At 40.1% G+C, this 144,179-nt stretch overlaps 3 protein-coding genes and 3 long non-coding RNA genes across 18 annotated transcripts; 3 read left to right on the top strand and 3 right to left on the bottom strand.

Moving 5' to 3' along the window:
- Positions 1–23,912: 23,912 nt before the first annotated feature.
- Positions 23,913–35,109, bottom strand: LOC149746964 (uncharacterized). The gene is made up of 3 exons (XR_016388249.1): positions 34,287–35,109; positions 32,438–32,521; positions 23,913–24,181 (listed from the first exon to the last, which is right to left on the bottom strand). It is a non-coding gene; the product is annotated as an uncharacterized LOC149746964 (long non-coding RNA).
- A 23,156-nt stretch (positions 35,110–58,265) lies between these two features.
- LOC149746963 (DPEP2 neighbor protein-like) lies at positions 58,266–62,013 on the top strand. Its single transcript, XM_089898556.1, has 2 exons — positions 58,266–58,422; positions 61,592–62,013. Exons 1-2 carry the CDS (start codon positions 58,350–58,352, stop codon positions 61,996–61,998), a joined length of 480 nt encoding a protein of 159 aa, XP_089754682.1. The 5' UTR covers positions 58,266–58,349; the 3' UTR covers positions 61,999–62,013.
- A 21,623-nt stretch (positions 62,014–83,636) lies between these two features.
- Positions 83,637–113,761, top strand: LOC149746962 (receptor-interacting serine/threonine-protein kinase 2-like). 5 transcript variants are annotated; one of them, XM_089898547.1, is made up of 7 exons: positions 83,637–84,046; positions 85,810–85,890; positions 88,736–88,889; positions 91,520–91,675; positions 99,765–99,922; positions 101,001–101,050; positions 101,891–113,761. In XM_089898547.1, exons 2-7 carry the CDS (start codon positions 85,847–85,849, stop codon positions 102,055–102,057), a joined length of 729 nt encoding a protein of 242 aa, XP_089754673.1. In that variant the 5' UTR covers positions 83,637–84,046; positions 85,810–85,846; the 3' UTR covers positions 102,058–113,761. The 5 variants fall into 5 exon arrangements, with proteins under 5 accessions (XP_089754673.1, XP_089754671.1, XP_089754674.1 ...); XM_089898545.1 differs by having other exon boundaries at positions 83,637–84,145; positions 85,809–85,890; XM_089898548.1 differs by lacking the exon at positions 91,520–91,675 and having other exon boundaries at positions 83,637–84,145; positions 85,809–85,890.
- A 2,502-nt stretch (positions 113,762–116,263) lies between these two features.
- LOC149746961 (uncharacterized) lies at positions 116,264–123,000 on the bottom strand. 5 transcript variants are annotated; one of them, XR_016388239.1, is made up of 6 exons: positions 121,269–122,995; positions 120,316–120,486; positions 119,136–120,039; positions 118,776–118,874; positions 117,670–117,765; positions 116,264–116,508 (listed from the first exon to the last, which is right to left on the bottom strand). It is a non-coding gene; the product is annotated as an uncharacterized LOC149746961 (long non-coding RNA). The 5 variants fall into 5 exon arrangements; XR_016388238.1 differs by having other exon boundaries at positions 118,776–118,871; XR_016388240.1 differs by having other exon boundaries at positions 118,776–118,871; positions 119,229–120,039; positions 121,269–122,993.
- A 9,077-nt stretch (positions 123,001–132,077) lies between these two features.
- LOC149746959 (DPEP2 neighbor protein-like) lies at positions 132,078–140,794 on the bottom strand. Of its 5 annotated transcripts, none has more exons than XR_016388235.1 (6): positions 137,087–138,020; positions 136,134–136,304; positions 134,954–135,857; positions 134,608–134,706; positions 133,484–133,579; positions 132,078–132,322 (listed from the first exon to the last, which is right to left on the bottom strand). XR_016388235.1 is itself a non-coding variant. In XM_089898554.1 (6 exons), the coding sequence occupies exons 1-3, from the start codon at positions 140,614–140,616 to the stop codon at positions 136,171–136,173; spliced, it is 495 nt and encodes a 164-aa protein (XP_089754680.1). In that variant the 5' UTR covers positions 140,617–140,794; the 3' UTR covers positions 132,078–132,322; positions 133,484–133,579; positions 134,608–135,857; positions 136,134–136,170. The 5 variants fall into 5 exon arrangements, 1 of the variants encoding a protein (XP_089754680.1); XR_016388233.1 differs by having other exon boundaries at positions 134,608–134,703; positions 137,087–138,019; XR_016388236.1 differs by having other exon boundaries at positions 134,608–134,703; positions 135,047–135,857; positions 137,087–138,019.
- LOC149746960 (uncharacterized) lies at positions 133,922–137,779 on the top strand. The gene is made up of 2 exons (XR_016388250.1): positions 133,922–134,785; positions 136,124–137,779. It is a non-coding gene; the product is annotated as an uncharacterized LOC149746960 (long non-coding RNA).
- Positions 140,795–144,179: the final 3,385 nt, after the last annotated feature.

Here is a 144,179-nt window from a genome sequence, read left to right as displayed (position 1 = left end):
TTTTGTACTATTTAGGGTATGGGACTCATCCTTCACCGGGGGCATGAATAGGATGTACTGAGAACAATCACCATCTAGTTTGGTTTTCTCTTTCATAACTATCACATTCCCCTCCCGAAATCTACTTTCAATACTGCAATCAGTGTGTTGAAAACATGAGTAATATGTTTCTTTTTTGTTTTTTTTTTTGCAGTACACGGGCCTCTCACTGTTGTGGCCTCTCCCGTTGCGGAGCACAGGCTCCGGACTCGCAGACTCAGCGGCCGTGGCTCACGGGCCCAGCCGCTCCGCGGCATGTGGGATCTTCCCGGACCGGGGCACAAACCCGTGTCCCCTGCATCGGCAGGTGGACTCTCAACCACCGCTCCACCAGGGAAGCCCCTAATAATTAATTTAAAAGCATATATATTTAATTGTCTCCTTCTCTAACCAGGTATAAAGTTATTCACTATTTCTGTCCCCTTCCTGAATAGAACATGGATCTTAACACATTTTAGCCACATATTAATCAATACCACCTCATCTGGTTATTGTTGCAAGTGTGTTATTTGTTCCTTTTTTTAACACACAAATGACATATTATTGTCATATTCATGTGTCATTTTGTAATTTTTCTGCTTATTGCTGTTTCTTAATTCTATACTTTCATTCCTCTTCAGTTTTATTCTTACTAAAATTTACTCTTTATTGTTTTCATGAGATCCTGTGGCTATTAAACTCTTAGCATTTTTCTGAAAGTTCTTATTTTGCCCTTACTCTTTTTTTTTTGTTTAATGTAAATTAATTTATTTACTTATTTTATTTTTGGCCGTGTTGGGTCCTCGTTGCTGTGCACGGGCTTTCTTTTAGTTGCGGTGAGCGGGGGCTACTCTTCGCTGCCGTGCGCGGGCTTCTCTTGGCAGTGGCTTCTCTTTATTGCGGAGCACAGGCTCTAGAGCACAGGCTCAGTAGTTGTGGTGCACGGGCTTAGTTGCTCCGCGGCATGTGGGATCTTCCCGGACCGGGGCACGAACCCGTGTCCCCCGCATCGGCAGGCGGACTCTCAACCACTGCACCACCAGGGAAGCCCCACAAATATTATTCTTGTTTTGATCCTCCCTCTGCTCTCACCACTTAAAAAGGCAAAAGCCATTCTTAATTTGCAAAACTAAGCTGCACAAAAACAGATGGTGGGCTGGATTTGTCTTGCAGGTTGTAGTTTGGATTCTGGAGTTTTATTCTGACATCTGCACTCTTACTCAAGTTGTTTCCACTGCATGTCTTGTCTTCCTGGCTTTCTGTCACTCTCTGACCCTCTTCAACAGCTCTTCTCTTCTTATCCCTTCCATTGAGTTCTGCCCACACCTTTTGGTGGATCTCCTTCACATACTGACTTCTAGTGGCTCTGCTCTTTGTTAGCTGGAGGACCTTGGGTAAATTATTTAATATCTCTTAGTCTTAGGTTTCTCACCTGTAAGATGGAGATAATACTAGTACCTACCTCAAGGTATTCTGTGTGTGTGTGTGCGCGTGAGCGCGTGCGCGCACACACACACATTCAAAGAGATAGTGCATATAAAGCACTCAGCACAGTGTCAGATATACTAAGTGCTCACTAGTGTTATTTAAGTTATTTAATGTTACTTAAGTTAAGCACTTATGTTGTTTAAGTGTTTTGTATGTAACAGTTTTGTTCCTTCACTTGAAGCTTCCCAGATGCTAATGTTTTTCTTGTGTTCTCACAATAGCCTAGGGCTCTATTTAAAGCAGGTGCTATAAATATTGAAAGTACAAAATGAGTTAAATGTAAGAAAGGTAAACATTTCTAGAAACAGTTATATGGAAGGCAGGAATCATAGCAGCAGCCCAGGCCATACCTACTGCTGGAAACTATAGGGCAGGCTTGTATGGCATTCTCAGGCTCTCAGTATGGTGCCTCTTCAAATTCCTGTTCAGCTGGGGAAAGGTTAAGTGCTCCTTGTGGGAGAGGCAGACCCACCCCCCTCAGCTCTTAGCCCTTGACAAGAACACTTCCCGTCTAGCCCCAAACTTGTTCACCTCCCCCAACAAGTCAAACTCAGAGACTAACCAGACGCCCCACCACCACCCCTTCTTACCAGGCATTTAACTACCACCTTTACACACCCTTGTGGGATCTTACCATCTCCAAGTGACTTTTTAACATATTCCTCTCAACCACATGTCACATTCTTCATGGAAGGAGTTTCGATGAATACAGCGTTTTCTGTCTGGTTCCATTTCCTATGATAACTCAGCGCTTGCCTGCCTCTTAACCCAGCTCAGTGTGCACTGATCAGGTTGCTATTGGGTTTTGGATAAAAACCTTTGCTCCTTGGGAAGGGGAATTGCAGTGTCTGTCTTAGATTTAGTCCTCTGGTCCGGCATAGGGAGAGAGGGATCTGAGGCAGAGATGAAAGTGTTTCAGAAGATGCTCTGAGAGATACTATGGTAAACTGCTGTTTGGATATAAAAGAGGGACACTGGATTGGGTGAGAGAGGCATCCTCTGCACTTCTGGATGGTTCTTCTGTGCCTGAGAGCTTGCAGGGTGGGCACAAATGTGCCACTCTGTCTGATGGGAGGGGACTGACAATGGGCTTCAGAGGCATGACAAGGTGCCCTCATGCACATTTGCACAGAAAAGGCCTTGTCCACTGGGTATGAAACCTGGTGGTGGAGAAACCACTGGTGTGGAGAGTGTGTGGACAGTAGGAACATGGACTTTGGTGTCAGATGCTCTACCACTTAACTAATAATTGTGGACTATTTCTCTGGAAATAGAGATAGTACTTACTATATAGGGTTGTTGAAAAGATTAATACATGTAAGGCATGTGGTAAGTGATGTTAAATTATAAGAGACATGAATCAGTAACATATGAGATATTACTGGCAATGTGACCCCATTTGAACCTATGAAGAGTGGTCTGGCATTTAGACACATGAGTCACATATGTTTCCATGTGCCTTGGGTGGCCATGAAATTAAGTGGTCTTTTTTCTCTTTTAAAAACCACATCCCTTTAATAGAAAACTGCAGCAAACACCATGCAATATGTGAAAAGGAGCACTTATTTATTGTCACTACATGTCAAAAACCAGCTGGACCATTTTCTTGTAGCAGATGTTTGCCAAATTAACTTTGGAAACAGAATTCATGTAGGGTATTTCTGTTAGCACAGTGAATGCAACTAGGACACATACAGATAAATGTTTGAAAACATTTTCCAGGAAATGTCAATACCCTCTTAATTTAAATGTCAATACCCTCTCAGGAAATGTCAATTTCCTTTCAGGAAATGTCAATACCCTCTTAATGTAAAAGAAATTCATTTACAAATGATCTGCAATTCAGAACAGCTTTAAAAATTTGACCATGAAGACTTAAGAACATTTAATTTATGTTGTTTGTGGTAATGGTAATTATGAAGTGTGATAATGTGCTTTATAATAAGAAATAGATATTTGGTCATTGTCCCATTCCTGGCACAGAGCTCCTAAAATCCTTGGAATTTTCTCCGAAGAGAGCAATAAAGGTGTCTTTTGTTATGTTAATGAGGTTGCTTTTGAAAAACTCCTAAGGATGGGGGCTGGCTGCCAGTGGAGGCAGCTGTGTGAACAGAGGATGGAAACTTTCAGCCCTGCCCCTCAAGCTCCTGGGAGGAGAAAGGGTCTGGAGACAGCGCTGCCAGTCTCCCAGGCAGAGAGCACTCCCATAAGGCCCCAGATGTGTGTCAAATCAGAGGCCTGAACTCGGGCCGAAGCTGCAGGATAAGCAGACGAGCCTCCCGACCACAGTCTGGGCGTCCAGCGGCTGCTCCGCACGTGGCCCTGGAGCAGGTGAGTCCCAGCGCCAGGCCCGGAAAAGCTGTTTCTCATGTCGCTACAGCCTTGTGGGTCTCGGGCATAAGAGCCCCTTGGTTTTCAAAGCTACATGTTTTGGGGGCTCACCTCTCAGGTGCAGGTCTTGGAAGTTGGGGTGCCTGGTGTGGGGTTCAGATCCTTTGCTCCTCGGAGACACTCTGGCTGTTGAGTTCCCTCCTGACTGGGGCGGGGGGGAAGAGTAGGGGTGGCGTTTATGCCGAAACTGAGTCCCAGCCCTTCCCACGTGCTGCCTGTGGGCCTTCTCCTTGGCCCCATTTATAGAAGTTGGTCAGTTTTTAGATTTTTTCAGAGGAAGTTGTTCTTTTTGTATCTGTAGATTCAGTGTGTGTGTTGCCATCTTGAACCTGAGTTTTAAACGGAAGTACTTAATCATATATTTTTTAACAAAGTCTATAGTAAATTAATATTTCTGTCTTCCTCCTGAAGAAGATTAGTATTTTTAGAATGCTTTAACTTCGTTTAAATATTCCTCCCATGGTCTGCTGTGAGAGGCTTTTCCATCTTCTGTGCCATTTTTATCTAGTATTTTAATTCCGTTTTGTTTTTCAGTACAAAAAAGTTATCATTTATGTATTTTTTTTAAAAGTACACTATTTTTTAGAGCCGTTTTAGATTCATGGCACATTGAGTGGAAAGTATTGAGAGTTCTCATATACCCCTTGCCCCCATCCTCATTATTTTTATAGTCAGTTCTTACTTAAATTTACCAACGGGTGTTCTGATTTTTTGCGTCCCATTGCTCCATGCATCCCATACCTCCCTTCTGAATTTATTTCCATTAATGTGATGTGAACCTTTATTATAATTTCTAGGAATGCAAAATAAATCTATCTGTAGTTTTTCAGGGGTGAAGAACTTCTAGTTGTTGTTTCTGTGGGCTGAGTCATTAGAATTCCTGTTTTTTTTTTTCATAGTTTGGTGAGTGAGGTCATCTACATGGATATTCTTTTGAGAGTACCATGCATGCCTGGGATGGGAGACCTCCCATGAGATGTTTTTTTCTGTTTGCCTCTGTCCACGCTCAGTAGTGTTCATGAGTCCCCCATCAGTTTTTGTTTTTAAATAATTTTAAACTTAACAGAAGAGTTGCAAAGATAGTACAGGAAGTTCCCACATACTGTTCACCCAGCTTTTCCTATTACTGCAGCCCTTAGCAAGCCTACGATTGGCCTTCAGCAATTTGTTAACCATTTCTAGCTCAATTCTTCCTAATGGCTTATATGGTGTCCAGAGGTGTTTGTCCCAGCCAGGCAAAGGCCTGGGTCCTGTTTCTTCCTGTGGATGCCTGTTTTTCCTCAGATTCTGGGTTGGTTATTGGCTCCGTGACCTCCGCTTTCTGATGAGTTCATGAAAAATTGTTAATTTGCCGTTTGTCTAGCTTGTTCCTTGTTGTAAGTGTGGGTGTGATGCTTTCCAATGCTATGTCTCCAAGTGGAACCAATTTTGGCGTTCCTTTCTTCTTCTAATTTCTGTACTGCTCAGGTGGTGCAAATTTGGGACCGGCACTGGTGGCCAGCACAGCTTCAGTGCTGCTGGCACAGTTGGCTATCCGTTTGTTGCAATCCTGGGTTAGTAAGCCGAGATCCTTTGGTCTCTGCTTATGGACAGGTAGGTGGGTTTTATTTTGCTTTTTGTTTTTCTTTATTTTTGGTTCTACCTTTGTAGAAAATTGTGGTTACCAATGACTCCATGGGGATTTCCCTGAAGATAGAAATGACCTAAAAGAATACCTTTTCTTTATTTAGTGTTTTCTGTTTTATAAGATACATGGGGGCTTCCCTGGTGGTGCAGTGGTTGAGAGTCCGCCTGCCGATGCAGGGGACACGGGTTTGTGCCCCGGTCCGGGAAGATCCCACATGCTGTGGGGCGGCTGGGCCCATGAGCCATGGCTGCTGAGCCTGCGTGTCCAGAGCCTGTGCTCCGCAACGGGAGAGGCCACAATAGTGAGAGGCCCGCGCACCGTAAAAAAAAAAAAAGATACATGGACTGCCTATGCACCTCTATGGCACTTTCCATATAATCTGATCTACATGTGATTTTCTTCTATTTTTTTCTGCTTCCATTTGTTTTGCGTATATTAGATTGGAATCACTTTGAATAAAGAGGACATAATTTCTACTTTTGTACATCATGTTAGTGCTGAGCGTGTATATTCATTCAGCAAATATTTTCTGATCCCCTGCTGGGTGCCACAAACTATTCTAGGACCTGGGTGTATAATGGGGAACAAGAAGAAAATTTCCTCGCTTTTTAGTATTGTGAGGAGTCAGACACAGAATAAATACATAATTACCAACTATGATAAAGAAAAGTACATGGTGCTCTGAGACCTAGTTTATGGTGGGGGCTCAGAAAGACTTGTCTGAGGGAGTGACTTTTAAATTGAGACTTCCAGGCAAATAAGACTTATGGGAAGAGTGGAAGGGAACAGCATCACAGACAGCGAACAGCATATGCTAAAGTATTTTGGTGGCAAAGAGTGTGGGGCATTCAGAGAACTGAGCAGTCAGTGAAGCTGGAGTGAGTGAGGAAATGAACCTGAAGGAGTGGTCAGAGGCTGGAAGATACAGGGTCTTGAAGGAGTTGATATTTCATTGTAGTCTTGGCAGCCATGGAAGGGTTTTGCTCTAGTTTACATTTAAAAGCCTTACTCTGGATGCTGGGTAGAAGACTGATAATAAGGGAAAGAGAATGGGAATAAGCTGTTAATCTGGGTGGTCCGGGCAAGAGAGTACAGTGGCCTGAACAAGGGTAGGAGCAACAGGGATTGAGGGAAGAAGGACTCGAGGTACAGTCTGGATGTGGAAGGGGCAGGACTTGATGATGCTGTGTTTGGGGGAGGGGTAGTTGGGAGGCAGAGGAAAGTATCAACCAATGCTTTCAAGCTGATTTATTCACTTCCTCCGCCCACTTAAACAAGGGAAGAAAATTGTCATGTGAGTCTCTTTTTTCATGATTTTCACTGAGCAGAAACCTGCTCTATAGCTACCTAAGTCTGGTTTGTCTCACTCGCTGTGTTCCATTCTACATTCTGTCTTGTCTAGTGGGATTTTCCTTCTCAACTGGATTACTAGCTGTTTGGGGGTGAGGCGGGGCAGGGGGAAGGACTATGTTGCTTTCATCTCCAGTCCTGTGTAGCACTTAGCACAGTCCTTTGCTCAGATGCTGAAAATCATTTTTGAAATATACATTTCTTTTGAGCACTTTATGTTTCTTCAGTTGGACAAGAAAGATTTCACTTTCCTTTGGACTTAACCCTTCTTTCAGTTTCTAGTCCATTGGTAAACTATGGTGCACATGGCATATGGATTATAAATTCAAGTTAAATTTTCCTCTGCTGTTTGCTTTTAGTCTACAGTAGAATCGAGTTGCTGGACCAGCAAAAAGCCAAGTGCTTTATCCAAGCCTGGTATTTGTATTTGTGAGGTGAGCTACTGAGAAGCACATTGAAGCATTTTGCACATATGTTTTTCTCTTTTGCCTCTGTGGTAACACATTTTCCTAGCTGTGCTTTGGATTTTTCCCATTTCAGTTTTGAAATTTCCACATGGGGTTTAGCCACTTGGTGAAGTGCTCTCAGCTTCCCTGCTCACCATCAGGTTGGCTTCAGCAGTGAGACCTTTGATATCTTTCTGTTTTTCTGAGCTTGGGTTTACTGCCGCACTTGCTGGCCTTTGGCTTTATTTCTTTCCCAGTATTTTATAGTTGTAACGTATGGGCTTTTCCTTTCAACAGTTCTCTGTCCTCAGGGAAGCACTCCGTCTTGTCTGTTCCCTGGTTTTTGATTTTGACTCTGTTGCTACCCAGCTGTGACTGTTGCAGCTTGAATCACAGCACCCCAGAGCATGGACCACTTTTCTTCAGTTTGCCTGTTTCTCATCTTCTCTGCCCTGACATTGTTTCAGACATAGTTTTTAATTCGGTGGAATTTTTCTCATTATTTTATTTCTTAGTTGCCGATTCCAGTGTGTCTCTTTAAAATAAAGCCGATTCTGTTAATTTCTTTCTTTCTTTTTTTTTTTTTTTTCTATTTGGCAATGTGGAGATTGCCACTGCTCTTGACAGCTGCTTTCCAATATGTCATTACTCAGCCTTGGAAGTAATTGTAGAATGTTGTGTGCCCCTGACTGGAACACTGCATTACCAATGTCCCGAGTGTGGCACATCTGAAGGTGGGGGTGACCTGAAGAAGAATCTGGGACATTTGTACAGTGCTGTGCAGTTTACAAGGGACCTTAAATCTGTGATCTTGTTTAGGACTCACAATAAGCCTAGGAGGGTGGCAGGGCATTATAAACTTTTTATTTTCTCAAAGTGGCTTTAAGAGGTAGGTGCTCATTGTTATGTCATTTTATAGATGAGCAAACTGAGGTCATAGGAGGTTATGTATGGTGCCTAAGACCACATAGATATAAGTGATGCCAAAATCTGAACATGAATATTCTAATTCCAGAGCCCACTCTTAATCCCAAAATAAAATCCCACTTTTATTCGAAATTAAATAATTCGGGGAGAGAGGCCTTTCTGGCACGACATTATGCTGGATTAGGTGCTCCTCGTGGCACTGACGTAAATCCACATTTAATAAGAAAACTGTATTTCAGGAGCTAAAAGTTTGAAAATTTAATGAAGACATTAGCAAAATTAAATAGCAGTGTTTGAGGCGCTGGTATCCAGTTTGTGGTAGCCCTCTTGGGGTAGGAAACTTTCAAGTTATGCTTTGGCTGTGACTGTTCCTTATCTGCATTATAACCTTGAGTCAAAATATCTGTTTACTGCAGACTCTGCTTTTTGTGGAGGCCCCATAAAGAAGTGACCCATTCTGGTAACTGGTGTAGGGAGGGGAGGAAGGGAATGCACCAGCAAGTTCAAAAGAAGTCCCAGGACATATATGCAGTTGGGAAAAAAACCCCAGCCACGTTATTTAGACAGCTGGGCTTGGGAGAGAATGGTCATTGTTTGGGAAAATTGCTTAATCAGCCCTCTAGTGCAGAAGGCAAGGGCTGGAAGGAATGATCTGGATGACAGGATCTGAGAGAGGAGTTCAAGCCCTTTGGACGGACTCTCAAAGGATGTGTTGACCCTAGTTGACAGGTAGGCTGCACATACATACAGTCTCTTAATCCCCCATCCCCTCCCTGGGAATAAGGCCAGAGTGCGCTGGCGTACTCTGCTGACATCTTACACACGCTAGGCTGCGTGTTTGGGCCTTTTCCACGTAAGGCTGCTCTAGCGATGTTAATTTTAACCTGATTGTCCTTGGATGTGAATACTGGCAAGCTGAGGAGTGGGTGGCTGACACTGACTTGCTATAGGCCTGGAAGCATTTTTGATATGTGATTCAAGAGAAAAAAATAAAACCACAGAGAACATAATTGGAGCCTCTATCTTGGAAAGCATGGTCTCCAACCAACCGTGGGCTGCTGCTAGCGCCAGCTCTGCTGTGCGACCTTGGGAAAGGCATTTAGGCAGTCTCTCTGAGTCTCTCTTGCTTTCCCGTTTGTATAATAAGGGCAGCTGGACTGAATGACCTCTCAGGCCAACCCTTCAAGCTGTAAATTCTATGAGTGTTCACTATTTCTTTCTCAGTATTGAAGAGTTTATTTATTTTTAAATTCGATTTTTAGAAGATACAACAATTCATCCAAGGAGGAGAGTAGTGACATGATCCTGGGAAAAAAAAAATCATTGTATTTTCAGAACTTTTCTTTCATGTAAATGTGTGTTTCTTGCTCCCTCTTCTGTCCAAACTCTAGTTTACTCTGGGTATTTTCTTTTTTTAAAAAAATTTATTTTAATTTATTTATTTTTGGCTTTGCTGGGTCTTCGTTGCAGTGCACAGGCTTCTCATTGTGGTGGATTCTCTTGTTGCGGAGCACAGGCTCTAGGCACACAGGCTTCAGTAGTTGTGGCACGTGGGCTCAGTAGTTGTGGCTCGCGGGATCTAGAGCGCAGGCTCAGTAGCTGTGGCACACAGGCTTAGTTGCTTTGCGGCATGTGGGATCTTCCGGACCGGGGATCAAACCGGTGTCTCCTGCATTGGCAGACAGATTCTTAACCACTGCACCACCAGGGAAACCCTACTCTGGGTATTTTTACGTTTTGAAGGCCATTGTATAAACTTGCTCTTTTCTGTTTGAAATCTACGCTATTTTTATAATTGTTGATATTTCCTCTCTCTTTTTAAACTGCGGTGAAATTCAAATAACATAAAATCAATCGTTTTCAAGTGTACAATTATGTGTCATTAAGGACATTCACAGTGTTGTACAAACAACACTTTTATCTAGTTCCAAAACAGTTTCCTTGCCTCCAAATGAAATATCCCATATCCATGAAGTAGTTACTCCCCATTCCTTTCTCCCCTTAGTCCCTGGCAACTATGGTTCTGCTCTCCATCCCTATGGATTTACCTTTTCTGGATATTTCTTATAAATGGAATCATACAGATGACCTTTTGTGACTGACTTCTTTCACTTGGCATAATATTTTTGAAGTCCATCAACATTGTAGCATGTATCAATACTTCATTCCTTTTTATGGCTGAATACCGTTGCATTCCATTGTATGTATATGTCACAATTTGTCTATCCATTTATTGGTTGATAGATATTTGGTTTGTTTCTGTTGTTTAGCTATTGTGAATGGTGCTGCTGTGAACATATGTGTACAAGTATTTGTTTGAGTACCTGTTTTCAACTTTTGGGGGCATATACCTAGGAGTAGAACTGCTATGGTAATTCTACGTTTAACTTTTTGAGAAACTGCCTTTTTTTCCTCAGCCACTGCACCATTTTATATGCCCGCCAGCAATGTATGAGGGTTCCATTTTCTCCACATCCTCATCATGCTTGTTACTTTCTGTTTTTTTTGGATTACAGCCATCCTAGTGGATATGAAGTGGTATCTCATTGTGGTTTTGGTTCCTTCTCTTTTCTTTTTTTTTTTTTGGTCTTGCCATGCGGCATGTGGGATCTTCGTTCTCTGACAAGGGATTGAACCCTCGTGGAGTCTTAACCACTGGACCACCAGGGAAGTCCCTCATTGTGGTTTTGATTCTTACTTTTAGGAAGTAACAAGGTACCTTTCATATTACCACCACTCCAAGCCAGTATAAGAGCTAATAGATGCCAGGCAAATCCTTTGGCAAAATTCATTTGAACCACCAATCTCTTCTGTATACCTGGCCACTTACTTTCACGCCTGTCTCAATCTTGTTCCTAGGGTACAACTCTGTGTCTTTGTGTGAAATGTCTTTTACTGACCCTTTGTTTGTCCTAACAGAAAATACTTAAAAAAAAATCATATGCAAAAAAGGGTATGAAAGCCAAGATTCGAGGAGGGAAGTGTTTTGTTTTGGTCAATATTCACCGAAAGATACTGGGTTCTTTTCTCTGGGAGAGGTTCTAGGTGAGATAGTTAATTACTCCTGGTCCTATGTGGAGTTGGGTGCACCAAGAGCATCTTCTTGGACAGACGTCTGGAGATCCACACCAACTGATTTAAACACTTGGTCTCTTTGAGGGATGCTTGAAGTTGCTTTTTGTACCACACTCAAAGGGTAGTCTGTACCTCACCCACCTGAGAAGTGCTGCTTCTGCAGAGGATGCCCTTGGATTTCTAACTGCAGTGGTTCCATCCTGAGGGAACTATACTCAGGTGGTTGATCAGCACAGAGGAAGGTGAACAACTTCCCCTTCTGAATTCCAGACTTAAGAGTGTCATAGTCAGTAAGGTCTGGTAGGCTGGCAGGTGGCTAAGATTAGCCGGGGTTAGTTGTTTCCCATTGCCATCTGAGTGACCTTTCAAATCAGGAATTTCTTCTCTTTCCTCATACACCATTCCTCTTGCCAGTCAGTCAAGGCCAAGGTCAACATTTTCTATGGACAGTCCAGTTTTTAAAAATTTGAGGAGGGGAGGTTCTCTAGCTTCTGTGGTTAATGAGATTTGCCCACCCTCTATTATAAAATAAAGCACCAAGGAGTTAAGAAAACTTATTTAAAACTTGGAAGTAAGACAGAACGATAGGTACTATATGTCCTTTTAACATCATCTAGGGGCATAGTTTAGCAGCTCCACCCGAGGGGTATTTAGGCAGGAGAATATGCTTTGTTCATCCCAACCATTATTTTTCATTAAAATTTCCAGACTCAGTGAAGTCACATGTTAACATGTAGATTTGGCAAATAATTTCTGTTCAGTATAATAGATAACCCCAAAGGTTATGGCTTATTGCTCTCTAGGTCATTAGCCAGTTTTGTATTTAACATCGTGATCTTGTTCTAATGTTGTTCCACATGCTTATGAAAATCTAGATCCTGAAAATGCTCTTTGAAGGAGCTTTACCATCTTAACGTTTCCCTCATTAATTAACAAGTTGGATAACATCTTTGACACATGTTCATTTGATATTTGGATGAGAGTCATGTTTTTCACTTTTTGAAAATTACAGTTTCAGAAGATTTTACTGGAAACCCAAGGGAGGATGGAATTGGGTCAAAGCTAGTATCAGTAAAGGGATTATGTCCCACAGGGAGTGCTATCATATGCTTTTCTAGACAAGATGATCATGGGTCTGTTTGCTGGGTCTAGCTGAGCAATGCAGATTTTGAGTTGTGGGGTGTATTTGGCTCTTCTAACTTTAAGACTATGACTCACGGTGTTTCACAGCCTTGCCTTCCATTGCCAATGATAATTCTGCCCAACATTGGGACTTCTGCTCCTGGCTTCTCTCTGCTCTTCCAGCTCTTCAGTGTCTTTCTATTCCCAACCCAAACAGACAACTGGTGAGTCCTTTCACTCCCAATTTCTTTTAATCTCCCTCTCTTGAGAGTGAGACTTCTGTACTTAGAGGTTCTAAAAGCTGGATTTTCAAGCCACTCATCAGTACTTGCTGACACTCGTTTCACCTCCTGGCTGTCTGTGGGGCACATATCTGATCTGGCTGGAGAAGACACGCTGGGGCAGTATTTTTTACAAGAGCAACTTGTGAGTTCTAAAGTAAAATCTTGCCTTCAGACTGAGTTGAGTCTTTTCTAGTCTTTGGGGATGAGTGATCCTGTGTGCTCAATTATATCACTGCTGTAATTGGAAATCTACTTGTCATCAGTTCGTCAGGCTGTTTAATCTCTTGGTCACTCATTGGGAGCTTGGGCTGTTCTGTTTTTCCCTCCGATGTGTTATTTCTTCCCACAGTTCAAACCAGGATTTTCTGGAATGTGGGCTCCTTTTGTTACTCCTTCCTCTTCTCCCACCCCTCAGAGAGCATTACTCCTCTTTCTTTTAGCTCAGAGTTAGTTTGTGTTTCATCTTCTCTCTGCTTCTTGGATGGAATGAGCTCTTGAGAGGCAGATCATCCTGTCTTGATTTAGGCTGAGGAAAGATGAATTTTATTGGTAGGGCTTCTTTCTTGCCTTTCTATTCTCCTCTCTTCTCATAATGGCTTCTCTGAGGTGTCTCATTTCTCTCAACTTCTGGGATTCCAGGGGAGGTCAGGGCCGAAGAGCTGAGGGACTGGCTCTACATGCAGAGGTCCTGTCTGTCCTGAGGTAAGCTCAGCTTTCCCCTCCAGCCGTATATCCATGTTGACGTCCATCTTTGGGTCAAAGGTGTCATAATGCCTGCTCTGGCACAGGCTTGTTAGAGTCTGGAGGAAGCTACGACCTCACCTCTGTTTCCCAGGTCATCAGAATCTTTGTAAGGGGCTTCTCAGGGGCAGCAGGGAAGGAAGTGTCTTTATGCCTCCCAGAAGCACTTTTTACATTTTGCCATGGGATGTGATGATGTACGCTTTATAGGTCCCCCACAATGCCTAGAATAGTTGCAAAAAGATGTTGCTCAGTCTGTGTTTGATGAATAAATGAATGAATCAAATTAGTGGGATTTATTTTGACACTTGAGTTCCACTTTGGTTCGAGCCTGGATTGGTTCATATAGCATTTCCATAGATCTAGCTTTATAGTCTTCATTATTTAAACTGTTATTGTAATAATAATTTAAGAAATTTCATATAAAATACAGATGCTGGTATAAGTATAGTTGCCTATATAATTAAAAGCTGGGGTCTTTCTGTTTTTAAAATTCTGCAAAACACAATTTCTAGCTATATTGAGAAAATTCCAGGCATGGCAGGTCTATGAGGTGCACGTGAGACCAGGACTGCATTAACAGCTCAGCCGCCGCCTGTGGTTGCACCAGGGGAAGGAGGTCAGTTGTGGAGTTTAGTCCTGACTAAAGACTAATAAATGTTATTAAACTGTTTGATTACTTAATACAGAAGAAGAATAGAATCTTCCCTGTATAGACTGACTGCACACTGATCGCCAGAGTTTCCTTTCTGTACACAGACTGAAGAAAGATTATTTTAATTTTTAAAACTTCTTTTTGTTTAAAACATCTTTATTGGGGTGTAATTGCTTTACAGTGGTGTGTTAGTTTCCGCTTTATAACAAAGTGAATCAGTTATACATATACATATGTTCCCATATCTCTTCCCTCTTGCATCTCCCTCCCTACCACCCTCCCTATCCCACCCCTCCAGGCGGTAACAAAGCACCTAGCTGATCTCCCTGTGCTACGCGGCTGCTTGCCACTAGCTATCTACTTTACATTTGGTAGTGTATATATGTCCATGCCTCTCTCTCGCTTTGTCACAGCTTACCCTTCCTGATCCCCATATCCTCAAGTCCATTCTCTAGTAGGTCTGTGTCTTTATTCCTGTCTTACCCCTAGGCTCTTCATGACATTTTTTCCCCTTAATTTCCATATATATGTGTGTGTGTGTGTGTGTGTGTGTGTTAGCATACGGTATTTGTCTTTCTCTTTCTGACTTACACTCTGTATGACAGAATCTAGGTCTATCCACCTCATTACAAATAGCTCAATTTCGTTTCTTTTTATGGCTGAGTAACATTCCATTGTATATATGTGCCACATCTTCTTTATCCATTCATCCAATGATAGACACGTAGGTTGTTTCCATCTCCAGGCTATTGTATATAGAGCTGCAATGAACATTTTGGTCCATGACTCTTTTTGAATTATGGTGTTCTCAGGGTATATGCCCAGTAGTGGGATTGCTGGGTCATATGGTAGTTCTATTTGTAGTTTTTTAAGGAACCTCCATACTGTTCTCCATAGTGGCTGTACCAATTCACATTCCCACCAGCAGTGCAAGAGTGTTCCCTTTTCTTCACACCCTCTCCAGCATTTATTGTTTCTAGAATTTTTGATGATGGCCATTCAGACTGGTGTGAGATGATATCTCATTGTAGTTTTGATCTGGATTTCTCTAATGATTATTGATGTTGAGTATTCTTTCATGTGTTTGTTGGCAGTCTGTATATCTGCTTTGGAGAAATGTCTATTTAGGTCTTCTGCCCATTTTTGGATTGGGTTGTTTGTTTTTTTTGTTATTGAGCTGCTTGTAAATTTTGGAGATTAATCCTTTGTCAGTTGCTTCATTTGCAAATATTTCCTCCCATTCTGAGGGTTGTCTTTTGGTCTTGTTTATGGTTTTCTTTGCTGTGCCAAAGCTTTGAAGTTTCATTAGGTCCCATTTGTTTATTTTTGTTTTTATTTCCATTTCTCTAGGAGGTGGGTCAGAAAGGATCTTGCTGTGATTTATGTCAGAGTGTTCTGCTTATGTTTTCCTCTAAGAAGTTTGATAGTTTCTGGCCTTAGGTTTACGACTTTAATCCATTTTGAGCTTATTTTTGTGTATGCTGTTAGGGAGTGATCTAGTCTCATACTTTGACATGTACCTGTCCAGTTTTCCCAGCACCACTTATTGAAGAGGCTGTCCTTTCTCCACTGTACATTCCTGCCTCCTTTATCAAAGATAAGGTGACCATGTGTGCGTGGGTTTATCTCTGGGCTTTCTATCTTGTTCCATTGATCTATCTGTTTTTGTGCCAGTACCATACTGTCTTGATTACTGTAGCTTTGTAGTAGAGTCTGAAGTCAGGGAGCCTGATTCCTCCAGCTTCGTTTTTCGTTCTCAAGATTGCTTCGGCTCTTCAGCATCTTTTGTGTTTCCATACAAATTGTGAAATTTTTTGTACTAGTTCTGTGAAAAATGCCAGTGGTAGTTTGATAGGGACTGCATTGAATCAGTAGATTGCTTTGGGTAGTAGAGTCATTTTCACAATGTTGATTCTTCCAATCCAAGAACATGGTATATCTCTCCATCTATTTGTTATCATCTTTAATTTCTTTCATCAGTGTCTTATAATTTTCTGCATACAGGTCTTTTGGCTCCTTAGGTAGGTTTATTCCTAGATATTTTATCCTTTTTGTTGCAATGGTAAGTGGGAGTGTTTTCTTGATTTCACTTTCAGATTATTCATCTTTAGTGTATAGGAATGCCAGAGATTTCTGTGCATTAATTTTGTATACTGCTACTTTACCAAATTCATTGATTAGCTCTCCTCTCACTGTTGTGGCCTCTCCTGTTGCGGAGCACAGGCTCCGGACGCGCAGGCTCAGCGGCCATGGCTCATGGGCCCAGCCGCTCCACCGCATGTGGGATCTTCCCGGACCGAGGCACGAACCCGTGTCCCCTGCATCGGCAGGTGGACTCTTAACCACTGCGCCATCAGGGAAGCCCTGTTTGTAGATTTTTTGATGATGACCAGTATGAGGTAATACCTCATTGTAGTTTTGATTTGATTTCTAATGATTACTGATGTTGAGCATATTTTCATGTGTTTGTTGACAATCTGTATATCTTCTTTGGAGAAATATCCGTTTAGGTCTTCTGCCCATTTTGGGAGTGGTTGGTTTTTTTTTTTTTGATATTCAGCTGCATGAGATACTTGTATGTTTTGGATATTAATACTTTGTCAGTTGCTTCGTTTGCAAATATTTTCTCCCATTCTGTGGGTTGTCTTGTCATCTTGTTTAGGGTTTCATTTGCTGTGGAAAAGCTTTTTAGTTTCATTATGTGCTATTTATTTTTGTTTTTATTTCCATTTCTCTAGGAGGTGGGTCAAAAAGGATTTTGCTGTGATTTATGTCATAGAATGTTCTGCCTTTGTTTTCCTCTAAGAGTTTTATAGTGTCTGGCCTTACATTTAGGTCTTTAATCCATTTTGAGTTTCTCTTTGTCTATGCCGTTAGGGCGATTTCTAATTTCATTCTTTTACACGTAGCTGTCCAGTTTTCCCAGCACCACTTATTGAAGAGACTGTTTTTCCTCCATTGTTTATTCTTGCCTCCTTTAACAAAAATAAGGTGACCATATGCGCATGGGTTTATTTTTGGGCTTTCTATCCTGTTCCATTGATTTATATGTCTGTTTTTGTGACAGTACCATACTCTCTTGATTACTGTAGCTTTGTAGTACAGTCTAGTGTCTGTGAGCCTGATTCGTCCTGCTCTGTTTTGTTTTCCTCGAGATTGTTTTGGCTATTTGGGGTCTTTTGTGTTTCCATACAAATTTTGCAATTATTTGTTCTAGTTCTCTGAAAAATGCCATTGGTAGTGTGATAGGGATTGCACTGAAGCTGTAGATTAATTTGGGTAGTATACTACTACCCATAGTGTTGATTTTCACAATGTTGATTCTTCCAATCCAAGAACATGGTATATCTCGCCATCTGTTTGTATCGCCTGTGATTTCTTTCATCATTGTCTTATAGTTTTCTGCATACAGGTCTTTTGTCTCCTTATGTAAGTTTATTCCTAGGTATTTTATTCTTTTTGTTGCAATGGTAATTGGGAGTGTTTCCTTAATTTCTCTTTCAGATTTGTCATCATTACTTGATAGAAATGGAAGAGCTTTCTGGGCATTAATTTTGTATCTTGCTACGTTACCAAATACAATGATTAGCTCTACTAGTTTTCTGGTAGCATCTTTAGGATTCTTTATGTATAGTATCATGTCATCTACAAACACTGACAGTTTTACTTGTTCTTTTCCAATTTGGATTCCTTTTATTTCTTTTTCTTCTCTGATGGCTGTGGCCTTTCAAATTGTTCTGAAAAAAAGAGGATACTAGTTCCACTGAAAGGTACACAGGTTTTCATTGTACATTTCTTTCAATTTTCTATTTGAATTTGTTTTATTATAGAATGTTGGAAGAAGTGAAAAGTAAGAACTGTCTAAATGTAACTTTCTTGATTTGGACATATTTTAACCAGGCCACAGAATGGCATAAACCTGGTGTCTTAAGTAAATTACTTTTTTAAATGAAATATTTTGCAAGTATTATTTGTGTTTTGTGAAAGGAAGATGGTAGATATATGTTTTAAGAACTTATCACAGAAAGGTGCTCAGAAATTGTATGTAATCATACCAAGATAGAATGGTAAAATAAGCCAAGCATTTCTAGATATATCCAGGTAAATCCATATAATTTGAATAGTATATTTTCCCTTGCTCCTTCAAATGATTTGGGAAGTATAAATTTTCCTATATATCAGTGCCATATTTTATTTGATAGTTTATTTTTAATTTGCAGGAATCATGCATCTCATGCTAAGCCATATTTGCATAGATATCAGTTGAAAATAATTTTCTGAATTATTTTTATAAATTGACTTTTATTGAATTCTCTTATATTAAATATAGTAACTAAATAAAACTTTTGGGGCAATATGATCTAAATAAATAATGTCCACTAGAGATCGCCAACTTAGAATACTGTTTTGTTATTCACAATATTGATCCGAATCAAACTGTCATCACTAGGTGATTGCTGTCATCACTGGGGATTTAATGTTACATGACTAGAACAACACTTGTGAAATTGGCAGTGTGATACTGTGCTGTTTTAAAATTGAAGTATAGTTGATTTACAATGTTGTGTTAGTTACAGGTGTACAGCAAAGTGATATATTGTGTGTATATATATATATATGTATGTATGTATGTATATGTATATATATTCTTTTTCAGATTCTTTTCCATTATAGGTTATTCTGATATATAGTTCCTAGAGATTATCATACTAAGTGAAGTAAGCCAGATGTAGAAAGACAAATATCATATATCATTTATATATGTGGAATCTAAAAAAATGATACAAATTAAAGTATTTACAAAACACAAATAGACTCACAGACATAGAAGACAAACTTATGGTTACCAACTGTGATATTGTGCTTTTGCTTTACACTGTCTGTTGGAGACAACTCTCCATGGGTGGCTCACATTTCTGCATGTTTTGCAAACAAATACTGTCAACCCTTGAATAACACAAGGGTTGGGGCCCTAACCCCCTAGCAGTTGAAACTCTGCATATAAGTTATAGCCAGCCAACTTACAGTCTGCCCTCTGTATCTGTAATTCTACAACTGTGGATTCTCCCAAGTGTGGATCATGTAGTATTATGTTATTTATTATTGAAAAAACTCAGTGTATAAGTGGACCCTAGCAGTCCAAACCTGTGTTGTAATTAACTGTCCTTTGTTAACAAACTGTAATTTCAAGGATTTTGGTATACCTTGATAGAGAGAAATAGTGTCTCCTGCTGGAGCAAAACCAGGCATGCTTAGGTTATTCTGCAATAGGTTAAAGAGAACGTCTTCCTCCAGAGCAAAGGGCAGCATTCTTTCTGCCCATTCAAATATAGTCAGGTTCGGTCAGCTCAGAGTTCCTCTCCTGCACTAAAGCTACTGCATGGGCAGGCATTCATCTGACCTCATTCACACCACCCCTGTGGAACTTGGGGGCAAGGGGAAATTACACAAACATGCCATAAAATTAAAAATGCTTAACTTACTTTTAACATTACATAAAGGAAATTTAATAGTGTTTCATCTGGGCTGATATAAATGTGCTAGCAATATAGATCCATCTTAATATTGAAATAGATATACATTATGTATTATTTTTTTAAAGATTAGGCTAGAAAACTTATTCTAAAATGATTCCAGACTAGATAATGAAGATCAACCTGCATTTTGTCATCCATACACTTATCGTGCACAGTCAAAGTTGTATTATAAGTAGATGGAACCATGATTGACAGGTGTTTTCACAGGTATCTAATACAAATTAAATAAATTCCTTTCTTTACATTTATAGTAAAACTCTCCACATTCATTTATATCTATAACCATACCCTCATCTCATTTATATAGCCTCTTATTCACATCAGATGAGTTTCTGAAATCCAGCTCCATTCCTTGCCACTGCCTTGATTTAGGCCTTCCTCTTCCTTTGGCTGGCTTTCCACCATCAACCTCTATGCAATTTGAACAATCTTCTATACGATTTTCATAATTATCATCTAAAAATTGTAGTATTAATAGCACTTTTCTTTTTTACATATGAGTCGTTTCTAATATTTAAGTTTGACTGAGGTCCAGTCTTTCTTTCCAGTTTCTCTATGGCTACCAGACACTTTCTTAATATCTTATCTTACATGTGATACATTCTGTGAAAAATTTACCACTCCTGTGCACAGAAGCAGTTGCCCCATCAGCAATGTTCCCCTTGTACTTTAGTCTTAGTCCATTCCATCCTTAATGCTGTAAAATTCCATGGGCATTTCCGAGTTGGTCTCCAGACTAAGGGTGGTACCTGGATACCAGCATTTTGGTAATGGTGGTTTCATCTGGAAATGGAATGAGGTCATCTGTGGGTCAAAGGACACTCTGTTTCTTTTTTTAAAAAGTGAATGTAGTAGCATATTTTGCCAGTACCAGTGAAAATAATAATTTTTAATATCCAAAGCATCTCATGTAAATCTTCTAAAGTAGGGGGTTTAACTCAATCCACAGGTTTCCTGGTAACCAAGAAGGAGAAAAACATTGAACCCAGAGGACACCAATAAGAGATGTACCAAGAGCAGACCTGATGAGACTATTCTAAGACCACATCCTTGAATGTGCCTGCTGCTCATCTATCCCCTAAAACATTCTGAAATTATTTTTTAGGAAATATCTAACCTAGACAAAACTACAACTTAGAAAAGAATCAACACTTATGCAGTTTGTACTATGTTCCAAATACTATTGTAAGTCTTGACTTATATTGACTCATTTAATTGTCACAATATACCTATGAAACAGTTACTACTAACAGATGAAGAAGCCACAGTGTAACCTGTCCAAGGTCACAAAAGAAGGGGCAGAGAAGAGATTTGAACTCAGATAATCTGCTTCCAAAGTAAACAACTTAGTCTCGAAACTAACCTGTTACAAGTTAGAATAAACATTGCTGAAAACAATGTTAGGGTAAGGGGGAAGAATCTTTAGAAAACGGAGCAAAATGAAATAGAAAATAAAGCAAAGGTAACAGCATCATTTCCTTGGCAAATTTAGACATTAGCATTTAGATGTATCTTATTCTTCACAAAATATTCCATCGCATGTGTGACTCATGACTAATATAATCAGTCATCTATTGATGGACACATAGTTTGGGTACTTTCATAAATACTCTATCAAATAAATTGCTGGGTGAATGGGTATAAACATTTAAAACCATAGACACATTAAAAATCTTACCTTTAAAAATGACAGAATTTATACATTATAAACAGTAAGCAAAGTCTCTTTTCCCACTCTTTATCAAGAATGGGCATCATTAACCTTCATTCTTTGTCAATAGGATGTGTGAATAATTATTTCTAATGTCTTATATCTTAAGAATTAAATCGATGCAGAGAAAGCTTTCGACAAAATTCAACACCCATTTATGACAAAAGCCCTGCAGGAAGTAGGCATAGAGGGAACATTCCTCAACATAATGAAGGCCATTTATGACAAACCCACAGCCAACAGTGTGCTCAATGGTGAAAAACTGAAACCATTTCCACTAAGATCAGGAACAAGACAAAGGTGCCCACTTTCACCACTCTTATTCAACATAGTTTTGGAAGTTTTAGCCACAGCAATCAGAGAAGAAAAAGAAATAAAAGGAATCCAAATTGGAAAAGAAGAAGTAAAGCTGTCACTGTTTGCAGATAACTATACATAGAGAATGCTAAGGATGCTACCAGAAAACTACTAGAGCTATGGTACAGTAGCAGGATACAAAATTAATGCACAGAAATCTCTGGCATTCCTATACACTAATGATGAAAAATCTGAAAGTGAAATCAAGAAAACACTCCCATTTATCATTGCAACAAAAAGAATAAACTATGTAGGTATAAACCTACCTAAGGAGACAAAAGACCTGTATGCAGAAAAGTATAAGACACTGATGAAAGAAATTAAAGATGATACAAAGAGGTCTCCATCTGATATACCATGTTCTTGGATTGGAAAAATCAACATTGTGAAAATGACGGTACTACCCAAAGCAATCTACAGATTCAATGCAATCCCTATCAAACTACCACTGGCATTTTTCACAGAACTAGAACAAAGCATTTCACAATTTGTATGGAAACACAAAAGACCCCGAATAGCCAAAGCAATCATGAGAATGAAAAACGGAGCTGGAGGAATCAGGCTACCTGAGTTCAGACTCTACTACAAAGCTACAGTAATCAAGACAGTATGGTACTGGCACAAAAACAGAAAGATAGATCAATGGAACAAGATAGAAAGCCCAGAGATAAACCCACGCACACATGGTCACCTTATCTTTGATAAAGGAGGCAGGAATGTACAGTGGAGAAAGGACAGCCTCTTCAATAAGTGGTGCTGGGAAAACTGGACAGGTACATGTCAAAGTATGAGATTAGATCACTCCCTAACACCATACACAGAAATAAGCTCAAAATAGATTAAAGACCTAAATGTAAGGCCAGACACTATCAAACTCTTAGGGGAAAACATAGGCACAACACTCTGTGACATAAATCACAGCAAGATCCCTTTTGAGCCACCTCCTAGAGAAATGGAAATAAAAACAAAAATAAACAAATGGGACCTAATGAAACTTCAAAGCTTTTGCACAGCAAAGGAAACCATAAACAGGACCAAAAGACAACCCTCAGAATGGGAGGAAATATTTGCAAATGGAACAACTGACAAAGGATTAATTTCCAAAATTTACAAGCAGCTCATGCAGCTCAATAACAAAAAAACAAACAACCCAATCCAAAAATGGGCAGAAAACCTAAATAGACATTTCTCCAAAGAAGATATACAGACCGCCAACAACCACATGAAAGAATGCTCAACATCATTAATCATTAGAGAAATGCAAGTCAAAACTACAATGAGATATCATCTCACACTGGTCAGAATCTACAAACAATGCTGGAGTCGGTGTGGAGAAAAGGGAACCCACTTGCACTGTTGGTGGGAATGTAAATTGATACAGCCACTATGGAGAACAGTATGGAGGTTCCTTAAAAAACTACAAATAGAACTACCATATGACACAGCAATCCCACTACTGGGCATATACCTTGAGAAAACCATAATTCAAAGAGTCACGTACCAAAATGTTCATTGCAGCTCTATTTACAATAGCCAGGACATGGAAGCAACGTAACTGTCCATCAACAGATGAATGCATAAAGAAGATGTGGCACATATATACAATGGAATATTACTCAGCCATAAAAAGAAACGAAACTGTTATTTGTAGTGAGATGGATGGACCTAAAGTCTGTCATACAGAGTGAAGTAAGTCAGAAAGAGAAAAACAAATACCATACGCTAGCACATATATATGGAGCCTAAGAAAAAAATAAAAAGGTCATGAAGAACCTAGGGGCCAGACGGGAATAAAGACACAGACCTACTAGAGAATGGACTTGAGGATATGGGGAGGGGAAGGGTAAGCTGTGACAAAGTGAGAGAGTGGCATGGACATATATACACTACCAAACGTAAAATAGATAGGTGGTGGGAAGCAGCCGCATAGCACAGGGAGATCAGCTCGGTGCTCTGTGACCACCTAGAGGCGGGGTATAGGGAGGGTGGGAGGGAGGGCGATGCCAGAAGGAAGAGATATGGGAACATATGTATATGTATAACTGATTCACTTTGTTAAAAAACAGAAACTAACACACCATTGTAAAGCAGTTATACTCCAATAAAGACGTTAAAAAAAAAGAATTAAGAGGTTTATTAATTATGTATTCCTGTGTAACAAATAGTCCAAAAACTTTAGCAGCTTAGAACAACAGACATTTATTATCTCACAGTTTCTATGGAAACAGATATAGGAAAACAGGTGCAAGTTAGCTGGGAGTGTCAAAGCCTCAGGCTCCGGCTCTCAGGCAGGGTGCCATCAAAACATTGGCAGGGCCTACAGTCATCTCAAAGCTCAACTGGGGGAGAGTCCCCTTCCAAGATTGCTCATGTTGTTGCTGTCAGGTCTTGTTTCTTTGTCACATAGGGCTCTCCACTGGCTCCCTGAATGTCCTCATGACATGGCAGCAGTCTAAGGTGTTGAAGCCAGAGAAAGGAAGATACAGTCCTTTATTATTTAATCATGAACGTAACATCCATCATTTTTGCTTTTTCTATTTGTTGGAAACTGTCACCAGATCCAGACCACAGTTAAGAGAAGGATAATACACGAGGATAAGGATCATTAGGAGCCACCTCAGGAACTGTGTATCTATGAGGGATATAGAACAACTTTTTCTATGTATTTGACTTGGAGTGTGTGTCCCCTAAAAACTCTTGAAAATGTTTATATTTTCAAATTTATCTTTTATGTTGTCTGAAGTTATTACTGTACTCAGGTCTTCCCCATTCTTAGAGTACTTTCAAAAAATTAAACCCTAGGAAGATTTCTTATGCTATTTTTATGGATTATTTTTGTATTTAAGTATTTTAGCCATTTGAGCAATTTGGAAGTTACAAAGAATGAGGTATGGATTTTGCTTTATTTTATCCAAATAGTGAGCTATTTGTCTCAAAAATATGTATTTTTACATATAATAATTCAGCTTCCCTTTCCCGGATTTGAAATGCACAATGGCAGAATTTTACCCCATTCTACTCAAAATAAATAGATTGCTCCTCAAATCCTTGTGATTTCTTATAAAATTTTCTTTTATAATCTTGTGATTATAAAATAGGTATAACCTGTGAGAACAAAGCTTGTTCTGAAAAAAATCATCTAACTCTTCATATCACAGAATCATTGTTCTAAATCTTTATATATATGTGTGTGTGTGTGTGTGTGTGTGTATATATATATATATAGTTTATGCCATCATGTATCATATGACTTATACTCTTAAGGACTTAGTTATATGATCCATGTAGGTGTAAACTGTATCTACTATATGAAGCAGTATTTTGAAACCATCAGCAATCACTTGATTTTGGGACTGTGAGTATATACTCCATAGTCAAAATTAGAAATTAATATTTTCTTATGACAATTAAAATTATGTGTGTAGATTCTTACTGCTACTCACTCAAGACCTAGGACTGCGGAGGAGCTGATCTATCAGGTTTTCTTGCTAGCTATCTGTTGCCAGTTACATACTTAATAATTGAGAACATAATTCACTTCTTTCAGTTTCTCAAAATCCTCCTCTATACAACCTCCCTTTGAGCTGAAAACTTTCCATTCAGTAAAGTGGGTTACTTTTGTCTGTAGGAACATGGTGGGTTAATGATGGCATAACAGCTCTCATAGTTTCTTGGAAAGTCTTGCATCTACTGCCACCCTGTGAAGTGGCAGGGTACGCAATACCTATTGTATTGTTCTCAGCTTCTTATGAAAATCTAAAACTTAAAGAGTTCTGTTTCTTATTCAGTTAAACTAGTTGTCTGTATGATTCTTATTGTTGTTATAGTTACCTTGTTATATTTACCTTGCTTTCTGGCTATCAATACTTATGTCATTTCATCTGACTATTACTTCCTTGAGATCATACTATATTTCATAAGTTTTGTATGCTCTGCAGGGCTTAGCACAGTGCCTTGCACAAGATAGATAACGAAAATATGTTTTGAATGAAGTAAATCATAATGCACTGGTTGGTGTATTTTGTGTGTGACTGAAAAAAAATTTTTTTATAGTAAGCATACATGATGTTTGGCTGATGCCATACATTTTCACTTAATTCATTGTCTATTTTAACTGAAAATATTTTGTTAGAATATAAGGGAGTTTAAACTTTTATTTGGAAAGAGACATAATTTCTTTGTAGCTGAAAACTTCAAAGGTTTGCTAGTGGTAGATTATCCTTGCCCGATATAATTATCCTATGTAGTTAGAGACTATACTATAAGACATTACCATACAAAAGTTCCTTGACTGTAAGGCTGTTTTCTTTGTTCACACATTTTCTCTCCCATGAAGTAAGGTTGTGATACACATAAAGTTAATATTTGAGAAATGACTACATTGTAGAGCTTCATTGGTGGTGACATTGGTCAATCACATGAAATTTATTAGAATTCTAGATGAACTCAATGTCATCAAATTCCAGTTCAATCTAACACTGACTTCCAAAACTGTGCCCTTCTCTCAAATTTCATGACCACATCCATAGTGCTGCATTATAATATTTCAGCATGTGGACAAGTGCAGAAATCATGCATACAGTGCTCACTTGTTATAAAAATTCAGAAAATAAATCTAAATACCAATGAAAGGAGAAAATAAAATCAACTATAACTTGATCATTTAGAGATAACATTTTAGTGTTTCCATCGAGATGTGTTTATTTGCATATAATATGAACCTGTCATATAGATATTCAATTTTTCACTTAATGTGTCATGAACATTATTTTATGTCAACCATGTACCGTGAACATTGTGTACTAAATATGCTTTTTAGAAATCAAATTCAGTGGCTTCATTAGAGTGGAGAGTAGCATATTTATTTTACCAATCCCTGATTTTTGACAATTTAAGCTCTTTCCAAATATTTACTATTATAAAAATTCTCACAATAAAAATTCATGTGCCTAGGTTCTTACACACATACACTATTATGATATTCCTGATGTACAATATTGCTGTATTTCTTGCAATTACTGTATTTGTTTATATTAAACCCCACTTTTCCTGACTCTACCATTTCAGTCTCCACATATCATCAGAGTAATCATTTCACAATGACATTTATATGCCATGCCTCAGTTTAATCGTCTTCAGTGGGTCCCCATTGCCAGCCTGCATATCTAAAAGATCAAAGCATCCTCCTAGCCTTTGAATTCTGCCTCTTCCCAATTAGGATCTCTTGATTTTTAGCTGTAGGCTTAGTTCTCCAAATTCCCGGAGCAAATCCTGGTGATTTTATACTTAAAGGCATACAGTCCTCAAAAAATTCTATTAAAATTCAGAACCTTCTCCCAATGACAAAACAAAAAATGTAGATAACTCCACGATGAAGCAGAATTTGGGTCTCACTTAGTGATAAATTCAAACTGTCATTTCAAATAGACATGATTTGGCTGATGTGAGCATTTCACAAAATAAGTGGTAAGAAACAGTTTTGTAAAGACAGTAGTACACAGAGGAAGCGTTTAATGTTATCTTTTACATGTGAAAGCAGAAACTAAGGTTCAGAAGAATAAACTTACTTTTCATCCTGCTTAGCTACGCAGTCTCTTTCTATGGAAAGCAGTAAATATTTATTATAGGTTAAAGGCAATGAAAATAATGGACCTGTAGCTGGCAGCCATGCCAGGTAGTTCTTGGCACTGACAACATTTACCATATAAGCAATGACTGTCAAATTTAAAGAGCAAACACATTTTCCAGGAAAAATCATTTAATATTCATTTGCCAAGCACAGGGTATATTCAATTTGAGGGTTAACACTTAAAAAATACAGACACGAGGCAGAAAATATTGATTTTAAAAGAAGAAAAGGGGGAGGACATTTAAAAATCCATTTAAAATTAAAACTTTTCACAGAATCTCTAAAGTGGATCTAATAAATCCTGTGTCTCATATAAGAAACAGGCTTATTTCTGCTGTCTCAGATCATTTTGCAGACCCTTCGTTTAAGTCATGGCAGCTTAGCCAGTCTGGCAAAGACTGAAGGAGAAGGAAAACGTTATTTATAGGCTTCTTATAGGATATGAATTGCTCTTATTTCTTCATAAAAATTCTATTTAAAAAAATTTTTATTACTGTATTTATGTAGCCCACCATACAAGGGGCTCAAAAATACCACCACTCCACACACACATACACACCCACCAAAGTGAATTGGTATGAAACGGGGCCCATAATTTGTGAAAGAAAGGATCTGGCCTCAGCTTGGATCCAATTAGGATTAAATCCCACTCACTACCACCTGGAAATAAGAAAGCAATGAGAAGAGATGAAATGAAAGTAATGAAAGTAATTAGAGAGAGACAGAGACAGAGAGAGAGGGACAGAGACAGAGAGAGGGAAAGAAGAAGGTGAGGGGAGAAAGAGAGAGAGAGAGACTCTCAAGCTACAAAAATAGAAGCCATTGCCAGTCTAGTAATACCTGGATAAAGACAGTTAATAGACATTATCATAGGAATTCATCAAACTAGACACATAATGAAGAATCTTTAAAAATGTACTAGAAACAAATACAGACTAGGTGGAAGTCAATTTTATAATTACACAAAATTCTATCCCTATAATGGATAGAACACTATGGTATAAACAGAATTTAAATCAAAACTAATATTTCTGAATACTAGCTTGAAGAAAACATTACATATATTATACTTTTTAATTCTCAGAGATTAAATTTTATTTTCACTCACTCCTCACATTCAATTAAGCACAAAATCCTGTTCATTTTACCCGCATAACATCACTAGAGTATTCCCTTTCACTCCATTCCTTCTACCATATTTCCACTTCAGGGTTCTATCATCTCTCATTCAGAATATTAAAATATCTTCTGAGTGGAACTCCTTATCTCCTGTCTTGAGCACTCCTAACACATTCTCTACATTGAAGCTAGAGAAATCTTCCTAAAACTTTGTATGTTTTCATGTAATATTCCTCCTTAAAATTTGTCGGTAGCATCTTTTTACCTTCAGGATGAAAAACATCATCTATCCTATGGCATCCATGTCCTTTCACAACCCAGGCTTTGATTACCCTGTCAGCCTCATTCCTCACGCCCATCTCAGATTCACTGCCCATGTGCCATCTCTGCCAAGTCATCTGCAGTTCCCTCAAAACCGTCAGCTCTTTCTCCTCTGAACACTTGCTTATTCCATGCTTTCTGACAGCAGTTATTTACCTCAACATTTTGCCTGGGTAGCTCCTGATTATCACTTTGGCTAACCTTAGGTTTCTTCTCCACTAGGAAGCCTTGCATAATGATTTCTAGTTCAGATTTGTTATTTCCTTTAGAGAGTTCCATAATATTATCATGTCCAATCTCTCATAATACTTAGTAAAAGTGTTACAGTGATTTCACTTGAGGTCATGGACATACTGAATGATCAGGAATGAAGAAAGTACCAAACACTGAAAGATGTTTGAAAAGTACTCACAAAGGGAACATGCCAGATAAAGGCAGTATCTGTCTATATATTATAACCTGCCCTAAGCATTGCCGTGGTGACTAACATAACGGTGTAGGTGGGAGATTTTGAGGCTTTAGGACAAGTTAGTGGAATAAGAGTCAAGACAGAAAGAAATAGTAAACAATGTAAAACAAGGAGAATAAAGAAGTCATACAACTGTGAATTAAAGAATGAAGTAGGAACTAGAAGAAAACTCCAACAGATCCGCTTTGGTGAAAAACAGGCTTGTTGTTTTCTTTGCAAGATTATGTAATCTACACAGTGGCCTTTCATGCACCACTCTTGGGAAAATAAGCTACTTTTTCACATTTTAATGAATGGAGTCATTTGTTTTTCATACCTCTCCTATTCTGATCTTCCAAAGGTCATAGAGTCTTCATCAAATATTTTAAACTATAAATATCTAACAAATTAAAATAGAAATGTTATAGGAAATAAAAAATCTTTAATAGGAATCTTGCTTATACTAGCTAATGAAAGCAGCATACAGACTGAAGTATTACCAAACAATGAATCCCATCAAACTGCTAATGGAAAGCCTTATAGCAAAATAATAAAAATGGTTTTTGAATGTGGTGTATGGCTACCAGTGGCATCATGCTAATCAAAGCTCATATATGCCCACAGCTCTCCACAATTTCGTACAAACTCTTACCCTAATTTTGTTTCTCAGTCTTCCCTTACATATTTGTTTTCACTTACATCTATTTACTCTCTCATGAGCAGAATCTGAGTTGTCCAGTATTGATGCCTTTGTTTACACAGTTGTTTCCGCATAGAGTGCTATCTTTATCTCTCTACACATCTCCAAATGGTACTTGTATTCAAGGTCTAATTTAAATCTTACTTCTTTCATAGATAATTTCTTGGCCAATGTCTATTGAAATGCTATCTCTTAGCTCTGAATTATATTAGGATTTATCTTTTCATTTAGTGTCCTGCATTAACGATAACCAAACAAAAATGAGATTAAGTCTTTCACATTACTTGTAAACTGAGTCTAAAGGCACACTAAATGGCTAATTTAAGAATATTTTAGCAATCATAGTATTATTATATTGCTTACCTAGATAATTCTGAAAAGAAAATCATTCATGGATGCACATATTCTGTTATATAGTTTTATAATGAACAAATTATTTTTAAAATATTCCCTTAAAGCAGTGAGCTGATTGCTCTGTGTGGAGCAGATGCCCTGTCATTCCTTAGTCAATCTCTATTGAAATGAGTTTTTCCTACTCCAAACTATGGTGGACTTATCATCTCTTATTTACTTGTCTATATTAGCTATAACTGTGCAAACATGAGATTGTAAATTGAGTCTAAAGACATCTCCAAACAAATGGTTCAAAAATATTTTTTAGTAACAGTAGTATTATCAGAATAAGTATTACTTCTTGAAAAGATTCTATGAAAGGAATACCTTACAGCTTTATGCATTCTGTGAACATTCATGTCATTACTTGACTATTTTAAAGGAATTTTCCCAAAGCACTGTTATGTATACTTTACGAAATTAAGTCTTATGGACCCCTGCTTGCTCCCTAGCCCTGCTGAGGCCCTCTGCCTCAGTGGGGAAGGTTCTTTCTCCATTTGAGTTCATGCAGCCAAAATAAAACCGAAGCTGAGATTGAAGCAGCTTTATTCAATGGTCAGAGAATGGAGAAGTAGAAACTTAGTTCACGAATCAACTTCTCACCTTAATGGTGAGAGGGATTTGCTTTTAAGGAATAAGGACGATGAAGGTAGGAGTGAGACTAATGACGGTGAGGCACGTGCATTGGTTTTCTGGGAAAGAAGCAGGGCTTCCCTGGAAATGGGGTACCACCCCTTTTCTGTCCTTTTTTGCTTTGTGACATCCGGTCATAGTCACCTGTAGGTGTGTCATATAGTATACTATATAGTAAAATCAGCATAAAATGAGACTCAGGGTCTGCTGGAGGTCAGATTCGTAGCCATTTTGGTTTCAGCTGATTCTAACCAGTTTTTTTTTTTCTCTTCCTATAACTTCCTTTGTGTCCAGACCCTGTGACTTAAAGATATACGTTAGTTCCTGTTCAAAGGAGGGATTGGTGAGTTTTGAGCAAGGGTCTGGTGGCAACTCCGGTAATACATAGAGCAGAGGCTCTTTCTCTAAATATTAGCCAATTGACTGGTAAATTTAATAAGGGTAAGCACTAAATTGAAAGGTAAAAGGCCACTTATGCCTCATCACGATAGAAGGGATTTGGGTGTAAAAAGCATTAAAACAAAGTTGTCCTTAGTACCCCTAGCAATTCACTGAATCCCAGACCTGAAAATGGTGGTTATTCTCCATTATGTGTGAAGTGTTCCAGTTGGTTTTACTGGAAGAAAGCTGAAAATTTAGAGTTTGCTCTGAACAATAAGCAAACAATAAGCAAAATAAACCAAAAAAATCTTAGTCATCTATGTTTTGAATAGGTAATATACTTATATGTTTCAAAATTCAAGAATTACAAGAATGCATAAAGAGTTTCTCTTCTTCTCCCTGCTCTTCAGCCACTTAATATCCCAACTGTGAGGCACCCAATTATACCAGTTTGTGAGACCTGTTTTAATTAAATTTATATTTCCTAAGCTGAAACAGGTCTGTATTTGCCTCATGAAATGTAGGTCAACAAGACAGTTATTGAGTAGCACCTTTGCCGGGAAGGTTCCTGGATACTCTGAGAAAGAATTATAGAGAGGGCATGCTAGGGGATATCTTAGTGATACTTAATATACTAATTCCTCCTCCCATTAAGAGTATGATGCATTCTTCCTTCTCTTGTGATCCTATTATGTGTTGGCCACTTTACTACAGTTGGTTTCATTATCCCTACTTTATATATGAGAACACTAAGGCTCACATAAATTAATAGTTTCTATTGGTCATACCAACAATAAGTAGCAGATTTGGAGTCAGATTTGAATTGCAATTGTGGGACTCTAAAGCCTTGTTTTTTCCACTCACTGCTTAATCAGAGAAGGAAAATTCTTGAAGTCAGATTTCAGGAAGAATGAATGGGAAAACAGAGAAAGCCAAAACAGTTTAAAAATAGGTTTTTATATTAAAAAAATTAAAATGTAAAACAGCTTTTATAGACATATTACCTAAATTACCCATAGCAAATTTCAGTTACAAAACAGTTACACTGTTTACACAAGGTATTTGAACAACCTATCAGACTCACCTACTCATAAGGCGTTGGGAGATTGTTGAGGAAGGTCCTCTCTCATGGGCAGAAGTCAGGTTACAGAGAATAATTCACCAATCACTAAAATAAGAACATGTTACAGCACATAAACTTATTTTTCTTTTGTGATCTCAAAGAACAATGCAAACATTATCCACACCAGAGCCCAAGAAGTACATGTATCTGTTATTCCCACTTCATAAGTGAGGACATAAGACACCCTGTGAGTCAACTGCATAGCCCAGTCCTATGCTCAGACTACATAAATACTGCTAATGTTAACATTCTAGGAAACAAGTGGAAGAAAAAATGTGATGCAGTAATGCCAGAGTGTTGCACTGTTCCTTATGGCTTCTTTGACGGCAGAATTAATTTCCTACCCGATTTAGGGAAGAATTTTAGATTATGAAATTGTTTATGAGCACGAAAGGGAGCTCCCTTCATTTCTTGGTCCCAAATGGCACAAAACTTAGATAAATTAAAATCTTGAGAAGCAGCATCCAAAATGGGAGGATCAGTCTCCTTTAAAATACCTAAGGAGTCCATCTGTGCTAGATTTCCATATATTTTAATAGTTGATTCTAAAATACATCTACCCTCTCTAATCAACCGCCACCCTTCAAAGTTGACTACATACACATAATTTCCCAGTAATTGCTCCACAGAATTCAAGACCCAGGGTAAATATACCCTGTATATCACTAAATCAGGATTATGGTACACAAAAAGCGGGAACAATTTCTAGAGGTGTCTCAAACTTACTGTGAGATCTAGCCCATCCAAGCCTGATCGCAAGAGAGCAAGTAAAAGCCACAGGCAGATGAAAGTCAATACCATTAGCAGGGCTGAAGCTGAGGAATTTATCTGCTGTTGGATACTGACGGCCTCTGGCTAATCAGGCATCTAGCATGATGTATTTTCACTTTAGATAGAGGGGGAGGAGAGGAGAATGTTGCAATCATGGATGTTAACTCACTAAGAATTGAATGCAGGGCCTAGTTAAATTCCTATTGGAAGGAAAATACACAAGACTAGTGACTAGACTCACTGATTAATATATATGGTTGAAAGGTTTTTCTGGAAACAGGAACTAATCTAGCCTTCCCTTGAAATCTGGACATTGCACTAAACTTGTTCCAGGATGGGAGAGACATTCAAAAGTTTTGGTCATTTAACAGCTTTCTGATTTCCGTTTATTGTTAGCAAAAATAATACAAGTTTCCTCTAGAGACAGGCTTCCTTCCCTGTGACGGTAAGAGGAGAAACTAAATTGAGTTTGATATCTAAACTTTCATGCCTACATGTGTAAACCAAAAACAACAAAAAGCCCAAACCAAAACGTCCCAGACTCTACAGCAGTGCTGTTCAGTAAAAATATAATGTGAACCACATATACAATTTGAAATTTTCTAATAGCCACTTAAAAAAAAAAAGTAATAGCCACCTGTGGCTAAGAGCCTACCTATTGGGCAGTGCAGCCCTAGAATTCGAGTTCAAAAAAAAAAAGGGAAAAACAAAGCAAACAGAACCCAATTTCAATAAAGAGGACGTTTAGAGTTGGGCTGTGATCGCTGATTTTTGGTGTCTGGAGAAAGGAGGCCCAGGAGTAAGATAAAAAGGAGAGGGCAGTGAAACGAAGCGTGATTGCTGCATCTCCAGAGAAGCCTGCTCTCCCCACCATGTTAGCCCAAGCGTTGAACGGCTGCCTAGAGGTGACGAGGTGTGCGGCCGATCCTAAAGGGTCACCGTCGTTTGGGCTTGAAAGCCCGCTTGCTCGGGATTAGAGCCAGTGGCGTGGGGAACGCAGATTTCGGGGCTCCGCGGTGGAGCCGCCAGGGCGCCCTACCTGTCGAGCAGCGGGGTGTGAATGTGCAGGTGTTTCACGGCCACCTGAACGCGCCAGTCTGCGTGGCGGGCAGAAGACACGGTGCCGGACGCGCCGCGGCTCAGGTAGCGCAAGTCGGCGAGCTTGTGGTACGGGAGGGTGAGCAGGGCGCTGCAGATGGCCTCCTCGTTCATGGTAGCGGGTGTCGCGAGCACTCAGGCAGCCGGTCGATTCCGGAAGTGCCCGCCGCTCCCCCGGCTCCACCCCCTGCGCGAGCCGGGTCGGCAGGCCCTACAGCCTGCCGGACATGAGGTCACGAGGCCGTCCATTCTCCGCGCAGCCCACGCCAAGCCGCTGCTTATCCGGAGCCGGAGCGGACTCTTCTCTTCTAGAGACTGGTCAACTCTGCGGCGGCGGGGCGCACAGGGGAGAAGCTTCCTCTCTCCGACCTGGCCCTCCCAGGTGCTGCCTGCCACCGGAGCCCGCCTGTCAGAGCTCCACCATCCCCAGACTTCTCAGGCGACGTCAGCGGCGGATGCCGAGGCGGGGATGAGGGCCACTGGCCCGCGATCCTCCCAGCAAGGCTCCGGCCTCGGCCTGAGGCCCGAGATCTCTGCCTTGTGGCGCCCAGATGACGTGTGCCACACCGGCGGGGCTCGGGCGGGGGCTTGGGAGTGGGGAAGTGAGGCAGGGGCGCTCAATTTGTCTTCTCTCCACCCAACCCACTAGGTTGGAAAGGTTTTCTTTTGGGGAAATTTCCTCTTCGCAGCTCCACAGCCAGTCAGCGAACCCTCCCACCCAGGAGGAATCGCCTCTGGTCCCATCGGCGCGTCTTCCGGGAGTCACCAAACACCAGACAGAGGTAGTGGGGTGGGTGTGGCAGCTGCCATTTCCTGACTCCAAGCCTGCGCGGAAAGCCCTTTGAGGACGTGCAGTGGTGACTTACTAGGGCTCCGCACTCCTCAGCCCGGTGAGTCAGGTAGGGGTGTAGATTCACTTGCTTGTCTGGACTCCAATCTAACCTCACTTCCAACTACTTTAGTCGTGTGGGGGTGGCTGATAAGCCCTGTCAGAGTTTAATCCTGTCTAAACGTTCAGATGTTTAGTTCCTGTTGGGTGCTTCTCTACTAGGGACCTATTTTTCTGACTTTTTTTTTCTCTCCTGACGTCCATAATTACAGACACAGATTGAAAAGTAACCTTGAGAGAGTGCTTCCCTTGATTCCAGGTAAGCCTGCAAACATTACTTTCTTATAGATCTGGGAAGAATGCGGTGTTTAATGCCAATCAAAAAAGACTGCAAAGATCTTTTTACCTTAAACAAACACTTTTCTACACCAGAAATGATTATTTTGCAAAGTGTGGTGCAAATATTATACACAATACCAAGTCCATGCTAGGCATTTAATGAATTCTAAAGCAAAAGTAATAGGGAATGCCTGACTTCAATCAGGGATTTCTGCCTACAGAAAATCAGTGCTTCCTGTATTTTTGTATTGCCTGAAATGAGAGTAGCAGTGTTACATTTTACAATAAATGGAAGCTGTAATGAAAGAATGTTTTAAAATTTGATAATTTAAAATAAAATACTTAGCTTTAAAGATATGGTCTGATAATCTGTGGTTCATTCCTTAATAAGCTTTTTGCTACAAAAAGTGCTCAGAAAACTTTTCCCATTCATTCATTCATGCAGTCAGTTTACAAACTAAGAATTCTAGAGAAAGAGAACAAAAATTAAGAAGGGAGGAAATGATCAAAATAATAATTCAAGAATTTCTTCCAGGACCAAAAGACAAAGATGTTCATAGTTAAAGGACCCACCAGCTACCCACAGTGAATGAAGAAGGACCTATGTTAAAGCACACCATTAAAAAGATCAGAACACGAAGAATAAAGAGAGGATTTTAAAAGTTTTTAGAGGGAAGAAGCAGGAATAAACGGATGGGAATTAGAATGGCATTGGGTTTCTCAACAATAACTTTTATGCTAAAACACTACAGTGAAATTTCAAGTTTTGTAAGACAATAACTTCCAACCTAGAATCCTGTAGTCAAACTATCCATCAAGTGTAAGAGTAGAATAAAAACATTTTCACATATACAAGGATGAAAACATTTATTTTCCATGCATCCATCCACCTTTTTTTTTTTTTTTTTTTTAAGGGAAAGTTACTAGAGGATGTGCTCCAACAAAACATGAGAGCAAGACAAGAAAGAGAAAGACATGGGATCCAGAAAAAAGGACCAGGAGAATGTGAAGGGAAATGCCAGGGTGAAAGATATGTGGCAGAATTAGAGAGCAATCGTTTTCACCGGAGAAGGAAGATGGCAGACTCCAAGAAGAAAGACTGGTTAGTGTAATTGAATTTATTTAGATTACTAGTTTTGAGTATTTGGGTAGTTACATTGATAGATGTTTGATAGATCTAATGAAATACGTGATAAAATTCGAGAGAGAACTTAAAAAATATAAGCAAGTAAAAAACAGAAGCAATTATTAATTCCATGAAAACTAAAAATTAGACAAGAATGGAAACAGCGTTTCTCCAACTGTTGTGTGGTGAAAATTCTAAGACTTTTTAGAGCTTCTGAAATACTCGTGTATTATAAACCTCGAAGGAGAGAACATGCAGCATAGAGCACTCTGAAATTTATGTATATTTTTAATCACATTACTTTAAAATTTTTAAAAATTAGTATTCACATGGTTCAAAATTTAAAAGTGTAACAGACAGATAATTCAATAGAAAATTAGGCAAAACACCTAGATACTTCACACAAGGGTATATCTAAATAGCAAATAGTACATGAATGTGAAAAGGTGCTCGACATCATCAGTCATTAGAGAACTACAAGTTAAAACCACAGTGCAATATCACTACACAAATACAAGAATAACTAAAATTAAAAGGACAGAATATAGCAAGTGTGGGTGAGGTTTTGTAACAATTGGAGCTCTTGTACATTGCTGGTGGGAGTGTCAATTGGTACAATCAATTTTGCAAACTGTATGGCAGTACTATTAAAATTGCCGTTATGAGGATCCTCAGCAATTCCTTGCCTAGGTATATGGACATGCATATGCATATACTAGAAAGTTCATAGTAGTGCTATTTATAATAGCTTCAAACTGGAAATTACCCAAATATCCATACATAGTAGAATGGGTAAATGATTTGTGGCCCATTTACACAGTGGAATACTAAACAGCAATAATAATCAGCAGTGTACAATATGATGAATTGCACAAATACAATACTGGATGGAAAAGCCAGACACAGAAGAGTATACATTTTATGAGTCAATTCCTGTTAAGTACAAAAGTAAGCAAAACTAGCCTATGCTTTTAGAAATCAGGATAATGTCTGCTCTTGTAGAGTGGTCATAGTGACTAGAAGGGACAGGATGAGGCCTCTGGGGTGATAGAAATGTTCTGTTTCTTGATCTAGGACCTAGACTCTTGGTGCCAGTTACATGGGTATGTTCAGTTATGAAAATTCTTTGAGGTTACACAATGTGCACTTTTCTGTGTATATATATGTTATACTTCAATAAAAGGTTAATAGGTTTAAATACAAAATAAATAATATATGTGGGTGTATATTATGTCTCTTACTTTTATTTAATTAGTATTACAGTATATACCTGTTCACCTTGCTTGTCTTTCACTTAGTAATCTATTTCGGATATCTTTCCATACAAATGCATATAAAGCTTTCTCATCTTTTTTTTTTTTAATGATGGATATGCCATAATTTACCCCTCATTGGTGGACACTTAGCTTGTTTCCACATATTTACTATTACAAATTATGCTGCAATAAGTAATCATATATGTCATTTCATACATGTGCAAGTGTATCCATATATATGCCCTAGAAGCTGAACTGCTGGACAAAAGAGTTATGTTCGTTTGTAATTTTGGTTTGTATTGTTGAATTGACCTTCACTGAGGTTGTTCCAGTTTTCTTTTTCTGCAGACAAATGAGAGTGCTGTTTCTCCACACACCTTCTTGCATTTCTTTTCGAGATAGATAGTATAATGTTGATCTGCTGATTCCTGTATTTCAGTGCTTTTAAAGTCATTTAAATGCTAAGATTCTTTTTATTGCAGACCTTCTAAATATCTGGCTTCAATTTGCTTATCACAACATCAAACCTTTAGCTTTCATGATAGTTTCACCATTATAGAGCTAAAGCTATGTATTCTTAGTGATATGTACATTGTTTAATTAATGCCCATAATGAATGGCTAATGACAGAAAACCTAAATAATACTAATGCTAAACTACATCAACTAAATGAGAAACAAAAAACATGAGAATAATTATGCAAATTAGGCTAAAAAACAAGCCTCACACCTATATGTTGAATTCATCTATTCAAAATTCTGTAGAATCATATTAAGTCATATTTTCCATTTACTGAGAATAAAGGTTATTTATATCTGCATGTGCTATTTTAGGGACACGGTAGCTTGAAATGGCATGCTTGAAATCTCTCATAGTCTGTTTTTTTGTTTTGCTTGTTTTTTTAACTTCAGTGCCTTTTATTCCTGTAAGTTCTTTATATTTATTTATTTTTCTAATTTTTTTAAAAATTAATTTTTATTGGAGTATAGTTGCTTTACAATGTTGTGTTAATTTCTGCTGTACAGCAAAGTGAATCAGCTATATGTATACATATAATGTCCATGGACAGAGGAATGGATAAAGAAGATGTGGTATATATATGCAATGGAATATTATTCAGCCATAAAAAGGAATGAAACTGGGTCATTTGTAGAGACGTGGATGGAGCCAGAGACTATCATAAAGAGTGAAGTAAGTCGGAAAGAGAAAAACAAATATCATATACTAACGTTTATATGTGGAATCTAGAAAAATGGTATAGATGATCTTATTTGCAAAGCAGAAATAGAGACACAGACGTAGAGAACAAACGTATGAACACCAAGGCAGGAAGTGGGGAGGTGGGTGAGATGAATTGCGAGATTGGGATTGACAGATATACACTATTGCTACTATGTATAAACTACGTAACTAATGAGAACCTACTGTATATAGCTCAAGGAACTCTACTCAATGCTCTGTAGTGACCTAAATGGGAAGGAAATCCAAAAAAAGAGGGGATATATCTCATAGTCTTTAAAATTAGAAACAAGACAGAAAAGTTGAAAAATAAACCCCTTAAAAAAGTACAAATGCAAGAATTAAAAACATCTCATATTCTAATTTTTTCTATTTTTTGGTCTAAAAGCATCTGGTAACCATTGGGGGAAAATGGGTGAAGGATATGTGGGACCACTCTGTATTATTTTTACAACTTCCTGTGAGTCTATTATTATCTCCAAATAAAAAGTTTTAAAAAGTTGTACCTGGGTGTATTACAACAAAGAGCCACAAGAATTATAAAAAGGTATGTAAAGGAGAAGTAAGGCTTCCTGATTCTTCAGATCTCCAGTTCACCTCCCCTAAGACAGCAAATAAACTTAACAAATATTATGTGCCATAATGCTAGGTGCTGGAAATACAGGGATAACAAAAGACACATGGTCTCTGTCCTTAAAATGCTTTTAGTGTTCTAAGGGAGATAGAACCTAAGCATACAATTACAGTAGAGTGTGATAAATGTTCTGGTAGGGAAGTCCAGGGCACACTCAGAAATTAGGAGAAAGAAGCCTGCATGGTAATTTAATGAAGAGAGGTAAGGCAAACTGCCCAAAGTCATAGAGTTTTTAAACTACAGAGACATGATTCCTGCACAAATCTATTTGAATTAAAGCTCATATTCTTTCTGGGAACTGCTTGCTGTGTCACTAGGGTATTACATTTTCAGTTTCACTTTATATGATGTCTCAGGAGAGGAATTTAGTAGCAAGAGGGAATTTCCCAGCTACAAAAAGACAGTGATGGACAAAAATTTATTATTAATGGACATTTCATGGGAAATTCCATTTTCTTTTGACATTTTAATTGGCAGGTTTCCAAGAGTGTGGAAAGGTATGTTACCAGTAGCTCAGTCTGCATTTAAAAATTTTAGCTCCTGAATTAAGCAGGATATTTTGCTTTTTCAAATGTCTTCAGAACTCAAAATCATTTTCTCCAGCTGTCACTCCTAGCTTGTAAGCAAAATATACTAAGATATATTTTTTAGGCAATACACACACACACACACACACACACACATACACACACAGACAAAGCCACACTTTTTTTTTTTTTTTTTTCTGCTTTAGGCAGTGGCTATATGAAAGAGATTATAAGTTCAGCACCCTTTTTAGTATCCTTTTTTGGGCAAGTATAGACCAAGTTGTAGAAGAAGGCAGAGCTTTTCTTATTGTAGTAGCCAATATAGTGTAGGTAAGGAGTCCCCAACCCCCGGGCCGCAGACTGGTACCGGTGTGCAGCCTGTTAGGAACTAGGCCGCACATCAGGCGGTGAGCGGCTGGCAAGCGAGAGGAACTTCATCTTCAGCTCCCCATCGCTCCCCATCGCTCGCCATCCGCCCCACCCAGTCCGGGGAAAAATTGTGTTTCACAAAACCGGTCCCTGGTGCCAAAAAGGTTGGGGACCACTGGTCTAGGTCATAACAGCGCCGGCTGGTGCAATTTGGAATCGGAAACATGACTGAAGCAGGGGTCCAATGTCAGCAGCTGAACAGGTTGCCAGAGAGAACTCTAAGGTTTATTGGGAACTAAGGAACACTCAGGAAGCTTCTTTGACTTAATTTTTATAATTGTAAAAAGGAATAGAAATGTCTGCCCTGCCAGGGAAACCTTGTTGCACAACTCCTGCCAAGGACACTGTTCACACTGGGGAGGTGCCATTCACGTGGAATACGTTATGAATGGGCCCCCTAGAGTTGTGCGATGTGGAGGCCCTATAGCCTACCTGTCTCCCAGGATTGTTCTGAGAGACTCAAGTTTTACAATGAATATAAAAGAACTTTATAAGTTATAAACCTGTCAATCTATGTAAATAATAATAATAATAGTTATTTTCCTGGCCAGCTCTGCCCTTCAAGCAAAACATTCTTATCTAGTTTAAGAAAGAGAAAAGCAGCCCTTATTAGCTGGGAGCTGGCCTGGCACTCCCAATGAATCTGTGGCATTCTCCTGTTCAATATAAACACTTTCATAGAACATCAACGTCAGACAGGACTATTTTGTCACTGTAGTGGAGCAAGAAAAAATAAGACCACTTCATTATCATGTTTGAACAGACAGAGGTAAAAACATTGTTCAAACCACAAAAATGAGCAAACATTGCCCTTTCCTGGCTAATAATAAGTGCCTGCTTCTTCTTTACCAATTATAGCTTTATCTCAATTTCATTATTCTCACTGTCTAGATATAAATTATTGAGATACCTGATCAGAGAATCACTCCTGCTTCCAGACAGCATCCAATGCAGGGAAGATACCCGTTTCCTTGAATGCTCCTCAGAATCACCTACAAGAAGTCCAAATCCTATGATAAATTATTTCTAACATCCTCTTACTGAGATGTCCTGATTCTTCATGGTACACATAACTCCTGCTTGCAATGAGTCAGTAAACCCAGATTTATAGAACTGCAGATGTGTTCCTGGTGGTCTTTGGATAGAGGACATTGGCAGATTCATAGAGCAGTTATTATGAATGCTCTATGGAGCCCTCACTGTCTGCATTTCAGTTAAAGAACTGGCTCCTCTAACTTCTCTAGGGACTTAGCTATGGTGTAGGTTCTTTTTCATAGCCCAGAACTCCTGAGGAAGAGATTCTGGTTGGCCATAATATCCCCCTTCAAGTCCTTTGTGGATTATGGGGATATGGACATGAGGTACTGAATTTCTAAAACAGCAACAACAACAACAATATCGACAACAGCAATAATAACTAAGACTTATAGGTTAAGAATCCGCCTGCGAATGCAGGGGGCACGGGTTCAAGCCCTGGTGCGGGAAGATCCCATATGCTGTGGAGCAACTAAGCTCGTGCACTACAACTACTGAGCCAGCTCTCTAGAGCCTGCAAGCCACAACTACTGAGCCCACGGGCCACAACTACTGCAGCCCACGTGCCTAGAGCCTGTGCTCCACAGCAAAGAGAAACCACCGCAATGAGAAGCCCACACACCACAACAAAGAGTAGTGCCTGCTCGCCGCAACTAGAGAAAGACCGCGCACAGCAACGAAGACACAATGCAGCCAATAAATAAATAAATTTATTAATTTTTTAAAAAAACAACCTAACACTTATATAATGCTTGCTACGTGTCAGGGACTCTTCTAAGCAATTTCCATAGAGTCACTCACTTAGGACACCAACACTGTGCAATAGATGCTCTTATGACTCTAACTTCGCAGATGTAGAAACTGAGGCACAGAGATGTTAATTACTTGTGTAAGGTCCCACAGCTATTCAGAGGCATAGCCAGCAATTGAACAAAGGAAATTATGTTGCTGTATTCTGAATCAGTTCAGCTGTTCTCATGAAGTAATAGAGTACTGAGAGATGGAGTGTGAATGATTTGGCACCACTCAACACACTTTTATATGAAGAGTTATTTTATACGTGAGCAAGGATATCTTTTAAAGGAGTTCAGTCTAGCAATCTTAAAGTGTTGATGTGTCTCTTTAATAATAGTGTCTGTTAGGAATCATTTAAACTTTATGGAAGTAACGCCATTGGCTATAATTTGCTTTTTCTTTTACATATGAACATTTTAATTCGGCATTTATTGACTGTCTATGATGAGAATGGCTCTTTGGTATGTAGTATGGGACAAAAGCTCTACATTGCTATCTACAGAATAAATAAGCTCTACACTGCTGTCTACAAAAGTGATGACTAAAGTCTTTATATACATCATGATGATTTAAGTCTTTATATACATCATTTTTATCGTTTAGAAATCTTCCTTATTATAATAACAACTTGGAATTGGAATATAATTGGCATTAACTGATCTGATGCTAGCAGAAAAATATGGGGCTTCGGCACCCAATAGAGTTAAAAGTCTCCTTCTTCATTAATCTATGTGCATGACCTCTTTGGTATTTTGTAATCTCAGTGAGTCTCATTTCCTTCAACTATTAAATAGTGAAAATAATACTTTTCTTAAGGGTGTTAGGAGAATTAAATAGGATAATGTGCATAAGATTATACCCAATAAGTATTAGTTTTCTTTCTCAAAGTAAAATATTTGGGCCTTGCCAATTTTAGTCTAAGTGAGAATTATCAACTTTATGATTGTCAAGGCTGGGTTATGAATAGTGAAAAATGACTTAAAAACTGTGTAGCCATGCTGTTGTTTCAAATGTGATCTCTATGCAGACATGGACCGTATCTGTTTTGTTCAACAGTGCCTAGGACAATGAAAGTGATAATAATACACCTACTATCACCTTAGACTGTGGAAGGATGTTATGGTCAGTAGAAGACTGCAATTCTTGGGTGAAAAGCATGCAGAATTCTCTAGTGTGCTCATTTCAAGTTTTTGTGTTTTCACAGTTACACGTTCATGTTTAAAAATCATTATAGTTCACAAAGGTAAATAGTAATAATAATATTATGACATCTATTATGACAAAAGTACAGGATTTTAAAAAATCTTTGCAGCCAATATTCTGATAACTCTCTGAGTCTAAACTGTATCTCTAAACTCTTAGACTGTAGTCTAAGTAGAAGTAATATATTCTTTCACCTATTTAGAAAATTAAAGTATTATTAAAGAAACCACGTACAACTGAATATGTTGGATGGAAGATATTTGATTTCAAGCATAATTAGGTATTAACTTAAGTTTATTCCTTTTAGTAGATTTAGTGAAAACTTAGTCATCTGATTGAATGAATATATCAATCTTCTTTAAAAACTTATTATGAAATAGATGAAAGAAGTATTAAAATTGAAATACTAATTTCTCACACATAAAAATGTTTTACATTCTACCAAATACAATATCATTAAGACAAGCTTGTGTTGTAATTATTATCTCTATTGAGATATGATGGGGCTAATAAATGATAAAGACAGGAAGATTCCAAAAAGAAAGGGAAGAAAAAAGATAAGCTACTATGTTACCAAACCTACAAGTCAGGTAAGATACTTCTCTTCCCCTAGGAAGGAGTACTGGCCTGATGAAGGAAGGGGAGTGGATGGTACAGCGAGAGCCTGGGTACGTTATTCCAGTGAAAGAACTCCTCCTGGAAGAAAATACGTGGAATGAGGGGATGGTGGTAAGTGTTCTCCCCAACAATTCCCATTTTAAAGATGGGGAAACTAAGTCTAAGAGTAGATTGACTAGCTTCAAGTATTACAAGTAAAAGGTGATAGAACTGGGAGTAAACCAGATGGTTTATTTCAGGTTTATCAGAGGGCCCTTATTAATGAGGTACACGATATAGTATCCTAGAATCACAGTAAAACCAGGACCTATACATGTTAAAAGTTAGAGCCGAATATCATAAATTTGCAGCTTTCTTTATATTTGCTTTGTGATGAGGTAATGAACTTATTAGAATAAAAGCATTGTATATATTTTTATTTAGTGAGTACTCAAATGGTGCATACATCTGAATTAAATGCCTGAAATATCTCAGTTATTAAGAAGCTATCATTGGAAACGTAGCAGAGTGTACATATGTTTATGCACGCAAATATTTAACAGAAACACAGTAAAGAGGTTCAATTATATTCATGCTGAAGTATGGAAGTTACCAGAGAGTTAGTGAACGAGGAATTTAATCACTATTATTTTGTAGAGTGTAAATGATTGAGAAAAACTTACAGAAAGAGGTGATCTGAAGGTCAGTTCAAAGGAGAGAATCATTTTTCGTTGTTTCCAGAGAGTTTTTTGTACATTTTAGAGAGGGCTACAAAATCCAAGAATGAGAACCATGTCCCACCAGGACAACTGGTGGGTCTGCATGTTGCAAAGAAGCAATAGCATGGTGAATGAAGTCTGTACCTCACTACACTCTGGGCAATAAAATGTTTTAAGAGTCAGGTTCCATAATATGAGTTTGTAACATCTTACCTATAATTTGTGGGTAGATGGGCAAAGGCTTGGCCTTAATCACACATATAAAAACACGTTAACAAGATCATGTTTGGTTTTAACCCCAGTCTCTATTTTCGTACCTGCATTGCTTATCCTTACTGAAACTTGCTTTCCTCATCCGTAAGGGAAGTACTTTATGAACTGTGACATACTAATTAATTTTAGTTTTGAATCATGGCTCTTCTTTAAGGTTTTCTTTGTTCTAGTTTAGTGTCATTTGAGGGTGAGCACTGCACAAGGCACATATAGAAAAACACAGGGTATTTCCTGCCTTCCAGGAGTTTCAAGAAAAGAGAGAACAGTTTTTAGAGGCTTAGCACTTATTCCACTCTTGCATGTTTCCCTACTAACACGGTTTCTAAAATTACTCATCTGTGTGGAGCTCAATAAATATTTCTCCAGTAACTAACATAAGACAGGCAGATCAAATAATTAGATGTAACACTTTCATTCATACAATATAGCGTGTTATCTTACAGATGAAAATTGGCAACATGTTCAAAGAGTAACCAAGCTGGCTTTTAGGATCTAGCTGTGTCAGTCAGTTTTGGTTTATTATCTCTCTCCTCTGCCTGCTGTATCTTGTATTTATTTATGTCATCTTCATGTATAACTTCTAAACTATAAGAGCTAGCCACTATGGCTTTGAATGTAATGAAGTCACAGTATGATGAAGGAATTGTTTTCTAATGCAACTCTCCCTAAACCTCAAAACATTAGAATAATTCTGTAGTCCTCCATTTGTCTCAGTTACTGCTCAGAGCGCTAATGCAGCAGGTTGTGTGCCTGGGCAGTATGGGGTACTTGCTTTCACTGCTGAGCTTTCTAACACTACAAATAAAACATAGATTATTCAGAAAGTACAAAGGTTCAACATCTTCCCACAAAATCGTTGATGAAGTTATTTCATTAATTAGCTCTTAAAAACAAAACAACTGATAACAACAGGATACCTATTGATTTATGAGGTAAACAATTTCCTTTGAAAAGATAAATATTGATGCCAATACACTGGTGATGAAGTGGAGCCTAGGGGATGAGGGGCTCCTCATGTGGGGATGAGGCCAGCTAGCAGGCATTGTCTGAGTCAGGACCTTGAGCTGGGTCAGGAGGTATAGACCTTATAACTCTCTTATTGATCATTGATCCTGGGGGTGAATGGCAACATCCTGTGAGATTTCTGAGTCAGTTCTGAAGTAGGTTCTCGTTCGAGTTGGGCAAACATGTAAGAGCAGTATATAATTGCTTGGGCACCAGCCCAACCTGGAGTTGATGCTTAGGATGAGGTAGGTAGACAGAGACTAAAGGATCAATTTTTTAAACCAATGAGAAAATTGCTGAAGTTGCTCTACTCAGGGCAGGCGTTGCGGGGTGCAGAGTACAACTGAGGAGTGGTTTATCCTTAATTCTTAAGTGTGCTAAAAGTAGAGGTGTAGTTTTATTATATGGTATTTTGGGTCAGTAATGATAGTCGTACATACATGTCTGCTTCTATATGTTACTTATACATTATATATATTACATATGTGTATCTATATATGACATTAGTTCATACATGTACATTGTATAAAATTTAGAAGAATCAAAAGGGGTATAGTGAAAAGTTAGTCTCTACCCCTTTCTATGCCTCCCAGCCACCAATTTCCCTCCTGGAAGGTGAATTACAATTGCCAGTCTCTCACTTCCTCCTTTCAATGCTCTTTGTTCTAGCCGATTAATCTCCCCAAGCCCAAGGGCTCCTGCTCAGAAATTTTCCAGCTTCTGCATTTTCCTGTCTGGTTAAATTTAACCTTATTTACCTATCTTTCAAAGCCTCAATGTTTTATTTATTCTTCTTTAATTTCTTTTGTCCAGTTCTCCTAACAAGCTCCCTATGTCTCATTCCTACATGTACTTGTTCTCACTTCTCATTCATGATCTTCTCTCTTCTCTAGTCTATGTGAAATTTGTGCTTCTTTGAGACTGAAGTCAGACCCTATTTCTTCTGACTGCTCCACCCATCCCCATTGATTTCCTTCTTCTCTGAACTCCTAGGCATCTACAAAGTGGGTTATGCTTCAGTATCCCAAAATGATGCCAAAATATGTTAAATAAAATATTAAGTTGCATTATTTGGCTGGAACTATATAAATCCAAAGAGGCAAAGAGGTTAGCTCAAAGCTATCAGCTGTTACAATTATCTTTGATTAATGAAAAAAGTTAACATACAGAATTTTTCAAAATATGGTTCTTGCGGGGAAAGAGAAAAAGGAGTACTTGCTGGGGAGAAGTTGCAAACCACTAACTGTACACACATCTAGTACCTAATTATGTAGTCAAGTGGTTGAGAGCATGAACTTTGAAGTCAGGCACACCTAGGTTTGACACTCTCTGATCTTTTGGAGCCTTGGTTTCTCAACAAGGAAATGAGTTAGGTAAAGCACTCAGCACAATGCCTATTGTATGGTAAATGTTCAATAAATGTTATGTGTTATTGTTGTTGTTAAATCTTATTTGCTATTTTGTAAGGTTTGTCTCCTGTGTTGGGCAGAATAGTTGACCCTCTTCCCCCTCCAAATGTCCACATCCTAATCACCAGAGCCTCTGAATGTTACCTTACATGGCAAAAGGGACTCTGCCGATGTGACTAAATCAAAGATATTAAAATAGGGAACTTATTCTGGATTATCAGGTAGACCCAGTATAATCACAAGGATCCTTTATAGATGGAAGACAAAGGCAGAAGATTCAGGGAAGAAGAATCCGTGTCAGAGTTAGAGTGATTTGATGTGAGAAGGAGTCAACCTGCTGTTGCAGGCTTTGAAGATGGAAGAAGAGCCAAGGAATACTGGCATCTAAAAAGAAGCTGGAAAACATAAAGGGATTGTCTCCCAGAGCCAGCAGAAAGGCTTTTAGCCCAGTAAGATCTGGTTCAGATTTGTGAGCCCTAGAATTGTAAGATAATAAGTGTGTGTTGTTTTAAGCCACTAAGGTAGTGGTAATTACTAAAGCATCAATAGGAAATGAGTGCACCTCCCCAGCTGAAGACCAATTTCGTAAAGCTCATAGTGTCCAGAGTAGTGCGGGATGGGAACATAAATGCAAAAATTGGGTCTACTGAGGGTTCCAGCAGAGAGGCATAGCAACTTGTAAATTGCCCTTTATAGTGAAGAAGAGGAAATCAGAGTTAGCTACAAGCCAGGTCTCTTTCTAAATGTGGATTTCCATTACAATATAAATTGAAAATACTGGGGAAATTCCCTATCTCACTGCCCGGGAAAGATGCCAACAGGCCATAAATTCACCTATACTCCAGTCAGGTTTTCCCCCTAAGTGTCCTTGCCTCCCTTACTTACTGCTAATTTACAAGATCAGTAATAATCACTATCACGCACTGGGTGCACAGTCTGTGTCAGGCATTGTGCTAAAGGTTTGTACACATTATCATATTTAATCCTCACAAAATTCCCATGGTGGTAAAAAGAAATGTAGTACCTTGTTTTTCAAAGTTCAGGTCATGGGTCTCAGTGGAAGTTGAAATCAGTTTGGTGAGGATTGACAAGGAATTTTAAACAATAAAATACAGTAGAAAAATACCAGTGTACTGCATAAAATGAATAAGTATATTTTCATAAAATTTGGTTTCAATTATACATATAACAAAGACTCTCAAGTTACAGGTGAGTCTTAATTGATAAAATATATATGTATTGGGTTGTGTTGTAGAACATATTTCTTTTTTTTGTTTTTTTTTTTTTCCTTGCGGTACACGGGCCTCTCACAGTTGTGGCCTCTCCCGTTGCAGAGCACAGGCTCCGGACGCGCAGGCTCAGCGGCCATGGCTCACGGGCCTAGCCGGCTCCGCGGCATGTCGGATCTTCCCAGACCAGGGCACGAACCCGTGTGCCCTGCATCGGCAGGCAGACTCTCAACCACTGCGCCACCAGGGAAGCCCTGTAGAACATATTTCTTATAGTGGGTTACATTAAAAAAATTTTAAACCCACCAGTAAAGTGGTTAAGAGTACAGGCTCTGGCAAAAAGGTTACCTTGGTTTAATCCTAGTTCTTTGTCTTACCAGCTCTGTGATCTTGAGTGGGTTACTTGTTCTCTCACACAGTTACTTTGTCTCCTTGGGTCTCCCCTCAAAGGGTCTTTTTGAGGATTAAATGGATGAATCTAAGTAAAGCAGTTTGAACGGTGCTTTAGTAGCAAACACTCAGTTACTGTTACTTTCCCAATGTTACCTGGTTAGCAAGTGGCAGAACTGGGCAGATTCCTGTTCTGTCTGATAAAGTTTAGTCTTGAGTTTGAAATCAAAGGTAATTTCAAGCTGACTTAGGTGTCCCGTCAAAACAAACAAAGAACAAAATAAGTCTGCCTTTACAATAATTTACCAGCAAATTAAAAAGATGGGAACCCTCATCTTCTCAGGAAGTTGGCCTATGTTGGCAGAGTCTTGTCTCTGAGAGAGTACAGGTTTCCTGTCTTATTCTGCTCTGAGTTACAGGAGAAGAATATGTGGAAGGCACTAGGTTGTTTGACATATAGAACAAAGTGGTGACTCACATAAATCTTTACCGTAGGATCACCATATAAATGTTTACATCTAAAAGGAATCAGGCAAAGGAGGAAATCATGCAAGAGTCTGGAGGGAGGCCTTCAGCTAAAAGTTTGTGAGATGACTGCTTTTGTTATTGGTTGTATTTGTCTTTTGTTTTTTTCTGCTCTGTTTCCTCCCTCTGCTCCAGCAGGCAGCTGAGGCATTTTATCAATTTCTTAGAAAATTTTCTGATGCTACCTGGTGTTACGTGCTTTGAGTGTTGGTTGAAATATATAGCCAGGCTATACTGCTTTCACAGGCTCTGAAAATTTAAGAATTTAAGAAGCTAATGAGTTTCTTAAGTTATGCGTAAGCCTTAGTTGCTGAAAATTATTCTGGGCCTTTAAACTGCTGATTTTTATATTCAGCCAAAAGCCAATTTAAAAATGAATTCCATACTACCTCCAATTTGCTTGATTGTAGAGTAATTTTATATCTAGTTAAGGTTTTGTTGGAATATGTATTTCTAGATTTTACGGTTTGGAAAGTGTGTGAATCCAGCCTCTCTACCAGGATGTGGCAGGGAGTTAGCAGTGTTTTGAACCATCAGGGAAAGGAAGTAGATATATTCAGCACCCTGCCCCATCTCAACACATTCACTTTCTCATCTTAGTAGTGGTAATCTTTCATTTGTTATTTTGGATTGAACGTTGTTTGTAGCATATGGCCCTAATGCCTTAGAGCCCTAAGTAGAAGGGACAGTAGTGCTAATAATTCTCTGTCGGAGACGTACCCCCTCTTCCCCCACTTCTTTGTTCTTGAAGGATTTGCTTTCTCTTTTATTATTTATTTATACTTTTTAAAAGAGCAGTTTGAGGTTCACAGCAAAATTGTGGGGAAGGTACAGGAATTTCCCTTATACTCACTGCCCCTGCACATGCATAGCCTCCCCTATTCTCAGCATCCCCCGACCAGAGTGGTTCATTTATTACACCTGTTTAACATACACTACCACATCATAATCAGAGTCCATAGTTTACATCTGTTTACATTACATAGTTTACATTGCAGTTCATTCTTGGTATTACACATCTCACACCAGTCAGAATGGCCATCATCAAAAAATCTAGAAACAATAAATGCTGGAGAGGGTGTGGAGAAAAGGGAACACTCTTGCACTGCTGGTGGGAATGTGAATTGGTACAGCCACTGTGGAGAACAGTATGGAGGTTCCTTAAAAAACTACAAATAGAACTACCATATGACCCAGCAATCCCACTCCTGGGCATACACCCTGAGAAAACCAAAATTCAAAAAGAGTCATGGACCAAAATGTTCATTGCACCTCTATTTGCAATAGCCAGGAGATGGAAACAACCTAAGTGTCCATCATCGGATGAATGGATAAAGAAGATGTGTCAAATATATACAGTGGAATATTACTCAGCCATAAAAAGAAATGAAATTGAGCTATTTGTAATGAGGTGGATGGACCTAGAGTCTGTCATACAGAGTGAAGTAAGTCAGAAAGAGAAAGACATATACTGTATGCTAACACATATATATGGAATTTAAGAAAAATCATGTCATGAAGAACCTAGGGGTAAGACAGGAATAAAGACACAGACCTACTAGAGAATGAACTTGAGGATGTGGGGAGGGGGAATGGTAAGCCATGACAAAGTGAGTGGCATGGACATATATACACTACCAAACGTAAAATAGATAGCTAGTGGGAAGCAACCACATAGCACAGGGAGATCAGCTCGGCGCTTTGTGACCACCTAGAGGTGTGGGATAGGGAGGGTGGGAGGGAGGGAGACGCAAGAGGGAAGAGATATGGGAACATATGTATATGTATAACTGATTCACTTTGGTATAAAGTAGAAACTAACACACCATTGTAAAGCAATTATACTGCAATAAAGATGTAAAAAAAAAAAAGAACACTTGAACAATTGTTTTTTTTGTTTTGGTTTTTGATATTTTAGTTTAAATTTTATTTCCTGCCCCCAAACATCCATTAAGCCCCCAGGAGAAGGAAAAGTGGATGTGACTAGAAAGAGAGAGAACTTTCTTCACAACAATGGCCATGGCAAGCTTAGGCACTTTTGGTGAAATTTCTCTGGGAAGTACAGGCAGAGGAATAAAATTCAAACTGACAGAGAGGTATTGCTTTTTTTTTTTCTTTTACATCTATATTGCAGTATAATTGCTTTACAATGGTGTGTTAGTTTCTCCTTTATAACCAAGTGAATCAGTTATACATATACATATGTTCCCATATCTCTTCCCTCTTGCGTCTCCCTCCCACCCTCCCTATCCCACCCCTCTAGGTGGTCACAAAGCACCGAGCTGATCTCCCTGTGCTATGCGGCTGCTTCCCACTAGCTATCTATTTTACGTTTGGTAGTGTATAATATGTCCATGCCTCTCTCTCGCTTTGTCACAGCTTACCCTTCCCCCTCCCCATATCCTCAAGTTCATTCTCTAGTAGGTCTGTGTCTTTATTCCTGTCTTATTCCCAGGTTCTTCATGACATTATTTTTTCTTAAATTCCATATATATGTGTTAGCATACGGTATTTGTCTTTCTCTTTCTGACTTACTTCACTCTGTATGACAGACTCTACGTCTATGCACCTCATTATAAATAGCTGAATTTCATTTCTTTTTATGGCTGAGTAATATTCCATTGTATATATGTGCCCCATATTCTTTATCCATTCATCCGATGATGGACACTTAGGTTGTTTCCATCTCCGTGCTATTGTAAATAGAGCTGCAGTGAACATTTTGGTACATGACTCTTTTTGAATTATGGTTTTTCCAGGGTACATGCCCACTACTGGGATTGCTGGGTCATATGGTAGTTCTATTTGTCGTTTTTTAAGGAACCTCCGTACTGTTCTCCATAGTGGCTGTACCAATTCACATTCCCACCAGCAGTGCAGGAGTGTTCCCTTTTCTCCACACCGTCTCCAGCATTTATTGTTTCTAGATTTTTTGATGATGGCCTTTCTGACTGGTGTGAGATGATATCTCATTGTAGTTTTGATTTGCATTACCCTAATGATTAATGATGTTGAGCATTGTTTCATGTGTTTGTTGGCAGTCTGTATATCTTCTCTGGAGAATTGTCTATTTAGGTCTTCTGCCCATTTTTGGATTTCGTTGTTTTTTTTTTGTTATTGAGCTGCATGAGCTTCTTATAAATTTTGGACATTAATCCCTTGTCACTGGCTTCATTTGCAAATATTTTCTCCCATTCTCAGGGTTGTCTTTTGGTCTTGTTTATGGTTTCCTTTGCTGTGCGAAAGCTTTGAAGTTTCATTAGGTCTCATTTGTTTATTTTTGTTTTTATTTCCATTTGTCTAGGAGGTGGGTTAAAAAGGATATTGCTGTGATTTATGTCATAGAGTGTCCTGCCTATGTTTTCCTCTAAGAGTTTGATAGTGTCTGGCCTTACATTTAGGTCTTTAATCCATTTTGAGCTTATTTTTGTGTATGCTGTTAGGGAGTGATCTAATCTCATACTTTGACATGTACCTGTCCAGTTTGCCCAGCACAATTTATTGAAGAGGCTGTCCTTTCTCCACTGTACATTCCTGCCTCCTTTATCAAAGATAAGGTGACCATATGTGTGTGGGTTTATCTCTGGGCTTTCTATCCTGCTCCATTGATCTATCTTTCTGTTTTTGTGCCAGTACCATACTGTCTTGATTACTGTAGCTTTGTAGTAGAGTATGAACTCAGGTAGCCTGATTCCTCCAGCTCCGTGTTTCGTTCTCAAGATAGCTTTGGCTATTTGGGGTCTTTTGTGTTTCCATACAAATTGTGAAATTTTTACTTCTAGCTCTGTGAAAAATGCCAGTGATAGTTTGATAGGGATTGCATTGAATCTGTAGATTGCTTTGGGTAGTAGAGTCATTTTCACAATGTTGATTCTTCCAATCCAAGAACATGGTATATCTCTCCATCTATTTGTATCATCTGTAATTTCTTACATCAGTGTCTTATAATTTTCTTCATATACGTCTTTTGCCTCCTTAGGTAGGTTTATTCGTAGATATTTTGTTCTTTTTGTTGCAATGATAAATGGGAGTGTTTTCTTGATTTCACTTTCAGATTTTTCATCGTTAGTGTATAGGAATGCAAGAGATTTCTGTGCATTAATTTTGTTTCCTGCAACTCTACCGAATTCATTGATTAGTTCTAGTAGTTTTCTGGTAGCATCTTTAGGATTCTCTATGTATAGTATCATGTCATCTGCAAACAGTGACAGCTTTACTTCTTCTTTTCCGATTTGGATTCCCTTTATTTCCTTTTCTTCTCTGATTGCTGTGGCTAAAACTTCCAAAATTATGTTGAATAAGAGTGGTGGGAGTGGGCAACCTTGTCTTTTTCCTGATCTTAGTGGAAATTCTTTCAGTTTTTCACCATTGAGGATGGTGTTGGCTGTGGGTTTGTCATATATGGCCTTTATTATGTTGAGGAAAGTTCCCTCTATGCCTATTTTCTGCAGGGTTTTTATCATAAATGGGTGTTGAATTTTGTCGAAAGCTTTCTCTGCATCTATTGAGATGACCATATGGTTTTTCTCCTTCAGTCTGTTAATATGGTGTATCACATTGATTGATTTGCGTATATTGAAGAATCCTTGCATTCCTGGAATAAACCCCACTTGATCATGGTGTATGATCCTTTGAATGTGCTCTTGGATTCTGTTTGCTAGTATTTTGTTCAGGATTTTTGCATCTATGTTCATCAGTTATATTGGCCTGTAGTTTCCTTTCTTTGTGACATCCTTGTCTGGTTTTGGTATCAGGGTGATGGTGGCCTCGTAGAATGAGTTTGGGAGTGTTCCTCCCTCTGCTATATTTTGGAAGGGTTTGAGAAGGATAGCTGTTAGCTCTTCTCTAAACGTTTGATAGAATTCGCCTGTGAAGCCATCTGGTCCTGGGTTTTTGATTGTTGGAAGATTTTTAATCACAGTTTCAATTTCAGTGCTTGTGATTGTTCTGTTCATATTTTCCGTTTTTTCCTGATTCAGTCTTGGCACCTTGTGCATTTCTAAGAATTTGTCCACTTCTTCCATGTTGTCCATTTTATTGGCATAGAGTTGCTTGTAGTAATCTCTCATGATCTTTTGTATTTCTGCAGTGTCAGTTGTTACTTCTCCTTTTTCATTTCTGATTCTATTGATTTGACTCTTCTCCCTTTTTTTCTTGATGAATCTGGCTAATGGTTTATCAATTTTGTTTATCTGCTCAGAGAACCAGCTTTTAGTTTTATTGATCTTTGCTATCGTTTCCTTCATTTCTTTTTCATTTATTTCTGATCTGATCTTTATGATTTCTGTCCTTCTGCTAACTTTGGGCTTTTTTTCTTCTTCTTTCTCTAATTGCTTTAGATGCAAGTTTAGGTCGTTTATTCGAGATGTTTCCTGTTTCTTAAGGTAGGATTGTATTGCTATAAACTTCCCTCTTAGAAGCGCTTTTGCTGCATCCCATAAGTTTTGGGTCGTCGTGTCTCCATTGTCATTTGCTTCTAGGTATTTTTTGATTTCCTCTTTGACTTCTTCAGTGATCACTTCGTTATTCAGTAGTGTATTGTTTAGCCTCCACGTGATTGTAGTTTTTACAGATCTTTTCCTGTAATTGATGTCTAGTCTCATAGCGTTTTGGTCGGAAAAGGTACTTGATACAATTTCAATTTCCTTAAATTTACCAAGGCTTGATTTGTGACCCAAGATATGATCTATCCTGGAGAATGTTCCACGAGCACTTGAGAAAAATGTGTATTCTGTTGTTTTCGGATTGAATGTCCTATAAATATCAATTAAGTCCATCTTGTTTAACGTATCATTTAAAGCTTGTGTTTCCTTATTTATTTTCATTTTGGATGATCTGTCCATTGGTGAAAGTGGGGTGTTAAAGTCCCCTACTATGAATGTGTTACTGTCGATTTCTCCTTTTATGGCTATTAGTATTTGCCTCGTGTATTGAGGTGCTCCTATGTTGGGTGCATAAATATTTACAATTGTTATATCTTCTTCTTGGATCGATCCCTTGATCATTATGTAGTGTCCTTTGTCTCTTCTAATAGTCTTTATTTTAAAGTCTATTTTGACTGATATGAGAATTGCTACTCCAGCTTTCTTTTGGTTTCCATTTGCATGGAATATCTTTTTCCATCCCCTTACTTTTAGTCTGTATGTGTCTCTAGGTCTGAAGCGGGTCTCTTGTAGACAGCATCTATACGGGTCTTGTTTTTGTATCCATTCAGCCAATCTGTGTCTTTTGGTGGGAGCATTTAGTGTATTTACATTTAAGGTAATTTTCTATATGTATGTTCCTATTCCCATTTTCTTAATTGTTTTGGGTTCGTTATTGTAGGTCTTTTCCTTCTGTTGGGTTTCTTGCCTAGAGAAGTTCCTTTAGCCTTTGTTGTAAAGCTGGTTTGGTGGTGCTGAGCTCTCTCAGCTTTGGCTTGTCTCTAAAGCTTTTAATTGCTCCATCAAATCTGAATGAGATCCTTGCTGGGTAGAGTAATCTTGGTTATAGGTTCTTCTCCTTCATCACTTGAAATATGTCCTGCCAGTCCCTTCTGGCTTGCAGAGTTTCTGCTGAAAGATCAGCTTTTAACCTTATGGGGATTCCCTTGTGTGTTATTTGTTGTTTTTCCCTTGCTGCTTTTAATACGTTTTCTTTGAATTTAATTTTCGACAGTTTCATTAATATGTGTCTTGGCGTATTTCTCCTTGGATTTATCCTGTATGAGACTCTGTGCTTCCTGGAGTTGATTAACTATTTCCTTTCCCATATTAGGGAAGTTTTCAACTATCATCTCTTCAAATATTTTCTCAGTCCCTTTGTTTTTCTCTTCTTCTTCTGGAACCCCTATAATTTGAACGTTGGTGCGTCTAATGTTGTCCCAGATGCCTCTGAGACTGTCCTCAGTTCTTTTCATTCTTTTTTCTTTATTCTGCTCTGCAGTAGTTATTTCCACTATTTTATCTTCCAGGTCACTTATCCGTTCTTCTGCCTGTTATTCTGCTATTAATCCCATCTAGAGTATTTTTATTTTCATTTCTTGCATTGTTCATCATTGTTTGTTTCATCTTTAGTTCTTTTAGGTCCTTGTTAAATGTTTCTTGCATTTTGTCTATTCTATTTCCAAGATATTGGATCCTCTTTACTATCATTATTCTGAATTCTCTTTCAGGTAGACTGCCTATTTCCTCTTCATTGGTTAGGTCTGGTGTGTTTTTATCTTGCTCCTTCATCTGATGTGTGTTTTTCTGTCTTCTCATTTTGCTTCTCTTACTGTGTTTTGGGTCTCCTTTTTGCAGGCTGCACGTTCGTAGTTCCCTTTGTTTTTGGTGTCTGTCCCCAGTGGCTAAAGTTGTTTCAGTGGGTTGTGTAGGCTTCCAGGTGGAGGGCAGTAGTGCCTGTGTTCTGGCGGATGAGGCTGGATCTTGTCTTTCTGGTGGGCAGGTCCACGTCTGTTGGTGTGTTTTGGGGTGTCTGTGGACTTATTATGATTTTCGGCAGCCTCTCTGCTAATGGGTGGGGTTGTGTTCCTGTCTTGCTAGTTGTTTGCCATAGGGCGTCCAGCACTGTAGCTTGCTGGTCGTTGAGTGATTCTGCGTGCTGTGGTTGAGATGGAGATCTCTGGGAGATTTTCGCCATTTGATATTATGTGGAGCTGGGAGGTCTCTTGTGGACCAGTGTCCTGCAGTTGACTCTCCCACCTCAGAGGCACAGCACTGCCTCCTGGCTGCAGCACCAAGAGCCTTTCATCCGCACGTCCAGGTACGTGGGGACTTTCTTCCCTTTTGGGAGGTCTGAGGTCTTCTGCCAGAGTTCAGTAGGTGTTATGTAGGAGTTGTTCCTCGTGTAGATGTATTTCTGGTGTATCTCCGGGCGGCGGGCGCAGGTGCCCGTTTGCGGGCTTCTCTGGGCTCCCGGCTCCCGGCGGCGGGGAGCGGCGAAGGAACCAGGAGGGCTGGCGGGCGGTCTGGGAATGTGGCGGCCGCGCAAGAACGGCCCATGGCCCTCACTCACCGCTCCAGTGCAGCCGCGACACGGGCCCACGCCCACCACCCTCGGGTTCCGCCACAGCCGCTGGACACGCCGCGGACCCGCACGGCTAAGCGGAGCTGGGCTCAGGCGTCAGCCCTCCCGCTCCAAGTAACTCCCCAGAAGTATTGCTTGGTGTGCATTTCCAGGCTCTGCCTTCTTTCTCATCTCTTGGTGGCAGGTTGAGGAAGAGGAGAAAAGGTTAAAGTTTTTCATAAACCGGCAGAATAAGCTTATAACATCCTCTCACTATCTCTGCATAGGTTCTAGTCTCTGCAGCACTACATAAGCTTTGCCCGAAGTAATGAACAGTTAAAAGTCAAGTGTAGTACTTCACCAAAAGACTTAAAAATGCTTGCGCACTGTAAAGGATTACGTTGCAGAGAGCACACATGGACCCAGAGCAACTTTTGCCAAAAGAGAATATTGTGCTAAATGTACAGCCATAGCTCTTTTCCATATGAAGAAACAGTCAGAAGGATAAAAGAACTGGGTCAAAATCACACAAGTAAGTAGGACAGAATCTGGTCTGTCTGTCGTAAGGGTTGTGTTCTTTAACCAGCAGGCTAGCTTTTCTCAAATCTGATTCATGCATAGAATAACTAAACACCTCTGTTTGCCTTGAATATTCCCTGTTTATACGTAGGGCTGCTGCGGTTTCTCATATTGCCCACTTTGACTCCCAAAAGCAACCGAGAATACACAATAATTTGGTCATTCTATCCATGGACCACTGTGGTGGGACTGCCCAGGAAGCTTATTAAAAGTGCAGCTTCCTGAGCCCTACTCCACATCTAGATAAGTTTTCTTAGGGTTGGCTCAAGAATCCAGGTACAAGTCTTTTTAAGTGCTTTTGTGGAACCCCCCAGGTGAGTCTCTCGCTCCCGTAGTTAATAAACCATTTATTCTGCCTCCCCCAGATGCCCAGCCAGGTCCTATTAAGGTAGAAGTTCCCCCACCACATCAGAGGGATGCTCCCAGCCAAGTAATCTCTGGAGCCTTGGAGAATCTGAATGGTCTCATGCTGGCCCACCTGCCATGACAAAGCTCCTCCAGAGCATTCCCCTTCACATTTTACATTCTACCACTCCCAAAGGCAGTCTGCTCCAATGGGGCCTGACTTCGTGTGTCCTAACGTGCACCCGCTGATTCAAGCAGTTTAGGAATAGAAGGTGCTGTGGTTTTCAACCAGGGTGGCCCAACCTCTAAAATGGTAGTCGAAGCAGTCTCTACCTCCCGGGCACATCGCCTCTGCAACAGCCCCAGTGAACGAATGTCCCATCTTTGCTTTTTCGAGGTCGGCAACAGGGAGTCCCCTCCTAAAGAAGGTTGTCTCTCATTGCCACACTATCAAAGCCTGCCGCAAATGTTCCTTCCCGTAGGCTTGATCAGGCTAAGGGCAGAGTTGTCTCTTTCCTTCTCTGAGTCGGACCAAATCGTCTTAGAAACACCTCTTCACACTGTTGACCATGTTTTTCATGGGAGCTGCTGCTGAGTCTTTCTCTCATCCTTTCATGGTGGAGAGAAAGAGGATTCTAATGAGTTTTACTTCTAGGGGAGAGGGGAGTGTAATGATCATGTTGTCATTTTCTATTATGTCCTTGTGTCATGAATTTGTTTTCAATTTCATGTTAAAATGGGCCCACCATTTCCACTTTGTGAGGTCATTCAGCACCCTCCTTTTGCTCCTTTAACATCTCTCTCAGTATCACTTGGAAATATTTGAAATGGCATGAGCTTGTCCTCACGTTCCTATTAGCTGTAAATCTGGAGCCCCGACGTGAACCTAACCATTGAGCAGAACACCTCTCCACTACCTGTGTAACACTGGGTAGGCCCCTTAACCTCTTGGTTTTCTTAAGTCCTCAGTTGTAAAAATGTGAGGGTGCTATGGATTTATATTTGGGGCACGACAAGGTCGAGAGGAGTGTGTCTTTTCCTTTATTCTTCCAAACTGGAATGTCTTCCCTCTCTTCCGCATGGGTCCAAATCTCACTTGTCCTTCAGGCCGACTGCCAAGGAGCCTTCCCTGATTCCCCAGGCCACACAAATCTCTGCCTCTTAGGGTCAGTGCCATACAACCTAGCTGTCTCTTACGTTAATCTTGTCTCTCAAGCCAAACTCAGAATATGGGTCTCTCTTGCCCTCCCGTGGCCCCTGCGGCTGTGCCAGCCCACCGGCACGCCCCACGTGGGGTGTCTACTAGACTAGGGCATGGGTGGGGAGGCCCAGGGGTGAGGGGCGAGGCAGAGTACCTTTGCCTCTACCCTGTTCTCCTCCACAAAACTGCCCCTCCTCCTCAAGCCTGCCCCTCAAGTCAAAGGTTCCATATATGACGTCACTGGGTAGTGATGCCCTCACAGGCGTTCTCAGGGTTTCCATGGCAGCATAACTGTGCAAACGGGCTGCACTCAGAGAAACTTCGCTACCCGTTCTCCACCAGATACCGATCTTTTTGGCTGTCTGTGTGAGAATGTGTGACCGGGTAGTGTCTGTGTACTCTAACCTGTGCTCTGTTCCCTGGGTGGGCAGTGCAGCAGGTACACCCAGACAGGGCAACTCTACAGGCGGTGTGATATACACACAACCTCACCCGGCTGGCACATGTTCCTGTGGGGGTTGCCAACTACGTACAGCTGAGCACTTTCCCCCCAGATGTAAGTAATACCAGTGACCTGGGACGCCTTCAGGGACGCACAGTTCTCACTGCTGAGGACAAGTGAAAGCTCATCCCTGGACAAGTGTGCGGGACGGTTCTGAGCTTTATAAATATAGCCTTACCCTTTGGGCTACAGGATGCTTCCATTCAGACCCTTTCCTGATTGGCCTCTTAACAAAAGACAAGCGCATTTTTGTTGGCAAATTGCAAATGGAGCGGTTTGAGGAAGAGGGCCACTCTTGAACCGCACCTTCAAACCCAGGCACCACTGTGCTATCATGTAGACATCTATATCGGTCCCCTCAGACACATCCCTTACCGAGTTGCTGAGTACTAGGGGTGAGGGTGTTGCCATATTGATGGGAAGACCGTAAGAACGAAGGGGGGGGGCGGTGATGAAGTGCTAATGAGACTGGAGGGCTGAGGAGATGGTGTCCCAGGAGGCTAGGTTGATGTGCGCCTAGACTTGGTACCCAGAACCCGGTTCTGAGTCTCCTGATCACTCTGCCTCAGTATTTGGCCTTGTTCTAATCGACATAAAAGTATTAGACAGCTAGAGTTCAGTGTGGTTGAAATAGGCAGTATAAATGGGGCCCAAGAGGGGTTGCCAAGGTGGGCGGGGTTCTTAACCAATTTATATTAGATTATTTTTTTCCAAAACTTGAAAGACATTTCCATGAAAGCCCCAGAAGTGACACACTGCAAGAAATGTTTTCTCTGCTGTGGAAGGGAGAGATGGAGAGGATCATGATTGCAATTACTTTCGGGTTCTACTGTTTTCCCTGGGAACGGTGAAGAGACTTCCTCATGTGCTGCAGCCCTAGGCTCTAGGGATTGCTTTTGCAGCCAGTGTCCCTTCTCTAGGGACTCATAGAGATGATGCGCCAAGGCTGTGTTTTGGACGTCAAGTAGATTAAAAGGTCTTCAGCCAGAAACTGGGAGAGACATGAGAGAGGGAAATTCTGGCAGGAGACTGTGCACAGCAGAAGTGACTGATCAGTTCTGATTTTCTTTGCAGCAGCAGTGGCTCCCGCTTCTCATCCTACACCTGGTCATTACCATGTCCTGTACCGCGGGTGTGGAGAAACGCAGTTGGGCTGGCATGGGGAGACATACTGCCTGGTTGGTGGCTACCGGCTCTACGGGGATGTTCCTTTGGCCACGCCAGCTAAGGTAGAAGCAGAGAAGCCAGTCCCCAGACGTGCTCCGAAGAGAAAGCACTCTCTGGAATGGTCGGACGAAGACCTGGGTTGCCCCAGACCCAAAATCCGGCGATTGGAGCTTTCAAGCAGCACAGGAATACAAGGTGCTTTGATTGTCAAGCAGGGTGGCCCAACCTCTGGGCACATCGCCTCTGCAAGAGCCACAGTAAACGAATGTCCCATATTTGCTTTTTCAAGGTGGCAGCAGGGAGTCCCCTCCTAAAGAAGGTTCTCTCTCATTGCCACACTATCCAAGGTTGCCACACATGTTCCTTCCTGTGGGCCTCATCAGGCTAAGGGCAGAGCTGTCTCTTTGCTTCTCTGAGTCGCACCATATGGTCTTAGTAACACCTCTTCACCCTGTTGACCATGTTTTTCACGGGGGCTGCTGCTGAGACTTTATCTCATCCTTTCATGGTGGAGAGAGAGAGGATTCTAATGAATTTTACTTCCAGGGGAGAGGGGAGTGTTATGATTATGTTGTCATTTTCTATTATGTCCTTTTGTCATGAATTTATTTTCAATTTCATGTTAAAATGGGCCCACCATCCCCACTTAGTGAGGTCATTCAGCACCCTCATTTTGCACCTTCAACATCTCTCTCAGTATCACTTGGAAATGTTTGAAATGGCATGAGCTTGTCCTCACATTCCTATCAGCTGTAAATCCGGAGCCCCACCATGAACCTAACCATTGAGCAGAACACCTCTCCACTACCTGTGTAACACTGGGTAGGCCCCTTAACCTCTTGGTCTTTTTAAGTCCATAGTTATAAAAATGTGAAGGTGCTATGAATTTATATTTGGGGCGGGACAAGGTAGAGAAGAGTGTGTCTTTGCTTTTGTTCTTCCAAACTGGAATGTCTTCCCTCTCTTCCCCATGGAAGATGCTCCTTTGGCCTCGCCAGCCAAGGTGGAAGCAGAGAAGCCAGTCCCCAGACGTGCTCCGAAGAGAAAGCACTCTCTGGAAATGCCGGACGAAGACCTGGGTTGCTCCAGACCCAAAATCCGGCAATTGTAGCATGGTGGCAGGAGGCGGACCCCACAGAATCTTGCAGGTGAGTCATCCTGAAGAGAAGGCAATGGTTTAAAGGCCTAAGGCAGCGAATGCCTCTTCCTGCACTGACACCCCCCGCCCCCCACTGCCCACTGCCACAGATTAGAACCTGCATCATTTTGTCTGAGCCTTCCCCAGCCAGGAGCCTCCTTCTATACTAAATGGCCATAAGCCAGGAGCCTCAGAAACTGAGGTTTGTAATGAGAGTCTGCCCTGAACATCCCAGGGCTGAAGCTGGCCTGGAAGAAACCCTGACGTTCCTCTGCTTAATCCTCAGGGGCCCCTTTGTGAGCTGAAGAAAGAAAAGTCTAGAAAAAACGGATACCTGGGAGGGGAAGATGGCGGAAGAGTAAGACGCGGAGATCACCTTCCTCCCCACAGATACACCAGAAATACCTCTACACGTGGAACAACTCCTACAGAACACCTACTGAACGCTGGCAGAAGACCTCAGACCTCCCAAAAGGCAAGAAACTCCCCACATACCTGGGTAGGGCCAAAGAAAAAACGAAAAAACAGAGACAAAAGAATAGGGACGGGACCTGCACCAGTGGGAGGGAGCTGTGAAGGAGGAAAGGATTCCACACACTAGGAAGCCCCTTCGCGGGAGGAGAGTGCGCGTGGCGGAGGGGGGAAGCTTAGGAGCCGCGGAGGAGAGCACAGCCACAGGGGTGCGGAGGGAAAGCGGAGAGATTCCCGCACAGAGGATAGGTGCCAACTGGCGCTCACCAGCCCGAGAGGTTTGTCTGCTCAGCCGCGGGGGTGGGCGGGGCTGCAAGCTGAGGATCGGGCTTTAGTCGGAGCGCAGGGAGAGGACTGGGGTTGGTGGCGTGAACATAGCCTGAAGGGGTTAGTGCACCACGGCTAGCCGGGAGGGAGTCCGGGAAAAGATCTGGAGCTGCCGAAGAGGCAAGAGACATTTTCTTCCCTCTTTGTTTCCTACTGCGCGAGGAGAGGGGATTAAGAGCGCTGCTTAAAGGAGCTCCAGAGACGGGCGCGAGTCGTGGCTAAAAGCGCGGACCCCAGAGACGGGCGTGAGACGCTAAGGCTGCTGCTGCCGCCACCAAGAAGGCTGTGTGCGAGCACAGGTCACTATCCACACCCCGCTTCCGCGGAGCCTGTGCAGCCCGCCACTGCCAGGTTCCCGGGATCCAGGGACAACTTCCCCGGGAGAACGCACGGTGAGCCTCAGGCTGGTGCAAAGTCACGCCGGCCCGTGGCGCCGCAGGCTCGCCCCGCACTCCGTGCCCCTCCCTCCCCCCGGCCTGAGTGAGCCAGAGCCCCCGAATCAGCGGCTCCTTTAACCCCGTCTTGTCTGAGTGAAAAACAGACGCCCTCCAGCGACCTACACGCAGAGGCGGGGCCCAATCCAAAGCTGAGCCCCTGGGAGCGGTGCAAACAAAGAACAGAAAGGGAAATCTCTCCCAGCAGCCTCAGAAGCAGCGGATTAAAGCTCCACAATCAACTTGATGTACCCTGCATCTGTGGAATACATGAATAGACAACGAATCATCCCAAATTGAGCAGGTGGACTTTGAGAGCAAGATTTATCATTTTTTCCCCTTTACCTCTTTTTGTGAGTGTGTATGTGTATGCTTCTCTGTGAGATTTTGCCTGTATAGCTCTGCTTCCACCATTTGTTCTAGGGTTCTATCTGTTTTTTAAAAAATTTTTTTCTTAATAACTATTTTTATTTTAATAACTTTATTTTACATTACTTTATCTTCTTTCTTTCTTTCTTTCTCTCTCTCTTTCTTTCTTTCTTACTTTCTTTCTCTTTCTTTCTTTCTTTCTTTCCTTCCTTCCTTCCTTCCTTCCTTCCTTCTTTCCTTCCCTCATTTAGACAAAGAATCATCCCAAATTGAGGAGGTGGACTTTGAGAGCAAGATTTATGATTTTTTTCCCCTATTCCTCTTTTTGTGAGTTTGTAAGTGTATGCTTCTGTATGAGATTTTGTCTGTATAGCTTTGCTTCCACCATTTATCCAAAGGTTCTATCCGTTCGTTTTTTTTTTCTTAATAAGTAATTTTTAATTTAATAGCTTTATTATATTTTACTTTATTTTACTTTATCTTCTTTCTTTCTTTCTTTTTTCCTTCCTTCCCTCCTCCCTTCCTTCCTTCCTCCCACCGTCCCTCCCTCCCTCCATCCTTTCTTTCTTTCCTTCTTTCCTTCTTTTCTTCTTTCTTTCTTCCTTCCTTCCTTCCTTAAATTAAATTCAATATAGATATTTAAATTTAAGGTAAAACTAAATTATAATTTGAAATTATATGTGGAGTTTTATTTCCTAAAGAATATTTTGGAAATTTGAACTCCTATTTTAACTTATATTTTCAGAGAAGGTATTTGGTCCAAATGAAGAATATCTTCAATTATTGTTCTTCTATTGCAAGCAAAAAAGGATTTATACTTCTTTTCATGAAGTATGGTTGTTTGACAACAGAAGGATAAATATTTTATATTTTTAGAAACAACAGTCAGGCTACTGATATTCTTAATGAGTTTTAATAAATCTGAATGCTTCTTATCATCTACTCTTTAGCTGGTACCTGAGGAGTTGTATACCTCCGGGAAGATATGTGCTCCAGACCCGTAAATATGCAGTTCACAGAGCCCACCACCAGAGGACAATAATGAAGTAAAATCTTGAAACCATGTAGTGAAAATAGTGGGAGTTTAAATAAAAGCAACATTTCACAGTATGCTTTTCTGACCAATGTTATATCTAATAACCTAATGGATTATATGTACATGGATTCTGAAAAGTCAGCAGCACACTTCGCTGGTCAATTTCTATGATAAGGGGAACGGAATTTGAGTGTAGAAAAACAGTATACTTACATCTTAAAATTCCACCCCTACAGAATCTACTCACTATTGAAAACTGGTAAGAATAATAGCTTTCTGTGTCTCAGTGACCAGTTAACATTTTCAAGAGTAGAATTTATCTTCCTATGATGCTCAAATACACAGGGAAAATGCATATCTAGGACAGTGGATAAACTCTATATGACATGAGAAAATAGTTATTCAAATGGAAAAAGTATAAGATCTACAAGGCACAGTTTTATATGCATTAGTGTGGATATATACGTAAAGAAGCTCTAAGAAACATAAAAATCACTTCCAGGAAGTAATTTTAGGTAGAAGAGAATTAACATGGATGAGGAAGAAAAGAGAGTTGGTTTTAAAATGGTTTCATTTACTTGTTTTTTTGTTTGTTTATTTATTTGGTCTTTGGAATATAAGAAAACGGTGGCTTTCAGATCAGTATCCCAGTGGACCAAAGGGACCGAGGTCTATCCTGGAGCCCGGCCATTGTTTGACTATCTTGTAATAATACTGGTGAAATACAACCAAATCATTTGAACTATAAGCATCCTCTCTGACAATAAACTTAAGACACCAACATTATATATTAAAGAAAGTAAAGAGAGAATACTGTTTTCTTTAGAGAGAGAATACAGACCCTGGACCAAATCAATAATGTCAGCAAACCTCATGGGTATAAAATATTCTGCTGCCTATCATTTAGAACATGCCTCTACAAGAGGGAAACTGGGCGATAATTTCCCCAGATTTTATGTTTAATCCAAATATTTTAGATAAGAGGCATCTCTAGTAAAACATTGTATTATTGATTCTTTCCAATATGATAGCTCACAGGAGTTCCTCTTTCCTTCTCAAATACATATGGGGAAATGGAGGTGGGTGGGGGTTAGAGGAAGTATCTAAATAGAGCATAATAATCAACAGTGTGTTTTTTAAAAATAGAAATTTCTATTCAAATTGTTTCCAGAGACAGAAACACACAGAGACAATTCCATGTGACAAGAGTGAAAGAGACCAGAGTGATGCAGCTGCAAATCAAAAAACTGCCAACACCAGTGATTGATGGCCACCACCAGAATCTGGTTAAGACAAAGAAGGATCCTCCCTCCCCTTGAGGCGTCAGAAAGAACATGGTCCTCTCAACACTTTGAGTTTGAACTTCTGGCCTCTAGAGCTGTGATAAAATAAATTTCTGTTCTTTTAAGCTAACAAGTTTGTGGTATCTTGTTATGGTAGCCCTAGAGATGACAGTATTTGATTCCTGAGCTGGCAACTGTATGTTGATTATGTAATGACTATGCCAAGATAATCAACAGACACAAAGATAAAGGCAAAACTGAGACTAAGCCCAGTTCTTTTTATTCCCAGAATAATAAATGATTTTTTAATTAATTTAGATCTCTTTGTCTAACCCCTCTGCTTTGCAGAAGAGTATGTGGGACCAATCAAGTATTAATATGTTATACTTTCATTTTAATTCATCTCAAATTATTTCTAATTCCCCTTACGAGTTCTTACTTGACCCATGAATTATTTAGGAATATATTCTTTAATTTCCATTTGTGATTTTCAACAAATTTCTTTCTGTTAACGATTTCTTGTTGCATTCTGTTGTCATCTGAGAGCACTCTTCGTATGGTTTATATCCTTTGAAATGTACTGAAATTTGTTTTATGCTCTAGCATATAGTATATCCATGTGCATTTGAAAAGAATGTATATTCTGATGCTGTTGGGTGGAATGTTTTTTAGATGGCTGTTAGGTCTACTTGATTGATAATGCTGTTCAAGGTTTTTATTGTTGATTTTCTGTCTGTGCTGCTATTGAAAGAAGGGTTTTAAAGTATACGACTATTATTGTAGAACTGTCTGTTTCTCTTTTCTGTTGTGTCGATTTTGCTTCATTGTATTTTGAAGTCCTGTTGTTACGTGCATATAAGTTTATAATTATTATGCATTCTAGATGGAATAATCATTTTATCATTTTAAAATGTCTTTGTCTCTGGTAAAAATTTTCGTCTTAAAAAGTAATTTTTTTCTGATATTTTCTTAGCCACTCCGGTTTTGTTGTTGTTGTTTTGTTTTGTTTTTACTGTTATGGTATATCTATTCCAACCCTTTTACACTTCACCTATATATTTTCTTTTTTTTTTTTTTTAACATCTTTATTGGGGTATAATTGCTTTACAAAGGTGTGTTAGTTTCCGCTTTATAACAAAGTGAATCAGTTACACGCATACATATGTTCCCATATCTCTTCCCGCTTGCGTCTCCCTCCCTCCCACCCTCCCTATCCCACCCCTCCAGGCGGTCACAAAGCACCGAGCTGATATCTCTGTGCTATGCGGCTGCTTCCACTAGTTATCTACCTTACGTTTGTTAGTGTATATATGTCTATGCGTCTCTCTCGCTTTGTCACAGCTTACCCTTCCCCCTCCCCATATCCTCAAGTTCGTTCTCTAGTAGGTCTCTGTCTTTATTCCTGTCTTACCCCCAGGTTCTTCATGACATTTTTTTTCTTAAATTCCATATATATGTGTTAGCATACGGTATTTGTCTTTCTCTTTCTGACTTACTTCACTCTGTATGACAGACTCTAGGTCTATCCACCTCATTACAAATAGCTGAATTTCATTTCTTTTTATGGCTGAGTAATATTCCATTGTATATATGTGCCACATCTTCTTTATCCATTCATCAGATTACGGGCACTTAGGTTGTTTCCATCTCCGGGCTATTGGAAATAGAGCTGCAATGAACATTTTGGTCCATGACTCTTTTTGAATTTTGGTTTTCTCAGGGTGTATGCCCAGGAGTGGGATTGCTGGGTCATATGGTAGTTCTATTTGTAGTTTTTTAAGGAACCTCCATAGTGTTCTCCACAGTGGCTGAACCAATTCACATTCCCACCAGCAGTGAAAGAGTGTTCCCTTTTCTCCACACCCTCTCCAGCATTTATTGTTTCTAGATTTTTTGATGATGGCCATTCTGACTGGTGTGAGATGTGTAATACCAAGAATGAACTGCAATGTAGACTATGTAATGTAAACAGATGTAAACTATGGACTCTGAATGATTATGATGTGTTAGTGTACGTTAAACAGGTGTAATAAATGAACCACTCTGGTCGGGGGATGCTGATAATAGGGGAGGCTATGCATGTGCAGGGGCAGTGAGTATAAGGGAAATTCCTGTACCTTACCCACAACTTTGCTGTGAACCTCAAACTGCTCTTTTAAAAAGTATAAATAAATAATAAAAGAGAATTCATATCCTTCAAGAACAACGAAGTGGAGGAAGAAGGGGTACATCTCCGTCAGAGAATTATTAGCACTGCTTTCCCTTCTACTTAGAGCTCTAAGGCATTAGGGCCATATGCTACAAACAACATTCAAACCAAAATAACAAATGAAAGATTACCACTACTAAGATGAGAAAATGGATCTGTTGAGATGGGGCAGGGTGCTGAATATATCTACTTCCTTTCCCTGATGGTTCAAAACACTGCTAACTCCCTGCCACATCCTGGTAGAGAGGCTGGATTCACACACTTTCCAAACCGTAAAATCTAGAAATACATATTCCAACAGAACCTTAACTAGATATAAAATTACTCTACAATCAAGCAAATTGGAGGTAGTATGGAATTCATTTTTAAATTGGCTTTTGGCTGAATATAAAAATCAGCAGTTTAAAGGCCCAGAATAATTTTCAGCAACTAAGGCTTACGCATAACTTAAGAAACTCATTAGCTTCTTAAATTCTTAAATTTTCAGAGCCTGTGAAAGGAGTATAGCCTGGCTATATATTTCAACCAACACTCAAAGCACGTAACACCAGGTAGCATCAGAAAATTTTTTAAGAAATTGATAAAATGCCTCAGCTGCCTGCTGGAGCAGAGGGAGGAAACAGAGCAGAAAAAAACAAAGGACAAATACAACCAACAACAAAAGCAGTCATCTCACAAACTTTTAGCTGAAGGCCTCCCTCCGGATTCTTGCATGATTTCCCCCTTTACCTGATTCCTTTTAGATGTAAACATTTATATGGTGATCCTACGGTAAAGTTTTATGTGAGTCACCACTTTGTTCTATATGTCAAACAACCTAGTGCCTTCCACATATTCTTCTCCTGTAACTCAGAGCAGAACAAGACAGGAAACCTGTACTCTCTCAGAGACAAGACTCTGCCAACGTAGGCCAACTTCCTGAGAAGATGAGGGTTCCCATCTTTTTAACTTGCTGGTAAATTATTTTAAAGGCAGACTTATTTTGTTCTTTGTTTGTTTTGACGGGACACCTAAGTCAGCTTGAAATTACCTTTGATTTCAAACTCAAGACTAAACTTTATCAGACAGAACAGGAATCTGCCCAGTTCTGCCACTTGCTAACCAGGTAACATTGGGAAAGTAACAGTAACTGAGTGTTTGCTACTAAAGCACCGTTCAAACTGCTTTACTTAGATTCATCCATTTAATCCTCAAAAAGACCCTTTGAGGGGAGACCCAAGGAGACAAAGTAACTGTGTGAGAGAACAAGTAACCCACTCAAGATCACAGAGCTGGTAAGACAAAGAACTAGGATTAAAGCAAGGTAACCTTTTTGCCAGAGCCTGTACTCTTAACCACTTTACTGGTGGGTTTAAAATTTTTTTAATGTAACCCACTATAAGAAATATGTTCTACAGGGCTTCCCTGGTGGCGCAGTGGTTGAGAGTCTGCCTGCCGATGCAGGGCACACGGGTTCGTGCCCTGGTCCGGGAAGATCCGACATGCCGCGGAGCCGGCTAGGCCCGTGAGCCATGGCCGCTGAGCCTGCGCGTCCGGAGCCTGTGCTCCGCAACGGGAGAGGCCACAACTGTGAGAGGCCCGTGTACCGCAAGGAAAAAAAAAAAAAAAAAAAGAAATATGTTCTACAACACAACCCAATACATATATATTTTATCAATTAAGACTCACCTGTAACTTGAGAGTCTTTGTTATATGTATAATTGAAACCAAATTTTATGAAAATATACTTATTCATTTTATGCAGTACACTGGTATTTTTCTACTGTATTTTATTGTTTAAAATTCCTTGTCAATCCTCACCAAACTGATTTCAACTTCCACTGAGACTCATGACCTGAACTTTGAAAAACAAGGTACTACATTTCTTTTTACCACCATGGGAATTTTGTGAGGATTAAATATGATAATGTGTACAAACCTTTAGCACAATGCCTGACACAGACTGTGCACCCAGTGCGTGATAGTGATTATTACTGATCTTGTAAATTAGCAGTAAGTAAGGGAGGCAAGGACACTTAGGGGGAAAACCTGACTGGAGTATAGGTGAATTTATGGCCTGTTGGCATCTTTCCCGGGCAGTGAGATAGGGAATTTCCCCAGTATTTTCAATTTATATTGTAATGGAAATCCACATTTAGAAAGAGACCTGGCTTGTAGCTAACTCTGATTTCCTCTTCTTCACTATAAAGGGCAATTTACAAGTTGCTATGCCTCTCTGCTGGAACCCTCAGTAGACCCAATTTTTGCATTTATCTTCCCATCCCGCACTACTCTGGACACTATGAGCTTTACGAAATTGGTCTTCAGCTGGGGAGGTGCACTCATTTCCTATTGATGCTTTAGTAATTACCACTACCTTAGTGGCTTAAAACAACACACACTTATTATCTTACAATTCTAGGGCTCACAAATCTGAACCAGATCTTACTGGGCTAAAAGCCTTTCTGCTGGCTCTGGGAGACAATCCCTTTATGTTTTCCAGCTTCTTTTTAGATGCCAGTATTCCTTGGCTCTTCTTCCATCTTCAAAGCCTGCAACAGCAGGTTGACTCCTTCTCACATCAAATCACTCTAACTCTGACACGGATTCTTCTTCCCTGAATCTTCTGCCTTCATCTTCCATCTATAAAGGATCCTTGTGATTACACTGGGTCTACCTGATAATCCAGAATAAGTTCCCTATTTTAATATCTTTGATTTAGTCACATCGGCAGAGTCCCTTTTGCCATGTAAGGTAACATTCAGAGGCTCTGGTGATTAGGATGTGGACATTTGGAGGGGGAAGAGGGTCAACTATTCTGCCCAACACAGGAGACAAACCTTACAAAATAGCAAATAAGATTTAACAACAATAACACATAACATTTATTGGACATTTACCATACAGTAGGCATTGTGCTGAGTGCTTTACCTGCTAACTCATTTCCTTGTTGAGAAACCAAGGCTCTAAAAGATCAGAGAGTGTCAAAACTAGGTGTGCCTGACTTCAAAGGTCATGCTCTCAACCACTTGACTACATAGTTAGGTACTAGATGTGTGTACAGTTAGTGGTTTGCAACTTCTCCCCAGCAAGTACTCCTTTTTCTCTTTCCCCGCAAGAACCATATTTTGAAAAATTCTGTATGTTAATTTTTTTCATTAATCAAAGTTAATTGTAACAGCTGATAGCTTTGAGCTAACCTCTTTGCCTCTTTGGATTTATATAGTTCCAGCCAAATAATGCAACTTAATATTTTATTTAACATATTTTGGCATCATTTTGGGATACTGAAGCATAACCCACTTTGTAGATGCCTAGGAGTTCAGAGAAGAAGGAAATCAATGGGGATGGGTGGAGCAGTCAGAAGAAATAGGGTCTGACTTCAGTCTCAAAGAAGCACAAATTTCACATAGACTAGAGAAGAGAGAAGATCATGAATGAGAAGTGAGAACAAGTACATGTAGGAATGAGACATAGGGAGCTTGTTAGGAGAACTGGACAAAAGAAATTAAAGAAGAATAAATAAAACACTGAGGCTTTGAAAGATAGGTAAATAAGGTTAAATTTAACCAGACAGGAAAATGCAGAAGCTGGAAAATTTCTGAGCAGGAGCCCTTGGGCTTGGGGAGATTAATCGGCTAGAACAAAGAGCATGAAAGGAGGAAGTGAGAGACTGGCAATTGTAATTCACCTTCCAGGAGGGAAATTGGTGGCTGGGAGGCATAGAAAGGGGTAGAGACTAACTTTTCACTATACCCCTTTTGATTCTTCTAAATTTTATACAATGTACATGTATGAACTAATGTCATATATAGATACACATATGTAATGTATATAATGTATAAGTAACATATAGAAGCAGACATGTATGTACGACTATCATTACTGACCCAAAATACCATATAATAAAACTACACATTTACTTTTAGCACACTTAAGAATTAAGGATAAACCACTCCTCAGTTGTACTCTGCACCCCGCAACGCCTGGCCTGAGTAGAGCAACTTCAGCAATTTTCTCATTGGTTTAAAAAATTGATCCTTTAGTCTCTGTCTACCTACCTCATCCTAAGCATCAACTCCAGGTTGGGCTGGTGCCCAAGCAATTATATACTGCTCTTACATGTTTGCCCAACTCGAACGAGAACCTACTTCAGAACTGACTCAGAAATCTCACAGGATGTTGCCATTCACCCCCAGGATCAATGATCAATAAGAGAGTTATAAGGTCTATACCTCCTGACCCAGCTCAAGGTCCTGACTCAGACAACGCCTGCTAGCTGGCCTCATCCCCACATGAGGAGCCCCTCATCCCCTAGGCTCCACTTCATCACCAGTGTATTGGCATCAATATTTATCTTTTCAAAGGAAATTGTTTACCTCATAAATCAATAGGTATCCTGTTGTTATCAGTTGTTTTGTTTTTAAGAGCTAATTAATGAAATAACTTCATCAACGATTTTGTGGGAAGATGTTGAACCTTTGTACTTTCTGAATAATCTATGTTTTATTTGTAGTGTTAGAAAGCTCAGCAGTGAAAGCAAGTAACCCATAATGCCCAGGCACACAACCTGCTGCATTAGCGCTCTGAGCAGTAACTGAGACAAATGGAGGACTACAGAATTATTCTAATGTTTTGAGGTTTAGGGAGAGTTGCATTAGAAAACAATTCCTTCATCATACTGTGACTTCATTACATTCAAAGCCATAGTGGCTAGCTCTTATAGTTTAGAAGTTATACATGAAGATGACATAAATAAATACAAGATACAGCAGGCAGAGGAGAGAGATAATAAACCAAAACTGACTGACACAGCTAGATCCTAAAAGCCAGCTTGGTTACTCTTTGAACATGTTGCCAATTTTCATGTGTAAGATAACACGCTATATTGTATGAATCAGTGTTACATCTAATTATTTGATCTGCCTGTCTTATGTTAGTTACTGGAGAAATATTTATTGAGCTCCACACAGATGAGTAATTTTAGAAACCATGTTAGTAGGGAAACATCCAAGGGTGGAATAAGTGCTAAGCCTCTAAAAACTGTTCTCTCTTTTCTGAAAACTCCTGGAAGGCAGGAAATACCCTGTGTTTTTCTATATGTGCCTTGTGCAGTGCTCACCCTCAAATGACACTAAACTAGAACAAAGAAAACCTTAAAGAAGAGCCATGATTCAAAACTAAAATTAATTAGTATGTCACAGTTCATAAAGTACTTCCCTTACGGATGAGGAAAGCAAGTTTCAGTAAGGATAAGCAATGCAGGTACGAAAATAGAGACTGGGGTTAAAACCAAACATGATCTTGTTAACGTGTTTTTATATGTGTGATTAAGGCCAAGCCTTTGCCCATCTACCCACAAATTATAGGTAAGATGTTACAAACTCATATTATGGAACCTGACTCTTAAAACGTTTTATTGCCCAGAGTGTAGTGAGGTACAGACTTCATTCACCATGCTATTGCTTCTTTGCAACATACACACCCACCAGTTGTCCTGGTGGGACATGGTTCTCATTCTTGGATTTTGTAGCCCTCTCTAAAATGTAACAAAAACTCTCTGGAAACAGCTAAAAATGACTCTCTCCTTTGAACTGACCTTCAGATCACCTCTTTCTGTAAGTTTTTCTCAATCATTTACACTCTACAAAATAATAGTGATTAAATTCCTCGTTCACTAACTCTCTGGTAACTTCCATACTTCAGCATGAATATAATTGAACCTCTTTACTGTGTTTCTGTTAAATATTTGCGTGCATAAACATGTGTACACTCTGCTACGTCTCCAATGATAGCTTCTTAATAACTGAGATATTTCAGGCATTTAATTCAGATGTATGCACCATTTGAGTACTCACTAAATAAAAATATATACAATGCTTTTATTCTAATAAGTTCATTACCTCATCACAAAGCAAATATAAAGAAAGCTGCAAATTTATGATATTCGGCTCTGACTTTTACATGTATAGGTCCTGGTTTTACTGTGATTCTAGGATACTATATCGTGTACCTCATTAATAAGGGCCCTCTGATAAACCTGAAATAAACCATCTGGTTTACTCCCAGTTCTATCACCTTTTACTTGTAATACTTGAAGCTAGTCAATCTACTCTTAGACTTAGTTTTCCCATCTTTAAAATGGGAATTGTTGGGGAGAACACTTACCACCATCCCCTCATTCCACGTATTTTCTTCCAGGGGGAGTTCTTTCACTGGAATAATGTACCCAGGCTCTCGCTGTACCATCCATTCCCCTTCCCTCATCAGGCCAGTACTCCTTCCTAGGGGAAGAGAAGTATCTTACCTGACTTGTAGGTTTGGTAACATAGTAGCTCATCTTTTTTTCTTCCCTTTCTCTTTGGAATCTTCCTGTCTTTATAATATCATTTATTAGCCCCATCATATCTCAATAGAGATAATAATTACAACACAAGCTTGTCTTAATGATATTGTATTTGGTAGAATGTAAAACATTTTTATGTGTGAGAAGTTAGTATTTCAATTTTAATACTTCTTTCATCTATTTCATAATAAGTTTTTAAAGAAGATTGATATATTCATTCAATCAGATGACTAAGTTTTCACTAAGTCTACTAAAAGGAATAAACTTAATACCTAATTATGCTTGAAATAAAATATCTTCCATCCAACATATTCAGTCGTACATGGTTTCTTTAATAATATTTTAATTTTCTAAATAGGTGAAAGAAAATACTACTGCTACTTAGACTACAGTCTAAGAGTTTAGAGATAAAGTTTAGATTCAGAGAATTATCAGAATATTGGCTGCAAAGATGTTTAAAAATGTGGTACTTTTGTCATAATTTTACCTTTGTCTTGGTGTATTAAGTGAGTTACTCTATGGAAATTGCTTAGAAGAGTCCCTGACACGAAGCAAGCATTATATGTTAGGTTGTTGTTGTTTTTTAATTTATTAATTAATTTATTGGCTGCATTGTGTCTTCGTTGCTGTGCGCGGTCTTTCTCTAGTTGCGGCGAGAGGCAGCTACTCTTTGTTGCGGTGTGTGGGCTTCTCATTGCGGTGGCTTCTCTTTGCTGTGGAGTACAGGTACTAGGCACGCGAGCTGCAGTAGTTGTGGCCCGCGGGCTCAGTAGTTGTGGCTTGCAGGCTCTAGAGAGCTGGCTCAGTAGTTGTAGTGCACGAGCTTAGTTGCTCCACAGCATATGGGATCTTCCCGCACCAGGGCTTGAACCCGTGCCCCCTGCATTCGCAGGCGGATTCTTAACCTATAAGTCTTAGTTATTATTGCTGTTGTCGATATTGTTGTTGTTGTTGCTGTTTTAGAAATTCAGTACCTCATGTCCATATCCCCGTAATCCACAAAGGACTTGAAGGGTGATATTATGGCCAACCAGAATCTCTTCCTCAGGAGTTCTGGGCTATGAAAAAGAACCTACACCATAGCTAAGTCCCTAGAGAAGTTAGAGGAGCCAGTTCTTTAACTGAAATGCAGACAGTGAGGGCTCCAGGCTGGGTAATAACTGCTCTATGAATCTGCCAATGTCCTCTATCCAAAGATCACCAGGAACACATCTGCAGTTCTATAAATCTGGGTTTACTGACTCATTGCAATCAGGAGTTATGGGTACCATGAGGAATCAGGACATCTCAGTAAGAGGATGTTAGAAATAATTTATTATAGGATTTGGACTTCTTGTAGGTGATTCTGTGGAGCATTCAAGGAAACGGGTATCTTCCCTGCATTGGATGCTGCCTGGAAGCAGGAGTGATTCTCTGATCAGGTATCTCAATAATTTATATCTAGACAGTGAGAATAATGAAATTGAGATAAAGCTATAATTGGTAAAGAAGAAGCAGGCACTTATTATTAGCCAGGAAAGGGCAATGTTTGCTCATTTTTGTGGTTTGAACAATGTTTTTACCTCTGTCTGTTCAAACATGATAATGAAGTGGTCTTATTTTTTCTTGCTCCACTACAGTGACAAAATAGTCCTGTCTGACGTTGATGTTCTATGAAAGTGTTTATGTTGAACAGGAGAATGCCACAGATTCATTGGGAGTGCCAGGCCAGCTCCCAGCTAATAAGGGCTGCTTTTCTCTTTTTTAAACTAGGTAAGAATGCTTTGCTTGAAGGGCAGAGCTGGCCAGGAAAATAACTATTAATATTATTATTTACATAGATTGACAGGTTTATAACTTATAAAGTTCTTTTATATTCATTGTAAAACTTGAGTCTCTCAGAACAATCCTGGGAGACAGGTAGGCTATAGGGCCTCCACATCGCACAACTCTAGGGGGCCCATTCATAACGTATTCCACGTGAATGGCACCTCCCCAGTGTGAACAGTGTCCTTGGCAGGAGTTGTGCAACAAGGTTTCCCTGGCAGGGCAGACATTTCTATTCCTTTTTACAATTATAAAAATTAAGTCAAAGAAGCTTCCTGAGTGTTCATTAGCTCCCAATAAGCCTTAAGAGTTCTCTCTGGCAACCTGTTCAGCTGCTGACATTGGACCCCTGCTTCAGTCATGTTTCCGATTCCAAATTGCACCAGCCGGCGCTGTTATGACCTACACCAGTGGTCCCCAACCTTTTTGGCACCAGGGACCGGTTTTGTGAAACACAATTTTTCCCCGGACTGGGTGGGGGGGATGGCGAGCGATGGGGAGCGATGGGGAGCAGCAGATGAAGCTCCGCTTGCTTGCCAGCCGCTCACCTCCCGCTGCGCGGCCCAGATCCTAACAGGCCTGTGCACCGGTACCAGTCTGCGGCCCGGGGGTTGGGGACTCCTGAACTATATTGGCTACTACAATAAGAAAAGCTCTGCCTTCTTCCACAACTTTGTCTATGCTTGCCCAAAAAAGGACACTAAAAAGGGTACTGAACTTATAATCTCTTTCATATAGCCACTGCCTAAAGCAGAAAAAAAAAAAGTGTGTCTGTCTGTGTGTGTGTGTGTGTGTGTGCGTATGTGTATTGCCTAAAAAATATATCTTAGTATATTTTGCCTACAAGCTAGGAGTGACAGCTGGAGAAAATGATTTTGAGTTCTGAAGACATTTGAAAAAGCAAAATATCCTGCTTAATTCAGGAGCTAAAATTTTTAAATGCAGACTGAGCTACTGGTAACACATCTTTCCACACTCTTGGAAACCTGCCAATTAAAATGTCAAAGAAAATGGAATTTCCCATGAAATGTCCATTAATAATAAATTTTTGTCCATCACTGTCTTTTTGTAGCTGGGAAATTCCCTCTTGCTACTAAATTCCTCTCCTGAGATATCATGTAAAGTGAAACTGAAAATGTAATACCCTAGTGACACAGCAAGCAGTTCCCAGAAAGAATATGAGCTTTAATTCAAATAGATTTGTGCAGGAATCATGTCTCTGTAGTTTAAAAACTCTATGACTTTGGGCAGTTTGCCTTACCTCTCTTCATTAAATTACCATGCAGGTTTCTTTCCCCTAATTTCTGAGTGTGCCCTGGACTTCCCTACCAGAACATTTATCACACTCTACTGTAATTGTATGTTTAGGTTCTATCTCCCTTAGAACACTAAAAGCATTTTAAGGACAGAGACCATGTGTCTTTTGTTATCCCTGTATTTCCAGCACCTAGCATTATGGCACATAATATTTGTTAAATTTATTTGTTGTCTTAGGGAAGGTGAACTGGAGATCTGAAGAATCAGGAAGCCTTACTTCTCCTTTACATACCTTTTTATAATTCTTGTGGTTCTTTGTTATGGCAGTCCCTGGAAACTAATACACCCAGGTACAACTTTTTAAAGCTTTTTAGTTGGAGATAATAATAGACTCACAGGAAATTGTAAAAATAATACAGAGTGGTCCCACATATCCTTCACCCATTTTCCCCCAATGGTTACCAGATGCTTTCAGACCAAAAAATAGAAAAATTAGAATATGAGATGTTTTAAATTCTTGCATTTGCACTTTTTTAAGTGGTTTATTTTTCAACTTTTCTGTCTTGTTTCTAATTTTAAAGACTATGAGATATATCCCCTCTTTTTTTGGATTTCCTTCCCATTTAGGTCACCACAGAGCATTGAGTAGAGTTCCTTGAGCTATATACAGTAGGTTCTCATTAGTTATCTATTTTATACATAGCAGCAAGAGTGTATATATGTCAATCCCAATCTCCCAATTCATCCCCCTCCCCACTTCCACCCTTGGTGTCAATACGTTTGTCCTCTACATCTGTGTCTCTATTTCTGCTTTGCAAATAAGATCATCTATACCATTTTTCTAGATTCCACATATAAACGTTAATATATGATATTTGTTTTTCTCTTTCTGACTTACTTCACTCTTTATGACAGTCTCTGGCTCCATCCACGTCTCTACAAATGACCCAATTTCATTCCTTTTTATGGCTGAATAATATTCCACTGTATATATGTACCACATCTTCTTTATCCATTCCTCTGTCCATGGACATTATATGTATACATATAGCTGATTCACTTTGCTGTACAGTAGAAATTAACACAACATTGTAAAGCAACTATAGTCCAATAAAAATTAATTTTTAAAAAAATTAGAAAAATAAATAAATATAAAGAACTTACAGGAATAAAAGGCATTGAAGTTAAAAAAACAAGCAAAACAAAAAAACAGACTATGAGAGATTTCAAGCATGCCATTTCAAGCTACCATGTCCCTAAAACAGCACATGCAGATATAAATAACGTTTATTCTCAGTAAATGGAAAGTATGACTTAATATGCTTCTACAGAATTTTGAATATATGAATTCAACATATAGGTGTGAGGCTTGTTTTTAAGTCTAATTTGCACAATTATTCTCATGTTTTTTGTTTCTCATTTAGTTGATGTAGTTTAGCATCAGTATTCTTTAGGTTTCCTGTCATTAGCCATTCATTATGGGCATTAATTAAACAATGTACATATCACTAAGAATACATATTTTTTAAGCTGTATAATGGTGAAACTATCATGAAAGCTAAAGTTTGATGTTGTGATAAAAAAATTGAAGCCAGGTATTTAGAAGGTCTGCAATAAAAAGAATTTTAGCATTTAAATAAGTTTAGAAGCACTGAAATACAGGAATCAGCAGATCAACATTATACTATCTATCTTGAAAAGAAATGAAAGAAGGTGTGTGGAAAAACAGCACTCTCATTTGTCTGCAGAAAAAGAAAACTGGAACAACCTCAGTGAAGGTCAATTCAACAATACAAACCAAAATTACAAATGAACATAACTCTTTTGTCCAGCAGTTCAGCTTCTAGGACATATATATGGATACACTTACACATGTATGAAATGACATATGTAATGATTACTTATTGCAGCATAATTTGTAATAGTAAATATGTGGAAACCAGCTAAGTGTCCACCAATAAGGGGTAAATTATGGCATATCCATCATTTAAAAAAAAAAAAAGTTGAGAAAGCTTTTTATGTATTTGTATGGAAAGATATCTGAAATAGATTACTAAGTGAAAGACAAGCAAGGTGAACAGTATATACTGTAATACTAATTAAATAAAAGTAAGAGACATAATATACACCCACATATATTATTTATTTTGTATTTAAACCTATTAACCTTTTATTGAAGTATAACATATATATACACAGAAAAGTGCACATTGTGTAACCTCAAAGAATTTTCATAACTGAACATACCCATGTAACTGGCACCAAGAGTCTAGGTCCTAGATCAAGAAACAGAACATTTCTATCACCCCAGAGGCCTCATCCTGTCCCTTCTACTCACTATGACCACTCTACAAGAGCAGACATTATCCTGATTTCTAAAAGCATAGGCTAGTTTTGCTTACTTTTGTACTTAATAGGAATTGACTCATAAAATGTATACTCTTCTGTGTCTGGCTTTTTCATCCAGTATTGTATTTGTGCAATTCATCAATATTGCACACTGCTCAATATCATTGCTGTTTAGTATCCCACTGTGTAAAAAAATGGGCCACAAATCATTTACTCATTCTACTATGTATGGATATTTGGGTAATTTCCAGTTTGAAGCTATTATAAATAGCACTACTATGAACTTTCTAGTATATGCATATGCATGTCCATATACCTAGGCAAGGAATTGCTGAGGATCTGCATATCTACAATTTTAATAGTACTGCCATACAGTTTGCAAAACTGATTGTACCAATTGACACTCCCACCAGCAATGTACAAGAGCTCCAATTGTTACAAAACCTCACCCACACTTGCTATATTCTGTCCTTTTAATTTTAGTTATTCTTGTATTTGTGTAGTGATATTGCACTGTGGTTTTAACTTGTAGTTCTCTAATGACTGATGATGTCGAGCACCTTTTCACATTCATTTACTATTTGCTATTTAGATATACCTTTGTGTGAAGTATCTAGGTGTTTTGCCTAATTTTCTATTGAATTATCTGTCTGTTACACTTTTAAATTTTGAACCATGTGAATACTAATTTTTAAAAATTTTAAAGTAATGTGATTAAAAATATACATAAATTTCAGAGTGCTCTATGCTGCATGTTCTCTCCTTCGAGGTTTATAATACACAAGTATTTCAGAAGCTCTAAAAAGTCTTAGAATTTTCACCACACAACAGTTGGAGAAACGCTGTTTCCATTCTTCTCTAATTTTTAGTTTTCATGGAATTAATAATTGCTTCCGTTTTTTACTTGCTTATATTTTTTAAGTTCTCTCTCGAATTTTATCACGTATTTCATTAGATCAAACATCTATCAATGTAACTACCCAAATACTCAAAACTAGTAATCTAAATAAATTCAATTACACTAACCAGTCTTTCTTCTTGGAGTCTGCCATCTTCCTTCTCCGGTGAAAACGATTGCTCTCTAATTCTGCCACATATCTTTCACCCTGGCATTTCCCTTCACATTCTCCTGGTCCTTTTTTCTGGATCCCATGTCTTTCTCTTTCTTGTCTTGCTCTCATGTTTTGTTGGAGCACATCCTCTAGTAACTTTCCCTTAAAAAAAAAAAAAAGGTGGATGGATGGATGGAAAATAAATGTTTTCATCCTTGTATATGTGAAAATGTTTTTATTCTACTCTTACTCTTGATGGATAGTTTGACTATAGGATTCTAGGTTGGAAAGTATTGTCTTACAAAACTTGAAATTTCACTGCAGTGTTTTAGCATAAAAGTGTTATTGTTGAGAAACCCAATGCCATTCTAATTCTCATCTGTTTATTCCTGCTTCTTCCCTCTGAAAACTTTTAGAATCCTCTCTTTATTCTTAGTGTTCTGATCCTTTTAATGGTCTGCTTTAACATAGGTCCTTTTTCAGTCATTGTGGGTAGCTGGTGGGTCCTTTAACTATGAACATCTTTGTCTTTTGGTCCTGGAAGAAATTCTTGAATTATTATTTTGATCATTTCCTCCCTTCTTAATTTTTGTTCTCTTTCTCTAGAATTCTTAGTTTGTAAACTGACTGCATGAATGAATGAATGGGAAAAGTTTTCTGAGCACTTTTTGTAGCAAAAAGCTTATTAAGGAATGAACCACAGATTATCAGACCATATCTTTAAAGCTAAGTATTTTATTTTAAATTATCAAATTTTAAAACACACTCTTTCATTACAGCTTCCATTTATTGTAAAATGTAACACTGCTACTCTCATTTCAGGCAATACAAAAATACAGGAAGCACTGATTTTCTGTAGGCAGAAATCCCTGATTGAAGTCAGGCATTCCCTATTACTTTTGCTTTAGAATTCATTAAATGCCTAGCATGGACTTGGTATTGTGTATAATATTTGCACCACACTTTGCAAAATAGCCATTTCAGGTGTAGAAAAGTGTTTGTTTAAGGTAAAAAGATCTTTGGAGTCTTTTTTGGCTGGCATTAAACACCGCATTCTTCCCAGATCTATAAGAAAGAAATGTTTGCAGTCTTACCTGGAATCAAGGGAGCGGCTCTCTCAAGGTTACTTTTCAGTCTCTGTCTGTAATTATGCATGTCAGGAGAGAAAAAAAAAAAAAAGTCAGAAAACTACGTCCCTAGTAGAGAAGCACTCAACAGGAACTAAACATCTGAACGTTTAGACAGGATTAAACTCTGACAGGGCTTATCAGCCACCCCCACACGACTGAAGTAGTTGGAAGTGAGGTTAGATTGGAGCCCAGATAAGCAAGTGAATCTACACCCCTACCTGACTCACCGGGCTGAGGAGTGCGGAGCCCTAGTAAGTCACCACTGCACGTCCTCAAAGGGCTTTCCGCGCAGGCTTGGAGTCAGGAAATGGCAGCTGCCACACCCACCCCACTACCTCTGTCTGGTGTTTGGTGACTCCCGGAAGACGCGCCGAGGGGACCAGGGGAGATTCCTCCCGGGTGGGAGGGTCCGCTGCCTGGGTGTGGAGCTGCGAAGAGGAAATTTCCCCAAAAGAAAACCTTTCCAACCTAGTGGGTTGGGTGGAGAGAAGACAAATTGAGCGCCCCTGCCTCACTTCCCCACTCCCAAGCCCCCGCCCGAGCCCCGCCGGTGTGGCACACGTCGCCTGGGCGCCACAAGGCAGAGATCTCGGGCCTCAGGCCGAGGCCGGAGCCTTGCTGGGAGGATCGCGGGCCAGTGGCCTCATCCCCGCCTTGGCATCCGCCGCTGACGTCGCCTGAGAAGTCTGAGGAGGGAGGAGCTCCGAAAGGCGGGCTCGGGTGGCAGGCAGCGCCTGGGAGGGCCAGGTCGGAGAGCGGAAGCTCCTGCCCTGTGCGCCCCGCCGCCGCAGAGTTGACCAGTCTCTAAAAGAGAAGAGTCCGCTCCGGCTCCGGATAAGCAGCGGCTTGGCGTGGGCTGCGCGGAGAATGGACGGCCTCGTGACCTCATGTCCGGCAGGCTGTAGGGCCTGCCGACGCGGCTCGCGCAGGGGGTGGAGCCGCGGCAGCGGCGGGCACTTCCGGAATCGACCGGCTGCCTGAGTGCTCGCGACACCCGCTACCATGAACGAGGAGGCCATCTGCAGCGTCCTGCTCACCATCCCGTACTACAAGCTCGCCGACTTGCGCTACCTGAGCCGCGGCGCGTCCGGCACCGTGTCTTCTGCTCGCCACGCAGACTGGCGCGTTCGGGTGGCGGTGAAACACGTGCACATTCACACCCCGCTGCTCGACAGTTAGGGCGCCCTGGCGGCTCCACCGCGGAGCCCCGAAATCTGCGTTCCCCACGCCACTGGCTCTAAGCCCCGGCAAGAGGGCTCTGAAGCCCAAGCGACGGTGAGCACTTGGGATCGGCCGCACACCTCGTCACCTCTAGGCAGCCGTTCAACGCTTGGGCTAACATGGTGGGGAGAGCAGGCTTCTCTGGAGATGCAGCAATCACGCTTCTTTTCACTGCCCTCTCCTTTTTTTCTTACTCCTGGGCCTCCTTTCTCCAGACACCAAAAATCAGCGATCACAGCCCAACTCTAAACGTCCTCTTTATTGAAATTGGGTTCTGTTTGCTTTGTTTTTCCCTTTTTTTTTTTTGAAGTCGAATTCTAGGGCTGCAGTGCCCAATAGGTAGCTCTTAGCCACAGGTGGCTATTACTTTTTCTTTTTAAGTGGCTATTAGAAAATTTCAAATTGTATGTGTGGTTCACATTATATTTTTATTGAACAGCGCTGCTGTAGAGTCTGGGACGTTTTGGTTTGGGCTTTTTGTTGTTTTTGGTTTACACATGTAGGCATGAAAGTTTAGATATCAAACTCAATTTAGTTTCTCCTCTTACCGTCACAGGGAAGGAAGCCTGTCTCTAGAGGAAACTTGTATTATCTTTGCTAACAATAAACGGAAATCAGAAAGCTGTTAAATGACCAAAACTTTTGAATGTCTCTCCCATCCTGAACAAGTTTAGTGCAATGTCCAGATTTCAAGGGAAGGCTAGATTAGTTCCTGTTTCCAGAAAAACCTTTCAACCATATATATTAATCAGTGAGTCTAGTCACTAGTCTTGTGTATTTTCCTTCCAATAGGAATTTAACTAGGCCCTGCATTCAATTCTTAGTGAATTAACATCCATGATTGCAACATTCTCCTCTCCTCCCCCTCTATCTAAAGTGAAAATACATCATGCTAGATGCCTGATTAGCCAGAGGCCGTCAGTATCCAATAGCAGATAAATTCCTCAGCTTCAGCCCTGCTAATGGTATTGACTTTCATCTGCCTGTGGCTTTTACTTGCTCTCTTGCGATCAGGCTTGGATGGGCTAGATCTCACAGTAAGTTTGAGACACCTCTAGAAATTGTTCCCGCTTTTTGTGTACCATAATCCTGATTTAGTGATATACAGGGTCTATTTACCCTGGGTCTTGAATTCTGTGGAGCAATACTGGGAAACTATGTGTATGTAGTCAACTTTGAAGGGTGGTGGTTGATTAGAGAGGGTAGATGTATTTTAGAATCAACTATTAAAATACATGGAAATCTAGCACTGATGGACTCCTTAGGTATTTTAAAGGAGACTGATCCTCCCATTTTGGATGCTGCTTCTCAAGATTTTAATTTATCTAAGTTTTGTGCCATTTGGGACCAAGAAATGAAGGGAGTTCCCTCTCGTGCTCATTAACAATTTCATAATCTAAAATTCTTCACTAAATCGGGTAGGAAATTAATTCTGCCGTCAAAGACGCCATAAGGACCAGTGCAACACTCTGGCATTACTGCATCACATTTTTTCTTCCACTTGTTTCCTAGAATGTTAACATTAGCGGTATTTATGTAGTCTGAGCATAAGACTGGGCTATGCAGTTGACTCACAGGGTGTCTTATGTCCTCACTTATGAAGTGGGAATAACAGATACATGTACTTCTTGGGCTCTGGTGTGGATAATGTTTGCATTGTTCTTTGAGATCACAAAAGAAAAATAAGTTTCTGTGCTGTAACATGTTCTTATTTTAGTGATTGGTGAATTATTCTCTGTAACCTGACTTCTGCCCATGAGAGGACCTTCCCCAACAATCTCCCAACGCCTTATGAATAGGTGAGTCTGATAGGTTGTTCAAATACCTTGTGTAAACAGTGTAACTGTTTTGTAACTGAAATTTGCTATGGGTAATTTAGGTAATATGTCTATAAAAGCTGTTTTACATTTTAATATTTTAATATAAAAACCTATTTTTAAACTGTTTTGGCTTTCTCTGTTTTCCCATTCATTCTTCCTGAAATCTGACTTCAAGAATTTTCCTTCTCTGATTAAGCAGTGAGTGGAAAAAACAAAGGCTTTAGAGTCCCACAATTGCAATTCAAATCTGACTCCAAATCTGCCACTTATTGTTGGTATGACCAATAGAAACTATTAATTTATGTGAGCCTTAGTGTTCTCATATATAAAGTAGGGATAATTAAACCAACTGTAGTAAAGTGGCCAACACATAATAGGATCACAAGAGAAGGAAGAATGCATCATACTCTTAATGGGAGGGGGAATTAGTATATTAAGTATCACTAAGATATCCCCTAGGATGCCCTCTCTATAATTCTTTCTCAGAGTATCCAGGAACCTTCCCGGCAAAGGTGCTACTCAATAACTGTCTTGTTGACCTACATTTCATGAGGCAAATACAGACCTGTTTCAGCTTAGGAAATATAAATTTAATTAAAGCAGGTCTCACAAACTGGTATAATTGGTTGCCTCACAGTTGGGATATTAAGTGGCTGAAGAGCAGGGAGAAGAAGAGAAACTCTTTATGCATTCTTGTAATTCTTGAATTTTGAAACATGTAAGTATATTACCTATTCAAAACTTAGATGACTAAGATTTTTTTGCTTTATTTTGCTTATTGTTTGTTTTTAAAGGAGGCTTCGTAGTCTGGTCTGGATTGTCTGTTGCTTTTCTTATTTCAGCAGCCATTCATCAAGAGCTTGGGTGGTTTAAGCACCAGCTAATCATCATTGTTTACCTAATAAGCTTCTCCTAGAGACAGTTCTCTTTCTATTACTGCTGCTACCAATACCAAATCATCCATGGAAAAAAGTGGTGACAAATCCAGTTCCCTTCATATATATGTACACACACACATACGTACACACACGCATACATACACATACATACACACATATATATATGTATATACCTCCCTTAGTCAATCAGGGTCAATCAGTCAGCCACCAGAGCCTGGGTATTCTATTCAGCTAGTGTTTTTCTTTCTATTTACACTGCAACCTTTATAGTTTCAGACTCTCATTGCTTCACATCTTAACTAGTATTATAATCTTCTAATACCTGGCTTTCAAACTCTACCTCCTTCTGCTGATCCTACACCTTGCTGCCAAGTTAATCATCCTAAAAGTTTGTTCCACTCCTGTCACTCCTGTGCTCAATAACCTGTAGTCACAACTCAGTGACTACCAAATAAAGTGTAAATGCTCTCACCTGGCTTTCAGGCTCTGAGATGAGGCCCTACCCTACCCTATTCACCTTCACTCCCTTTACACACGCTGTTACACATCCTGATTCATATTAAACAATTTGTCATTTTCCAGATATAGCCTTTACTTTATCTTCCTTGAGTTCATTTGATACACATCTATTAGACAAATTCTGTGTGCCAGGTACTGTTCCAGATCCTGGGGATACACAGATGAAAAAGAAAGGCAAAATCTCTTCCATCTTGGAGAGGGACCACATATCTTGGATGCCCTTTTTCCAGTGGTTGAAATTCTATCCATCCTTAAAGTACTGTTGACATCTCTCTCTGAAGGCTGTAGCAACTCCCTTAGCCCAGATTTACTAGTTCTCTGAGCTCCCTATATTTATTTATTTATTTGCTTGCTTATTTACTTGTTTTTGATGGCGCTTATCATATTCTGCCTTATATTTTAAGTATTTGGTTTTCTTTTTTTATTTGCTTTTGTTGTTTTTTAACTTTATTGAGGAATAATTGACAAATATAATCATATATATTTAAAGTGCAAAACATGATTATTTGCTATACATATACATCATCATGGAATAATTACCAATATCAATATAATTAACACATCCAAAGACATACAAATGACCAATAGGTATATGAAAAGGTGCTCAACATCACTAATCATTGGAGAAGTGTAAATCAAGACCACAGTGAGTACTTATTTTTCTTAAAAAGATTTCTGGACAGTTTGAGGTCACAGACTATGTGTTTTGTTTTTTGGTTTTCTTAAACTTACTAGTCTCCATAATGCTGAGCACAGTTCTTTATTCATAATAAATGTTCAATATCTATTTGTTTTATGAATGAAAAATCAAATGAACCTGGGATCCAGAGTTAGCCCAGGGATCCATTATAAGCATTTACCTGTTCTCAGTGTCCTTTTCCTGTGTTCCAGTATATAATTTCTAAGCATTATTGACCCTTATGCAACTATTATCATCTAGTCATTAAAATCTACAACATTTAAGTGTTTTAATATTCAGGATATTTAGAAAATTTTTACGTGGTATGCAACCATAAAATTTAATATAATAGTCTAATCAAATTTGATCATTTTAATACAACATAAACTTAATGTAATTAGTTCAAGCACCTATCATTCTAATATAGACTTTATAAACTTAAACATGGTATTCTTTCCCTTTCCTGAGAAGAGTACAATAATAATCTGTATGTAGCACTTTTTTCTGTCAGTGGCTTATACAGGTATTTTGGTCTCTAAACAGACCTATGGAATATATAGGGTAGATATTATCCCAACTTTAAACACGAAGAAACTAGAGAAGCTGCATAATTTACATGAGGTCAAAAGCTAATGAATGAAAAAATCCAGGATTAATTAATATTTATGGGCTTGATAATTGTGTATTTTTCCTTACTTTGAAATAATTATACATTTTCTTTCTTTAGTGAAAGAAATGATGTCTTAAGAGAAGCTGAAATTTTACACAAAGCTAGATTTAGTTACATTCTTCCAATTTTGGGAATTTGCAATGAGCCTGAATTTTTGGGAATAGTTACTGAATACATGCCAAATGGGTCATTAAATGAACTCCTACATAGGGTAAATATTATACATTTTCAGTCGTTATAATTCTGTTATTCAACCTATATAGTACTTTCGTTTTACAAATGATCAGATTATTTGGGGATATATAGATGAATCAAAATAAGAATAATGAAAAACTTCACCATTTATGGCTTCTTTTGTGTTGTTAAAAATACTGTGGGGCTTCCCTGGTGGCGCAGTGGTTGAGAGTCCGCCTGCGGATGCAGGGGACATGGGTTCGTGCCCCGGTCCGGGAGGATCCCACATGCCGTGGAGCGGCTGGGCCCGTGAGCCATGGCCGCTGAGCCTGCGTGTCCGGAGCCTGTGCTCCGCAACGGGAGAGGCCGCAACAGTGAAAGGCCCGGGTACCGCAAAAAAAAAAAAAAAAAAAAAGAAAAAGAAAACTACTGTGGAGTCAGACCCTGCATTCTAAGTGACCTAGATTATTTTGCTTAGGTTACTGTTCCTGAGGTTTACACTGAATTCTAATATCCACATGTATATATATGTAAGAGAGGAACAGGAGAGAGAAAAGATAAACTCTGCACACCATACAATTTATTGTTAGTTTAAGCCAGATTTCATTTTATGTTAAAGACAATGTAGGGTTCAAATTAAATGTTAATAATACCAGTTCATAAAGTTCTGAATTAATAGACCAAATAAATCTGAGTATCAAATACATGAGCTTTTCCAATAATAGACAATGGCATGAGCCATGTACCTTTTTCCCAAGGTATCAGTTATCTGGCTTTAATTGTGAATCCCATCAGTAAACAAATATGGCCCGGTTGTGGGGGGTGTCCTCATTCTCAAAATATGTGTATCCATCTATTGTTGTTTGCTTGATCTCATATTACTAAGATTATCTCTAGCCTGCAGTTTCTGTCAAGAAATATTTTTCAAGAACTCGGTCTCTTTTGTGAGGGGTGCTTTAGTTAAAACTGAGTAGTAACATAATCTGTCAAATCTAGTCACTGAACACTCCTAAATTCTGATACATCACAGTGTTCTATAAGCAAACAAGAGAGAATGGGTGCCACTGTCACCACTCATGGAGTGACTTCCTCTTTATTTCAGGATACAACACATTCTGTTTGTGACAGGACCATCTGAAACAAGGGCAGAGTAAAGTAACTAGTGTCAGTGCATAAGATTTGTGTAACCAACAGAACAAGTAAGATACAAATACTAATTAAACACAGTTTCCTTTTGTTACATGAGTATAAGCATAAATTCTAATGTTGTCTTCCCATACCCCAGCACCACAGTAGATGCTCTGGTACCCAAATTTGGAGCCCATTAGAAATTCTAGAGCCTCCTACAGGGGGATTGCTGACTCCTGGAAGGAATCATAAAATACATAGTGAGCACTCATCTACCTTCCTCTCCATGATCAAAAGCTTCCATATAGCACTGTACTGCAGAGAGGCCTTGTTACTTCTTTAAACTATATAATTTTCAGAAAAAGTTACCTTTTTAAAGATTAAAAGATCCAGTTACTCAAGGGGATGGGAATCTGTGTATACAAGAGGAAGTAATGTTGAACATTTGTGTTTTGTGTTTCTTTTGGTGTCCTGTATTATTAGGTCAGGATTTATCTTGAAGCACGTTCCCCCAACCTCACAAAAGATTGTTGAAAAAAATCAAAATACTATGTAAAGACAAGTATTTTGAGCCACTCCCCTGCCAAGTTAGTTAATCAATGAACTATAAGCTGACCCATTTGCAGAAAAAAAATTCTTAAGAACAGTTTTGAGCTCAGTGGAAGCATACTTTTTCATATTATTTAGTAAAATGTACCCAGTGGCATGGTCCCTGATGATTCATTGTTGGATTTTCCCAAATTATCTAATTTTTCTGAGTATGTTCATTCTCCTGGGAAGCTGTATTAACTTTTATGTTCAGAAAACATTTAAGAAAGTTCAGATGACTGTCACTTGTAAGTACCAGGAAATAGAAAACATTATATTTTTAATGTTTCTATGTTATATATACTTAGAAATGAAGATGATTTTTGTCTCCTTCACAAAAGCAAAACTCCCAAATGCTAATTTTTCAAGCTGAAATGCAAGTAAATATATGATTTAAAAATATGAAGTATTAATGCTTAGTAAGTAAATATATTATGGTCATAATTTTAATTGATGCAGTGGTTATCATCGTAATCAAGTATGGTTTTATATTAATAGGAAATTTAAAATATAAATTTTGAATAGAAACAAATTGTGTGTGTGTGTGTGTGTACACATTCATGGGCACAAGTTATTTGATAAGAAGCCATAGAATGGGAAGATGGGTATGAGTATAAATCTATGTCTGGGTATTATACAGATAAAAACTAATTTAAAACTGTCTCAACTGAAGAAAGACCCCATACCATGTAGTTGCATTACCAGTATAAACTAAAAGGAAATATCAGTACTGTAAAGTCATTATTTTCTCTAAAAATTGAGGAAAGTAAGATACAAGGATGTTAAATAACGTCAAATTGATAATATAACAAAATGAGTATTTTTTGCCCTGAATTTAGTTATACCAGATATTTAGTTTAATACTATATTTCCTCATGGAATATTTCATTTTCTAAGTGGAAATAAATTTGGCCACTAATTTTAGTTTTGTTTCTTTCCATATATATGAAGAAAAATGAATATCCTGATGTTCCTTGGCCATTAAGATTTCGTATTCTGCATGAAATTGCACTAGGTGTAAATTACCTGCACAATATGAATCCTCCTCTACTTCATCATGACCTGAAGACTCAGAATATCTTATTGGATAATGAATTTCACGTTAAGGTAGTTACTTTTTTTTAAAAAAAAAGCTTATCTGCATCCTTGTGTTTAATAGTTTTAAAGACTTTTTAGTTATTTCTTCTATCTTACCAATTTAATATCTCTGCCTTTTCCATAGCCCCTAATTCAGTGCCACTTCTTCCTGCTGCAGTGAGTTAGTTATTCCTAGACTACAGACATTGGTAAAATTATGGTTCAAAATACAGTCATTCTGTTCTTAATTTAAATTGTCGATTATACCTTTGTTAACTTTTTATTTTGAAATTATTATAGATTCATAGATGGTTGCAAAGATAATACAAAGGAGTCCCATGTACCCTTCACCCAGTTTCTGCCAGTGGTTACATCACATATAATTATAGTACTATTTCAAGACCAGGAATTTGGCATTGGTACAATGCATGTATATAGTTCTGTATCACTTTATCATGTGTAAATTTGTGTAACCACCACAGCAATCAAGATATAGCACTACTCTATCACAAGAAAGATATCACTTACGCTACCCCTTTATAGTCATACCTTCTCCCCTCCATCATACCTAACTACTGTCAACCACTAACCTGTCTTCCATCGCTATAATTTTGTCATTTCGAGAATACTATATGAATGGAATCATACAGTGTGTGATATTGTGAGACTGCTTTGTTCACTTAGCGTAATGCCTTTGAGATCCATTTAAGTTGTTGTTTGTGTCAACAGTTGGTTTCTTTTTCATTGGTGAATAGTATTCCGTGGTATGGGTGTACAAAAGTTGTTTAACCATTCAGCTATTGAGAGATACTTTGGTTATTTTTAGTCTTTGGCAATTACAATAAAGCTCCTAGGAACAGTCCTGTGCAACTTTTTGAACAAACATAAGTTTTCATTCCTCCTGGATGAATGCCCAAGAGTGTAACTGCTTGGTCATATGGTAAGCATATGTTTAGCTTTTTAAGAAACTACCTAGCTACTTTCCACAGTGGCTGTACTGTTGTATATTCCACCAGCAATGTATGAAAGACCCAGCTTTTCTGCACCCTCACCAGCATTTGGTATTATCATAGTTTTTTATTCTAGCATTCTAATAGATGTATAGTGATATAGCACCATGGTCTTAATTTTCATTTTCCTATAATGTTGAATATTGTTATTTATTTATTTGCCATCTCTATATCCTTTTCAGTGAAACATGTCTTCATATCTTAAGACCATTTTCTACTTGGATTCTTTGCTTTTATACTATTGGGTTTTAAGAGTTCTGTATATTTTTTAGATATAAGTCCTTAATCAGATATGTAGTTTGCAAAAATTTTTTGCCAATCCAAAGTTTGTTCTTTTCATCCTTTTAACAGGGTCTTTCACAGAGCAAAAGTTGTAATTTATTTCTTTTATGATCATGCTTTTGCTGTCGTGTCTAAGCACTTTTCACGAAGCCACAGGTATTGCAGATTTACTTCTATGTTATCTTCTAAAAGTTCCATAGATTTATGTTTTACATTTAAATCTGTGATCTGTTTTGAATTAATTTTTTGCATAAAGCATAAGATTTAGATACCTAAAGGCACCAGAGGAGTAGTGATTTCAGTTACCCTATATGTAACTGATGACAGCAAATAAAAAGTAGTTGCTGAGAAATTAATACTAAATGTAACTCACTTTATTTTTACATAGTATTTTGCTACACTTCAAATAATATACGTAATTGAAGATTATTATAAGTATCCAAAAATGTTCAAATAAGTAATAAGGAAGTTGGAACAATAGAAAAATAAATATAAAAAGTGTGAGAAAAGTTAAGTGAAAAAATAAACCTTTATTGAAGGCACTCCCTCTGCCTAGAATAAAATGGAAGGAAAAGGAAGAGAGAAGCAAGCTGCTGCCTCAATACTACTTAAAAAAAAGAGACAAATCTATTACATCAGTTATAGAACCATACAGGTAGAAGTGACTTATTCTAGTCCCCTAATCAGCTGGTCCTCTGAATCCTCACTACAACAATCCCTCATCTCCCAAGGCAGTTACCCTGTGACAAGAGAGTGTTTAAGATCCGTAACTGAATGACTGTGACATTTTTTTATACGATCAGTCAAAACTCCTTCTCTGTTGCTTCCACTCATCGGTCCTAGTGATAAAGTGAGTTCAAAGTCCAATTTTATTTCCACCTGACAGTCCTTCTGAGATTTGAAGTTAGCTCTAATCCCCTTACTTCTCACATACACTTTTCCCTTATACACATCTTTAGTTTATTCAGCCAATTTCCTTATTACATAGGTTTTAATCCCAGGTGCTATCTAGATGCATCTGTGTTTAAATCTCTCTTAAATTTTGATCCTCAAAACTAATCAAAATACCCATATTACCTAACACAAGTTTGTGTGGCCAACACATTAGTGAGGTCAAACAAAGCAAAATGTCAGAGTTTGGAGCAGAGAAAGGTTTATTGCAGGGCCAAGCAAGGAGAAGAGGTAGCTCATGCTGAAAAAACCCTAACTACCCAAAGGGTTTCAGCAAAGCATTTTTAAAGGCAAGGTGAGGAAGGGGCACACCTTGGGTATGTGGTCAGCTCTTGCACAGATTCTCTAATTGGTTGATGGTGGTCAATCCTTAGGTGCTAGAAGGTCTGGGGATTACATGCCCATGATCATCAAGTAGTTAATTTCTTCCATTTGTTGGTGGTTTTAGCATCTGAAAAACTCAGGAAATATGCATCAGATACTATTATCTAGGTACTTTAGAGAGGAGCTAAAGCAGTAGATATGTGGGGGGAGGTCTGTCCCAGGAAGGCCTCATAGGGTCCTGCTCAGTTACACCCTTGATGTGGTGTGATAAATGTAGAATCGTCCTTAAATACTTTACTTCGTATTCATAGTTCCTTACTAATTCATCTTTTGGGGGGCAGTCCTATAACAACATTCAAATTGGGCTCAGTGTCAACAAAAAACACTGAGAGGTTTTCTTTCTTTTTTTTTTTTAATGTATTGTTACTTAAGTCATGTCTCCTTGTCATGTACTTTACAGAATATTTTCTGGACATCATCAAAGTTTATCTTGTTAGATTTGGGTGATAACTTCAGCTCTTAAGACCTTTTTGAATGTTTTTTCTGTAGTCCAAGGATTTTTAACTTTGTCCTCCAGCTTTGTGTCATCTTCAAATTTAATTAGCTGCTTTTTTGTGTCTTCAAGTCATGGTTAACTCTTAAGCAGTACAGAGCTCAAATCAGAGCTACACAACATGGTCTGAAAACCTCCTTTCAGGTCAATATCAATCCTTTTATTAATTAGGGCTTTTGGAGAATAAGCATTCATTTTGTTTGGAATACTCCTAAAAGAGCTGTTATACAGCCCATATTTCTCCATTTTTTTCCATTAGAATATTACAAAAGTCCTTGCTTGACTGCTTTCCCAGGTGTCCTTGTTACCAAGTCCAAGTTCATACTGCTCACTGCAGGACAGGGCCAGTAAATCAACAGACGAGGTGTTGGGGCAAGGAATAGCAACTTTATTCAGAAAGCCAGTAGACCAAGAAGATGGTGGACTCGTGTCCCAAAGAACCACCTTACCCCAGCTAGAATTCAGACTAAAAGGAGATAGGGTGTGGTTGGTTGTTGCAAATTTCTTGGAATCCTTTGTTCTTGCAGCAGTCCATGTAGGTCAGATCTTGATGTTCCTGTAAACCTCCAACAAGACAAATGTAATTGTCTGTTCTGTAACTTTTTATCTCTGTGTGAATAGAAAAGTGTTATACCCTTAAAGGTCAGAGCCTTGAGAATGGGCTGTCTTGTATATTTCAGGCTATAGGCAACATTCTTAACTTGTAGCAAAAGCAATAGAATACGAAGGTTAAAGCAAAAGAAACAGATCCAATATGGAGTCAGATTTATTCTTCCTTGTTACATACTCATGACTTACTCCCTTTCCTTTTCTTCCTCATTATCAGAGTGGCTTTCCCTGACAACCTGCCTAGTTCCTCTGTATCCTCATACCTTGATTAATGCTTCTCCATAGTATTTTTCACCATCTTACAAAACATTTTTTATTAATATGTTTATTGACCATCTTCCCCAATTATAATATAATAAGCTTCACAAAGACTAAAATGTAGTCTGTTTTATTCACTGCCACCTGCTTAGCATATGCCGTATAGAAGCATTCAATAAGTAGTTGTTGAATGAACAAATGAATGAATTCCAGATCTTCTATATATACCCAATAGGCCTGATAATTTAATAGTCAAGGATATTATTAAAGTACCTCAGACTGTTTTATAATATACAAACTGTTTTAACGTTTACTCTTTGACAGTAGTACTACTGACAAAAAAGGAAATGAAGTCTGTCATTCCTTTATTAAGTATTTGTGGAGCAACAGTGTTGTGCTAGACATCCCAAGTACTTGGGATATGTCGCATGAGGTCTGAAATTGATCACTGGGCTAATATAATTTTTCATTAGTTCTTTCTGGCTCTTTTATCAATTATTCATAAAGTAACCCTTTCATTAAATTTTTAGACCTGGGATTAAGGATAGTCTCTGCCAATATATAGATTTGCAAAATCAATATTATTTTCCCTTTTTAAAAATCAGAATGACATTTGCTTTTCTCGTATCCTGTAATACCTCTCCATCACCATGGAGGTATTTGCGAGTATTCTAACTAAACCTGAAATATATGTAAAATGACCTGAGATTTGTACTTTATAAACTTTTCAACCTCCTTGGACTTTATTTTCTTCATCTCAGTCCAGAAACTATTCTTGATACAGAAAACAGAAGCAAAGTAATAGGTGATGATGATCCCTACTTTCTCTTTTTCATTGATCAGTAGGGTACCCATGGTCTTTCTTTGAAATAAATAGAATATAAAATAGTTTGGCTTTGTGTGTTTTTTTTTAACTTTTATTAGCTTTAGCACATACAAAACTGTGACCTTTCTAATACTATTCTTATAAATTATGACACTCTTTTATATGCATCCTGTGTGTCTCTACTTTTTATTTTATAAATGTCCCTTAAAAGTCAAAGTTTATCAGTGACTCATGAAAAAAGTAACAGTTACCTGATCTACCTATCTTCTTGGAAGGGCCTTTAAATGAAGTGCAAAAAATCTTTTAAAATACTTAATGAAATTAAATGGAAACACACCTTACTACAGTTTTTTGAAGTAAATTTTTATACTGGAATGCTAACCAGGGACATAGTATCTAAAAGAAAAACATGTACTACCAATTAAGATCAACCAGGACTTTTCTACTTTAAAAAGAATACATTCAATTTGTTTATCTGCTGGTCAGTATCAATTAGTGCACCTTAAATACAAATGAACCTGTGGTAGGCTTATTTGAAATAAATGTTTATATGTACCATGTTTGATTTCTCAACTATTCTGTCCATCATGTGTGGAACTTCTAAGAATACTTAAAGTTATTCCTCATAGCTTCTTACTGATAACTTTATAAATTTACAGACATGGATAGTATTATATAAATGAAAATAGCTATTCTGGTAGGGTAATAAGATTATGGATGATTTTTATGAATAGTGTGTTTTAATTTCCTCTAGTTTTTAAATCTTTTTTTAAATTGAAGTATAGTTGATTTACAATATTATGTTAGTTTCAGGTGTACAGCAAAGTGATTCAGTTTTATATATTTTTCAGATTATTTTCCTTTATAGGTTATTTTGAGATACTAAATATAGTTTCCTGTGCTAATACAGTAAATTCTTGTTGCTTTTATCATCTTTTTTAGCTAAAAAGAACCTTTGCCTTTGAAATGCATGTTAAGATCTTGTATAGAATAGAAAAGTTCCTATTCTCTGTCTTCATTGCTGAATGATACCAGGACCCTCAAGAAATCATGGAACTTGTATTCCTCTCATCATATTCTTCACTTTTTTTTCTTCTCTGGAAGATCCAGATTTAATGAATCGTGTCTTTGGTATATGGTGTTTGTAATAGAGAAGGGGGACAAATATGGTTCCATGTGAAAACCAAACTAAATTAGCTGATAAAGGGAATTCTGATTAAGTTTTCTACGTGAGATTTAAAAACATAGATGAAGACCTTAGGTGAAGTAAAAGGAGCACATAAGGAAGCAAGCTCAGAATACATTTTCTCCAGCACTGTATTCAAACCAGTATTTAGCCCAGTAGTTTGCAATTTGTGGGTCAGGTATAAGATGGACCACATCCCAGTTGTTGTTTTTTTTTTAACATTTCTCACTGTGGCACAGAAATAAACTTTGCTTCTCATAGTAATGCCTATTATCCTAGCAGATGTGCAGCTGGAGGACTGTTTTTGCTTTTAGAGAATGAGTAGGAGGAATAAGAGTTTGTAGTGGCAAGTAGAAGTAAGTAGGATATACGGTTCCCCAGAGTCTTAATACCACCTCAAAAGTGTATTAAAGGCCCTGAAACTATGTACTGTGCTTATTAGTATTGTATGAATAAGAGCAATCTTTAGAGGCTTATTCCCATGTACAAAACATTAATAATACTAACACACAGGGGTCATTTACTATGTGTCAGATACTGTTCTGAGTGCTTCACTTAGAATAACTAGTTTAACATCCTCAGTACAACCCTGTGTTATGTTATTATCCCCAGTTTAAAGATGGGTAGTCTGAGGCACAGAGAAATTAGAAAACTTGTCCAAGGTTGCACAGCTAATTAAGGGGTAGAAATGGAATGTAAATCTAAGTAATCAAGGCTCTAGAACCCATGTTCCAGAACACATATTATAGTGCCTTTAGAAATCAATCCAGCTTATCTTCATGTAGTGGCACCATGTTTCCTCTTGGTCTTTTCTAATTTTTTTTCTTAGACTTACCCTTTGATTATGATAATGTATGAAAGATTCATATAGGCTACCCCCTCCCTTTTTGGAGTGGGGCCATAATTTTTTTAATCTCAAATTCATCTAAACACTAAATAAATTATTTCTTCTCTTAAAGCTAGTGAACATTTTAAGAGTTAAATGATTGAACCACAGATGGTGTACTGGATAGAGCTCATTCCACTCTGTTGGCTCCTAAATTGTGCCGTGTGAAGGTCTAAGTGATTTAAATTAAATGTCTTCAGAGTTTTCCTATACTCTTTTGTTCACTAAATATTGTTTCTGTTCTTACATTTTTGTCTCCCTTTTAAAAAAAAACATTGGAACGTTTTAGATACTTAGTTATAAGATATTGTGTATTGATAGTATCTGCACAAAATTTACAAGTGAAGTAAAACTGTAAAGGACATATCAAAAGTACAGAATGTTTGTCACTGATAATGCTTTAGGCACTCCTTGTCATGGACATAAATATGTTTTATATGCTAACTATACTATTGTCAACAGATATTCTTTTAGTGGGAGGCATAAATCATAATAATGAGTTATACTATATTGGAATTTTACTTATTTCAAAATTTAAGGATACTATTTTTAGCACATTATAAATAAGAACATATAAACCTGAGTTGTAAACAATACCCAGTGACAATCGTATTAGATATGAATAGTTTAGCAGTTTTGTGAGGTATAGGTAAATTTTGAAAGCACATGATATAAAGCTACTTGTCACAAAAAGTGAAGTGTATATACTCATTCAGAATAAAAGGCAGAAATACTCCTGTTTAAGTTTTCAAAACTTAGTCTCTTTTAAAATTTGTAATATTATGCTGAACTTCAAGTCAGTTTATATTGCTTTTAGAGTTGTTGGGTTCAGCACTATGGAATCCAATTTGTTAAGAAACTAATAGACTATTATAGAAATAAAATATTAATATATATAGCATTTACTCTGGTCTCATGTCTAAATATAATAAATATAAAGAAAAACAATTCTTGAATTTTTTTGTTGTTGTTTTTGTTTTTTTTTTTTGCGGTACGCGGGCCTCTCACTGTTGTGGCCTCTCCCGTTGCGGAGTACAGGCTCCGGACGCGCAGGTTCAACGGCCATGGCTCACGGGCCCAACCGGTCCGCGGCATGTGGGATCTTCCCGGACCAGGGCACGAACCCATGTCCCCTGCATCGGCAGGCGGGCCCTCAACCACTGCGCCACCAGGGAAGCCCTTGAATTTTTTTAAAGAGAAAATTTCAAAATTCAACTACTCTTTTCCCTTCCAGATTGCAGATCTTGGCTTATCAAAATGGCGCATGATGTCCCTCTCACAATCACGAAGTAGTAAATATGCACCAGAAGGAGGGACAATTATCTATATGCCACCTGAAAACTATGAACCTGGACAAAAATCAAGGGCTACTATCAAGCATGATATATACAGGTACAGCATGTTACTTTTGCTCAGAGTTAACCTTGTCTAAAAAACAAGATTAATCAATCCGAATTTTGAAGCTACATTTTAAAAGTGTGATTTTTATGCTTCTCTCATAAGTGTGGTGAAAATAAATTAGAGACAGTGGTTAATGTTTTTCATATTAAAGATGCCTTGCTTTGGGAGTTCCCTGGTGGTCTAGTGGTTAGGATCCCGGTTTTCACTGCCGTGGCCTAGGTTCAGTCCCTGGTCAGGGAACTGAGATCCCACAGCTGTGTGGTGCAACCAAAAAAAAAAAATTAAAAATTAAAAATATGAAAATAAAGATGCCTTGCTTTTTTTTTTCTTTTTAATATTTATTATTTATTTGGTTGCGGCGGTGGGCTCCTTGGTTGCGGCGCATGGGCTCCTGGGTTGCAGCATGCAGGTTCCTTAGTTGCAGAATGCATGTGGGATCTGGTTCTCTGACCAGGGATCAAACTCGGACCCTCTGCATTGGGAGCATGGAGTATTAACCACTGCGCCACCAGGGAAGTCCTGATGCCTCGCCTTAAGCTACTTTTACATCCTTAAAAATTATTAAAGCATATCTTGTTGTCCTATCAATTTATAATATTCAAGGGTTTTTATCATATGTGACCTTGATAGGGGGAGGGAAACAGTGCAATTAACATTTAACACTACCAAAAGAGACAGTACTTACACCAGAAAAAGAGTCAATAGAATAGGGCTACATGAGACAGCCTTTTTTATTGCTCTTTATTTTGTGTGAATAATGGAATCATGTAGTTAAAGGGCATAGCTTATCTAGGTGTGAAAGAATCATCCACAAGTTATCCTTGCCTATAACTTCAAGTTCTTATTACAGTAATTTCCTAATTTTTCAAATTGAATTAATTCCCTTTCAAAACAAAACTGTATATGAATATTCATCATCTTGGTTCTATACAGTGATTCTTTAAGCAGCATTTCACTACATTATTACTTTAAAAAATGGTATCTCACAGTCAGCTTTTAAAATCAGTACCATTTTAGTTTATTATGAATAGTTTATAAAGTACTATATGTATATTTTTATCTTAAACAGCTATGCAGTTATCACATGGGAAGTCTTATCTAGAAAACAGCCTTTTGAAGGTAAGTGTACTTTGACTTCCTTATTCTAGGTGACATCATATTGGTAAGTCATACTCAGAACTATCTGAATAAAGATCACTTATTTTAAATCTGCCTAACAGTCATTTTGTGGAAAACACACTAGAAAAACAACAATTTGTCATTGTGAATCCACTGTATGTTGGAAAGTACTGGATTAAGGATCAGAAAAATGTGTAGATTCTTCTTGTTCTGATAGTAATTAACTCTATTATAAGCCACTAAATCTCTTAAGTCCTCATTTTTTTTATCTGCAAAATAAGAATTTTGAATTCTTATTCCTAAGATTCATTCCAGCTATAAAATCGTTTGTATGAAAATTTAACTAGTGCTTCTTCTAAAGACCAGCAAATACTGAAGAATATTTTAAAAATTTTCTGATAATATTGTCTCTTTCTTTATTTTGAGGTTCATTTAGGTCAGTTTGCTGTGTAACAACCTCAGAATCTCAGTAGTTTACAAACTAAACATTTATTTTTCATTCACATTGGGTTATTAGTTGCTGTGGCCCTTCTTGGCTCTGCTAGGTTCTGCTCAGCTCTGCTGAGCTCTGTTTTACTCTGCTCTCTTCATACTCCATTGGCCAAATCAAATCACATGGCCAAGCCCAGAATTAAAGAGGTGAAGATATAAACTCCTCCCACGAGAGGCAGCAAGTCTGACAATAGCTGGGATCTAAATATTCCTTTGACAGAAAGGGAAGTAATGAATTATTCCTAAGATTTTAAGATTCCCTCATGTTCATTTGGTTGGCTTTAGAATGTATTTAATATATTAAATCATAATATATTTCTAATGAATGAAATATATTTGTTTTGACAGAAGTCACCAATCCTTTGCAGATTATGTATAGTGTGTCACAAGGACATCGACCTGACACTACTGAAGAAAGTTTGCCATTTGATATACCTCATCGAGCACTTATGATCTCTCTCATAGAAAGTGGATGGGCACAAAATCCAGATGAAAGACCGTCTTTCTTAAGTTAGTGTACAGTTTTAATCTGGGCCTTTTGAATTACAAAAATAACAAATACGCTGTAAATAAAATATTCTTGAACAACTACGAAAGTTAGCTGACAAGCTCAAAGGTTTTTTTCTTCTAATTCAAAGTTGTTTTTATTTTATGAGATGAGATTGAAGTGGTAAGGGGAGGCTGTTGACTATCATCATAAAAAGGTTAGAAATTTATTCCAAGTACAATGGAAAGCCATTAAAGTGAGTTTTTCAGGGAAATAACATGATTAAATTTAAGTTTAGGAGATATCACTCACTGCTATGTATAAACTTGATTGGAGAAGGGCAAGAGTAGAATTTCCAGACCAATCCTGGAGATCGAAAAATCAGATAGAATTAAGGTTTATTTCAGAAGTAGAATGAATCATCACCTAAATGTAAACATAGAAGAAAATCTTCATGATCTTGGGTTAAGCAAAGAGCTCTTATATATGACATCAGAAACAAGACCTATTAAAAAAATTCTTTGATAATTGAACTTCAAAAAAATTGAAAAATTTTACACTTCAGAAGATGCTATAGAAAATGAAAAGACAAGCTGTAGACTGGGAATCTTCTTTCCAACTAAAAAAAAAAACCAAATATATTTTCCATTCAAGACTTATGTCTAGTGCTCATCAGCATTGTATTTTAAAAAAATCAAAAGTTGCTATAATAATGGATTAACATCTTATCTCTTATCTCCCAGAACCATGTAATAGGGTGTGTGTGTGTGTGTGTGTGTGTGTGTGTGTGTGTGTGTGTATATGTATATATATGTATGTATGTATTGGCTTGGCCAAAAAGTTTGTTTGGCTTCTTCTACAAGATCTTACAAAAACCTGTACGAACTTTTTGGCCATCCCAATACATACCTCCTTTGTCCCCAGTGCCACTTCCAAACTATAATTTCTTCTCCATTCCCTAAAGACTCTAGCTCTTCTGAAGATCATGCCATTAGGCAGTACTTCTCTACAAACTTCCTGGTTTTTCCCTATTGTTCATTGCAGAACAATGGCTTTTGGCTTACTTCCTTCTACATCCTGCATTGATCAGTGCTGCTGAATATTTGAGAGGAGCGCTCTGCGGATCTCTGGAGTTCTCTGTCTGTGTACTTCTCCTCTTTGGTGCTCTGTCCTATAAACTCTATCTGCCTCCGTCTACCCTAACTCCCAGCCCCGTCTCTTCAACTCTGAGCTTCCTCTGGGCCCCGCCTTACTTCCCTACCCTGTAGTATAGCTGGAAACTCTCCCAAGGCAGTAAGCTTGGGTAGTCAGGCTGTCATAAGGCTGACCTCAGTTGTTTCCTATCACTTAGAGATCACTGTCCTTTGTTGCCTGATATCTAGTGTCTTGAAAACCACTGTTTCATGCATTTTGTCTGGCTAATGGTTGTTTAAGGCAGGAGGGTGAATTGGTCCTTGTTTCTTCATCTTGGCCAGAAATGGAATTCATTGGTTTCTCTTTAAATTAATGGCTAAAACTAGGCACTAAACTCTACTTAGCAATTCTGTTATGTTTCTCAAATACATCTACTATTCCATTCTCATATATCACCTGTTCTTAAGTTGTGGTGCAGGGACCTCTGGAGGTGGGGTTGGTTCCTGAGACTTTTATAAGTGGTTCACAAAATCAAAACTTTTCAAAATAATAAATATTAAGGTATTATTTTCCCTTTTTACTCTCATCCTCTGGAAAGATCTTTCCAGAGACTAAATTAAGTATGATGGTATCATTGCTCCAATGGATAATGGAATGTGTTTTCATATACTCTGATGTGTTAAAATTTTCTGTTTTAATCTAATGTAGTAAATATCAATAGATATGACCAACATATACAAAAGCTCTTAATAATTTTGAAGAGTTCTGAGACCCAAAAGTTTGCGAATTACAGACTTAGATGATCATCTTGTACTACTGTAGGAGATGCGTAAGTCCCATACTTCATGTTTCCAAAGTGAAGATGAAATTCCATTTCAATCCCTAAGAAGGAAAGCATGGGAGGAACATTTCTAGTCCTATCTGCCCCTCAGCACTCCTCCTCCTCATTTGTTAGTTTTAGAGAAAAAGCAAGCGTACTTATCTAGTCCCTTCTCAGTTTTCTCCTCCTTTTAGAAGTAAGCTTGTCTAAAGGATGCACACATTTTGTGCTTCCCCATATGGAAGCAGGTGAGGCCTGTAGCTGAGTGAGTAAAACTGTCAACTGAAGGGACAAAGTGTTACTAAGCCCATATGCTACAGATCTAAAAAGGGACATATTCCAATTAGCTTTATCAGTAATAAAGGTGATGTTTTGATCATCATCTATCATTATTGTGTGGCTTTTCTTAATAGATTCTGAACTTAGGAAGACAAGACGGGGTAATGCATATTGTACCTTATCTTCCCTTCTTAAACCTCCTACACCCTAGGTTCTGTATTTCTTTTGAGCATTGAGAAAGTAGAAACCATGAGAGAGAACTCCCTCATAGTTCCACTACCAGATCTATAAACTTAGTTGTACTTGACCTGTCTTTCCTGCTTTATCTCTTTTACAGTGGGAAAAAAGTGTCCTTATACAATTGTAAACAGTATTACTTGTGCTCTGGATGCCATTCCCTTACTCTCTCCAGCATTCTGTTGTTTATATTCTCTCTCTGCTCTTGCATTGCCAATCTCTGCCTGTCTACTGGATCGTTCATCTGTCATACAGATCTATGCTATTATTATATCCTATCTTTATCTAGGAAAAAAATTCTTGACCCCATATCATCTTTCAGCTACCACCTCGTTTTTCTACTCCCATTTAGATCTAAACACCGTGTAGGAATTGTCCATACTTATTTTCTCTACTTCTTCACCTCTAATTCAATTTTTAACAAACTTACATCAGTCTTCTGTTTTCATATCTCCACTAAAGCTGCATTTGTTCAAGTTACCAACGATGGCAATTTTTGGAAAATACTGCTTATCTTACTTGGCCTCTCAGCAGATTAGATATGGCTGACTCTTCCCTCCTTGAAACTTTCCCTCTGATAGCTTCCAAGACACAAGAGACCATACTCCCTATTATCCTCTCTTCCTCTATCTCTTTTTTTCTTCCTCTGCTCAATTTCTAACTGTTGGAATGCCTCAGAGCTCTAATATGGGTCCTTTACTGTTTGCCATCTGTACTTTCCCCCTAGATGATCCAGACCAGATCATGGCTTTTATACCATCTGTATGTTAGTGATGCTCAGTTTTATATCTAGAGCCCTGGCCTCTCCCTTAAGCAACAGGTCCATATATTATTGTAGTAATAGTGGTAATTATGATTGTTTCTACTCATTGGCTATTATGAATCATGCTGCTATGACTGTTCATGTGCAAGTCTGTGTGTGAACATATATGTTTTCATTTCTCTCAGGTAACTACCTGAGTGGAATTGCTTGGTTGTATGGTTGTATGGGGACTAGTGCCTGTGTTCTGGTGGATGAGGCTGGATCTTGTCTTTCTGGTGGGCAGGTCCACATCTGGTGGTGTGTTTTGGGGTGTCTGTGGGCTCATTATTATTTAAGGCAGCCTCTGTGCTAATGCGTGGGGTTGTGTTCCTGTCTTGCTAGTTGTTTGGCATAGAATGTCCAGCACTGTAGCTTGGTAGTCGTTGAGTGAAGCTGGGTGCTGGTGTTCAGATGGAGATCTCTGGGAGATTTTTGCCATTTGATATTATGTAGTGCTGAGAGGTCTCTTGTGGACCAGTGTCCTGAAGTTGGCTCTCCCACCTCAGAGGCACAGCACTGCCTCCTGGCTGCAGCACCAAGAGCCTTTCATCCACACGGCTCACAAGAAAAGGGAGAAAAATTAGAAAGAAAGAATTAGTAGCAGTACAAAGAAAGAAGGGAGGGAGGGAGGGAGGAAGGAAGGAAGGAAGAAAGAAAGAAGATAAAGTAAAATGAAATAAAATAAGATAAAATATAATAAAATTATTAAAATAAAAAAAATAATTATTAAGAGAGAAAAAAACGGACAGATAGAACCCTAGGACAAATGGTGGAAGCAAAGCTATACAGACAAAATCTCACACAGAAGCATACACATACAAACTCACAAAAAGAGGAAAAGTGGAAAAAATCATAAATCATGCTCTCAAAGTTCACCTCCTGAATTTGGGATGATTGGTTGTCTAAAGGAGGGAAGGAAGGAAACAAAGAATGAAGATAAAGTAAAATAAAATAAAGTTATTAAAAAGTAATTATTAAGAAAAAAATTTAAAAAAAAACAGACGGATAAAACCCTAGGACAAATGGTGGGAGCAAAGCTATACAGGCAAAATCTCACAGAGAAGCATACACATACACACTCACAAAAAGAGGTAACGGGGAAAAAATGATAAATCTTGCTCTCAAAGTCCACCTCCTCAATTTGGGATGATTCGTTGTCTATTCATGTATTCCACAGATGCGGGGTACATCAAGTTGATTGTGGAGCTTTAATCCGCTGCTTCTGAGGCTGCTGGGAGAGATTTCCCTTTCTCTTCTTTGTTCTCACAGCTCCCAGGGGCTCAGCTTTGGATTTGGCCCCGCCTCTACGTGTAGGTCGCTGGAGGGCGTCTGTTCTTCACTCAGACAGGACGGGGTTAAAGGAGGCGGTGATTTGGGAGCTCTGGCTCTCTCAGGCCGGGGGGAGGGAGGGGCACGGAGTGCGGGGCGAGCCTGCGGCGCCACAGGCCGGCGTGACTTTGCACCAGCCTGAGGCTCACCGTGCGTTCTCCCGGGGAAGTTGTCCCTGGATCCCGGGAACCTGGCAGTGGCGGGCTGCACAGGCTCCCCGGAAGCGGGGTGTGGGTAGTGACCTGTGCTCACACACAGGCTTCTTGGTGGCAGCAGCAACAGCCTTAGCGTCTCATGCCCATCTCTGGGTTCTGCGCTTTCATCCGCGACTCGTGCCCGTCTCTGGAGCTCCTTTAAGCAGCACTCTTAATCCCCTCTCCTTGCGCACCAGGAAACAAAGAGGGAAGAAAAAGTCTCTTGCCTCTTCGGCAGCTCCAGACTTTTCCCCAGACTCCCTCCAGGCCAGCCGTGGCGCAGTAAATGCCTGCAGGCTGTGTTCACGCAGCCAAACCCAGTCCTCTCCCTGCGCTCCGACCAAAGCCCGAGCCTCAGCTCCCAGCCCCACCCGCCCCGATGGGGGAGAAGACAAACTTCTCGGGCTGGTGAGTGCCAGTCGGCACCGATCTTCTGTGTGGGAATCTCTCCACTTTGCCCCCCCACCCCTGTGGCTGTGCTCTCCTCCGTTGCTCTGAAGGTTCCCCCTCCGCCACCCGCAGTCTCTGCCCGCGAAGGGGCTTCCTAGTGTGTGGAACCCTTTCCTCCTTCACAGCTCCCTCCCACTGGTGCAGGTCCCGTCCCTATCCTTTTGTCTCTGTTTATTCTTTTTTCTTTTGCCCTACCCAGGTACGTGGGGGGTTTCTTGCCTTTTGGGAGGTCTGAGGTCTTCTGCCAGCGTTCAGTAGGTGTTCTGTAGGAGTTGTTCCACGTGTAGATGTATTTCTGGTGTATCTGTGGGGAGGAAGGTGATCTCCCCATCTTACCATTCCACCATATTTCCGGAAGCCCTTTGGCAACTTTTAAAAGTGAATAAGACAACTGCGGTTGAACAGAAAAGGAAAAAATGGGACTTCCCTGTTGGCGCAGTGGTTGAGAGTCTGCCTGCCAATGCAAGGGACATGGGTTCGTGCCCCTGTCTGGGAGGATCCCACATTCTGCGGAGCGGCTGGGCCTGTGAGCCATGGCTGCTGAGCCTGCGTGTCCGGAGCTTGTGCCCCGCAACGGGAGAGGCCACAGCGGTGAGAGGCCCACGTTCCGAAAAAAAAAAAGGAAAAAATGGCTACATACTTTAAAAAACAAAATACACAACAAAGCAAAACACACTTTGACATCAAAAAACAATTGTTCGATTTAAAAATCTCAGTGTGGGAAGATGGCAGAAGAGTAAGACGCTGAGATCACCTTCCTCCACACAGATACATCACAAATACATCTACATGTGGAACTGCTCCTATAGAACACCTACTGAACGCTGGCAGAAGACCTCAGACCTCACAAAAGGCAAGAAACTCCCCACGTACCTGGGTAGGGCAAAAGAAAAAAGAATAAACAGAGACAAAAGAATAGGGATGGGACTGGCAGCAGTAGGATGGAGCCGTGAAGGAGGAAAGGATTCCATACACTAGGAAGACCCTTCGCGGGCAGAGACTGCGGGTGGCGGAGGGGGGAGCTTCAGAGCCGCGGAGGAGAGCACAGCAACAGGTGTGCAGAGGGAAAAGCAGAGAGATTTCCGCACAGAGGATCGGTCGTCACCAGCATGCACCAGCCTGAGGCTTGTCTGCTCACCAGCCAGGGCAGGCGAGGCTGGCAGCTGAGGATCGGGCTTTGGCCTGAGCACAGGGAGAGGACTTGGTTTGGCAGTGTGAGCGCAGCCTGCAGGGGGTTAGTGCACCACGGCTAGCCGGGAGGGAGTCCGGAAAAAAGTCTGGACCGGCCAAAGAGGCAAGAGACTTTTTCTTCCCTCTTTGTTTCCTGGTGCGCAAGGAGAGGGGGTTAAGAGTGCTGCTTAAAGGAGCTCCAGAGATGGGTGCGAGCCACGGCTAAAAGTGCAGACCCCAGAGACGGGCATAAGACGCTAAGGCTGCTGCTGCCGCCACCAATCAGCCTGTGTGCGAGCACAGCTCACTCTCCACACCTCCCTTCCGGGGAGCCTGTGCAGCCCGCAACGGCCAGGGTCCCGGGATCCAGGGACAACTTCCTGGATGAACACACAGCGCGCCTCAGGCTGGTGCAAAGTCACGCCGGCCTCTGCTGCCACAGGCTCGCCCCGCAATCCGTACCCCTCCTTCCTCCCGGGCTGAGTGAGCCAGATCCCCCGAATCAGCAGCTCCTTTAACCCTGTCCTGTCTGAGCGAAGAACAGACGCCCTCCGGCAACCTACAAGCAGAGGTGGGGCCAAATCCAAAGCTGAACCCCGGGAGCTGTGCAAACAAGAGAAAGGGAAATGTCTCCCAGCAGCCTCAGGAGCAGCAGATTAAATCTCCACAATCAACTTGATGTACCCAACATCTGTGGAATACCTGAATAGACAACGAATCATCCCAAACTGAGGAGGTGGACTTTGAGAGCAAGATTTATTATTTTTTTCCCTTTTCCTCTTTTTGTGAGTGTGTATGTGTATGCTTCTGTGTGAGATTTTGTCTGTAAACTTTGCTTTCACCATTTGTCCTAGGCTTCTATCCATCCTTTTTTGTTTTTTATGTTTTACTTTTTAAAAAATTTTTTTTCTAATTATTTTTTATTTTAATAACTTTATATTATTTTACCTTACTTTATTTTATTTATCCTCTTTCTTTTTTTCTTTCTTTCTAATTTTTCTCCCTTTTATTCTGAGCCATGTGGATGAAACGCTATTGGTGCTACAGCCAGGAATCAGTGCTGTGCCTCTGAGGTGGGAGAGCCAACTCAGGACACTCGTCCTCAAGGGACCTCCCAGCTCCACGTAATATCAAATGGCAAAAATCTCCCAGAGATCTCCATCTCAACACCAACACCCAACTTCACTCAACGACCAGCAAGCTACAGTGCTGGACACCCTATGGCAAACAACTAGCAAGACAGGACCACAACCTCACCAATTAGCAGAGAAGCTGCCTAAAATCATAATAAGTCCACAGACACCCCAAAACACACCACCAGACATGGACCTGCCCACCAGAAAGACAAGATCCAGCCTCATCCACCAGAACACAGGCAGTACTCCCCTCCACCAGGAAGCCTACACAACCCACTGAACCAACTTTAGCCACTGAGGACAGACACCAAATACAACAGGAAGTATGAACCTGTAGCCTGCAAAAAGGAGACCCACAAACACAGTACGATAAGCAAAATGAGAAGAGAGAAAAACACACAGCAGATGAAGGGGCAAGACAAAAACCCACCAGAGCTAAGAAATGAAGAGGAATTAGGCAGTCTACCTGAAAAGAATTCAGAATAATGATATAAAGATGATCTAAAATCTTGGAAATAGAATAGAGACAATGCAAGAAACCTTTAACAAGTACCTAGAAGAATTAAAGATGAAACAAGCAACAATGAACAACACAATAAATGTAATTAAAAATACTCCAGAAGGGGCTTCCCTGGTGGCGCAGTGGTTGAGAGTCCGTCTGCCGATGCAGGGGACACGGGTTCCTGCCCGGGTCTGGGAAGATCCCACATGCCGTGGAGCGGCTGGTCCCGTGAGGCATGGCCACTGAGCCTGCGCATTCGGGGTCTGTGCTCCACAATGGGAGAGGTCACAACAGTGAGAGGCCCACGTACTGCAAAAACAAAAAAACAAAAAAACAAAAAAAACAAAAAAACCCTCTAGAATGGATGAATACCAGAATAACTGAGGCAGAAGAATGGATAAGTGACCCGGAAGCTAAAGTAGTGGAAATAACCACTACAGAGCAGAATAAAGAAAAAACAATGAAAATAACTTAGGACAGTCTCAGAGACCTCTAGGACAACACTAAATTCACTAACATTCGAATTATAGGGGTTACAGAAGAAGAAGAGAAAAAGAAAGGGACTGAGAAAATATTTGAAGAGATTATAGTTGAAAACTTCCCTAATATGGGAAAGGAAATAGTTAATCAACTCCAGGAAGCACAGAGAGTCTCATACAGGGTAATCCAAGGAGAAATATGCCAAGACACGTATTAATCAAACTGCCAAAAATTAAATATAAAGAAAAATTATTGAAAGCAGCAAGGGAAAAGCAAAAAATAACATACAAGGGAATCCCAATAAGGTTAAGAGCTGATCTTTCAGCAGAAACTCTGCAAGCCAGAAGGGACTGGCAGGACATATTTAAAGTGATGAAGGAGAAAAACCTGCAACCATGATGACTCTACCATGCAAGGATCTCATTCAGGTTTGATGGAGAAATTAAAACATTTACAGACAAGCAAAAGCTGAGAGAGTTCAGCACTACCAAACCAGCTTTACAACAAATGCTAAAGGAACTTCTCTAGGCAAGAAACACAAGAGAAGGAAAAGACATATAATACCCAACACAAAACAATTAAGTAAATGGGAATAGGAACATACATATCGATAATTACCTTAAATGTTAATGGATTGAATCCTCCAACCAAAAGACACAGACTGGATGAATGGATACAAAAATAAGACCCATATATATGCTGTCTACAAGAGACCTGCTTCAGACATAGAGACACACACAGACTGAAAGTTAACGGATGAAAAAAGATATTCCATGCAAATGGAAATCCAAAAAAAGCTGGAGTAGCAATTGTCATATCAGACAAAATAGACTTTAAAATAAAGACTATTAGAAGAGACAAAGAAGGACACTACATAATGATCAAGGGATCGATCCAAGAAGAAGATATAACAATTGTAAATATTTATGCAGCCAACGTAGGAGCACCTCAATACATAAGGCAAATACTAACAGCCATAAAAGGGTAAATCGACAGTGACACATTGATAGTAGGGGACTTCAACACCCCAGATTCACTAATGGACAGATCATCCAAAATGAAAATAAATAAGGAAACACAAGCTTAAAATGATACATTAAACAAGATGGACTTAATTGATATTTATAGGACATTCCATCCAAAACAACAGAATACACATTTTTCTCAAGCCTCATGGAATATTCTCCAGCATAGATCATATCTTGGGTCACAAATCAAGCCTAGGTAAATTTAAGGAAATTGAAATTGTATCAAGTATCTTTTCCGACCACAACGCTATGAGAATAGATATCAATTACAGTAAAAGATCTGTAAAAGATACAAGCACACGGAGGCTAAACAACACACTACTTAATAACGAAGTGATCACTGAAGAAATCAAAGAGGAAATCAAAATATACCGGAAACAAATGCCAATGGAGACACTGTGATCTAAAACCTATGGGATGCAGTAAAAGCAGTTTTAACAGGGAAGTTTATAGCAATACAATCCGAGCTTAAGAAACAGGAAACATCTCGAATAAACAACCTAACCTTGCACCTAATGCAATTAGAGAAAGAAGGACAAAAAATACCCCAAAGTTAGCATAAGGACAGAAATCATAACGATCAGATCAGAAATAAATGATAAAGAAATGAAGGAAATGATAGCAAAGATCAATAAAATTAAAAGCTGGTCCTTTCAGACGATAAACAAAATTGATAAACCATTAGCCAGACTCATCAAGAAAAAAAGGGAGAAGACTCAAATCAATAGAATTAGAAACGAAAACGGAGAAGTAACAACTGACACTGCAGCAATACAAAAGATCATGAGAGATTACTACAAGCAACTCTATGCCAATAAAATGGACAACCTGGAAGACATGGACAAATTCTTAGAAATGCACAAACTGCCAAGACTGAATCAGGAAGAAATAGAAAATATGAACAGACCAATCACAAGCACTGAAATTGAAACTGTGATTAACAATCTTCCAACAAACCAAAGCCCAGGACCGGATGGGTTCACAGGCGAATTCTATCAAACATTTAGAGAACAGCTAACACCTATCCTTCTCAAACTCTTCCAAAATATAGCAGAGGGAGGAACACTCCCAAATTCATTGTACGAGGCCAACATCACCTTGATTCCAATACCAGACAAGGATGTCACAAAGAAAGAAAACTACAGGCCAATATCACTGATGATCATAGATGCAAAGTCCTCAACAAAATACTAGCAAACACAATCCAACAGAACATTAAAAGGATCATACACCATAATCAAGTAGGGTTTATCCCAGGAATGCAAGGATTCTTCAATATACACAAATCTATCAATGTGATAAACCATAATGACAAATTGAAGGAGAAAAACCATATGATCATTTCAATACATGCAGAGAAAGCTTCTGACAAAATTCAACACCGATTTATGATAAAAACCCTGCAGGAAGTAGGCACAGAGGGAACTTTCCTCAACATAATAAAGGCCATATATGACAAACCCACAGCCAACATCATCCTCAACAGTGAAAAACTGAAACCATTTCCACTAAGATCAGGAACAAGACAAGGTTGCACACTATCACCACTCTTATTCAATATAGTTTTGGAAGTTTTAGCCACAGCAATCAGAGAAGAAAAGGAAATAAAAGGAATCCAAATCGGAAAAGAAGAAGTAAACCTGTCACTGTTTGCAGATGACATGATACTATACATACAGAATCCTAAAGATGCTACCAGAAAACTACTAGAACTAACCAATGAATTTGGTAAAGTTGCAGGATACAAAATTAATACAAAGAAATCTCTTGCATTCCTATATACTAATGATGAAAGATCTGAAAGTGAAATCAAGAAAACACTCCCATTTACCATTGCAACAAAAAGAATAAAATATCTAGCAATAAACCTACCTAAGGAGACAAAAGACCTGTATGCAGAAAATTATAAGACACTAATAAAAGAAATTAAAGATGATACAAATAGATGGAGAGATATACCATGTTCTTGGATTGGAAGAATCAACATTGTGAAAATGATTCTACTACCCAAAGCAATCTACTGATTCAATGCAAATTGAATGCATTTTTCACAGAACTAGAACAAAAAATTTCATAACTTGTATGAAGACACAAAAGACCCCAAATACCCAAAACAACCTTGAGAACGAAACACGGAGCTGGAGGAATCAGGCTTCCTGACTTCAGGCTATACTACACAACTACAGTAATCAAGACAGTATGGTACTGGCACAAAAACAGAAAGATAGATGAATGGAACACGATACAAAGCCCAGAGATAAACCCACGCACATATGGTCACCTTATCTTTGATAAAGGAGGCAGGAATGTACAGTGGAGAAAGGACAGCCTCTTCAATAAATTGTGCTGGGAAAACTGGACAGGTACATGTCAAAGTATGAGATTAGATCACTCCCTAACACCATACACAAAAATAAGCTCAAAATGGATTAAACACGTACGTGTAAGCCCAGAAACTATGAAACTCTTAGAGGAAAACATAGGCAGGACACTCTATGACATAAATCACAGCAAGATCCTTTTTGACCCACCTCCTAGAGAAATGGAAATAAAAACAAAAATAAACAAATGGGACCTAATGAAACTTCAAAGCTTTCGCACAGCAAAGGAAACCATAAACAAGACCAAAAGACAACCCTCAGAATGGGAGAAAATATTTGCAACTGAAGCAACTGACAAAGGATTAATTTCCAAAATTTACAAGCAGCACATGCAGCTCAATAACAAAAAAAGAAAACAAGCCAATCCAAAAATGGGCAGAAGATCTAAATAGACATTTCTCTAAAGAAAATATACAGACTGCCAACAAACACATGAAAGAATGATCAACATCATTAATCATTAGAGAAATGCAAATCAAAACTACAATTAGATATGATCTCACACCAGTCAGAATGGCCATCATCAAAAATCTAGAAACAATAAATGCTGGAGAGGGTGTGGAGAAAAGGGAACACTCTTTCACTGCTGGTGGGAATGTGAATTGGTTCAGCCACTATGCAGAACACTATGGAGGTTCCTTAAAAAACTACAAATAGAACTACCATATGACCCAGCAATCCCACTACTGGGCATATACCCTGAGAAAACCAAAATTCAAAAAGAGTCATGTACCAAAATGTTCATTGCAGCTCTATTTACAATAGCCCGGAGATGGAAACAACCTAAGTGTCCGTCATCCGATGAATGGATAAAGAATATGGGGCACATATATACAATGGAATATTACTCAGCCATAAAAAGAAATGAAATTCAGCTATTTGTAATGAGGTGGATAGACCTAGAGTCTGTCATACAGAGTAAAGTAAGTCAGAAAGAGAAAGACAAATACCATATGCTAACACATATATATGGAATTTAAGAAAAAAAAATGTCATGAAGAACCTGGGGGTAAGAAAGGAATAAAGACAGAGACCTACTAGAGAACGAACTTGAGGATATGGGGAGGGGGAAGGGTAAGCTGTGACAAAGCGAGAGAGACGCATAGACATATATACACTAACAAACGTAAGGTAGATAACTAGTGGAAGCAGCCGCATAGCACAGAGATATCAGCTCGGTGCTTTGTGACCGCCTGGAGGGGTGGGATAGGGAGGGTGGGAGGGAGGGAGACGCAAGCGGGAAGAGATATGGGAACATATGTATGCGTGTAACTGATTCACTTTGTTATAAAGCGGAAACTAACACACCTTTGTAAAGCAATTATACCCCAATAAAGATGTTAAAAAAAAAAAAAAAGAAAATATATAGGTGAAGTGTAAAAGGGTTGGAATAGATATACCATAACAGTAAAAACAAAACAAAACAACAACAACAAAACCGGAGTGGCTAAGAAAATATCAGAAAAAAATTACATTTTAAGACGAAAATTTTTACCAGAGACAAAGACATTTTAAAATGATAAAATGATTATTCCATCTAGAATGCATAATAATTATAAACTTATATGCACGTAACAACAGGACTTCAAAATACAATGAAGCAAAATCGACACAACAGAAAAGAGAAACAGACAGTTCTACAATAATAGTCGTATACTTTAAAACCCTTCTTTCAATAGCAGAACAGACAGAAAATCAACAAGAAAATAAAAACCTTGAACAGCATTATCAATCAAGTAGACCTAACAGCCATCTAAAAAACATTCCACCCAACAGCATCAGAATATACATTCTTTTCAAATGCACATGGATATACTATATGCTAGAGCATAAAACAAATTTCAGTACATTTTAAAGGATATAAACCATACGAAGAGTGCTCTCAGATGACAACAGAATGCAATAAGAAATCGTTAACAGAAAGAAATTTGTTGAAAATCACAAATGGAAATTAAAGAATATATTCCTAAATAATTCATGGGTCAAGTAAGAACTCGTAAGGGGAATTAGAAATAAGTTGAGATGAATTAAAATGAAAGTATAACATATTAATACTTGATTGGTCCCACATACTCTTCTGAAAAGCAGAGGGGTTAGACAAAGAGATCTAAATTAATTAAAAAATCATTTATTATTCTGGGAATAAAAAGAACTGGGCTTAGTCTCAGTTTTGCCTTTATCTTTGTGTCTGTTGATTATCTTGGCATAGTCATTACATAATCAACATACAGTTGCCAGCTCAGGAATCAAATACTGTCATCTCTAGGGCTACCATAACAAGATACCACAAACTTGTTAGCTTAAAAGAACAGAAATTTATTTTATCACAGCTCTAGAGGCCAGAAGTTCAAACTCAAAGTGTTGAGAGGACCATGTTCTTTCTGACGCCTCAAGGGGAGGGAGGATCCTTCTTTGTCTTAACCAGATTCTGGTGGTGGCCATCAATCACTGGTGTTGGCAGTTTTTTGATTTGCAGCTGCATCACTCTGGTCTCTTTCACTCTTGTCACATGGAATTGTCTCTGTGTGTTTCTGTCTCTGGAAACAATTTGAATAGAAATTTCTATTTTTAAAAAACACACTGTTGATTATTATGCTCTATTTAGATACTTCCTCTAACCCCCACCCACCTCCATTTCCCCATATGTATTTGAGAAGGAAAGAGGAACTCCTGTGAGCTATCATATTGGAAAGAATCAATAATACAATGTTTTACTAGAGATGCCTCTTATCTAAAATATTTGGATTAAACATAAAATCTGGGGAAATTATCGCCCAGTTTCCCTCTTGTAGAGGCATGTTCTAAATGATAGGCAGCAGAATATTTTATACCCATGAGGTTTGCTGACATTATTGATTTGGTCCAGGGTCTGTATTTTCTCTCTAAAGAAAACAGTATTCTCTCTTTACTTTCTTTAATATATAATGTTGGTGTCTTAAGTTTATTGTCAGAGAGGATGCTTATAGTTCAAATGATTTGGTTGTATTTCACCAGTATTATTACAAGATAGTCAAACAATGGCCGGGCTCCAGGATAGACCTCGGTCCCTTTGGTCCACTGGGATACTGATCTGAAAGCCACCGTTTTCTTATATTCCAAAGACCAAATAAATAAACAAACAAAAAAACAAGTAAATGAAACCATTTTAAAACCACCTCTCTTTTCTTCCTCATCCATGTTAATTCTCTTCTACCTAAAATTACTTCCTGGAAGTGATTTTTATGTTTCTTAGAGCTTCTTTACGTATATATCCACACTAATGCATATAAAACTGTGCCTTGTAGATCTTATACTTTTTCCATTTGAATAACTATTTTCTCATGTCATATAGAGTTTATCCATTGTCCTAGATATGCATTTTCCCTGTGTATTTGAGCATCATAGGAAGATAAATTCTACTCTTGAAAATGTTAACTGGTCACTGAGACACAGAAAGCTATTATTCTTACCAGTTTTCAATAGTGAGTAGATTCTGTAGGGGTGGAATTTTAAGATGTAAGTATACTGTTTTTCTACACTCAAATTCCGTTCCCCTTATCATAGAAATTGACCAGCGAAGTGTGCTGCTGACTTTTCAGAATCCATGTACATATAATCCATTAGGTTATTAGATATAACATTGGTCAGAAAAGCATACTGTGAAATGTTGCTTTTATTTAAACTCCCACTATTTTCACTACATGGTTTCAAGATTTTACTTCATTATTGTCCTCTGGTGGTGGGCTCTGTGAACTGCATATTTACGGGTCTGGAGCACATATCTTCCCGGAGGTATACAACTCCTCAGGTACCAGCTAAAGAGTAGATGATAAGAAGCATTCAGATTTATTAAAACTCATTAAGAATATCAGTAGCCTGACTGTTGTTTCTAAAAATATAAAATATTTATCCTTCTGTTGTCAAACAACCATACTTCATGAAAAGAAGTATAAATCCTTTTTTGCTTGCAATAGAAGAACAATAATTGAAGATATTCTTCATTTGGACCAAATACCTTCTCTGAAAATATAAGCTAAAATAGGAGTTGAAATTTCCAAAATATTCTTTAGGAAATAAAACTCCACATATAATTTCAAATTATAATTTAGTTTTACCTTAAATTTAAATATCTATATTGAATTTAATTTAAGGAAGGAAGGAAGGAAGAAAGAAAGAAGAAAAGAAGGAAAGAAGGAAAGAAAGAAAGGATGGAGGGAGGGAGGGACGGTGGGAGGAAGGAAGGAAGGGAGGAGGGAAGGAAGGAAAAAGGAAAGAAAGAAAGAAGATAAAGTAAAATAAAGTAAAATATAATAAAGCTATTAAATTAAAAATTACTTATTAAGAAAAAAAAACGAACGGATAGAACCTTTGGATAAATGGTGGAAGCAAAGCTATACAGACAAAATCTCATACAGAAGCATACACTTACAAACTCACAAAAAGAGGAATAGGGGGAAAAAATCATAAATCTTGCTCTCAAAGTCCACCTCCTCAATTTGGGATGATTCTTTGTCTAAATGAGGGAAGGAAAGAATGAAGGAAGGAAGGAAGGAAGGAAGGAAAGAAAGAAAGAAAGAAAGAGAAAGAAAGTAAGAAAGAAAGAAAGAGAGAAAGAAAGAAAGAAAGAAGATAAAGTAATGTAAAATAAAGTTATTAAAATAAAAATAGTTATTAAGAAAAAAATTTTTTAAAAAACAGATAGAACCCTAGAACAAATGGTGGAAGCAGAGCTATACAGGCAAAATCTCACAGAGAAGCATACACATACACACTCACAAAAAGAGGTAAAGGGGAAAAAATGATAAATCTTGCTCTCAAAGTCCACCTGCTCAATTTGGGATGATTCGTTGTCTATTCATGTATTCCACAGATGCGGGGTACATCAAGTTGATTGTGGAGCTTTAATCCGCTGCTTCTGAGGCTGCTGGGAGAGATTTCCCTTTCTGTTCTTTGTTTGCACCGCTCCCAGGGGCTCAGCTTTGGATTTGGCCCCGCCTCTGCGTGTAGGTCGCTGGAGGGCGTCTGTTTTTCACTCAGACAAGACGGGGTTAAAGGAGCCGCTGATTCGGGGGCTCTGGCTCACTCAGGCCGGGGGGAGGGGGGGGCACGGAGTGCGGGGCACGGAGTGCGGGGCGAGCCTGCGGCGCCACGGGCCGGCGTGACTTTGCACCAGCCTGAGGCTCACCGTGCGTTCTCCCGGGGAAGTTGTCCCTGGATCCCGGGAACCTGGCAGTGGCGGGCTGCACAGGCTCCGCGGAAGCGGGGTGTGGATAGTGACCTGTGCTCGCACACAGCCTTCTTGGTGGCGGCAGCAGCAGCCTTAGCGTCTCACGCCCGTCTCTGGGGTCCGCGCTTTTAGCCACGACTCGCGCCCGTCTCTGGAGCTCCTTTAAGCAGCGCTCTTAATCCCCTCTCCTCGCGCAGTAGGAAACAAAGAGGGAAGAAAATGTCTCTTGCCTCTTCGGCAGCTCCAGATCTTTTCCCGGACTCCCTCCCGGCTAGCCGTGGTGCACTAACCCCTTCAGGCTATGTTCACGCCACCAACCCCAGTCCTCTCCCTGCGCTCCGACTAAAGCCCGATCCTCAGCTTGCAGCCCCGCCCACCCCCGCGGCTGAGCAGACAAACCTCTCGGGCTGGTGAGCGCCAGTTGGCACCTATCCTCTGTGCGGGAATCTCTCCGCTTTCCCTCCGCACCCCTGTGGCTGTGCTCTCCTCCGCGGCTCCTAAGCTTCCCCCCTCCGCCACGCGCACTCTCCTCCCGCGAAGGGGCTTCCTAGTGTGTGGAATCCTTTCCTCCTTCACAGCTCCCTCCCACTGGTGCAGGTCCCGTCCCTATTCTTTTGTCTCTGTTTTTTCGTTTTTTCTTTGGCCCTACCCAGGTATGTGGGGAGTTTCTTGCCTTTTGGGAGGTCTGAGGTCTTCTGCCAGCGTTCAGTAGGTGTTCTGTAGGAGTTGTTCCACGTGTAGATGTATTTCTGGTGTATCTGTGGGGAGGAAGGTGATCTCCGCGTCTTACTCTTCCGCCATCTTCCCCTCCCAGGTATCCGTTTTTTCTAGACTTTTCTTTCTTCAGCTCACAAAGGGGCCCCTGAGGATTAAGCAGAGGAACGTCAGGGTTTCTTCCAGGCCAGCTTCAGCCCTGGGATGTTCAGGGCAGACTCTCATTACAAACCTCAGTTTCTGAGGCTCCTGGCTTATGGCCATTTAGTATAGAAGGAGGCTCCTGGCTGGGGAAGGCTCAGACAAAACGATGCAGGTTCTAATCTGTGGCAGTGGGCAGTGGGGGGCGGGGGGTGTCAGTGCAGGAAGAGGCATTCGCTGCCTTAGGCATTTAAACCATTGCCTTCTCTTCAGGATGACTCACCTGCAAGATTCTGTGGGGTCCGCCTCCTGCCACCATGCTACAATTGCCGGATTTTGGGTCTGGAGCAACCCAGGTCTTCGTCCGGCATTTCCAGAGAGTGCTTTCTCTTCGGAGCACGTCTGGGGACTGGCTTCTCTGCTTCCACCTTGGCTGGCGAGGCCAAAGGAGCATCTTCCATGGGGAAGAGAGGGAAGACATTCCAGTTTGGAAGAACAAAAGCAAAGACACACTCTTCTCTACCTTGTCCCGCCCCAAATATAAATTCATAGCACCTTCACATTTTTATAACTATGGACTTAAAAAGACCAAGAGGTTAAGGGGCCTACCCAGTGTTACACAGGTAGTGGAGAGGTGTTCTGCTCAATGGTTAGGTTCATGGTGGGGCTCCGGATTTACAGCTGATAGGAATGTGAGGACAAGCTCATGCCATTTCAAACATTTCCAAGTGATACTGAGAGAGATGTTGAAGGTGCAAAATGAGGGTGCTGAATGACCTCACTAAGTGGGGATGGTGGGCCCATTTTAACATGAAATTGAAAATAAATTCATGACAAAAGCACATAATAGAAAATGACAACATAATCATAACACTCCCCTCTCCCCTGGAAGTAAAATTCATTAGAATCCTCTCTCTCTCCACCATGAAAGGATGAGATAAAGTCTCAGCAGCAGCCCCCGTGAAAAACATGGTCAACAGGGTGAAGAGGTGTTACTAAGACCATATGGTGCGACTCAGAGAAGCAAAGAGACAACTCTGCCCTTAGCCTGATGAGGCCCACAGGAAGGAACATGTGTGGCAACCTTGGATAGTGTGGCAATGAGAGAGAACCTTCTTTAGGAGGGGACTCCCTGCTGCCACCTTGAAAAAGCAAATATGGGACATTCGTTTACTGTGGCTCTTGCAGAGGCGATGTGCCCAGAGGTTGGGCCACCCTGCTTGACAATCAAAGCACCTTGTATTCCTGTGCTGCTTGAAAGCTCCAATCGCCGGATTTTGGGTCTGGGGCAACCCAGGTCTTCGTCCGACCATTCCAGAGAGTGCTTTCTCTTCGGAGCACGTCTGGGGACTGGCTTCTCTGCTTCTACCTTAGCTGGCGTGGCCAAAGGAACATCCCCGTAGAGCCGGTAGCCACCAACCAGGCAGTATGTCTCCCCATGCCAGCCCAACTGCGTTTCTCCACACCCGCGGTACAGGACATGGTAATGACCAGGTGTAGGATGAGAAGCGGGAGCCACTGCTGCTGCAAAGAAAATCAGAACTGATCAGTCACTTCTGCTGTGCACAGTCTCCTGCCAGAATTTCCCTCTCTCATGTCTCTCCCAGTTTCTGGCTGAAGACCTTTTAATCTACTTGACGTCCAAAACACAGCCTTGGCGCATCATCTCTATGAGTCCCTAGAGAAGGGACACTGGCTGCAAAAGCAATCCCTAGAGCCTAGGGCTGCAGCACATGAGGAAGTCTCTTCACCGTTCCCAGGGAAAACAGTAGAACCCGAAAGTAATTGCAATCATGATCCTCTCGATCTCTCCCTTCCACAGCAGAGAAAACATTTCTTGCAGTGTGTCACTTCTGGGGCTTTCATGGAAATGTCTTTCAAGTTTTGGAAAAAAATAATCTAATATAAATTGGTTAAGAACCCCGCCCACCTTGGCAACCCCTCTTGGGCCCCATTTATACTGCCTATTTCAACCACACTGAACTCTAGCTGTCTAATACTTTTATGTCGATTAGAACAAGGCCAAATACTGAGGCAGAGTGATCAGGAGACTCAGAACCGGGTTCTGGGTACCAAGTCTAGGCTCACATCAACCTAGCCTCCTGGGACACCATCTCCTCAGCCCTCCAGTCTCATTAGCACTTCATCACCGCCCCCCCCTTCGTTCTTACGGTCTTCCCATCAATATGGCAACACCCTCACCCCTAGTACTCAGCAACTCGGTAAGGGATGTGTCTGAGGGGACCGATATAGATGTCTACATGATAGCACAGTGGTGCCTGGGTTTGAAGGTGCGGTTCAAGAGTGGCCCTCTTCCTCAAACCGCTCCATTTGCAATTTGCCAACAAAAATGCGCTTGTCTTTTGTTAAGAGGCCAATCAGGAAAGGGTCTGAATGGAAGCATCCTGTAGCCCAAAGGGTAAGGCTATATTTATAAAGCTCAGAACCGTCCCGCACACTTGTCCAGGGATGAGCTTTCACTTGTCCTCAGCAGTGAGAACTGTGCGTCCCTGAAGGCGTCCCAGGTCACTGGTATTACTTACATCTGGGGGGAAAGTGCTCAGCTGTACGTAGTTGGCAACCCCCACAGGAACATGTGCCAGCCGGGTGAGGTTGTGTGTATATCACACCGCCTGTAGAGTTGCCCTGTCTGGGTGTACCTGCTGCACTGCCCACCCAGGGAACAGAGCACAGGTTAGAGTACACAGACACTACCCGGTCACACATTCTCACACAGACAGCCAAAAAGATCGGTATCTGGTGGAGAACGGGTAGCGAAGTTTCTCTGAGTGCAGCCCGTTTGCACAGTTATGCTGCCATGGAAACCCTGAGAACGCCTGTGAGGGCATCACTACCCAGTGACGTCATATATGGAACCTTTGACTTGAGGGGCAGGCTTGAGGAGGAGGGGCAGTTTTGTGGAGGAGAACAGGGTAGAGGCAAAGGTACTCTGCCTCGCCCCTCACCCCTGGGCCTCCCCACCCATGCCCTAGTCTAGTAAACACCCCACGTGGGGCGTGCCGGTGGGCTGGCACAGCCGCAGGGGCCACGGGAGGGCAAGAGAGACCCATATTCTGAGTTTGGCTTGAGAGACAAGATTAACGTAAGAGACAGCTAGGTTGTATGGCACTGACCCTAAGAGGCAGAGATTTGTGTGGCCTGGGGAATCAGGGAAGGCTCCTTGGCAGTCGGCCTGAAGGACAAGTGAGATTTGGACCCATGCGGAAGAGAGGGAAGACATTCCAGTTTGGAAGAATAAAGGAAAAGACACACTCCTCTCGACCTTGTCGTGCCCCAAATATAAATCCATAGCACCCTCACATTTTTACAACTGAGGACTTAAGAAAACCAAGAGGTTAAGGGGCCTACCCAGTGTTACACAGGTAGTGGAGAGGTGTTCTGCTCAATGGTTAGGTTCACGTCGGGGCTCCAGATTTACAGCTAATAGGAACGTGAGGACAAGCTCATGCCATTTCAAATATTTCCAAGTGATACTGAGAGAGATGTTAAAGGAGCAAAAGGAGGGTGCTGAATGACCTCACAAAGTGGAAATGGTGGGCCCATTTTAACATGAAATTGAAAACAAATTCATGACACAAGGACATAATAGAAAATGACAACATGATCATTACACTCCCCTCTCCCCTAGAAGTAAAACTCATTAGAATCCTCTTTCTCTCCACCATGAAAGGATGAGAGAAAGACTCAGCAGCAGCTCCCATGAAAAACATGGTCAACAGTGTGAAGAGGTGTTTCTAAGACGATTTGGTCCGACTCAGAGAAGGAAAGAGACAACTCTGCCCTTAGCCTGATCAAGCCTACGGGAAGGAACATTTGCGGCAGGCTTTGATAGTGTGGCAATGAGAGACAACCTTCTTTAGGAGGGGACTCCCTGTTGCCGACCTCGAAAAAGCAAAGATGGGACATTCGTTCACTGGGGCTGTTGCAGAGGCGATGTGCCCGGGAGGTAGAGACTGCTTCGACTACCATTTTAGAGGTTGGGCCACCCTGGTTGAAAACCACAGCACCTTCTATTCCTAAACTGCTTGAATCAGCGGGTGCACGTTAGGACACACGAAGTCAGGCCCCATTGGAGCAGACTGCCTTTGGGAGTGGTAGAATGTAAAATGTGAAGGGGAATGCTCTGGAGGAGCTTTGTCATGGCAGGTGGGCCAGCATGAGACCATTCAGATTCTCCAAGGCTCCAGAGATTACTTGGCTGGGAGCATCCCTCTGATGTGGTGGGGGAACTTCTACCTTAATAGGACCTGGCTGGGCATCTGGGGGAGGCAGAATAAATGGTTTATTAACTACGGGAGCGAGAGACTCACCTGGGGGGTTCCACAAAAGCACTTAAAAAGACTTGTACCTGGATTCTTGAGCCAACCCTAAGAAAACTTATCTAGATGTGGAGTAGGGCTCAGGAAGCTGCACTTTTAATAAGCTTCCTGGGCAGTCCCACCACAGTGGTCCATGGATAGAATGACCAAATTATTGTGTATTCTCGGTTGCTTTTGGGAGTCAAAGTGGGCAATATGAGAAACCGCAGCAGCCCTACGTATAAACAGGGAATATTCAAGGCAAACAGAGGTGTTTAGTTATTCTATGCATGAATCAGATTTGAGAAAAGCTAGCCTGCTGGTTAAAGAACACAACCCTTACGACAGACAGACCAGATTCTGTCCTACTTACTTGTGTGATTTTGACCCAGTTCTTTTATCCTTCTGACTGTTTCTTCATATGGAAAAGAGCTATGGCTGTACATTTAGCACAATATTCTCTTTTGGCAAAAGTTGCTCTGGGTCCATGTGTGCTCTCTGCAACGTAATCCTTTACAGTGCGCAAGCATTTTTAAGTCGTTTGGTGAAGTACTACACTTGACTTTTAACTGTTCATTACTTCGGGCAAAGCTTATGTAGTGCTGCAGAGACTAGAACCTATGCAGTGATAGTGAGAGGATGTTATAAGCTTATTCTGCCGGTTTATGAAAAACTTTAACCTTTTCTCCTCTTCCTCAACCTGCCACCAAGAGATGAGAAAGAAGGCAGAGCCTGGAAATGCACACCAAGCAATACTTCTGGGGAGTTAGTTGGAGCGGGAGGGCTGACGCCTGAGCCCAGCTCCGCTTAGCCGTGTGGGTCCGCGGCGTGTCCAGCGGCTGTGGCGGAACCCGAGGGTGGTGGGCGTGGGCCCGTGTCGCGGCTGCACTGGAGCGGTGAGTGAGGGCCATGGGCCGTTCTTGCGCGGCCGCCACATTCCCAGACCGCCCGCCAGCCCTCCTGGTTCCTTCGCCGCTCCCCGCCGCCGGGAGCCGGGAGCCCAGAGAAGCCCGCAAACGGGCACCTGCGCCCGCCGCCCGGAGATACACCAGAAATACATCTACACGAGGAACAACTCCTACATAACACCTACTGAACTCTGGCAGAAGACCTCAGACCTCCCAAAAGGGAAGAAAGTCCCCACGTACCTGGACGTGCGGATGAAAGGCTCTTGGTGCTGCAGCCAGGAGGCAGTGCTGTGCCTCTGAGGTGGGAGAGTCAACTGCAGGACACTGGTCCACAAGAGACCTCCCAGCTCCACATAATATCAAATGGCGAAAATCTCCCAGAGATCTCCATCTCAACCACAGCACGCAGAATCACTCAACGACCAGCAAGCTACAGTGCTGGACGCCCTATGGCAAACAACTAGCAAGACAGGAACACAACCCCACCCATTAGCAGAGAGGCTGCCGAAAATCATAATAAGTCCACAGACACCCCAAAACACACCAACAGACGTGGACCTGCCCACCAGAAAGACAAGATCCAGCCTCATCCGCCAGAACACAGGCACTACTGCCCTCCACCTGGAAGCCTACACAACCCACTGAAACAACTTTAGCCACTGGGGACAGACACCAAAAACAAAGGGAACTACGAACGTGCAGCCTGCAAAAAGGAGACCCAAAACACAGTAAGAGAAGCAAAATGAGAAGACAGAAAAACACACATCAGATGAAGGAGCAAGATAAAAACACACCAGACCTAACCAATGAAGAGGAAATAGGCAGTCTACCTGAAAGAGAATTCAGAATAATGATAGTAAAGAGGATCCAATATCTTGGAAATAGAATAGACAAAATGCAAGAAACATTTAACAAGGACCTAAAAGAACTAAAGATGAAACAAACAATGATGAACAATGCAAGAAATGAAAATAAAAATACTCTAGATGGGATTAATAGCAGAATAACAGGCAGAAGAACGGATAAGTGACCTGGAAGATAAAATAGTGGAAATAACTACTGCAGAGCAGAATAAAGAAAAAAGAATGAAAAGAACTGAGGACAGTCTCAGAGGCATCTGGGACAACATTAGACGCACCAACGTTCAAATTATAGGGGTTCCAGAAGAAGAAGAGAAAAACAAAGGGACTGAGAAAATATTTGAAGAGATGATAGTTGAAAACTTCCCTAATATGGGAAAGGAAATAGTTAATCAACTCCAGGAAGCACAGAGTCTCATACAGGATAAATCCAAGGAGAAATACGCCAAGACACATATTAATGAAACTGTCGAAAATTAAATTCAAAGAAAACGTATTAAAAGCAGCAAGGGAAAAACAACAAATAACACACAAGGGAATCCCCATAAGGTTAAAAGCTGATCTTTCAGCAGAAACTCTGCAAGCCAGAAGGGACTGGCAGGACATATTTCAAGTGATGAAGGAGAAGAACCTATAACCAAGATTACTCTACCCAGCAAGGATCTCATTCAGATTTGATGGAGCAATTAAAAGCTTTAGAGACAAGCCAAAGCTGAGAGAGCTCAGCACCACCAAACCAGCTTTACAACAAAGGCTAAAGGAACTTCTCTAGGCAAGAAACCCAACAGAAGGAAAAGACCTACAATAACGAACCCAAAACAATTAAGAAAATGGGAATAGGAACATACATATAGAAAATTACCTTAAATGTAAATACACTAAATGCTCCCACCAAAAGACACAGATTGGCTGAATGGATACAAAAACAAGACCCGTATAGATGCTGTCTACAAGAGACCCGCTTCAGACCTAGAGACACATACAGACTAAAAGTAAGGGGATGGAAAAAGATATTCCATGCAAATGGAAACCAAAAGAAAGCTGGAGTAGCAATTCTCATATCAGTCAAAATAGACTTTAAAATAAAGACTATTAGAAGAGACAAAGGACACTACATAATGATCAAGGGATCGATCCAAGAAGAAGATATAACAATTGTAAATATTTATGCACCCAACATAGGAGCACCTCAATACACGAGGCAAATACTAATAGCCATAAAAGGAGAAATCGACAGTAACACATTCATAGTAGGGGACTTTAACACCCCACTTTCACCAATGGACAGATCATCCAAAATGAAAATAAATAAGGAAACACAAGCTTTAAATGATACGTTAAACAAGATGGACTTAATTGATATTTATAGGACATTCAATCCGAAAACAACAGAATACACATTTTTCTCAAGTGCTCGTGGAACATTCTCCAGGATAGATCATATCTTGGGTCACAAATCAAGCCTTGGTAAATTTAAGGAAATTGAAATTGTATCAAGTACCTTTTCCGACCAAAACGCTATGAGACTAGACATCAATTACAGGAAAAGATCTGTAAAAACTACAATCACGTGGAGGCTAAACAATACACTACTGAATAACGAAGTGATCACTGAAGAAGTCAAAGAGGAAATCAAAAAATACCTAGAAGCAAATGACAATGGAGACACGACGACCCAAAACTTATGGGATGCAGCAAAAGCGCTTCTAAGAGGGAAGTTTATAGCAATACAATCCTACCTTAAGAAACAGGAAACATCTCGAATAAACGACCTAAACTTGCGTCTAAAGCAATTAGAGAAAGAAGAAGAAAAAAAGCCCAAAGTTAGCAGAAGGACAGAAATCATAAAGATCAGATCAGAAATAAATGAAAAAGAAATGAAGGAAACGATAGCAAAGATCAATAAAACTAAAAGCTGGTTCTCTGAGCAGATAAACAAAATTGATAAACCATTAGCCAGATTCATCAAGAAAAAAAGGGAGAAGAGTCAAATCAATAGAATCAGAAATGAAAAAGGAGAAGTAACAACTGACACTGCAGAAATACAAAAGATCATGAGAGATTACTACAAGCAACTCTATGCCAATAAAATGGACAACATGGAAGAAGTGGACAAATTCTTAGAAATGCACAAGGTGCCAAGACTGAATCAGGAAAAAACGGAAAATATGAACAGAACAATCACAAGCACTGAAATTGAAACTGTGATTAAAAATCTTCCAACAATCAAAAACCCAGGACCAGATGGCTTCACAGGCGAATTCTATCAAACGTTTAGAGAAGAGCTAACACCTATCCTTCTCAAACCCTTCCAAAATATAGCAGAGGGAGGAACACTCCCAAACTCATTCTACGAGGCCACCATCACCCTGATACCAAAACCAGACAAGGATGTCACAAAGAAAGGAAACTACAGGCCAATATAACTGATGAACATAGATGCAAAAATCCTGAACAAAATACTAGCAAACAGAATCCAAGAGCACATTCAAAGGATCATACACCATGATCAAGTGGGGTTTATTCCAGGAATGCAAGGATTCTTCAATATACGCAAATCAATCACTGTGATACACCATATTAACAGACTGAAGGAGAAAAACCATATGGTCATCTCAATAGATGCAGAGAAAGCTTTCGACAAAATTCAACACCCATTTATGATAAAAACCCTGCAGAAAATAGGCATAGAGGGAACTTTCCTCAACATAATAAAGGCCATATATGACAAACCCACAGCCAACACCATCCTCAATGGTGAAAAACTGAAAGAATTTCCACTAAGATCAGGAAAAAGACAAGGTTGCCCACTCCCACCACTCTTATTCAACATAATTTTGGAAGTTTTAGCCACAGCAATCAGAGAAGAAAAGGAAATAAAGGGAATCCAAATCGGAAAAGAGGAAGTAAAGCTGTCACTGTTTGCAGATGACATGATACAATACATAGAGAATCCTAAAGATGCTACCAGAAAACTGCTAGAACTAATCAATGAATTCGGTAAAGTTGCAGGAAACAAAATTAATGCACAGAAATCTCTTGCATTCCTATACACTAACGATGAAAAATCTGAAAGTGAAATCAAGAAAACACTCCCATTTACCATTGCAACAAAAAGAACAAAATATCTACGAATAAACCTACCTAAGGAGGCAAAAGACCTATATGAAGAAAATTATAAGACACTGATGTAAGAAATTACAGATGATACAAATAGATGGAGAGATATACCATGTTCTTGGATTGGAAGAATCAACATTGTGAAAATGACTCTACTACCCAAAGCAATCTACAGATTCAATGCAATCCCTATCAAACTATCACTGGCATTTTTCACAGAGCTAGAAGTAAAAATTTCACAATTTGTATGGAAACACAAAAGACCCCAAATAGCCAAAGCTATCTTGAGAACGAAACACGGAGCTGGAGGAATCAGGCTACCTGAGTTCAGACTCTACTACAAAGCTACAGTAATCAAGACAGTATGGTACTGGCACAAAAACAGAGAGATAGATCAATGGAGCAGGATAGAAAGCCCAGAGATAAACCCACACACATATGGTCACCTTATCTTTGATAAAGGAGGCAGGAATGTACAGTGGAGAAAGGACAGCCTCTTCAATAAATTGTGCTGGGAAAACTGGACAGGTACATGTCAAAGTATGAGATTAGATCACTCCCTAACAGCATACACAAAAATAAGCTCAAAATGGATTAAAGACCTAAATGTAAGGCCAGACACTATCAAACTCTTAGAGGAAATCATAGGCAGGACACTCTATGACATAAATCACAGCAAGATCCTTTTTGACCCACCTCCTAGAGAAATGGAAATAAAAACAAAAATAAACAAATGGGACCTAATGAAACTTCAAAGCTTTCGCACAGCAAAGGAAACCATAAACAAGACCAAAAGACAACCCTCAGAATGGGAGAAAATATTTGCAACTGAAGCAACTGACAAAGGATTAATTTCCAAAATTTACAAGCAGCACATGCAGCTCAATAACAAAAAAAGAAAACAAGCCAATCCAAAAATGGGCAGAAGATGTAAATAGACATTTCTCCAAAGAAAATATACAGACTGCCAACAAACACATGAAAGAATGATCAACATCATTAATCATTAGAGAAATGCAAATCAAAACTACAATGAGATATCATCTCACACCAGTCAGAATGGCCATCATCAAAAATCTAGAAACAATAAATGCTGGAGAGGGTGTGGAGAAAAGGGAACACTCTTTCACTGCTGGTGGGAATGTGAATTGGTTCAGCCACTGTGGAGAACACTATGGAGGTTCCTTAAAAATCTACAAATAGAACTACCATATGACCCAGCAATCCCACTCCTGGGCATACACCCTGAGAAAACCAAAATTCAAAAAGAGTCATGGACCAAAATGTTCATTGCAGCTCTATTTACAATAGCCCGGAGATGGAAACAACCTAAGTGCCCGTAATCTGATGAATGGATAAAGAAGATGTGGCACATATATACAATGGAATATTACTCAGCCATAAAAAGAAATGAAATTCAGCTATTTGTAATGAGGTGGATAGACCTAGAGTCTGTCATACAGAGTGAAGTAAGTCAGAAAGACAAAGACAAATACCGTATGCTAACACATATATATGGTATTTAAGAAAAAAAATGTCATGAAGAACCTGGGGGTAAGACAGGAATAAAGACAGAGACCTACTAGAGAACGAACTTGAGGATATGGGGAGGGGGAAGGGTAAGCTGTGACAAAGCGAGAGAGACGCATAGACATATATACACTAACAAACGTAAGGTAGATAACTAGTGGAAGCAGCCGCATAGCACAGAGATATCAGCTCGGTGCTTTGTGACCGCCTGGAGGGGTGGGATAGGGAGGGTGGGAGGGAGGGAGACGCAAGCGGGAAGAGATATGGGAACATATGCATGCGTGTAACTGATTCACTTTGTTATAAAGCGGAAACTAACACACCTTTGTAAAGCAATTATGCCCCAATAAAGATGTTAAAAAAAAAAAAAAAAGAAAATATATAGGTGAAGTGTAAAAGGGTTGGAATAGATATACCATAACAGTAAAAACAAAACAAAACAACAACAACAAAACCGGAGTGGCTAAGAAAATATCAGAAAAAAATTACATTTTAAGACGAAAATTTTTACCAGAGACAAAGACATTTTAAAATGATAAAATGATTATTCCATCTAGAATGCATAATAATTATAAACTTATATGCACGTAACAACAGGACTTCAAAATACAATGAAGCAAAATCGACACAACAGAAAAGAGAAACAGACAGTTCTACAATAATAGTCGTATACTTTAAAACCCTTCTTTCAATAGCAGAACAGACAGAAAATCAACAAGAAAATAAAAACCTTGAACAGCATTATCAATCAAGTAGACCTAACAGCCATCTAAAAAACATTCCACCCAACAGCATCAGAATATACATTCTTTTCAAATGCACATGGATATACTATATGCTAGAGCATAAAACAAATTTCAGTACATTTTAAAGGATATAAACCATACGAAGAGTGCTCTCAGATGACAACAGAATGCAATAAGAAATCGTTAACAGAAAGAAATTTGTTGAAAATCACAAATGGAAATTAAAGAATATATTCCTAAATAATTCATGGGTCAAGTAAGAACTCGTAAGGGGAATTAGAAATAAGTTGAGATGAATTAAAATGAAAGTATAACATATTAATACTTGATTGGTCCCACATACTCTTCTGAAAAGCAGAGGGGTTAGACAAAGAGATCTAAATTAATTAAAAAATCATTTATTATTCTGGGAATAAAAAGAACTGGGCTTAGTCTCAGTTTTGCCTTTATCTTTGTGTCTGTTGATTATCTTGGCATAGTCATTACATAATCAACATACAGTTGCCAGCTCAGGAATCAAATACTGTCATCTCTAGGGCTACCATAACAAGATACCACAAACTTGTTAGCTTAAAAGAACAGAAATTTATTTTATCACAGCTCTAGAGGCCAGAAGTTCAAACTCAAAGTGTTGAGAGGACCATGTTCTTTCTGACGCCTCAAGGGGAGGGAGGATCCTTCTTTGTCTTAACCAGATTCTGGTGGTGGCCATCAATCACTGGTGTTGGCAGTTTTTTGATTTGCAGCTGCATCACTCTGGTCTCTTTCACTCTTGTCACATGGAATTGTCTCTGTGTGTTTCTGTCTCTGGAAACAATTTGAATAGAAATTTCTATTTTTAAAAAACACACTGTTGATTATTATGCTCTATTTAGATACTTCCTCTAACCCCCACCCACCTCCATTTCCCCATATGTATTTGAGAAGGAAAGAGGAACTCCTGTGAGCTATCATATTGGAAAGAATCAATAATACAATGTTTTACTAGAGATGCCTCTTATCTAAAATATTTGGATTAAACATAAAATCTGGGGAAATTATCGCCCAGTTTCCCTCTTGTAGAGGCATGTTCTAAATGATAGGCAGCAGAATATTTTATACCCATGAGGTTTGCTGACATTATTGATTTGGTCCAGGGTCTGTATTTTCTCTCTAAAGAAAACAGTATTCTCTCTTTACTTTCTTTAATATATAATGTTGGTGTCTTAAGTTTATTGTCAGAGAGGATGCTTATAGTTCAAATGATTTGGTTGTATTTCACCAGTATTATTACAAGATAGTCAAACAATGGCCGGGCTCCAGGATAGACCTCGGTCCCTTTGGTCCACTGGGATACTGATCTGAAAGCCACTGTTTTCTTATATTCCAAAGACCAAATAAATAAACAAACAAAAAAACAAGTAAATGAAACCATTTTAAAACCAACTCTCTTTTCTTCCTCATCCATGTTAATTCTCTTCTACCTAAAATTACTTCCTGGAAGTGATTTTTATGTTTCTTAGAGCTTCTTTACATATATATCCACACTAATGCATATAAAACTGTGCCTTGTAGATCTTATACTTTTTCCATTTGAATAACTATTTTCTCATGTCATATAGAGTTTATCCACTGTCCTAGATATGCATTTTCCCTGTGTATTTGAGCATCATAGGAAGATAAATTCTACTCTTGAAAATGTTAACTGGTCACTGAGACACAGAAAGCTATTATTCTTACCAGTTTTCAATAGTGAGTAGATTCTGTAGGGGTGGAATTTTAAGATGTAAGTATACTGTTTTTCTACACTCAAATTCCGTTCCCCTTATCATAGAAATTGACCAGCGAAGTGTGCTGCTGACTTTTCAGAATCCATGTACATATAATCCATTAGGTTATTAGATATAACATTGGTCAGAAAAGCATACTGTGAAATGTTGCTTTTATTTAAACTCCCACTATTTTCACTACATGGTTTCAAGATTTTACTTCATTATTGTCCTCTGGTGGTGGGCTCTGTGAACTGCATATTTACGGGTCTGGAGCACATATCTTCCCGGAGGTATACAACTCCTCAGGTACCAGCTAAAGAGTAGATGATAAGAAGCATTCAGATTTATTAAAACTCATTAAGAATATCAGTAGCCTGACTGTTGTTTCTAAAAATATAAAATATTTATCCTTCTGTTGTCAAACAACCATACTTCATGAAAAGAAGTATAAATCCTTTTTTGCTTGCAATAGAAGAACAATAATTGAAGATATTCTTCATTTGGACCAAATACCTTCTCTGAAAATATAAGTTAAAATAGGAGTTGAAATTTCCAAAATATTCTTTAGGAAATAAAACTCCACATATAATTTCAAATTATAATTTAGTTTTACCTTAAATTTAAATATCTATATTGAATTTAATTTAAGGAAGGAAGGAAGAAAGAAAGAAGAAAAGAAGGAAAGAAGGAAAGAAAGAAAGGATGGAGGGAGGGAGGGACGGTGGGAGGAAGGAAGGAAGGGAGGAGGGAAGGAAGGAAAAAGGAAAGAAAGAAAGAAGATAAAGTAAAATAAAGTAAAATATAATAAAGCTATTAAATTAAAAATTACTTATTAAGAAAAAAAAACGAACGGATAGAACCTTTGGATAAATGGTGGAAGCAAAGCTATACAGACAAAATCTCATACAGAAGCATACACTTACAAACTCACAAAAAGAGGAATAGGGGAAAAAAATCATAAATCTTGCTCTCAAAGTCCACCTCCTCAATTTGGGATGATTCTTTGTCTAAATGAGGGAAGGAAAGAAGGAAGGAAGGAAGGAAGGAAGGAAGGAAGGAAGGAAGGAAAGAAAGAAAGAAAGAAAGAAAGAGAGAAAGAAAGTAAGAAAGAAAGAAAGAGAGAGAGAAAGAAAGAAAGAAAGAAGATAAAGTAATGTAAAATAAAGTTATTAAAATAAAAATAGTTATTAAGAAAAAATTTTTTTAAAAAACAGATAGAACCCTAGAACAAATGGTGGAAGCAGAGCTATACAGGCAAAATCTCACAGAGAAGCATACACATACACACTCACAAAAAGAGGTAAAGGGGAAAAAATGATAAATCTTGCTCTCAAAGTCCACCTGCTCAATTTGGGATGATTCGTTGTCTATTCATGTATTCCACAGATGCGGGGTACATCAAGTTGATTGTGGAGCTTTAATCCGCTGCTTCTGAGGCTGCTGGGAGAGATTTCCCTTTCTGTTCTTTGTTTGCACCGCTCCCAGGGGCTCAGCTTTGGATTTGGCCCCGCCTCTGCGTGTAGGTCGCTGGAGGGCGTCTGTTTTTCACTCAGACAAGACGGGGTTAAAGGAGCCGCTGATTCGGGGGCTCTGGCTCACTCAGGCCGGGGGGAGGGAGGGGCACGGAGTGCGGGGCGAGCCTGCGGCGCCACGGGCCGGCGTGACTTTGCACCAGCCTGAGGCTCACCGTGCGTTCTCCCGGGGAAGTTGTCCCTGGATCCCGGGAACCTGGCAGTGGCGGGCTGCACAGGCTCCGCGGAAGCGGGGTGTGGATAGTGACCTGTGCTCGCACACAGCCTTCTTGGTGGCGGCAGCAGCAGCCTTAGCGTCTCACGCCCGTCTCTGGGGTCCGCGCTTTTAGCCACGACTCGCGCCCGTCTCTGGAGCTCCTTTAAGCAGCGCTCTTAATCCCCTCTCCTCGCGCAGTAGGAAACAAAGAGGGAAGAAAATGTCTCTTGCCTCTTCGGCAGCTCCAGATCTTTTCCCGGACTCCCTCCCGGCTAGCCGTGGTGCACTAACCCCTTCAGGCTATGTTCACGCCACCAACCCCAGTCCTCTCCCTGCGCTCCGACTAAAGCCCGATCCTCAGCTTGCAGCCCCGCCCACCCCCGCGGCTGAGCAGACAAACCTCTCGGGCTGGTGAGCGCCAGTTGGCACCTATCCTCTGTGCGGGAATCTCTCCGCTTTCCCTCCGCACCCCTGTGGCTGTGCTCTCCTCCGCGGCTCCTAAGCTTCCCCCCTCCGCCACGCGCACTCTCCTCCCGCGAAGGGGCTTCCTAGTGTGTGGAATCCTTTCCTCCTTCACAGCTCCCTCCCACTGGTGCAGGTCCCGTCCCTATTCTTTTGTCTCTGTTTTTTCGTTTTTTCTTTGGCCCTACCCAGGTATGTGGGGAGTTTCTTGCCTTTTGGGAGGTCTGAGGTCTTCTGCCAGCGTTCAGTAGGTGTTCTGTAGGAGTTGTTCCACGTGTAGATGTATTTCTGGTGTATCTGTGGGGAGGAAGGTGATCTCCGCGTCTTACTCTTCCGCCATCTTCCCCTCCCAGGTATCCGTTTTTTCTAGACTTTTCTTTCTTCAGCTCACAAAGGGGCCCCTGAGGATTAAGCAGAGGAACGTCAGGGTTTCTTCCAGGCCAGCTTCAGCCCTGGGATGTTCAGGGCAGACTCTCATTACAAACCTCAGTTTCTGAGGCTCCTGGCTCATGGCCATTTGGTATAGAAGGAGGCTCCTGGCTGGGGAAGGCTCAGACAAAACGATGCAGGTTCTAATCTGTGGCAGTGGGCAGTGGGGGGCGGGGGGTGTCAGTGCAGGAAGAGGCATTCGCTGCCTTAGGCCTTTAAACCATTGCCTTCTCTTCAGGATGACTCACCTGCAAGATTCTGTGGGGTCCGCCTCCTGCCACCATGCTACAATTGCCGGATTTTGGGTCTGGAGCAACCCAGGTCTTCGTCCGGCATTTCCAGAGAGTGCTTTCTCTTCGGAGCACGTCTGGGGACTGGCTTCTCTGCTTCCACCTTGGCTGGCGAGGCCAAAGGAGCATCTTCCATGGGGAAGAGAGGGAAGACATTCCAGTTTGGAAGAACAAAAGCAAAGACACACTCTTCTCTACCTTGTCCCGCCCCAAATATAAATTCATAGCACCTTCACATTTTTATAACTATGGACTTAAAAAGACCAAGAGGTTAAGGGGCCTACCCAGTGTTACACAGGTAGTGGAGAGGTGTTCTGCTCAATGGTTAGGTTCATGGTGGGGCTCCGGATTTACAGCTGATAGGAATGTGAGGACAAGCTCATGCCATTTCAAACATTTCCAAGTGATACTGAGAGAGTTGTTGAAGGTGCAAAATGAGGGTGCTGAATGACCTCACTAAGTGGGGATGGTGGGCCCATTTTAACATGAAATTGAAAATAAATTCATGACAAAAGGACATAATAGAAAATGACAACATAATCATAACACTCCCCTCTCCCCTGGAAGTAAAATTCATTAGAATCCTCTCTCTCTCCACCATGAAAGGATGAGATAAAGTCTCAGCAGCAGCCCCCGTGAAAAACATGGTCAACAGGGTGAAGAGGTGTTACTAAGACCATATGGTGCGACTCAGAGAAGCAAAGAGACAACTCTGCCCTTAGCCTGATGAGGCCCACAGGAAGGAACATGTGTGGCAACCTTGGATAGTGTGGCAATGAGAGAGAACCTTCTTTAGGAGGGGACTCCCTGCTGCCACCTTGAAAAAGCAAATATGGGACATTCGTTTACTGTGGCTCTTGCAGAGGCGATGTGCCCAGAGGTTGGGCCACCCTGCTTGACAATCAAAGCACCTTGTATTCCTGTGCTGCTTGAAAGCTCCAATCGCCGGATTTTGGGTCTGGGGCAACCCAGGTCTTCGTCCGACCATTCCAGAGAGTGCTTTCTCTTCGGAGCACGTCTGGGGACTGGCTTCTCTGCTTCTACCTTAGCTGGCGTGGCCAAAGGAACATCCCCGTAGAGCCGGTAGCCACCAACCAGGCAGTATGTCTCCCCATGCCAGCCCAACTGCGTTTCTCCACACCCGCGGTACAGGACATGGTAATGACCAGGTGTAGGATGAGAAGCGGGAGCCACTGCTGCTGCAAAGAAAATCAGAACTGATCAGTCACTTCTGCTGTGCACAGTCTCCTGCCAGAATTTCCCTCTCTCATGTCTCTCCCAGTTTCTGGCTGAAGACCTTTTAATCTACTTGACGTCCAAAACACAGCCTTGGCGCATCATCTCTATGAGTCCCTAGAGAAGGGACACTGGCTGCAAAAGCAATCCCTAGAGCCTAGGGCTGCAGCACATGAGGAAGTCTCTTCACCGTTCCCAGGGAAAACAGTAGAACCCGAAAGTAATTGCACTCATGATCCTCTCCATCTCTCCCTTCCACAGCAGAGAAAACATTTCTTGCAGTGTGTCACTTCTGGGGCTTTCATGGAAATGTCTTTCAAGTTTTGGAAAAAAATAATCTAATATAAATTGGTTAAGAACCCCGCCCACCTTGGCAACCCCTCTTGGGCCCCATTTATACTGCCTATTTCAACCACACTGAACTCTAGCTGTCTAATACTTTTATGTCGATTAGAACAAGGCCAAATACTGAGGCAGAGTGATCAGGAGACTCAGAACCGGGTTCTGGGTACCAAGTCTAGGCGCACATCAACCTAGCCTCCTGGGACACCATCTCCTCAGCCCTCCAGTCTCATTAGCACTTCATCACCGCCCCCCCCCTTCGTTCTTACGGTCTTCCCATCAATATGGCAACACCCTCACCCCTAGTACTCAGCAACTCGGTAAGGGATGTGTCTGAGGGGACCGATATAGATGTCTACATGATAGCACAGTGGTGCCTGGGTTTGAAGGTGCGGTTCAAGAGTGGTCCTCTTCCTCAAACCGCTCCATTTGCAATTTGCCAACAAAAATGCGCTTGTCTTTTGTTAAGAGGCCAATCAGGAAAGGGTCTGAATGGAAGCATCCTGTAGCCCAAAGGGTAAGGCTATATTTATAAAGCTCAGAACCGTCCCGCACACTTGTCCAGGGATGAGCTTTCACTTGTCCTCAGCAGTGAGAACTGTGCGTCCCTGAAGGCGTCCCAGGTCACTGGTATTACTTACATCTGGGGGAAAGGTGATCAGCTGTACGTAGTTGGCAACCCCCACAGGAACATGTGCCAGCCGGGTGAGGTTGTGTGTATATCACACCGCCTGTAGAGTTGCCCTGTCTGGGTGTACCTGCTGCACTGCCCACCCAGGGAACAGAGCACAGGTTAGAGTACACAGACACTACCCGGTCACACATTCTCACACAGACAGCCAAAAAGATCGGTATCTGGTGGAGAACGGGTAGCGAAGTTTCTCTGAGTGCAGCCCGTTTGCACAGTTATGCTGCCATGGAAACCCTGAGAACGCCTGTGAGGGCATCACTACCCAGTGACGTCATATATGGAACCTTTGACTTGAGGGGCAGGCTTGAGGAGGAGGGGCAGTTTTGTGGAGGAGAACAGGGTAGAGGCAAAGGTACTCTGCCTCGCCCCTCACCCCTGGGCCTCCCCACCCATGCCCTAGTCTAGTAGACACCCCACGTGGGGCGTGCCGGTGGGCTGGCACAGCCGCAGGGGCCACGGGAGGGCAAGAGAGACCCATATTCTGAGTTTGGCTTGAGAGACAAGATTAACGTAAGAGACAGCTAGGTTGTATGGCACTGACCCTAAGAGGCAGAGATTTGTGTGGCCTGGGGAATCAGGGAAGGCTCCTTGGCAGTCGGCCTGAAGGACAAGTGAGATTTGGACCCATGCGGAAGAGAGGGAAGACATTCCAGTTTGGAAGAATAAAGGAAAAGACACACTCCTCTCGACCTTGTCGTGCCCCAAATATAAATCCATAGCACCCTCACATTTTTACAACTGAGGACTTAAGAAAACCAAGAGGTTAAGGGGCCTACCCAGTGTTACACAGGTAGTGGAGAGGTGTTCTGCTCAATGGTTAGGTTCACGTCGGGGCTCCAGATTTACAGCTAATAGGAATGTGAGGACAAGCTCATGCCATTTCAAATATTTCCAAGTGATACTGAGAGAGATGTTAAAGGAGCAAAAGGAGGGTGCTGAATGACCTCACAAAGTGGAAATGGTGGGCCCATTTTAACATGAAATTGAAAACAAATTCATGACACAAGGACATAATAGAAAATGACAACATGATCATTACACTCCCCTCTCCCCTAGAAGTAAAACTCATTAGAATCCTCTTTCTCTCCACCATGAAAGGATGAGAGAAAGACTCAGCAGCAGCTCCCATGAAAAACATGGTCAACAGTGTGAAGAGGTGTTTCTAAGACGATTTGGTCCGACTCAGAGAAGGAAAGAGACAACTCTGCCCTTAGCCTGATCAAGCCTACGGGAAGGAACATTTGCGGCAGGCTTTGATAGTGTGGCAATGAGAGACAACCTTCTTTAGGAGGGGACTCCCTGTTGCCGACCTCGAAAAAGCAAAGATGGGACATTCGTTCACTGGGGCTGTTGCAGAGGCGATGTGCCCGGGAGGTAGAGACTGCTTCGACTACCATTTTAGAGGTTGGGCCACCCTGGTTGAAAACCACAGCACCTTCTATTCCTAAACTGCTTGAATCAGCGGGTGCACGTTAGGACACACGAAGTCAGGCCCCATTGGAGCAGACTGCCTTTGGGAGTGGTAGAATGTAAAATGTGAAGGGGAATGCTCTGGAGGAGCTTTGTCATGGCAGGTGGGCCAGCATGAGACCATTCAGATTCTCCAAGGCTCCAGAGATTACTTGGCTGGGAGCATCCCTCTGATGTGGTGGGGGAACTTCTACCTTAATAGGACCTGGCTGGGCATCTGGGGGAGGCAGAATAAATGGTTTATTAACTACGGGAGCGAGAGACTCACCTGGGGGGTTCCACAAAAGCACTTAAAAAGACTTGTACCTGGATTCTTGAGCCAACCCTAAGAAAACTTATCTAGATGTGGAGTAGGGCTCAGGAAGCTGCACTTTTAATAAGCTTCCTGGGCAGTCCCACCACAGTGGTCCATGGATAGAATGACCAAATTATTGTGTATTCTCGGTTGCTTTTGGGAGTCAAAGTGGGCAATATGAGAAACTGCAGCAGCCCTACGTATAAACAGGGAATATTCAAGGCAAACAGAGGTGTTTAGTTATTCTATGCATGAATCAGATTTGAGAAAAGCTAGCCTGCTGGTTAAAGAACACAACCCTTACGACAGACAGACCAGATTCTGTCCTACTTACTTGTGTGATTTTGACCCAGTTCTTTTATCCTTCTGACTGTTTCTTCATATGGAAAAGAGCTATGGCTGTACATTTAGCACAATATTCTCTTTTGGCAAAAGTTGCTCTGGGTCCATGTGTGCTCTCTGCAACGTAATCCTTTACAGTGCGCAAGCATTTTTAAGTCGTTTGGTGAAGTACTACACTTGACTTTTAACTGTTCATTACTTCGGGCAAAGCTTATGTAGTGCTGCAGAGACTAGAACCTATGCAGAGATAGTGAGAGCATGTTATAAGCTTATTCTGCCGGTTTATGAAAAACTTTAACCTTTTCTCCTCTTCCTCAACCTGCCACCAAGAGATGAGAAAGAAGGCAGAGCCTGGAAATGCACACCAAGCAATACTTCTGGGGAGTTAGTTGGAGCGGGAGGGCTGACGCCTGAGCCCAGCTCCGCTTAGCCGTGCGGGTCCGCGGCGTGTCCAGCGGCTGTGGCGGAACCCGAGGGTGGTGGGCGTGGGCCCGTGTCGCGGCTGCACTGGAGCGGTGAGTGAGGGCCATGGGCCGTTCTTGCGCGGCCGCCACATTCCCAGACCGCCCGCCAGCCCTCCTGGTTCCTTCGCCGCTCCCCGCCGCCGGGAGCCGGGAGCCCAGAGAAGCCCGCAAACGGGCACCTGCGCCCGCCGCCCGGAGATACACCAGAAATACATCTACACGAGGAACAACTCCTACATAACACCTACTGAACTCTGGCAGAAGACCTCAGACCTCCCAAAAGGGAAGAAAGTCCCCACGTACCTGGACGTGCGGATGAAAGGCTCTTGGTGCTGCAGCCAGGAGGCAGTGCTGTGCCTCTGAGGTGGGAGAGTCAACTGCAGGACACTGGTCCACAAGAGACCTCCCAGCTCCACATAATATCAAATGGCGAAAATCTCCCAGAGATCTCCATCTCAACCACAGCACGCAGAATCACTCAACGACCAGCAAGCTACAGTGCTGGACACCCTATGGCAAACAACTAGCAAGACAGGAACACAACCCCACCCATTAGCAGAGAGGCTGCCGAAAATCATAATAAGTCCACAGACACCCCAAAACACACCAACAGACGTGGACCTGCCCACCAGAAAGACAAGATCCAGCCTCATCCGCCAGAACACAGGCACTACTGCCCTCCACCTGGAAGCCTACACAACCCACTGAAACAACTTTAGCCACTGGGGACAGACACCAAAAACAAAGGGAACTACGAACGTGCAGCCTGCAAAAAGGAGACCCAAAACACAGTAAGAGAAGCAAAATGAGAAGACAGAAAAACACACATCAGATGAAGGAGCAAGATAAAAACACACCAGACCTAACCAATGAAGAGGAAATTCTCTGAAAGAGAATTCAGAATAATGATAGTAAAGAGGATCCAATATCTTGGAAATAGAATAGACAAAATGCAAGAAACATTTAACAAGGACCTAAAAGAACTAAAGATGAAACAAACAATGATGAACAATGCAAGAAATGAAAATAAAAATACTCTAGATGGGATTAATAGCAGAATAACAGGCAGAAGAACGGATAAGTGACCTGGAAGATAAAATAGTGGAAATAACTACTGCAGAGCAGAATAAAGAAAAAAGAATGAAAAGAACTGAGGACAGTCTCAGAGGCATCTGGGACAACATTAGACGCACCAACGTTCAAATTATAGGGGTTCCAGAAGAAGAAGAGAAAAACAAAGGGACTGAGAAAATATTTGAAGAGATGATAGTTGAAAACTTCCCTAATATGGGAAAGGAAATAGTTAATCAACTCCAGGAAGCACAGAGTCTCATACAGGATAAATCCAAGGAGAAATACGCCAAGACACATATTAATGAAACTGTCGAAAATTAAATTCAAAGAAAACGTATTAAAAGCAGCAAGGGAAAAACAACAAATAACACACAAGGGAATCCCCATAAGGTTAAAAGCTGATCTTTCAGCAGAAACTCTGCAAGCCAGAAGGGACTGGCAGGACATAATTCAAGTGATGAAGGAGAAGAACCTATAACCAAGATTACTCTACCCAGCAAGGATCTCATTCAGATTTGATGGAGCAATTAAAAGCTTTAGAGACAAGCCAAAGCTGAGAGAGCTCAGCACCACCAAACCAGCTTTACAACAAAGGCTAAAGGAACTTCTCTAGGCAAGAAACCCAACAGAAGGAAAAGACCTACAATAACGAACCCAAAACAATTAAGAAAATGGGAATAGGAACATACATATAGAAAATTACCTTAAATGTAAATACACTAAATGCTCCCACCAAAAGACACAGATTGGCTGAATGGATACAAAAACAAGACCCGTATAGATGCTGTCTACAAGAGACCCGCTTCAGACCTAGAGACACATACAGACTAAAAGTAAGGGGATGGAAAAAGATATTCCATGCAAATGGAAACCAAAAGAAAGCTGGAGTAGCAATTCTCATATCAGTCAAAATAGACTTTAAAATAAAGACTATTAGAAGAGACAAAGGACACTACATAATGATCAAGGGATCGATCCAAGAAGAAGATATAACAATTGTAAATATTTATGCACCCAACATAGGAGCACCTCAATACACGAGGCAAATACTAATAGCCATAAAAGGAGAAATCGACAGTAACACATTCATAGTAGGGGACTTTAACACCCCACTTTCACCAATGGACAGATCATCCAAAATGAAAATAAATAAGGAAACACAAGCTTTAAATGATACGTTAAACAAGATGGACTTAATTGATATTTATAGGACATTCAATCCGAAAACAACAGAATACACATTTTTCTCAAGTGCTCGTGGAACATTCTCCAGGATAGATCATATCTTGGGTCACAAATCAAGCCTTGGTAAATTTAAGGAAATTGAAATTGTATCAAGTACCTTTTCCGACCAAAACGCTATGAGACTAGACATCAATTACAGGAAAAGATCTGTAAAAACTACAATCACGTGGAGGCTAAACAATACACTACTGAATAACGAAGTGATCACTGAAGAAGTCAAAGAGGAAATCAAAAAATACCTAGAAGCAAATGACAATGGAGACACGACGACCCAAAACTTATGGGATGCAGCAAAAGCGCTTCTAAGAGGGAAGTTTATAGCAATACAATCCTACCTTAAGAAACAGGAAACATCTCGAATAAACGACCTAAACTTGCGTCTAAAGCAATTAGAGAAAGAAGAAGAAAAAAAGCCCAAAGTTAGCAGAAGGACAGAAATCATAAAGATCAGATCAGAAATAAATGAAAAAGAAATGAAGGAAACGATAGCAAAGATCAATAAAACTAAAAGCTGGTTCTCTGAGCAGATAAACAAAATTGATAAACCATTAGCCAGATTCATCAAGAAAAAAAGGGAGAAGAGTCAAATCAATAGAATCAGAAATGAAAAAGGAGAAGTAACAACTGACACTGCAGAAATACAAAAGATCATGAGAGATTACTACAAGCAACTCTATGCCAATAAAATGGACAACATGGAAGAAGTGGACAAATTCTTAGAAATGCACAAGGTGCCAAGACTGAATCAGGAAAAAACGGAAAATATGAACAGAACAATCACAAGCACTGAAATTGAAACTGTGATTAAAAATCTTCCAACAATCAAAAACCCAGGACCAGATGGC

This window comes from Delphinapterus leucas, chromosome 17 (genome assembly GCF_059928025.1).
Source record: "Delphinapterus leucas isolate spDelLeu-1000000601 "Yukka" chromosome 17, BTC_Dleu_Yukka2, whole genome shotgun sequence".
Lineage (NCBI taxonomy): Eukaryota > Metazoa > Chordata > Mammalia > Artiodactyla > Monodontidae > Delphinapterus > Delphinapterus leucas.
The sequence above is the reverse complement of the archived record's forward strand: the minus strand, read 5'-3'. Positions and strand labels throughout refer to the sequence as shown.

Bases quoted from the DNA above. Each gene is read 5' to 3' on its own strand.
- LOC149746959 (XM_089898554.1), bottom strand. From the start codon at position 140,616: ATGTACAGCCATAGCTCTTTTCCATATGAAGAAACAGTCAGAAGGATA. The intron at 137,375-140,543 runs GTAAGTAGGACA...TTTTCTTTGCAG, and splicing joins ACTGGGTCAAAATCACACAA to CAGCAGTGGCTCCCGCTTCT. The intron at 136,305-137,086 runs GTGCTTTGATTG...TCCCCATGGAAG, and splicing joins AAGCAGCACAGGAATACAAG to ATGCTCCTTTGGCCTCGCCA.
- LOC149746963 (XM_089898556.1), top strand. From the start codon at position 58,350: ATGTACAGCCATAGCTCTTTTCCATATGAAGAAACAGTCAGAAGGATA. The intron at 58,423-61,591 runs GTAAGTAGGACA...TTTTCTTTGCAG, and splicing joins ACTGGGTCAAAATCACACAA to CAGCAGTGGCTCCCGCTTCT.
- LOC149746962 (XM_089898547.1), top strand. From the start codon at position 85,847: ATGAGAGGACCTTCCCCAACAATCTCCCAACGCCTTATGAATAG. The intron at 85,891-88,735 runs GTGAGTCTGATA...TTCTTTCTTTAG, and splicing joins TCCCAACGCCTTATGAATAG to TGAAAGAAATGATGTCTTAA. The intron at 99,923-101,000 runs GTACAGCATGTT...TATCTTAAACAG, and splicing joins ATCAAGCATGATATATACAG to CTATGCAGTTATCACATGGG.